The sequence below is a fragment of the Pleurodeles waltl genome, chromosome 2_2 (genome assembly GCF_031143425.1).
Source record: "Pleurodeles waltl isolate 20211129_DDA chromosome 2_2, aPleWal1.hap1.20221129, whole genome shotgun sequence".
NCBI classification, from domain to species: Eukaryota; Metazoa; Chordata; class Amphibia; order Caudata; family Salamandridae; genus Pleurodeles; species Pleurodeles waltl.
The window spans coordinates 979,867,289-980,011,467 of record NC_090439.1 but is presented as its reverse complement, the minus strand read 5'-3'; positions in this window follow the sequence as shown (position 1 = coordinate 980,011,467).

Genomic DNA, 144,179 nt, shown 5'->3' with positions numbered 1-144,179 from the left:
GGCTCTGTAGCAACACACCAGGGGACTTCAACCTACAAGCCCAGGTAAACAAATATTTTAAATATGGAACTGCTATCGTCTGTCTCCATCCACATCCGTGCAACACATGCAAGTCAGAATCTGACGGACCTCTGACTGCCACTACAGGCCGAAACGTCGACATTACCTTCTCATTTGACAAGCTGAATTGAAAATCCATGATATTGCTTGAACTGGGACTGAAAACCAGGCAATTATTGGGTAGAACTGTGTCATGAGGAGGGTTATATCCCCTTCCTGGATCTGCAGTTGGGATTCAATCTTATGATCTAGAGGGGTTATATACAGTGTTATTGTTTATGATGGACATTTGTTGGAATTGTTGTACATGGTATTGAACTTCCTGAATCCTATTGAGTAATATATTGGATTTTAACAGTACAGAGTTGTCTTATTCATTAATTGAAAACTGTATAATATGTACGCATACTATATCTAAATAATTCCTCTAGGAGCATTTTTAGGTGACGCAGTTCCTAGGGGAGTACTGTATGCAGTTCCTAGGGGAATACTGGGCTGCCCCTAAGTGTGTTCATTCACCTTTAAAAAGTTTGAATTTTCTTACTTTAGCCATTTGGTGCCTACTACTTGCCTCCAATACAGGTCTGGGGTGGTGTGACAACTGGGTTTGTGCAGTCCCTCTAGACAGCAGCACATAAAGGGAACTGAGGTGTGACTGATGGGCTATACACAGCCAGATGGGCTATCCTGGGCAGGATAGGAGGGAGGGGCTGACACACCTGAATGGGCAGTGTCCTGCCCCAAACAAAGGGCTGCATACCCTCTGTGGTGAGTCTGGAGCCAGAACAGGGAGGGAGGATCTCTGTGCACTCTATAGGCCTTCCTTGGAAGTCTCCCCCACTTCAAAGTCACAACTGGGACTAAGTACTGGACCTCTGACATCACCAACTCCGGACCTGTGGATACTCTGCCAGAAAGAAGGACTGCTGTGCTGTGCTGCTACAAGGACTGCCACTCAGCTGAGCTGCTACTCTGCTGAACACCTGCTTTCCTGAGCTTACATTCTGCCTGCTGCCCTCTTGCCCGGGAGTGAGAAGGACTGGACCTGCATTCCCACATCCCAGAACCAAAGTGACTCCAAGGGTTTGCTGACTTGCCTCCTGTTCTTCTGAAGTCTCAGGGATAGAAAAGTCTTCAAAATCACCTGTTACAGCTCCTGAATCTATCTCCAACCCGCTCCTCACCCCAAAGAGATGCCTCTCCAGTCCTTGGCCCTTGGAAGTGGTTTTTGGCTTCTAAAGTCAAGCTTTTGCGCTCGTCACGACTGCGAATGGGCCAGCTGAAACCTGAACCATGCCGCTCGGTTGACGAATCAGCACAAGCTGCTGCAAGGTAATCTCTTTGCACAGCAAGCATCACCACTGATAACCCCGAGGCTCGAGTCTGCCCATCCACAATGCCTGGCCGACTCTTTGCACCTGCAGACCACGGCTAGTGATGCTCTCCTTGCTCCGAGCAAACTTCTTCCCCGTGAACGGGTCTCTTGGCTCAACTCTTGAGAAGGTGAAACTTTAGCAGGACTTGTCTGGGACAGAATCCGACCCACGCTCCATTGCGGTTGGCATGAACTTTTGGATTTCACCTGGTCTAGTGTGACCTGATTGCCCCGGTTGAATCTTTTATGCTTTTAAGCACTATATTACATTTCAATCTTTTAAAATTCTCATGTTGACTTCTACCTATTGAATTATTGTCATTTTGGTCTCTTTTTACTCATAAAATGAAGCTATATCTTTCTAACCAGGTGTGGTGTCTCTTTGTTTGGTGTTTTCACTGGTTTACTATTTGCAGTGTTGCATAAATACTTTACACATTGTCTCTTAAGTTAAGCCTGACTGCTCTGTGCCAAGCTACCTGAGGGTGAGCACAGGTTAATTTATGGTGTACATCTGACTTATCCTGACTAGGACTGTGGTTCCTGCTTTGACAAAGTGCGGACCTCTGCCAACTAGAAACCCAATTCCCACTCAGAATATGTACATATTTTGAATATGTTGTTGAAAGTGCCTTTTGCAATTAATGCATTCATTATACTTGAAAGGTAAACAGCATATATTGCCATTTGTGCAAGGGACACATTTTTTAAAATGATGCCTAAAGTATGCTTGTCAGCTAACGCATTTAAGGCCTGCATTAAGTTTCAGTAATGTTTTCTTTGAAGTTCATGGACTCTTTAGAAAATGCGTTTATGGCAATTTTTTGGAAACTAGCATGTAGTCTGCAAAGAGTTTACCCATTGTTTAAAACACATATTTTACATCAGATGTGCTCATATACTTGTATCGAATTGAATAAGCAGTAACAATTAACATCGAGGATCCTATAAGGCTGTAGCTAATACATTCAAATATGTTAGTATTCTGCAAAGAAAGCGCTTCCGGTAAGCATTAAATTGATACAATTTTTTAAAACATTTTTTTGGCAACAGGTTATTGAAATTCCACACATAAAAGTGATAACACAGGGCACATGTTACAAAGTAGCAACATTTGTGTCATGGTAGAGAAATCATTAAATTCCTTTTTAAGTAGAGAAACTCAGACAAACCCCTTTACAGATCCTTGCCCCAGAATTAACAAAAAAAAAGCCAAGACATCAGGTTGATAACAAACAATAGGACATGGACCAATCTCCTAGCATGCAGTCTCAGGGGCATCGGCCTGGGGAACAGAGCTGAGTACCTCAGTTAAAAAACAAGCATTGGCAAAGCCGATAGGTTTGGCCTTTGTTTTTTATTTTTTAATTCTATTTTACTAACTAGATTATAAATATTAGAAAAAGGTTATAATAATGTTTATTTTAAATTTGATAAACCGTTAATAGTTGTTTATGTTGTGATATATATTGAATTAATATCCCAGGGTTCCAGACTCGTAATTTATATCTTATTTATTAGGGCATTGTATTAGTATAGTAATATGTAGTTAGTGCAGGGCCACTGCACCTGCTGCACCATTAACATCATGCCCCTTTTAATTGCAAGGTAACCACAACTGTGACTGCCTGTTTAGTAGTGAAATATAGAAATATTTGGTGTTTAGAGGAACTATGACAACTTTTGGACCTGGTGCCACTGCACCTGCTGCACCATTCAAATTATGACCTTAATGCCTGCAAGATAACTGTACTTGTGACTGCCTGTTTAGAAGTAAAATGTAGTAATATTTGGTGCTTAGAGGGGTTATGACACCCTTTGGCTCTAGTGCCACTGCACCTGCTTCACCATTCCAACATGACCCTTTTGCCTGCAAGGTAACTGCAATTGTGACTGCCTGTTTAGTGGTAAAATTCAGCAATAATTGGGGACATATTTATACTCTGTTTGCACCGAATTAGCGTCATTTTTTTAACTCTAATTTGGTGCAAAACTAACTCTATGTTTATACTTTAGTGCTAGACCCGTCGAGCACCAAATTCATGGAGTTAAAGTCATTTTTTGGAACTGGAAACCTACCTTGACTTAATGAGATGCAAGGCAGGCATTCACGTGCAAAAAATGACTCTATGGCCTTAACGCCATATTTATACTCCCGTGCAAAAATGGTGCACGGGTCGGGAGGAGGGGTCAAAAAATGGTGCAAAGCTTGCTTTGCCCCGTTTTTTAACTCCTGGTTCAGGGCAGGCGTTAGGGGACATGTGGGCCTATTTCCATGGTGCAACACTATGGAATAAGCCCGCAGGGGTCCTCCCCAGACCCCAGGGGCACCCCCACCCACACCAGAGAAACTGCAAAGGATGAGGGACCCCATCCCAGGTAAGTACAGATAAGTACAGGTAAGTATTGCATTTTATCTTTTAAAGTGCCATAGGGGGCCCTGTAATGGGCCCCCATACATGGCACAGGGTGCAATGGCCATGCCCAGGGGACCCTTGTCCCCTGTGCTGGCCAATGGGGTGGTGGGCATGAGTCCTGCCTTTTCCAAGGCAGGAGTCATGTGGCATGGTAGGTTTAGCACCATAAAATGATGCTAATCTGGTTAGAGTCATTTTTGTAACTCTAACCCGACTAAAGTCATTTTTTTTACTCTAGCCTGCCCTTTGCACCGGCTTGCACCATTTCATAAATATGGATTTCTGGCTGGTGCACAGAAATGGTGCAAGCCGGTGCTAAACTTTTTGGTGCAAAACTGCTTTGGTGCTTAGAAGAGTAATGACAAATTTTGGCTCTGGTACCACTGCACCTGCTGCACCATTCAAATCATGGCCCTATTGCCTGCAAGGAAACTGCAATATTTGGTGTTTAGAGAGGTTCCTAGAGCTTTTGGGCCCAGTGATACTGCACCTGCTGCACCATTTAAATCATGATCGTAGTGCCTGCAAGATAACTGCACTTGTGACTGCCTGTTTAGTAGTGAAATATAGCAATATTTGGTGCCTAGAGGAGTTATGACAACTTTTAGCTCATGTGTTGCTGCACCTGCTGCACCATTCAAATCATGACCTTAATGCCTTCAAGATAACTTCACTTGTGAATGCCTTTTTAGAAGTAAAATTTGTAAATAATTTGTGTTTGGTGGGGTTCCTAGAGCTTTTAACCAAGGTGTCACTTTACCTGCTGCACCACTAAAATCAGGACCCTAGTTCCTGCAAGGTAACTGCACTTGTGACTGCCTGTTTAGTATTAAAATGTTGCAATAATCTGTGTCTAGAGGGGTTCTGACACTTTGTGGCACCAGTGCCACTGTACCTGCTGCACCATTCAAATCATGACCCTAATCCGTTCAAGATAACTGCACTTGTGACTGCCTGTTTAGAAGTAAGATGTAGTAATAATTTGTGTTTAGTGGAGTTCCTAAAGCTTTTGGGCACAATGCCACTGCACCTGCTGCACCATTCAAATCATTACCCTATTGCCTGCAGGGTAACTGCACTTGTGACTGCCTGTTTAGTAGTATTGCAATATTTGGTGCTTATAGGAGTTATGACAAATTATGGCTCTGGTGCCTCTGCACTCTAAATGATCCTCATAGAATTGTCAAAAGTCCAAACCACAGAAAGATGACTCTGGTATGCATCCGTATTCTATCTGATCGTTTTTTTGTTTAAATGTTGGAATTCAGAATGTTCTTAATTATGTTGGTAATGAAGAACCTTCGCATGATGCAGGTGGCTAATTGAGAGACAATTGCTGCTTGCCCTTGCCTGAAGTAGCTGCAAGATCGCGGTGGGTCGTTCGGTATGAAATAAACATACATTACTTGAATCACACGACTCGTTTACCGGTCATCAGTGAATGCATTATAGCGCTACATTCTTGTACCAGGAGTTGGGGCTCTCTATTTTTACCAAAACTAAACACATTGTTGAAGGAATTGATCTCCTTCAACGACTCACCGGCAGCAAGATGCATCTCACCCAGAGGTACATGGTGTGTGCTTTAGTTTAAAAAAAATAAAATTACCTCGTTCTTTACAGCTGAGGCACGAGAGAGACTGTTGGCGGCACATGCCAGGAGTGGATGCTGCAGGGTAAGTCATGAATTTGGAACGAACCAGGGGATTGGAAGCAGCAGCTTGAGCTGTTTATGCACATTCATCCGAGTGCCCTTTTGTGATGCACCCTCACAAGGAAACATCACATGCAGCACAGGATACCCGAGACAGCATCGTGATGATGTCACGTGCAGATAGCCATCTTAAGTTGGGCTAAATCTAACTCATTTTCAACTGTCTATATTCCCTTCTTGATCGTTTCCACAACGTTTCATTATATTATTACCTCACATTCGCTACAGCGCTTCCATACATGTCCTTGTGTTATTGTGACATTTTCTGAAATTCCTCTTTCAGCACTGCCTTTTGGATTGCGAACTATAAGATTACAAATATCAAAGTATAGGGTGGGCAAAATTTGTATTTCTCTGCGTTTTATACCTAGATAATACAATTTTTTTGTTTTTTAAAAAGAACGCTTAATTCATTGCTTTTTGAATCTTCATATTAGGGCTGTTATGATTTGGGTGTACTATATGGTGTGGCTGAGTAGCCTTACCATGCAGTACAGTCACAAATACCATCTTGGACCCTGTCAGGTAAGTTTACTTAACCTTAGCTCAACCCTGGCTAGCTGCAGCTTCGAACACTAAGACTTAGCAAAGGAGCCATGTGTAAAGCATTTAACAGCTCGAAACAGCAGATAAGAAAGTCACACGACATGAAAGAAACAAGACACCAATTTACAAAAACAGCTGCTTTTTATGCATTTTTAGAGACCTTGATCATCAAAAAAAAACTCCAGAGGGTTCCAGAGATAAAGATTTCAGAAATAATAAGTAACTTTTACATCAACCGCTAACAAGCATTGACCAACAAAAAGTTTGAAAACTTTGGTAAAGTTTGCAAAAGGTAGTCCTACAACTATGGCCCAGTTGGATGACCAAGTCCAGCAGGACAGAGGTAAAAGGTGATACTTTGGACAGTTACTCCGCCACCAGAGTGTTTCTGGAGCAAGATCCAAACTTTACAGGATGACCACCATACACAACAATAGCGTGTTCCTGATACTGATGGATGCAGGTTCAAAGATACTCAAGGCTGCTCCTGATGCTGTGAGGTCAATAGGGGTAACGTCTGGTCAAGTCTTTGGTCAACAGGTGAGTGGGGCAACTCTGTCTACTGATCTCGGGGCCCTGTGAAGTCCTCTTTGCAGGATTGGAAGGGCTGCCTATTTAGACCTTGTGCTATACAATAGTCATGGTGTAAATCATTGGTGGAGGCTGGTGTCCATATACGTTGATGAATCCAGTCACAACCAACACCCATGGGTCCAGCAGATATGGGTGCACCTTTTTTGCTATCTCTGAATTGTCCTTTCAGTGCCTGGCTTCTGTTAGCGACAAAACGTTTGCGGTGGCTACCGGAGATTCTACTGGGGGTCTTTCAGCTTTAAAGTCCCCATTGCCGTTCAGGGAGGTCAACCAGCTGACCCTTTGAGTCTCTGCTACAGACTGGGGCTGGGAAACTTTCCAGACCTGAAAGAACTCTGTTCCCCAACCTCTAGAAGATGCATTTCCCAACCTAAAGGGCATCACCTGGGGCTGAAAAGGCAGACTTCTCTTTGGCTACTGGTGTGGGGGCTATCAACCAATAAACTGAAGTCAATACTCCTATACTTTGCAGCCAGCAGCCTTTCTATGAGTTCATCAGCTCTTGGAATGGGGTGAGCATCTGTCTTAGTAACTGCATTCATTCCTCTATAGTCCACACAAAATCTAACCTCAGGTCTCCCTCCTTTGGGATTAGCTTTGAGCACCAGACTGGGCTGGCCCATGTACTATTATAGGGTTCAATCTCCCCTAGAGCTAGCATTTAAGCAACCTCTGATTTTATGTTTGCCTTGACCTGATCTGACAGTCTATAAATTTTACTTTTGACAGGTAAACTGTCAGCTGTGTCCACATAATTGGTACAACATGTTGTCAGACTTGGTCTCAAGAAAAACAATCCAGCAAACTGTAGTTAAGACAGTCTGTGCCTTATTTTTATATTTTTGGTAACAGTCCGCTGTCAACTTTTTTACTGTAAACCTACCCGCCGCTGTGATGGTCCACCCATCCAACTTAGATGTCAGAGGAAGTATAGGCAGAGGCCGCCGAAAGCCTGCCATCACCACCAAAAATCTTCACTCGTTTCAACGGCGTCATAGGCGAAAGCCGCTGGTGGTGGGACGACAGCCCCTTTTACCGCCGAGCCAATTACAATGTGCAGTCCCGCCGACACTAAACCTCCATACCTGAGTTGGCTTGTTGGGAGCTATATAAACACGAAACTCAACCTTTTTACACTTTACCTCTTTCCTGCTGACATGAACCCAATAGTGGTGATGATACCCCTGCTTCTGGACCCAGACGAAAATCGGCGCAGTTGTCGCTGGAACCAGAGGTAAGTCACCATATTACCTGTCACCCACTGACATGGCGCAGTAGAACAGCACAGGACTCAGCTTCCTTTACCCAAGGGCCCCAGTATAATGATGTGCAATGTGTCGCACTGCATATATATATTTTTTTTAAAACACACCCTGAGATGTCTGTAGTACCCACCAATCTGATGATAACTACCTTCATGGCACTAGACACGCATACCATAAGGCACAGAAATCCCAAATAAAATTGTGGTCATACAAGTGTGTGCAATAATCTCCCCAAAAAATAGGCTTAAATATCAATAGTATCCCCCATAGGAATTGCTCTACACCATGGCACTGTAGCAATTGCAATACAAAAAGCTACAAGGGAGTGTACACATAATTTTCAACCAATTTTACCTCTAAACTGCAAACATGTCAGAGATCTTGGAAGCTCACATGTCCCCTAGGTGTCTACAATTGATGTCAAACAGTAGATGATATTGAACCCGAAAGTATTATGTGCCCTGGGTAATGCATATGTGTATATTATTGACACAGCATGTCAAAATAAGCACACGTGCATTCTCCAGTCACAATATCGAAAGGACACATATGTTTTCTGTAAGTGTCCAGTAGCATGATGAATGGTTGCACCAAAATGATCGTGTCCATCACTAATGTACCACACTTGTGTATGTATTTAGGGAAAAAAATCAAAAATAAAACATGTGTTTGTCACTCTAAAAAATGAGAGGAAGTGCATGACACATTTTCAGAAATAACCTCACTAGCAAACAATTAGTAACAATCATAAAGAAGGCCAGGACCAAGGTAGGTTCAAAATGTTCACAGTGACTGTCAGGCCACACTTGCCTCCTACATTCACTGCCAGAAAGGAACCTTCTCTGGAGGAGGCATCTATGGGACAGAGAGAGCAGGCACCTCAATGATGTCACTGGGGGGATGGGTCCTCGGGTTCGGGAATGGTGTATTTGTGTTTGGGAGGGGTGGATTTGAGTTTAGGTAGGGGTGTGCGGTTTTGGTAGGGGTGGGTTTGGATTTTGAAGGGGTGGTGTGGGATGTGAAAGGGGTAGCTTGGGAAGTGGAAGGGGTAGCTTGGGATTTGTGAGGGGTATGAAGACGTTGGGGTAGGGTGATCTGATATTTGGGAGGGGTGGTCTGAGAGGTAGTACTGATCAGGGCCTGGGCAAACATGTAATCCTCCTTAGGGAAAAGGAGAGTGAGCAAGAAGGTGTTTAGATTGGTAGGTAGAGGGAGTGGCTGTGGCTGTTGTGCATGTGTTTGTTGAAGGTGTGGTTGTCTGAGGGTCTGGTGTATGTGCTGTATGTTTAGATTTGTGTCTCTTACTGATAGTCTGTTGGGTGGATGAGTGTGGGCCTTTGGGTTCAGTGTGCGTGTTGTGGTGTCTGTTGCTGTGCTGTCTGTAGGTGTGCTGGTGCATTCATGTGTGGTGGTGGGTGCGCTGACTGGGGATGTGCCTGTGATGTGTGTGGGTGTCTGTGTTGTGGTGGGTGCACTGATTGTGGGTATTGTAGTGGTTTCTATGGGTGTTGCTTTAGTGGTGAGTTTGCAGACAGGCGGTGCGCTGGTGGTGTGTGAGGCTCTGGGTGTAGTGGTGGGTGTTGTGCCTGTGTGTATGTGGGGCGTGGTGGTAGTGGGTGTGTGGTACCTGCATGCGTGTGTCTGTGTTTGTGTTTTTTGCAGTGTAGGTGCAAGGATGTGCTGTTTGTGGCTGTTGTAGTGGACACGTGCATATGTTTGTGTGTACTCTGGATAGGGCTGGGTTAGGGGATTTGGGCTGGGGAAGGAGTAGGAGTGTGGTTACAAGGTTGGAGTGAGTGGGAGGCTGTGCCCAATGAGGAAGGCACAGCCTGGGATGACTGCTGTAGGAAAGACAGGGCACCGTGAATGCCATCCAGGTAAGCAAGCATTTGGGTGTTCCGGCCAGCCAGCCCCCTGGTGGCATTCAGAAGTGCAGTCTGGCCTAGAGCGATCATCTGTAAAAGGTCTACAGCCTCCTGACTGAGTGCAGCCTGGGACACTGGGGCAGGGTCACAGGTGCCTGCAGCAAAGGTGACACCGCCACTTTTAGGGGGGCAGCTACGGCCAACTGGGTTGAGCAAGAGGGAGGGTGGAGATTGGAATGGGGGGGCAGACGAAGACGCAGGTGTCACATTCACACCAGGGTCCACCCTCACTTGGGCCTCGTCTTCATTGGAGGCCTATGAGGAAGATGTTGAATCACTAGTGCCCTCCTGGCCAGTTCCCTCACCCTCTGTGCCACTGATCCCTTGTTGTCAGTGGCTAGCTTTATCCCCGCCGATGTGGACGCTGTCGCCTTCGCCTTGCCCAGTTGATGCTGAAAACACAGATACAACAGTTTTAGGGTATCTGTGAGAATACGATTGTACATCAATGTACATCACACACATTTGCACTAAGTTCAATAATCCTCCATCTCAGCTCCCATATCATGGGTGCCTTTGTCACCTACACACTTGTAGTTCAATCCATGACAAAGGGTTCCAACAGCATGAATAAACACATAGGCCTGGAGACAACTCTGAACCACTGCCATGCAGAGTTAAAATTGGTTTGCTTTGCCCAGATGGCAAGGTGTTGGGATGGAAATTGACTGATCAGGACGGGACAGTACAACATCTATGTGATGTAACCTTCCATATGCAAATGTCCCCTTCAGTATCACATTGCTCTCCATCATCAATTTTTCCTGTGGGACGTACAACTCTCTTACCAATGTGGACCCATTCCTGTCTGTTACAATCAATACAGTTTGGCAGACAAATTCACATAGGTAATCAAAAACTGCCATATTTGTGAAGGACTAAGGACTCAGGTCTACCTGCTACTGTCCACATTAACTTACTAGAAGTTTGCTAGAAAAACTGCTTTCAAACATGTGTCAGATAAGAAATAAAGCCACTGTACACAGAATTCTAATACATTTGGTGCAGATGCACATTCCCATAGTGTCATAGCACCAACTTACCAATGCAAATTCTGATATATCAGCTGCATTATAATTGCACAGTTTATCCACAGTTAACAGTAATGGGGCCTGAATTCACAACACAAATTTGTAATGTATTATCCCACCCGGAGCAATAATGACATGGGGCATGTTTTGTGAAACTCTCCCTCGTCATTGAGAAAATGCTGGAAATCCCTTTGTTTGCATGCAGCCATGTGTCTGTCAACAACAGTACTTGACTTATGACGAGGAATTTAGTGGCAACCTTCAGCACAAAGCAATACACCACACACAGCATCAGACACAGTTTGATCAACTTACATTTCCGGAAATCCTCATGGACTTTGGGTGTGTGTCAACCTCAGTGTTGGTGGCATACAACATAGCTGGAAGGTGAAGACGTTAAAACACAACAATATCTACAGACAATTACTTAACCACTTGTTGCTGCAGTTGGGTCTTCAGCTGCCCATCAAGCTCAGTGTAGGCCACCACAAGGATGCAGGCCATTGGAGGGGTCAGGGTTCAGTGCACCCACCTGGATCGCTAGGAGGACTGCCAGATTTGGTCCTCAGCAGATTTCCACATCGCACAACCCAGGTCCTCCCATCACTTCCTACAGTGCAGGCTGCACAGCTTGTGAACCTCAGGGTCCGCACTTTGTTATAGCCTTCCAAATCTCCCACTTTTGATGGGCATTGACCTGTATGGATGACAGCAAAAAACAAGAAAATAAATTTGAGTGTTTCTGTTTGGCAGTACTGCTGTGACATGACATTTTTTATATTCACACGTACATTCACCAAACAGTAACTACATTTTTTCCCCAAAAAATATTAAAGTTAGCTGGGAAATACTGATTTGCAGAGATCTCATGAGCACCATCAATACTTGCTGGCTCCTCATGTTAACTAATCAGATATACAGCATCATATTGGCAAGAGCTATGCAACCTATCCTGTTGGGAGAGCGACCCCTGATTACTCACAATCATCGTGAGCTACTAAAGACCAAACCACCTGTATAATCTTTGTACATAATCCCATGCATAGCTACATTGGCTTCCTGCCTAAACTCCCAAGAGTCAGAACCCATGGTCTGCATCACATACAGTGACTAAGGGCAAGAAAGAAAGGCTGCTGTGTGTCAGTGAGAGCAGAGATTTGTCAGATGTTTAAAAAGGTGTGTGTTGGAATGGGACAGAGTGGGATGGATGATTGTGAGCCAGTGTCATGTGAACTTGCTGCACATAAACTAACTTTACCTACACGTGGCTCCATGACAGGCTTAAACCATACAGAGCATCCTAAGTAGGTGCTGGAATCCCACTTGACAGTACAACATAAGACAACTCCAGACTATCTACATACTTCCCTCTGCATCACTATAACTTCAACATTGGCTGTATATTGTTAGTCATACTACTGGTACACTGTCTCCTCACCCCTGGTAGTCAGTGGCCTGCAGTTTGTCTGATGAAATTGGATTTGTGTGTTACATGGACACACATCACAGCTTCTACTTTAGGTGACTTAACACTGCCATGCACAGACATTTAAGACAGTGGCAAAAACAATCAGTTCCAGCTACATCATTCTGTCAACTCAAATCACAACACTTCATCCATTAATAGAAAGGAACTAAATAGCTTGTGGATCAAAAAGGAAGAGGTTACTCAGTCAGATATTCCCCAATCAGACATGTACATGTCCCTCTGGGGTCCCAAAGAACGGGATGTACAGGGACAGGACCTTCCTAGCAAGGAGCTCCAGCTCCTTCATCCTGAAGACTGGGGCCCTGACACATGCTTTGCCTGGCATCCTGGCTCCCAGAGATTGGTAACAAGCAAAATATTGAGGAGGTATTGTTGGCCGCAGTGTTAGAAGGCAAGTGAGTTTTTTTCACAATGCGGCATGCAAGTACATGGTGGACGCGATTCGTGATGGAGACGGACACAGCCATTAGCTTTTGTGTGTAGCCGTCACAGATGTCAGCCTATGGCAGGAACCGTGGTGGAGGGTACCACCTATTATGCGTTCAACTTCTGCCGACAGCCGTTGGTAGCTAATTTCCTGGCGGCAAGGCCAAGCAGCTGCCATTTTAGGGTGTGAAGCTGTTCATTTTCCAATTGTTAGTGTGCCACCAGCACTCAAAAATGGAGGCTAGTGTATTTCTAAATGTCAGATATGCACAACACTGTTCTTGGCAAGATACGACACAGTAACATGTGGACAGTGACTGTGTTTGACACCAAAAGTGCTACAGGGGAAGTACGACCTCCGTTAACGGTATTTAAAAAAATTATGTGCAAATAATATATTTCAAATGTATTATTCGCACATAAGGAAAAAAAATGAAAATAATTTGTGAGGGCGAAAAATTGTATGTTAATGTGTGTACAAGTATTACCCAATGACCTTTCTACTGTTACCAAGAATTCAGATGTGTGTTGACATGAAAAGTATGATGTGACCATTTCAGCTGATATTTTCTTTTCCATACATACAGACATCTGAACCCAACCATGAGTAGGAGGTGATGGCCTCAGGTGTTCCGGCCCTTTTGAGATCTTGCCACCATGGACGAAAAGGACATCATCAAGAAATTTCAACTAAATAGACAAACTATCCTGGATTTGTGTCAGCAGTCAGAGCCTGATCTCCTGCTTCACAATATGAATCCAACAGCCATAACACCAATAGTGAAACTCATGGCAGTAGTGCATTGTGTTGCCACTGGTACTTTTCAATAAACTGTGGCAGCCAACTTTTAGTGGTGAGCTACAGGAAGTCCTTGCTTCCTTGATGAAGCACATCAACAGCTACATCCACATCCCACCTCCACAGGATTTGGTCACTGTGAAGGGAGAATTTTATGCTTTTGGTGGACTACCACATGTGGTTGGAGCAATAGATGGCACACATATTTCCATGGTGCCACTACACGCAAGGGAACAGGTCAACAGCAATTGGAAGACCCTCCTTTTCATCAATGTGCATGTTGTCTGCTTACCAAACTTATACATCTCAAGTGTGTGTGCCTGCTTCACTGGGTTAACACATGATATATTTGTACTACAGAGCAGCAGAATACTCATGCCAATGTCACAAATTGGACCGGAGAGGGCTTGGCTTGTTGGTAGGTACAACATCACTTGATGAACTTTTGCCTACTGTAGGAAGGGACAATGGCTTGATATGCAAGTAATCTGTTGATGGTTGCTTCCCTGTAGGTGACTCAATATATCTTAACTGACTGTGGTTATTGACCCTGCTGAGGAATGAAACAACGCCACAGGATGACTGCTTCAATGAGGCCCATGGAAGAACACGGAGGTTAGTGGAGCTGGCTTTCAGCTCCAGAAGGCCAGGTTTAGGTGCCTGGACAAGACCGATGGAGCCTTCCCCTACTCACCCAATAAGGTGTGCCAAATCACCGTTGCTTGCTGCATTCGCCATAACATTGGCCTGCGGAGGAACACCACTGTAATTGCAGAGGATGGTGGCTACCATGAGCCTCTGGGTGGGGATTGTGAAATGCCCAATGAAGATGACAGTGGTGAAGAAGAAGGAGGTGACGGACGTGAATGTAAATTGTAACCGCCAGTGTCAGAACAACTTGTGACATAGGGAACATATCACTCTGTTATGATAATTTGCTGGTAATGGTAAGTGCAGAAAAGTCCAAGGCAAAGATGTTAGTGGATCAGAGTTTCCCTACATTGAGTACTGTGGTCATTGACAGAGATTAACTGTGCTCATGCTAAGTATGTGTGTCCTCATAACATGTCATTTGAGATAGATTTAATGTGATAAAAAACGTTTTCCTTGTTTCTCTGTTTCAGGGTCCTTCACCATGTCAATTTCATTTGGACATTTTACAGTTGTGACATTTGCAGTGATATGTTGATATGTTTATGTTTGAAAGTACAATTTGAATGTGTTGATCCTGGGACAGACAACCACTTGGGATGGTCAAATCAAGATTAAATAAACAAACAAAGTCTATCATGGTGGAAGGAAACATGATAGTAGAGCCAAAAACAGTTTTGAGTCCAATGTCCACAATACAACTGTCCTCAAAAAAGGTAAATTTGTCCATGAAATAGTCCACAAAGTGAATGGCAGTCACACACCGGAGGAAATTAGGATCTGCGTCTCTTGGAGGAACTGTTGTTGGTCTTGCCAACTTCACCTGCTGGTCCGGATGAGGGGGAGGGCACAGGTGCAGGGACTGGGGTGGGAGGAGCTGGCTCCTCATGTGGCAGGGCCTCCCTGACTGTGGCTAATAATGGTGTACTTGGCACAGATGTGGCGGGAACACAGACAGGTGAAGATGGAATGGGAAAAGCCCTGCACATATCGTGATAGATGTCAAAAAGCACCCCAGTCAGGGAGCTCACTCTTTCATTGTTATTCTGTAGTTCCAAGATGTGCTCCCTCTGCACCTCCTTGATTGTCCGGAGCTCAGTTGCAATCTGGCCCATCTCGTCTTGGGCCTATTGCACTGATCCAAAGACTTGGTCAGTGGTGGTCTGGCTGACAAAGACTCCAGTGGCCTCACTTGGCTGGCTCTCAGATTCCCTCCCACAAACCCTATTCCCATTACCCTGTGCCCTTGAAGCAGTGCCCCCATCCCACTGGGTCCTGTCATAACTAGGGACAGTGTTGTTGTTGTCTCAACAGCAGCCAAGACTGGGGTGCACAGGATTGGTGTATATCTCCTTGGTACACAGTGAGCAGAGGTGTCCTCATGCTCTGGGGTTGTTACAGTTGGAGTGGAAGGTGTGGGTGTGGGCTGAGTGCAACTCACTGGAGCTGTCTGGCCAGACAGACCAGATGGACCGTCTGGCTCTGGATCATCTGAAGCCTTGCTCCTGAGCTGCAGTGGAGGCGTCTTGACTGGCAGACAGTGGTCCACTGGGCCGGGTGGTAGGACCTGTGAATGCTGCAGATAATATGTAATTAATATATAGTTTGTGCATTTTATGTGTATTTGTCTACAAAAGGACCAACCTAAAACCTAGAAAGAGAGTGATAGACTGATTAGGCCTTTGTGTGATTTTCATCATTTTACAAATGCAGCCTGATTTAAACATAACTCCAGTGCTGTAGAGATGGCCCGAAATACAAAAGCGCTATTTCAGATTTGTAGATTGCATGTGACAGACATTCAACGCAAAACATTGGTGAGTAGATTGGAGTACTGGGCCATTGCACGGCCTAGCAGGCTGCAATAAATTGGATTCAAAGTGGTTCAACGCACAAATAAAACTGTAATTCGACCGTGCAACTTGACTTGTGTGTGGCTAATACTTCTATTCAGCATGCCACAACACATTTCTAGAAATCTTGGATTCAAAAGACAATGAATTATGTAAGCATTTTCATCAATTCAGTGTAGCTATGAGCAAGTGTCAAAATAGTTGAAATACACAAGAAGTGACATGTTCATCAATTTTAACTAGTTTTTGAAATGTGTGGACATATGGAAGTAAAGGATGGTGGAGCAACATTACATTTCACTATTGTTTTTCAGATCCAAAAACATAGCATCATGTTAGTTATAGTTATCTGTTGACACCATAGGCAATACTTGTTTGAAAAGTAAGCTACACATATCACTTTCAATGACTATATTGGGGCGGCCTGAATTGTTCGACTGCCCCGAGGACCTGACTAGCCTCGATAAGAAATTGGTTAAGGAAAATTTTCTGAGAATCCAGGAGACCAAGAGGGAGGAGGAGGTTCTAGGGAAAAAATCAATCAGGGATTTTATTATGTTAAAGATGTGGGTGGGTCCTGAGCGTTATCTCTTAGAAATTAAGGATGTGAGGGAAAGGACTCTCATAACTCGATTTCGCTTGGGGATCATTAGAAGCAATTTGTGCTTCCCTTTAGGTCAGTATCGGGAAAAATGTATTCGACCCTGCCCCTGTGATGGGGTGTCCCATCAGACCTTGACCCATTTTTCATTGTTCTGTGTCTTTTATGCACCATTTAGAACTCGATTTTTATTACCGCTTTTAAGGTCCAAGGGTTTTGTGCAATATCGTCCTGCTTTTATGTGGTTGCAAATGGCCTCAGATGCATTGGTATTGAAGGGCCTGGGATCTTTCCTGAAGGGAGCTACTACTTGGCGCAAAAATGTAGAATTTTTAGAATGATTTTTCCTATTTAATTGTTTTTATGAATGAGGTTTTTATTTCTTTTTTCTCTTCTTTTTATCTTTTATATATATGTATACGTTTGTATTTATGATGGGTATTTTTAATTATATATGGTTTTTATTGGTATATTAATAATGTATTGGTGATTATTTGTTGTAATGGATGAATTTTTTTCATACCGAATAAAGTTTTCTCTCTGACTATATTGGATAATAACACACATTTGCAACATGTACACTCACACACATATCGGTATGATGTGAATAGGAGAAAATACTACTTAGAAACTTTACACTTTCTTGCAAAAATGGATGTTGTTTCAGAAATGTTTTTGGAGGAACAACTAAATTCAAGCTAGCCTGGCTGATGAGGGGTAATACCCAGAAACCAGTCCCAGGATGCTTGTTTCCAGTCCAGAAAGGACCAGGCTTGGCAGTTTGGGCCTGGATTGTTTCCAGGAGGATGGGTCAAGACTGATTTGCATATGGCTGCGTCTAAACTGGGGTGATGTGGTGGACAGAAAAGTGATGGATTAAACCCAGATCTTTGTGACTGTGGTGAATGTTTGCATTGTTTAGAGTTCCATCCATCATCTGTTCTTTTTGCTTTTTTCATCCTAAGTGGGAAGGGTATGCCCAGAAGTGGGTTCTGTGCCCACTGCACCACTGGCTTCAAACTAGCCTGACTAATGAGGGGTGATACCCTGAAACTGGTCCCAGAATACTTGTTTTCGGTCCAGGGAGGACCTGGCTTGGCAGTTAGGGCTGACCTGTTCTCATGGGGAACAGGGTCAAGGCTGATTTGCATATGGCTGGGTCCAAACTGGGGTAGCGTGGTGGGCAAAAAAAAAGGGTGTATTAGACCTCAATCTTTGTGACTGGGGGTGAATGTTTGCATTGTACATCATTCCATCAATCATCTGTTCTTTTTGCTTATGTTGCCCTAAGTGGGAAGGTTATGACCGGACATGGGTCCCGTGCTCACTGCGCCACTGGATTCAAGCTAGCCTGGCTGATGAGGGGTGATATCCTGAAACCGGTCCCAGAATGCTTGATTCTGGTTCAGGGATGACCTGGCTTGGAAGTTCAGGCTGGACTGTTCCTATGGGAAACAGGGTCAAGACTGATTTGCATATGACTGGGTCCAAACTGGGGTGGTGGGCAAAAAAACGATGAATTGAACCCAGATCTTAGTGACTGGGGTGAATGTTTGCATAGTTTAGCATTCCATCCATCATCTGCTCTTTTTGCTTTTGTCAACCTAAGTGGGAAGCGTATACCCAGACGTGGATCCCGTGCTCACTGCACCACTTGACTCAAGCTAGACTGACTGATGAGAGCTGATACCCTGAAACCGGCCCGTGGATGCTTGTTTCCTGTACAGGGAGAACCTAATTTGGCAGTTCGGGCTGGACGATTCCCATGGGGAACAGGGCTCAGACTGATTTGCATATGGGTGGGTCCAAACTGGGGTGGCATGGTGGGCAAAAAACCAATGGATTAAATTGACTGGGGTTCAATGTTTGCATTGTTCATCATTCCATCCATCATCTGTTCTTTTTGCTGTGGGAAGAACAACAACATACTTTAATAGAAAGCAACAGACAGAGCCAATGCAAGGGATGATCCATAGGGAACTACACTCAATCTGACTATACATATTGCACATTAAAAGGAGAGCTACAACCATAATGCTAGTAATTGGTATGGGACAATATATTTTGCGGAGTCAAGTGTAGATATATCGGTTTTGCTAAGGGTGTTGCAGCAATCTAAACATCAAGCTTAAGGGCAGAACAGCCCTGGCACACCACTGGTCGGACAGGGAAGAGGGCCGCCTGTTGATTGTTGCTGTACTGAGTGTCGATTTCTCCAAGGCCTGGGGGCTGCGGGTGCAGTTGGTCTTTGGTGTCCATTATCTTCATCCAGGGCAGTTGTGGTCAGGGGGGCCCTCGGGATTCCCTCTGCAGGCGTTGTCGTGGAGGGTTGGATAGGTCAACCCAGGGTGGGCACTTTGTCACCGGGGCCTGGGGGTCCTCTCTGGTCTGTTGGGCCACCTGGACTCGGGCCGTAGGCGTCGGGTACAGAGTGGTTAGGACTCACGCTTCTGGAGTGAGGTGGGAGTCCTGTAGAAGCAGTTTCTTCTTCTTTTCTTTTAGACAGGGCTGCTGTCCACAGGGGTTTCTTGGTCCTCAGTGATGCAGGCAGTCCTCTGGAGGTTTTTCAGGGGTTGATGGACCTGCAGGACGCGTTGCTTTTTTCTGCAGGTTCTTTGAAGCAAGAGACAGGCTGGTAGGGTGGGGCCGAGTTAGTTGTTGTTTCCTTTCCTTTTCTGTGTGGTTTTCAGCTCAGCAGTCCTTCTTCTTGTGAAGTCGCCAGGAATCTGGTGAGCTGGGTTCAGGGAGGCCCTTAAATCTTAGATTTAGGAGTGTGATAGGGGCCACAGGACAGTAGCCAATGGCTACTGTCCCTGAGGGTGGCTACACCCTCCTTGTGCCCTCTCCCTTCAGGGAGGGGGGCACATTCCTCACCCTATTGGTCCCTGTCCTTCAAACCAAGATGGAGGATTCTGCAGGGAGGGTGGTCACCTCAGCTCTGGACACCTTAGGGGTGGTCCTAGCTGGGGGGGTCACTCCTTCTGCTTTCCCTAATTTTCTCACTGAACTTCCCACAAAAACTGGGGCTTTGTCTGGGGGCTGGGCATCTCCACTAACTGGAGAGCCCTGGGGCATTGTAACATGAAGCCTGAGCCTTTGAGGCTCACCGTTAGGTGTTACAGTTCCTGCAGGGGGGGAGGTGTGAAACACCTCCACCCATTGCAGGCTTTGTTTCTGGCCTCAGAGACCACAAAGACTCTCACCCCATCGGGTCAGAAACTCATCTCTCAGTGGCAGTCCTGCACTGAAGGATTCGGAAAAATACAGGGGACATCTCTAAGGTGCCCTCTGTGTGCATTTTGTAATAAATCCCACACTGGCATCAGTGGAGGTTTATTGTGCTGAGAAGTTTGATACCAAACTTCCCAGTAGTCAGTGTAGCCATTATGGGACTGTGGAGTTTGTTTTGACAAACTCCCAGACCATATACTTAAAATGGCAACACTGCACTCACAATGTCCAACAATGGACTTAGACACTGTAGGGGCATATTGCTCATGTAGCTATGCCCTCACCTGTAGTATAGTGCACCCTGCCTTAGGGCTGAAAGGCCTGCTAGAGGGGTGACTTACCTATGCTCAGGCAAGTCAACCCTCTAGCAGGGGTGACTTGCTTGAGCATAGTATTTAGTATTTGATGTGCATGGCACCCTGAGGGGAATGTCATGTAGACTTTGCCCTTTTTTCTCCATCAACACATACAATCTGCAACGGCAGTGTGCATGTGTCAGGTGAGGGGTCCCTTAGGGTGGCACAACACATGCTGCAGCCCTTAGGGACCTTCCCTGGTCACAGGGCCTTTGGTACCACTGGTACCAATGACAAGGGACTTATCTGTGTGCCAGAGGTGTGCCAATTGTGTAAACAATGGTACATTTTTAGGGAAAGAACACTGGTGCTGGGGCCTGGTTAGCAGGATCCCAGCACACTCTTAGTCAAGTCAGCATTAATATCAGGCAAAACGTGTGGGGGGGGTACTGCAACAAGGAACCATTTTCCTACAGTATGGTTTCAGGATATCTAGTGGCATGATCCACTATCACTAGAATGAACCTATGCGCTTAGACAGTAGGTGGATCGGGGAAACCAACAATGTCAATTCCTACCTTTGCAAAAGGCACCCCTATCACTGGAAGTGGTATCAGGGGGGCTTTTGGTTTGCTACCTTCCTTTCCACTGGCATGCCAGGTCATACAGGAACACCAGAACTTCTTCATTTTTTCTGACCTCTGGGACCAATAGAAAAGATTGATCAACCTGTCCCAGGTTTTAGTCTGCTCCAGATGCTCAGCTGAGGAGATGTCACTGGGCAGGTTAAGGAGAAACTCTCTCTATCGTTGGGGAACCTACTCTCTCCTGGTTGCCCCTGTTTTGGGGGCCCTTGCCTCACTGTACAAGAGTAACTCCTCCCAGTATACCTTATTGGTACTACTGACATCACCTTCTTCCTGCCTGACAGCTGTCTCAGGCCCTCAAGAGTGGGACAGGTCTTCTGCCCGTGGCCCAAGTCCTCTCTAGAGGGAAAACTTGCTCCTTGAAGTTCTGCAAAGTCAGGTAAATCTCTCAAGGCAGCTTCCTCTTCAGAGACCAGCTCCCCTGAGTTTTGGGCTCCTTCTAATACTGAGGACTTTTTGCAAAGTCTTCCTAGACTTCCTGCCCTTTCTCTTGTCACTGGTTGTTAGGATGTACTCATTGTGCACTATCTGTCCTCCTTATCCAATCAACGCAATCAATACATTTGTGAGAAGTAGTGTATTGCACTCCTTAGTTATCCATCTATAACCTCTCTTTAATGAGAGCCTAGAAACAGGATACAAAATGCCCCTTTTATAAATATCGCTATGGCCCTTTTTTTGCCTTACTCTTTCTAGTAATATACAACCAAGGATGTTGTATTTGGAACTCTGTTGTCAAAATGAACAATTGGTTATATTTGGACACTGATTTCAACGTACTATCACTGACTCATTTTCCATCACGTTATTTCCTGCTGATTCGTTCCCCATAAATCAAGCTTTCAACGTGCTGTCGCTGACTCATGCATGCATCGGCATGTTTATTTAGCCGAGCTAGAAAGGTACAAACCTAGCGTTGACCCTTGGTCTGGTGCAACAGCAAAAACAGATAACACTTATTTAAGACAACCTACCTTTTTGCCTAACAGAATAGTTAAACCGGAAGAGTATAGCCCTGTTAATCTAACTGTAGTAACTCCTGTACCTGTTCCCTTGACCCCACCTGAGAGGTTTACTGGGGATAGCAGTAAATCTGACATTTTTATGAACCAATGCCATTTACATTCTTTGCGTAGGCCCACTGCCTGCAAAAGTGGCTTTTATCCGTTCTTGTCTTACAGGAAATGCTGCCAACTGGTCAATCCTATTAGTCCAAAATAATGATCCTCTTTTGTATAATTTCGCTGCTTTCAAAGTGCAAATGAAAAACCTTTTTTCTAAACACACTTTTATGCAGGCTAGCAATACAAAATTGTTAAATTTGAAACCGGGAAATAAGAATATGTAGGCATATGTTAGCAATTTTAATAGATTGGTATCTCAAAACCCACTGGCCAGAGGAAAAGAGAACCTCATTGTTTTATCGAGACCTTCAGGATGACCTGAAGGATGTGGGAGGCTTGTTCCAACTTCATAGATCTAGTTGTAAAACTTGACCATCGTCTAAGAGAGAGAAAGGGGGAGAAGAGCAAGGGGGGATTCTAGGCGTTTTTTAGTCTTAGGCACTGAGAAAAAAGAGGTCTCAAAAACTCATGATAGTAGTGAGCCCATGCAAATAGGAGGTCTTTTTTTACCTTTGTCTAGTGAGGAAAAGGAGAGGTGTCGCTCTCATAACTTATGTCTGTATTGCTGCAAAGCAGGACATTTTGACCGCGAATGCCCTCTTAAGTCTAAGTCCAAGACAATAGTTCCCAAGAAGACAGTTGCTTCAGTAAATGCTCCCATAGGAGATTTAGTGGAAAAAACTAATTAGCCCAAGGAAAACAGAGGTCGATTCATTGAAAGAAACACAACAGACCTCAGAAGTGTTCAGACATACTCTCTCTAGGCCTTCACATCATTTTCTCATAACTGTGACTCTGATATTACAAAACCAATTAAGGAAAGTTCAATCTGTTTTACCAGACTCATGTGTAATGGGCAATTTTTTAGATATCTTGTTGGCCAAAACCTTGGAAATCACCTCTTTTGCGTAAACAAGACCATGAGCCTTTTCGGGCCGTTGATGGTTCTGAGCTATCTTCTGGACTAATTACCTATTACTCTGAACCCATCACTCTTGTGTGTGACAATTGTCAATCTGAATCCATACGTTACGACCTTATTGACACCCCAACTTTTAGAGTCATATTAGGAGTGTCCTGGCTTCAGCAACATAATCCGAAAATTGATTGGGAAGCTCATATAGTAACTATGAATTTCTCCTTCAGTACTGTTGTCAAGAAGCTTCTAGCTGGGATTCCCCATTGTTATGTGCAATTTCTTCTACCATAGAAACCATAGTTCTTCCCAGACAATATCAAGCTAAGGCAGATGTCTTTGACAAAACTAAATCAACCAGTCTACCCCCTCACTGCAGTTCTGACTGCCGCATAGATTTAGAACCCGGTGCTACTTTGCCTTGAAGCAGAATCTATGCCTTGTCGGAGCCTGAAACCAAGCATCTTAATCAACACTTGGATGAGCCTTTGGCTATAGGCATCATACTACATTCCACATTCCCTGTTTCTTCTCCCCTATTCTTCGTCTCAAAGAAGTATGAGGAGCTTAGGGTGTGTTTCGACTATAGAGCACTTAATAAAGTGACTATTAAAAACAAATATCCACTTCCACTAATTCCTGTGCTGCTAGACCAACTCCAAAAGGCCACCATTTTTAACAAACTCGACCATTGCGGTGCCTATCATCTTACATGAATCTGCAAAAGCAACAAATGGAAAACAGCTTTTCGCACAAAATACAGCCTCTTTGAATATTGTGTAATGCCATTTGGCCTATGGAATGTCCCAGTGGCATTTCAGTTTTTTATCAATGAGGTTTCAGGTGAATTCCTTGTTCGCTTCTTAATCATCTACGATATATTAATTTACTGTGACAACGAGGATGGACATGAAATCCATGTTTCCGCAGTTCTTAAAAAGTTATGTGAACACCATTTGTATGCAAAACTTGAAAAGTGTCAATTTCATATCCCTCAGGTAGACTTTTTGGGTTTTATATTTTCTGCCCAAGGAGTTCACATAGACACAAAAAAGACCAACGCCATTCTACAATGTTCATTACCCACAAATGTAAAAGATGTTCAAACTGTACTCAGTTTTGCTAACTTTTTGCTATTGAAGGTTCATTATACACTTTTCTGATAAAGTCACTCCAATTACTCGTTTATTACACAAAGGGGTTCCCTTTCATTGGACCCAAGAAGCAGAACAAACTTTTGACAAGCTTAAGACAAGCTTCACCTCTGCCCCTATTCTTAAACATCCTGACCCTTTGCTACAGTACTACGTAGAAGTTGATGCTTCTCAAGTGGCAGTGGGTGGCATTCTCTCTCAACAGGACCCTAATCTCGTAACATGCTCCTTATAGCCTTCTTCTCCAAAAAAGATTTTACCTGTAGAATGGCATTACACCCTTACTGAAACAGAACGTCTGGCAATTAAATTGGCTTTTCAAGAGTGGCACCACTATTTGTGGAGTCCACGGTTTCCAATTTATATTACTCTCATCACAAAAATGTACAATTATTTTAGGTCACCATATTCTAGACTGCGTAGATGTCAAGGGCGGCTATTTTACTTAATTGACTGGAAATAGTATCCACCTGAGGAACGATTATAGCAACCAGCCGCTCACGTCCATGCCCCACAACTAGTGTGTTCTTTTCATGCTCCCTACCCATCTAAACCATGTTTGGTAGGTGACCTTTGGTGGAAGGGACTGTTAGGACGTGCTCATCGTGCACTATCTGTACTCCTTATCCAGTCAAGACAATCAATATATTTTGTGAAAAATAGTGTATTGCATTGCTCAATTATCCATCTATAACCTCTTTTTAATGAGCTAGGAACACGGTAAAAATGTCGGTTTTATAAATATCGATATTACCCTTTATTGTTTTGCTCTTTTTAGTAATATACAACCAAGGATTTTGTATTTGGAACTCTGTTGTCAAAACGAATAATTGGTTACATTTGGACACTAATGTCAACATGCTATTACCGCCTCCTATGCCAGAATGTTATTTCCTGCTGATTCCTTCCCCATAACTCACTTTTTCAATGTACTGCAGCTGACACATGCATTCATCAAACGTTTATTTCCCACCTGTAGGTTTCCTGTGCCAAGCAATGTGAGTGAGAGACTATTTAAGCTGCAACAATAATTGTTCCCTTGCTTGGCTTGAAGTTTCCTTACTCGACTCCGTTTATGCTCCTGTGGCATCCTGACTCCGGACCAAGGCTGCTAAAGAACATCTTGTTTTCTGATTAGACATTATCAGCAAATCATTCAAAGCAAGGAAGACGAGACAAGACTTCTCAGACTAAGATCTTTATCATTCCCCCATGCCCCCATGCCCCCAGTGATTCAAGGTTAGTGACATTTGTGTTTTATTTTAGAACAAAGAGAAATGAATAGGAAATTCCCATGGGACTGATAGATCAGTCTAAACAGTTTGTTTCTTTAGTTGTGCACGCGTGACATGGAGAAGTGTGCTTTTCCTTTCAACAAAACCCAGTATATTGGCACACTACAGCTTACGAAAGGCATTGTTTCTCCAGGGCTATGCAGCATTAGTTGCTGAGAATTTTTTAAAACCCATTGCATTTGGGATTTTTTTTATTTAAAAGGTTGGTGAAAGACAGTAACAATTGCTTCAAGAAAAATGAAAAGACAAGAGACATTAGTGCAATTTAGAGACTTTATTGAAAAACACATTTCTTGTCAACTGTGTTGGATATCGGTGTGTAATGTATTTTTTTAATAAAGGATATGAATATTGAACGACTGAACTATGTATTGTTCCCCTCTATCTTTCATTCAGGAATTGCAAGCACCAGGCATGAAACGCATCCACTTAGAGTTGAAGCCAGAGGAATCCCTGGCACCAGTTTTGTCTCTTCCCTCTCCCAAACCTTGTACCCTATCCTTCTCCCCAGGAGCCATCCACTCACTTCCTGTATCTGTCAGTTGTGAGAGAATAGTTCATAGGAGTGTGGGCTACCTCTTTGCTCCCGCATACACCTGGATTTCAGGTGAGTGGTCCTGGCCGTGTCACGGGGGACTTGTTCCACTGTTTCAGGATCCACAGTCCCTGTACTTTCTCTTAAGGCCTTCTGTGCTCTAGTGGAGACATAAGTCCACTCCGAAAGACCCAGCATTGCTCAATGAGTCTTTCTCCCCACCTCTGCCCAGACAGAAGTTTCAAGGTCATTGCCCAATAGAAACTCCACTGGGATAGCAGGGAACACAGCTACTTTCTGAAAACCAGTAACCCCCTCCACTCAAAGTCTACCACAGCTATAGGATGTGACTTTGCAACATTGTCAGAGTTGAGTATTTCATGCGCATCATCTAATAAGATCTGGGGTGGGGAAACCTGCTTGGTCATCACCAGGGTTATGGTAGCACATGTATCCCTCAAGACCTGAACTTTCACCCCATTGAATTTTGGCCACTGCCCTTACTTTACCATACTGGCGGGCAAAGGTTAAATTTCCTTACCACCCAGGGGAACTAATGTGGCTTCAGTATAACCTTTGCAATATTCAGGGACAAATTCCACCCCAATCCCTACACTGGCAATCCCTTTGGGAGTTTCACCAGTTGGTGACCTTTTGGTGCATGTTACATCAACCGTCTTGTGACCTGGCTGTCTACAATCAAAGCACACCTCAGCCTTTGAAGAGTCAAGATTCTTTTCATGATACCCCTCCCCTTGTTTTGGGATGTGGCTCTGGGCTCTCCCCCTCGGGCTTCTGTTAGGGACTCTGGGTTTCTCAGACTTTTTAAACTTCCCCTATCTTTTCCCTGAAGGGGGGGCTGTCCTCCTTTTTGTGTTCCCTTCCGGAGGACTTCTTGGATACCCAAGTGCATACCCACTCATCAGCTGAATTCCCCTGTTCACTAGGGGTAGATAGCTTAGAGTCTACCAGATGATGGTATAAATTCTCTGAGGGGCCATTTGTCAAAATATGATCTTTAACAACTAAATTGTGCAAGTCCTCCTAGGTATCTTATCTTATGTGGATTTATAGATCACATGGCTACCGTGAGGCTTCCCTGCACTGTGAGAGTAAGCACTAGACAGGCTTTTAGCCATATACATCAACTAGTTGGTGAAAAGCCAGGTTTTGAGAAGTTTCCTGCATTTAATTTAATTGGGCTAAATTCTCAGTCCAATCTGCGTAGTGTTCCACAGTTTGAGGGATCTATAAAAAATATATATTCCTTCCCATCTGGCCTTTTGAATGCGGGGGACCTTCAGCAGACCAGTGTTGGAGGACCTTATGTCCTATTGGGGGATTAAGGAGTGAGAAGATCCCTGATCATCTTAGGTCCCTTGTGATTGACTGCCCTGTGAGTGATGTGCAGTGTTTTGAATTGTATTTTTTCCTCTACAGGGAGCCAATGCAAAGATGCCAAGGCCTTTTTGGCTGAGGCAAGCTTGGGCAGCTTAAAGATTATCCTGACCTCAGTGTTTTGGACCACTTAGAGTTTCTTTAGGACTGTTTAGGTGAGCCTGCTTACAAGGAGTTTCCGTAGTCTAAGCTTGACAATATTAATGCCTGGACCACAATTCTTCTGGATAATGTAGTTTGGAGGTCTAGTGTTTTGTGCAGTGTTCTCAACAGGGCAAAGCATGTACAGGTCAGTTTTGTACCTGTGCTTCCATCGATAAGGAGCTGTGCAGCCATATTCCTAGGCTTTTTATAGGGTTTGATGGCACAGGAGGGGTCCCTAGGCTCTTTGGCCAGCCTAGTGTGATCAAAGGAGATGCATTATTTCCCACTATTAATAGCTCTGATTTGCCTCCATTCAGTTTCAGGCAGCAGCATCCATTGGACCACTTTCCAAGATATGAAAGACACATCAAATTCCTTAACCATGGTGGCTAATGGCTGCAGATAATTGTTAAAGAGAGTGGAACTTAAAGCAGACCCCTGTGCAACTCCAAATTTAAGGGAGAACACCTCCAAAAAACACAGGAGTTCAAAGATCTGAGAAGATCTATCTTTAAGAAAGGAGCACAGCCATTTTAAGGCCTCCTTCTTTTCACCTATTTCACTCAACCCGTGTTCTAAGACGGCATGGTAGACCATGTCGAACGGAGCCCTCAGATCGAGGAGAATGATCGCTGCCATAACTCTCCTGTCCGGAATTTGTTAGACCTCCTCTGTAACCAGCAGCATTGCTGATTCCGTGCTGTGTTTAAGATGAAAACCGTTTTGAGTCAGGGCGAGGAGCAAGTTTGCATCTAAATGCCCAGAGAGGTGCTGGTTGATATGCTTCTTGAGAACTTTACCCAAAAAGACAGCAAGGAGGTCATGGCCAACTAATTTTAACAGTGGTTTAACTACTGCATGTTTCCATTCTCAGGGGACTGGGCCTGTGGGGTTAGAACAGATTAATAGAACCTGAAAGACAGGTAATATTTCTTGTCTTCCATCACAGAAAATATGAGGGGGGGATAGTCCAAAGGTGAGCCAGATTTCACAATCCCCAGAAAGTCCAAGAGTATATCTTCAGTGGGGAGAAACTATAAAGATTCTCTATATCTTTGTTCATGGGATCTGCCTCTCCTATTGGAGATGGTATCTCTTTCCCTTTAACAGTTCACTATAGATTGAGGCAACTTTGTTCTGAAAGTAGGCTGCAAATTCATTGCATTGTTCCTCTGAGGGAGTAGGAGGAGGGTTTCCTGTTTTGAGGGTGTTGACCAATACGTTTTTGTACTAAGCGGCTTGTACTCTTCTGATCTGTGGCAGCCCGATAAGCCACCTTTGCCTCATTGTCATATTGATGTCTCCATATTCTCTACAGCTTTTTGCATCCTTTTTTTAGGAGCAGTAAATGTTCATTGAACTATGGGGCGGACTTTTCTTTACTACCTTTTTTTAGAGTGGAGATAGGGATTGTAACATTAAGTGAGTGATTTATCCAGGTATTTATTCTAGTATTAGCTACCTTAAGGTCATTACCTAGCACAGGTCTGGTTTTAGCAAACTCCAATATCCATGTCAGCCACTACCATAGACACTCTCTACACACACCTCCCTATAGAACTAATATATGCTGAATCAGCATTATTAGTTGAGGGTTCACTAATCCAGTTTTACCCTCATTCTGACCACTCCACACTTCCAGTGGTATAAGGATTAGAATTGTGACAAGCAGAGTGTAGCATAAAACTAACGCTACCATATTGTCACTAAAATCATAAAATTATTCCTACCTAGGCTATATTAGAGCACAGCATGTTAAGCTCTATTTCTGCCCTTCAGGTTCCCCTGGGAAGACATCATCCCTCATACCTGAGTAAGAGGCTTGTAGTCTACATAAGCAGCTGTAGCGAAGCGTTCAGCAATCAGCAGACAGTCATGGTAATCTGTCTGGAATCTCCCTCTAACATGTTTGGGACATAGAAGTGTTTTTATAATAAAACAGCTGATGTTCTGAGGAAATGTCCCTACGTAAGGATGTGTATGTTTCTATGAACACCAGAGATAAAGCATTACCACGTTTACTGGCAACCTATCTTACTGCAACCTTGAGAAAAGAACAGAGTGAAAGAAATGTCTTGTTTAAGAATGCAGTGCTGGCATAGGCAAAGAACAGCTAGATAGACAGAATTAAAACAAAACCGCAAATGTGGCTATTGTTAAAATAATAAAAAAGGCTGAATAAAATATATCTAGGTTAAAGTGCACAGCGCCAGGCCTAGTTCGCTAAAATAACGTATATAAAGCTACAACTAACATGGCTACACAAAAAGCCAATGTTTATAAATTTTCAGAGACCTTGATCATCAAAATCGACTAGAGAAATTCGGACATACAGATTTTTGAAATAATAAATAACGTTTATGTCAACCGCAAACAATCATTGGCCAACAAAAAAATTGAAAACTTTTGAAATGTTTGAAAAAGTTAGTTCGACAACTCCTGCCAGACTATCGCCATTCTTGCAAAGGGCAGGTAAACCAGAAATCAAATGAAAGCAGTGGATGCATATCTTTGAGAACTACTTAGTAGCTATTGGGGCTCATGGGTATGAACTACCTAGAAAGTTACCACTCATGTTTAAACACCTAGGTGCTGCTGGGCAGAATGTATTTGAAAATCTTCCTCCGGTCGCATCACCAAGAGGAGATGGAGACTGGGATTTTCATTTGAAAATGAAATAGAGGATGAAGAAGCAGTAATCTGAGGAAGCTAGTGTGCTCCTAGAAAAACATAGGGCCAGATTTACAAGAAAGTAGCGCATCAGCTGTGATGCCCCACCTTTCATGCATCTTGAGCCCCCGTAATGATACCATGTGTGCTCTGCATTTACAATATGGCGCACCATGGCGCACTTTAGGACAATAGCGTCAACATTTATGATGCTATTGTGGTACTTAGCAGGGTTAGCACCATCTATTTTGTGGCGCTAATCGAGCAAAGTAAAGGGAGGCCCATTGAAAGTAATGACCACATCCTCTGAGCAGGTATTGAAAATTAGGCTAAACCTGGGGCAGTGAAATGTTGTAAATTTCACTGCATCATTTTTACAGGCATTACGGGGAAACACCCCCCCCCCCCTTGGCACAGGCATAATGTGGCACAAGGGGGCGCAAAGTGGTGCAATGCAGGCATTGCACCATTTTGTAAATATGGTGAAGGAGAAGGGCCTCCTTAGCGTCACATTAGCATAAAAAAAAATTATGCTAGTGTGGCTCTAAGAGGTGCTAGGGCCTTATAAATCTGGACCATAGTTTCAAATGCAGGCAGAGTAGTGATGAGTCAGTGGAGGATTTATTTGCAGCATTACACATTTTGGCCTCCATGTGTGAATTTCAGAACTCTATCAACACATACATTAGAGACCAATTCATCCTTAACTGTTACTCAAAGAAAATGCAAGAAAGATTGTTGACCTATGGAAATCCATCACTAACGGAAGTGATAGACCTTGCAAAAGATCCATTGTCTTGATGTAAGCATTAGCCAAGAAGGTCTTTCTCCTGTGCCATACATTTCTGGGGAAAATACTGATGTGGGTCTAGGAATCACATCGGCAACAGTTTATCATTCCCTGCCAGGTGAAATAAATGTTTAAAGCATAAATGGGTAGAGACCTTTCAAGAAGTCTGTAGGACTGGTGGCAATTTGAGAATTAATAATGTAGAGGTTCAGGATTGCACAAATAACAGAAGTAAATGATGTTCATGTTCAAGACTGGTCTAATACAAATACTAATGTACTTCTCACAATTGCTGATGAACAGGAGAATGTGAGTATAAAGGGTCCTATTTGCCAAGCGTGGTTGATGGAAAGTCCCTTGATTTTGTGGCCGATCCTGGGGCACTCCTTACGGTACTGGCAGATGGAACATTTTTCTTGCTTTGGCCAGCTATATTTAAATTTGAATCTCCTGGTATTAATTTCAAAATGTTTGGGAATCATACTATAGATCTACTTGGCTATTTTAATTCCTTATTACAATGTGCGGAGAGGAGTGTATGGGCCAAGGTATACATGGCTGTTAATGGCAGGAAAGCCAAACTGGGGGTCAGGTTGGGAGTAAGACACAAGGGTCCCATTTTGCCAAAGGAAATGCCCATTCTATCCATAGTGTTGGACTCAGATATACTTCCAAGCATGGTTTCAAATTTTCCAAAGGTCTTTAAACATGATGTATGGAGTCTTCGGTTTTGAACATCTGCATTAATCTGCATACTGATGGGTCTTCCTCGGCAGAAAGACCCATCAGTATGAAGATGCAGCTGAGTGTCCTATGTTTATGGCTGTCTGGGTGGAATGCACACAGGAAGCTTTCAACCAGCAGAGACCAGATATAGACTGGAGACAGCCTATAAGGCACAGAGAGCAGAAAGTGCAGAGAAATATCTACTTTGTAAAAGTGGCATTTCTAAAATAGTAATGTTATTTCCAACTTCACCAGTAAGCAGGAATTCTCACTACCGTTCCAACCATACCGAACATGACAATGGCACTCCTTTCAGATTAGAAAATACTAGTTAATAGTATAAAATAGAATTTCCAGTGGCCTATGAGAGGAGCAGGCTTCACAACTGTGAAAAACTACTTTGAGAGTTTTCACTACCAGGACATGTAAAACTTACAAGTACATGTCCAGTCTTTTATTTACATAGCACCCTGCCCTATGGGCTACCTATAGCCTACCCTATGGGAGACGTGTATGTAATAAAAGGGGGATGGCGTTAATGCTTGCCAAGTAGTTTTAAAAACTTAGTCGAAGTGGCAGTGAAACTGCACACACAGGCCTTGCAATGGTAGGCCTGAGACATGGTTAAGGGGCTACTTATATGGGTGGCACAAAACCTACCTGCAGGCCCACTAGTAGCATTTGATTTACAGGCCCATGGCACATATAGTGCACTTTACTAGGGACTTATAGGTAAATTAAACATGCCAATAGGGTATGAGCCAACGTTACCATGTTTTAGAGAGATAGCACATGCACTTTAGCACTGGTTAACAAGTGCCCAGAGTCCTAATGCCAAGACAAACGAGGTCAGAAAAAGAGGAGGAGGAAGGCAAAAAGTTGGGGTGACCCTTCAGAGAGGGCCATTTTCCAACAAACATGAAATAAAATGGAAGAATGCCTCACCTATTATCCACAAAGGGAGGCCAGTACCCGTTAGCATATGTAAGGAGTTGAAGACACTATTAGACAATTTCTCTAAGGACAGAATCATTGTTTCCACTGATTCCTCAGAATGTTTTTTGCCTATTGCTCTTTTCAGAAAAAAAAACTAGTGATCTCTGTGTGTGTGTGTAAATTTGCGATCACTAAATAGTCACATCCTGATTGATTGTCATCCACTACTACACATTCAGGAAATGGTAGCTACGATAGGAAAACTAAGGTCCTGATTTTGAACTCCCAGACTGGTTATTTTGTCACAACGGTGACAGATATCCCATCTGCCGAAATCCAAATCCACCAAAACATATTGACCTGTCCACTGAGTTCTAAATCAGGCCCTAAATATTTTTTCAACATTGATCGTCACTCAGCTTAGAATCAAATAGCTTTAACTGCAGACTGTCAAGATCTCACAACATTCATATTCTAATTTGGGGGATAGAAGCATGTAAGACTACCATCTGGTCTCGCCTCTACAGCGAGCGTGTTCCAGGAAGCAATGGTTATTTTATTTAGAGATGTTAGCAATATACAAGCTTATCAAGACGACATTCTCATTTCACCAACACTAGAGAGTAACACTTAAAGAATCTTGGAAAGGTCCTGGAAAATTTAACAAATAGACTCATGACAATAAAAACAGACAAATACAGATTTTTGGTTCAGCAAGTTGACTACCTGGGGCACACAAATATCTGCTGAGAGAATCAGACCAGAAGTTTGTAATTTAGAAGCCATCCTTAAGACACCTGCTAACAATGCTAAAGATACCTTAAGGCCTTTTCCAGGTTTGTGTGAGTACTATGCCTGGTTTGTACCAGGCTATGCCTTAACAGTACAACCATTGGGAGATTTACTAAAGAAAAGTGCCAAGTTTGATTTGAATTTGGTAACGAATGAGACGTTCTCCAGGATCAAGAATTTGGTAGTCAATGCACCAGCTCTGAGGCCTTATGTGTCTGATGAGAAATGCTTCATCACAGTGTATGCATGGATGGGTGGATGCTAGTAGGAAGAGTATTGGAGCAGTATTTGTTCAAAACATTCATGGCAAAGAAATCACTATAGCCATTGCTTGCAGGCCACTACAAAAAGCAGAGACCAACTAAAGTACCATCGAGAGGGAAGCTTTGGCTTGTGTCTGGGGGGTTTAAGAATTCAAGACATTCTTATGGGGAACACCCTTTGAAGCCTTTAATGATCACAAATGCCTAGGACATTTTTTAAGTGGGAATGGTCAAAGGTAAAGCTTCTGCTTGCCTTGTATGCCTGATTTCCAGGTTGAAGGAATACAATATGTGCATCAAGTATGTTCAGGGTGGAAAGAATTTCCATGCAGACTATCACCCTGCCTGAGAGTTGTTCATCTGATAGGTTTAAGGATGATTATGAGCGTGTAGTTGCCGCTATGGATCTATTTATACTGTTTCTGTACTGAATGGATCCATTTCCAAGCAAGAATGGGTTAGAAGCTAATTTACAGGATACTGTTTCACGGGAGTTTTTAACTATTTAAAGAAAGGGTGGCCACTTCTTTGTAATCTTCCCAGTTCATTGAAACCTCTTGATCTGATTTCCACCAAGCTGTCATCTGAAAATGGCCTGTGTGTTAGGAATGGTGTCTTTGTACTGCCCATGATTTTAACAGAACGCTCAGTCAATTTAGATCATGAGGGGCACTGAGGCATCACAACTACTTGCAAAAAACTAAAAAAACATTACTGGTGGTCCTCTGTAAATGATCAGGTTTCTTCTATTATTAACCTATGCCCCCAATGTATTGTCTCTATAAACATTGAAAGACAGTAGCAAAACCTCTTTATACTGTTCCATTACCAGAAGGACCATGGCATAAACTTGCACTTGATTTTCTAGGTCCATTTAATTTATTACCGTCCTGCAACAAATGTTTTAATAGTATTTCCTCCAATGTCTCTATTCTTCTTTTGTAGAATCCACTTCCACACAATTGTCCTACAATTTCTTGAAGATGTGTTTTATCTGGAAGGGGTTCCAAAAGAAACTGTAACAAACATCGGAACTCATTTTGTATCGAATGAAATGAAACATTTTAACTATGCACAATATCAAACATCTTTAAGTTATCTTGTACAATCCTTCTGCCAATGGTCTGGTGGAAAAGGCAAATCACTTTCTAAAAGAAGGCATTTAAACTGCCCTTACTTCAGGTGCTGATGTTCAAACCTTTCTAAAAGTCAAATGGCCTGAGTTAGATCATGGTAGTAATGATCCCACTGCTGGTTTTCCGTTAAAAAACCCATCCGCCTCCTTGGCAGTCCGCCCACTCTATTTAGATGTTGTGGTCCCCTAGAGGAAAGACTTCAGACGAACCACTGTCACCGCCAGGTATCTTCATCCATGTCGACAGGGCCATAGGCAAAATTGGCTGGCGGAGGGACTCCAGACACATTTTTCACCAACCCTATAATAATGTGCCCTCACACTGACGCAACTGTGGTGGCTAACCCGCCATGCCTGAGTTCGCAGATTGGGAGGAATAACAGCACAAAACTCATCTTTTTCTGAGTTTTCTCATTTCCTGCCATCATGAATCTGATCAAACAAGTCTTACCTTTGCTGCTGGGCAAAGACAAAAATCAACCCTGTTGTCGCTGGAATTGAAGGTAAGTCACTGTTTTACCTGTCATCCTCGGACTTGCCTGTGTGCATTAGCACTTGTGCATGATTATAAAATACTTACAAGCAATAGTACAATGATGTGCAATGTATATGTCTGTAATGTGGTAGTTACAAAAACTTAAAATACGACACCTCGACATATCATTCGCAATCATCAATATGGTCCCAACTGCCTGCATGACAATAGACACATAAAAAAAGGCACAACAATCCCTAAATGGGACTCTGTCCATAAATGTGTGTGTAATCATTTAACACAATTTACCATATCGTAGTGCACATCATTGTAAATACAGAAAGTCAACATAATGTAGTATTTGCACTACACAATGAAGCAAGTGGTTTTACACAGAATATATAACCAATGTAACCTATAAACTTCAAACATGTCTGATATCTATTTAGGTCACATTTCCCTCTTGGTCTGTGCAATTTCTGTGACACATTAGATGTCTTTTAACTCTAAAGTGTCATATTCAGTATGAAATGCATATGTGTATATCATCAACACATCGTGTTGAAATAAACACACATGCATTCTCAAGTCACAATGTGACTGTCTAGTACCAGTAGGAATGCTTGCACCAAAATTGATATGTCCATCACAAATGTACTAAACTAATGTATGCAGAACTATAAATATGTCAAAACTATAACCTGTGGATGTCACTGTCAGAAAAGAGAATATGTGCATGCACACACATTAACATAAATTACATTATCAGCAAACAATTACTAATAATATACAATTAGTGCCAGACAAGGTTTTCAAAATTAAATACATTTTATGCTACTGAGATATTTTACTCAATTAATAAGCTTTTTAATAAAATGACAAAAATGACACAACATCCACAATATGAGAAGTGGTCTTGAGGCCCTGAACTTGCCTCCTAATTGCACTGCCAAGTACAACCTCCTCAAGAAGAGGCATCTACTGGGCACAGAGCAGGCACCTCATTGATATTATCTGGGGGGATGGGTTTGGGAGGGGTAGTTATGGGATCCAGAAGGGTGATTTGTGGTTTGGGAGGGATGGTCTTGGGTGTGGGAGTGGTGAGTTTGGGTGGAGGGTGAGTTGGGGCTTGGGATGGGTGGGTTTACATTTGAGGGGGGTGGTTTGGGATGTGGAAGGTGTCTGGGCCAGGACAAATAACATGTCTTCCTTAGGAAAATGAGTAGCACGGTGAGCAGGGAGTTGGGGGTTGGGAGGTAAAGGGAGTGGCAGTGGGTGATGTGTGTGTGTGTGTGTGTGTGTCAGTTGAGGGTGCAGTTGCCTGTGGGTCTGGTGTATGTGGTGTATGTTTGAGCGTGTGTTTCTTTCTAGGTGTATGTTGTTATGAGTGTGTGTGTTTCTGTCCTGTGGGCGTAGGTGTGGTGCATGCAGATGTGGTGGTGCATGTGGGTGTGGTGTCTGCAGATGTGCTAGCAGTGGTGGTGCATGTGGGTGTGGTGTTTGCAGATGTGCTGGTGGTGGTGGTGGTGCATGTGGCTGTAGGTACGGTGTCAGCTGGTGTGCTGGTGATGGTGGTGCATGTGGCTGTGGTGGTGGGTGTGGTGTCTATAGGTGTGCTGGTGGTGCATGTTAATGTGGTGGTAGTTGGGGTGCCTGCAGGTCTGCTGGTGGTTGCCGTGGTGATAGATATGGTGGTGGGTGTGGTTTCTGTATATTTGTGTATGTGCCTGTGTTTCTTGCTGTGTCTGTATTTATGTGTGGATTTGCTACTTGTGTGTATTGGAGTGGGTGTGTGCAAATGAAAGAATGTGCTTTGAATAGGACTGGGAATATGATATTGGGATGGGAAGGGGCAGGATTTGGGACACAAGGGTGGAAAGGTGAGGAGACTGCAGTCAGTGAGGAGGGTAGACCCTGGAATGACCTATGTAGGCCAGATGGTGCACTGTGAATACCTTCCAGGTAAGCCAACACGTTTTGCATCTGGCAACTAAGCCACTGGATGGCATTGAAAAGTGCAGTCTGGCCTACAGATAGTCTGCCTCAAGTCAATAAACTCCTCACTCATTGCAGCCGGGGGAGGGGCAGAGGGAGGTACCTCCAACAAGGGAGACACCAAAGCCCGTATTTATACTTTTTTTGCGCCGCATTTGCGTCGTTTTTTGACGCAAAAACGGCGCAAACTTGCAAAATGCCATTGTATTTTGTAGGTTTGCGCCGTTTTGCGTCAAAAAGCGGCGCAAATGCGGCGCTAAAAAAAGTATAAATACGGGCCCAAGGCCCTCATTACAACCCTGGCGGTAAATCCCGCTTACCGCCGTGCTGAGGGCTGCCAACATACCGTGGCTGCGGTGGAAATCCGCTACAGGTATTACGACCTACATCTCGTAATCCGCCACAATACAGACACCCACACAAGTCCGCCACACCAAAGGTCAGTGATAAACTGGCGATACCAAAACCCACACCGTCACGCCAACAAGAATATGCCCACACTATCATGACCCACGAATCAACGCGGCGGTCTTTCAACCGTGGTAATCCATTGGCGGTACACACCGCCGCGCTCAAAATACACACAGACTTACAAAACACAACCTCATTGGACAATCCAAAATACACACACCTGATACATATACACACACCACACCCACACACTCACACCACTATAAAACACACACCCACATTACCCACAACCCCTTACAACTACATTTATTTGAAGAAGCAGAGAGAGAGATATATATAATAGCAAACACAACACCAGCACCCACAGGCACACAACACCATCACTCATACAACATCCACGCACCTCAAACAACAGACCACAACACAACACATCACACAGCACAACAAACATCACCTCACACATTACCCACACCACATCATGGCACCTCAAAGACACCCCAGATTTTCTGAGGAGGAGCTCAGGGTCATGGTGGAGGAAATCATCCGGGTAGAGCCACAGCTTTTTCGATCGCAGGTGCAGCACACCTCCATTTCTAGGAAGATGGAGCTATGGAGTAGAATCGTCGACAGGGTAAATGCAGTGGGACAGTACCCCAGAACACGGGATGACATCAGGTAGAGGTGGAACGACCTACGGGGGAAGGTGCATTCCGTGGTATTCAGACACCAGATAGCAGTACAGAGGACTGGCGGTGGACCCCCACCTCCTCCCCCACAACTGACAACATGGGAGGAGCAAGTCTTGGCAATACTGCATCCTGAGGGCCTCTCAGGAGTAGCAGGAGGACTGGACTCTGGTAAGTCATATCTTTACTACTATATCCCCCCACCCCACCTGCATGTCATCACATACCCCCACCCTCACCCTCACCCCCATCACTCCAACACCTCACATATGCCCCACCATCACAACCCACCCATCCCAATACCAAGCCCTGCATGCAACACCTCTGCGTAGACACCCATCACCAAAGCATGTCCAGTACAGACACTCACCCAGACCCCAAAATCACTAATCACACAAGGGCAAACACAATAATGCAAGCACAGGAGTAGAGGGTAACTCACCCATTGCACAAGATGGCACACACAGATACAATAACTATGCATTTATACCCCAACAGGACCCCTACCCAACGTCACTGGACAGGAGGTGCCAGACATATCCAGTCCCCCCACAGAAGAGGCCCACAGTGATGACAGCAGCTCTGCACGTCTGGATCAAGATGACCAGCCCGGCCCATAAGGCACCTTTGGACAGTCGGTTCCCCTGCCACAGTCACAAACCACCACAGACCCTCCCCCCCCTCAGGAAACACCAGCACAGCACCCACCCCGCGGGCCCATCCCTCTGTTCCCAGAACACATCAATCAGCAGTGTGTCCACCACTACAGGGACCCCAGGCAACCCCACTAACCCAGGGCGATCAGGTACCTGGGGTCAGTGGCAGTGGGCATACGGTTCAGGGGACAGAGGCACAGGATAACATGGAAACTGGGAGGACTGCTGTGCGACAGGGGGAGGACAGGCCCAGGGAACCCACTCTCCACAAGGCACTCTCCAACATCATGGGAGCATACCATCATTCCCAGGAGACCATGGGCACGGCACTGGCCAAGTTTCAGGGGACCCAGCGGCTGCAGGAGGAACAGTACCTCGGGATCATGGAGGACTTGAAGTCCATCAACACCACCCTGGTCACCATTGCAGGGGTGCTGGCATACCTGGCAAACACCATGAGGGACACAGTGGCACACAAACGGGCCCCTGACACTAGCCTGAACGATGAACAGCCCTCCACCTCCACCGGCGCTAGTGGACAGGAGGTCCCGCAACAGGACCAACAGGCCACCAGCACCCCACCCCCTGCAGAAGGTGAACCACCCCGCAAACGGTTCCTGAGATCCAGGAACAAGACAGAGAACATTGCCAAGACCCCGCCAGGAAATAACACTCTCCTGATTGTCACCCTTTTGACCCACTTTGTCACCCTGACAACTTTGAACTGCCAATACTCCACTTCCTGGACAATGCACCTGTGAGACCAAGAGACTGGACTCTACCATGGACATTCCTCCACCATCACCCCAGCCCATTGCACACACCCCTCCACTTCTTTGCACAGAAATAAACACCCTTGAATCACAAATCAATCTGGAGTCAGTCTGTAATTTCACAAATGTGTAATTGCAACCACTCAGAAATATAGCAATGTCAATGTTCATGTTCACATACCAATGTTGGACAGTTGTTGGGCAGCAGTAAACATAGCAGAAGGCACAAAGTGAGACCCAGATCTGTGAAATGGAAAGCCAAAGTGAACTGTCAGGGTCCATCCACAGAGTTAAAAGGCAGATTTATTCTATGTCCTACAGTAGTATAATATGAGAGAAGCAGTGCCATCCTCTTACCTGTGTCTCACTGGAAGTATTGCATGATGATGTTGTTTCGGTTGTCTATATCTTCTTCTTCTGCCTCCTCTTCTTCACTGTCCACAGGCTCCACAGCTACCACAAGACCAACATCAGGCCCATCCTCCTGCAGAAAAGGCACCTGGTGTTGCAAAGCCAGGTTGTGCAACATATAGCATGCCACGATGATCTGGCACACCTTCTTCGGTGAGTAGTATAGGGAGCTACCTGTCAGATGGAGGCACCGGAATCTGGCCTTCAGGAGGTCGAACGTGCGCTCTATTATCCTCCTAGTTCTCCCATGTGCCTCATTGTAGCATTCCTCTGCCCTTGTCCTGGGATTCCTCACTGGGGTCAGTAGCCATGACAGGTTGGGGTAACCAGAGTCACCTGCAAATATCGAGGGACAACTGTTAGACATACTCCAACCCTTAGGGACTCACCCATACCCAGACACCTATGTCCACTGTGTTAGGACCTTGGGCTCACCCATTAGCCACACACGGTTCCTCTAGAGTTGCCCCATCACATAAGGGATGCTGCTATTCCTTAAAATGTAGGTGTCATGCACTGAGCCAGGATACTTGGCATTCACATGGGAGATGTACTGGTCTGCCAAACACACCATCTGCACATTCATAGAATGATAGCTTTTGCTGTTTCTGTACACCTGTTCATTCCTGCAGGGGGGACAAATGCCACATGTGTACCATCAATTGCACCAATGATGTTGGGGATATGTCACCTTTCACTGTGGGCAAATCCTCCACCTGAGGGAAAATGATGTAGCTGCATGTGTGTTTCGGCAGGGCAGACAACACTCTGGACAACACGTTAGAGAGTATTGGCTTTGACATCCCTCATGCCATGGCCACTGTTGTTTGAAAGGACCCACTGGCCAGGAAATGGAGTACTGACAGGACCTGCACTAGAGGGGGGATTCCTGTGGGATGGCGGATAGCTGACATCAGGTCTGGCTCCAACTGGGCACACAGTTCCTGTATTGTGGCACGATCAAGTCTGTAGGTGATAATGATGTGTCTGTCTTCCATTGTCGACAAGTCCACCAGGGCTCTGTATACCGGAGGATGACGCCATCTCATCACCTACCCCATCGGAAGTGCCCTATGGAGGAGAAGGGTGAGCAGAGGGTCATACACCACATACGTTTCACAAGGCTGTTTAGAGCAATTGTGATGTAATCAGTGTGTGGTGCTGTCTGTCCGTATTCCTGGCCAAAAGTGCTGTGACGCAGTTAGTTGCCCTGCCATGTGCCCCCTGAAAAGGCGGCTGCCTGACCTGTAAGGAGGGACAAGGGGAAATGAGGTAACTGTGCTGGCATTGTGCAGCATCGCGGTAGGCAGTCGAAGACCGCGGCGCAGTTCAGCATGGGCTATCATTAGGCCCTATGGGTTCCAGGAGCCAATGACGATGTACGCCGGCGGTGACGGTACGCACCGCTGTGGATGTGACCGCCATTTTCTATCTGTTCGCTCACATGATACCTGACCTTCAACAGGAGAGGCCATACACTGCAAGTGCTGCTGTGACCTGAGTCTGGATCCGACAATGGCTACATTGTCTGGGGAAAGGGCCCCTGCCTTCACTGCGGAGGAGTTGGACAAACTGGTGGATGGGGTCCTCCCCAAGTACACGCTACTCTACTGTCCTCCAGACAAACAGGTGAGTACACTGTGTGCATGGTGGATGGCACATGAATGTATGGAGTGTCGTCGATGGAAGAGACGGGGGGGGCAGAGGCCAGCATGTGAGGATGGTGAGTGTATGTTTTCTGGGCCAGGGTGGGAGGTCTGTGGCCAATGAGTACGAAGAACCGGACAGGGGAGTAACATCCATTCTTACTTCACTATTCCTCTAGGTCAGCGTCCACCAGAAGAAGGGGATTTGGTGTGCCATCACCAAGGAAGTGCGGACCCTGGGGTCTACCATAGACGGAGCACCCACTGCCGCAAAAGATAGGAGGACCTGCTCCGCTGGACCAAGAAGATGGCGGAGGCCTAGCTGGGGATGGCCTCCCAATGTGGAAGGGGTGCCCGTCGCACCATGACCCCCCTGATGTACCAGATCCTGGCAGTGGCATATCTTGAGTTGGATTGGTGCTTGAGGGCATCACAGCAGCCACAAGGGAGTGAGTACAGTCTCATTTAGCTGACTCTGCGCACTTTATGAGGTTTCTGGGTGGGGGAAGTGGGCTGTGGGTTCCCCTAGGCCAGGGCAGACGCGCCAAGGTAGATCCATTGTTTTGCAGCCACAGTGCCACTCCAACCCCAAAAGTGGTAGTGGCCCTCCACACCTAGTCAGGCTCCTGTGGGTTTCAACTGTGCATCAAATGGGTCTAGGCAGAGTCCCCCATGGGCATCTGCTTTTCCCCTGAACTGTTAGTGCATGGGCTAGTGCGAAGGGCTGCTCCCTGTGTGTTGTGTCCGCCAACGGTAGTGGTGTTGTAGGCATTGACCATGTGTCTCTTCTGTCTTCCCCCCCATTTTTGTTTTGTCACCCTGTCCTTGTGTGCATTAGTAGCATTAGAGGAGCATTGGCACCAGAGCAGGAGGGAGCTGCAACCCACATGGCCTTGGAGGGTGAATTTGTGGAGTCTGAAGGCACCAGTGGGACGGAGGGCGAGGGGAGCTCCACGACATGGACAGGGGAAGACACCAGCGACAGCGACTCCTCCTCTGAGGGGAGCTCCCTTGTGGTGGCGGGCACCTCTGTGACCACCGGATCAACAGGTACAGCCTCCACCCCCCCTACCAGCACCGCCCTCCCAGCAGCACCTCAGCGTGCTTCCTGTGCCCGCTCATCCAGGAGGGTGGGCATCTCCTTCGCCCCAGGCACCTCAGGCCCCGCCCCAGTCAGTCCTGCTGCCCTCAGTGATGAGGCTATTGACCTCCTGAGATCCCTCACTGTTGGGCAATCAATAATTTTGAATGCCATCCAGGGTATCGAGAGGCATTCGCAGCAAACAAATGCATACCTGGAGGGCATTCATTCTGGCATGGCGGCCCAACAGAGAGCATTTCAGGCTCTGGCCTCAGGCCTCAGCACTGATGGCAGACATTGTCCCTGTGTCCAGCCTCCCACCTCCAACTTCCACTACCCAGACCCAATCCCCTCTACCTCAGCCTATCCCAAGCACACCATCAGACCAGCATGCACACTCATCAACACACAAGAGTGGACATGGCAAATATAAGCACCACACATCCCACAGGCACTCACAGAAGCACCATTCCCATGCAGACACACCAACATCCACTGCCTCCACTGTGTCCTCCTCCTCCCTCCCAGTCTCGTCTCCACTCACACCTGCATGCACTGCATCCTCAGCCACTACCTCCATCACCAGCACGCTCATCACCACACACTGCTCACGTGCCATTACCACCCTTACTACCATGCACACGTCCCCTGTGTTCTCTCCCAGTGTGTCTGTGAGCCCTCCTCCCAAACTACACAAACGCCGGCACACACCCACTCAACAGCCATCCACCTCACAACAGCCTCTAGCCCATGCACCCTCACCCAAATTCAGCAGACTTACACCTCCTACAACCACTACCTCTTCCTCCACTCCCAACATCTTCCCGTCCCAGTGTGTCTAAAAAACTTTTCCTCGCTAACTTTGACCTGTTCCCTACACCTCCCCCCCGTCCTTCCCCTATGGCCAGGATGTCCAGATCCCAGCCCAGCTCCTCAGCCACCAAATCCTCCAGCACTGTGGTCCCTAAAAGTCCTGTAACATCACGGGCGGCACCCAACAGGGCTGCCAGTGTGCCACCTAGCGAGGCCAAGGATCAGCCCATTCTGCCACTTGCCAAGGTGAAGAAGGGGCCCACATGCCGTAGGGAAAAGCAGCACCAACCAAGGCCTCCTCCAAGCCAAAAGGGGACAGTGCCAAGGTCCCAGCAGCGACTTCCACGGTGGGGAAGGGACACAAGGCTAAAGGGAAGTCAGCACAGGGGACGAAGCCTCCGGCTGAGGGACTTGTGTCACCCCTTCTGGCAAACAGAACAGCAACCTGTACCACAGGGGACACCGCGACCTGCACTGCCACCTGCACCACCACCTGCACGGCTGCTGCCTCAGCAACAGTCCCCAGCATCATCCCCAGTGAGCAGCCATCCGAGGCTGCAGGAGACGTCCTGCTGTCTCCCTCCACAGGTGCTGACACATGCACCACCGGCAGCATCTCCGCCACAGACACCGCTGCAACCACCGCTACCAGCCCTGTGACGTGCACAGACAGTGCCACCACAGCCGACATGGACAACATTCCCAGTGGGCAGCTGTCCGAGGCTGCAGAAGACGTCCTGGAGCCTGCAGAGCGTACATGAGGCACCACAACCAGCACTGTTAGTACCAGCGGTTAACAGGCAAAGTCACAGCAGGGTGGAGTGTGTCTCTGACTACATGGAGTATCATGCTACCTGTTCCCAGGCAATCTTGTGGCATACACACCCAGGTGAGGGAATAGGACCTGCCACACAGCATGTGCAGCACTCTGGGCACAAAGCCCCCTCCAGAACCAGTGGAGAACTGCATCCACTACCCCAGTCCTTGGCAGGATGAAGCACTCTGGGCACTAAGCCCCCTCCAGAACCAGTGGAGAAAAGCATCCACTACCCCAGTCCTTGGCAGGATGAAGCACACTGGGCACTAAGCCCCCTCCAGAACCAGCGGAGAAAAGCATCCACTTCCCCAGTCCTTGGCAGGATGAAGCACTCTGGGCACAAATCCCCCTACAGAACCAGTGGATAAAAGCATCCATTACCCCAGTCCTTGGCAGGATGAAGCACTCTGGGCACTAAGCCTCCTCCAGAACCAGTGGAGAAAAGCATCCACTACCCCAGTCCTTGGTAGGATGAAGCACTCTGGGCACTAAGCCCCCTCCAGAACCAGTGGAAGAAGGCATCCACTAGAGAGACTGTGGCTTTGCACTCTCCAGGATAAAGCAGTGGGCAAACCACCCACTTAAGAGACTTGAGAGACTGTGGCTTTGCACTCCGCAAGATAAAGCAGTGGGCAAACCACCCACTTGAGAGACTGTGGCTTTGCACTCCCCAGGAACATGCAGTGGGCACCCGACCCACTTGAGAGAGTTGAGAGACTGTGGCTTTGCACTCCCCAGGACCAAACAGTGGGCATGGAGCCCTCTCGTGGAGCAGTGGCGTTGTCCCTTAATCCGGCTGAGGTGCCCCCCTGATACAACAGTTTGAGTGAACCTGTGTAAATAGACATGTAGGTCAACCATCCTGTTGATGCCATCAAACATTGCTGTAAATAAAAAAAGGTTAAATAACAAGAATGGCTACAAACAATAACTCACCCCCTTGATGCTGCTGTTGGGCCCTCAACTGCCCATCAAACTCTGGGTAGGCCACCACAAGGATGCGGGCCATTAGAGGGGTCTGGGTGTAGCGCACGGGCTTGCCTCATTGGGAGGACTGGCCGAGCTGCTCCAGCATCAAAGTTCTTCCCACCTCTTCCTACAATGCAGGCTGCACCCCTTATTTTCTGCACCTTTTAGGCACTGGCCTTCCATAGTTCACTCTTTTGATGTGCATTGACCCATCTGGGTGACAAAAAAATAAAAACAAAATATGCTTTGGCTGATGTTGCTTGGCTGAGGTGCTTCAACACACCTTTGTTGCATCTCTCACATGACTTTCTAAAATAGTCAGTATAGAATATTTACCAACACTTAAAATTTCCTAGGAAATACTAATTTGCAGTGATCTGTTGAGTACCCTTAACACTTTCTTTCTCCTCATATTACCAATCAAGACCACTAACATTTTCTGGGCAAGAGCTATGAAACCTTTTGTCTAGTGAGACCCACTCCTGATCAGTCCAAATCATTGTCAACTAGTAAAGACCAAACAACCTATACATTATTTGCACATATCCCCACACGCAGCTAAATCTTATAAGAGTCAGAAACTATTGTCTGACCCACATCAATGACTCAGGGCAGTATGGAAGGGCTGCCATGTACCAGTGAGTGCATGGTGTTTGGGGATGCAGGAACATGTGTGTAGTACTGGGACATACTTGTATGGGTGTTTGAGAGCCTGTATCATTTAGACTTCAGCACAGGAAATACCTGTCCCCATATATAGCACCTTGCCACATTGAAAACATACAGATGCTCTTCTTAAAAAATATGTGCTGTAGTTTAGCTTGAAAGAAAATCATCCAACAACTTTACGTTTCTCTTATTTCGACATGGGCTGTATGTTTTCACTTATACTAGTGGTACAGTGTCTACTGGCCACTGAAAGTAAGGGGCCTGCAGTTTGTCTAATGAAATCTGGAATTGTGAGTAAAAGTTATAGAAAAGCCAGCTTATTCTTTCAAGTGACTTTTAATTTCAATGTACAGAAATGTCTAACATTGTCAAACAACATTCTGTGCCAAGTTAAATTATTCAGTTCAATACAGTCTAATCACAACACTTCACTCATGAACAAAAAAGGGACATTTTAGCATGTGTTTAAAGAAGGAACAAGTTACTTAGTAAAACATTTCCCCCCCAATCATGTAGCTGTTCCTCTGGGTCCCCATACAGCTGCCTATGCAGGGACAGGACCTCCATGGTGAGGAGATCCAATTCCTCATTGGAGAATGCAGGGGCCCTGTCACCTGCTTTGCTCACTGTCCTGGGTCCCAGAGGTCTATAACAGCAGCAAAAGTCGAGGAGGTGTTGTTGGCGCAGTGTTAGGAGACAGCTAAGCTTTTTTCCAGATGTCACATACATGCACATGGCGTACCCAATCTGCAACAGAGTCAGACACAGCCATTGGTTCTTGTGCATAGCTGTAACACAGGTTAGCCTATGGTTGTGTTTGTCGTAGAATGTTATACCTAGTACATGGCCAATGTCCTGACGTTAAGGCTAGGCACCCACAATTTTAAAACAGTGTACTCTCAAATTATTTGTGCGCCACCACCATTCAAAATGGTGCATACTTTGTTTACCAATGTCAGATACGTACAACACTTTTTTTGCAAAAATATGACACATTTAAAAGTGTACCGTTAGTGTTTTGAACATTGATAGTGCAGCAGTGTGTGTTATACTACGTTGAAGGTAATATAAAAAAATGAATGTGCAAACAATGCATTTCAAATGTGTTATTTACACATTATTTGTTAGAAATGTCAGATATGTTAAGAATAGAGTTTTCAAGTTGCAACATTATAAAAAAGTAAGTGTACACACATGACACAATAAGATTGCTGGTTTTTCTAAGACATAAGAGGTGTGTTAATTATCAATGTATTGTATGACCATTTTAAGTGATAGTTCATTTTCAATAAATACAGATATATGAACCCAGTGAGGGGTAGAAGATGGTGACCTCAGGACTTCAGACTATTTTTAGAAATTACCAACATGGAAGAAAGGGACATCATATAGAAACTCAGATGAAATAGGTCAACAATACTGGATTTATGTCACTAGCTGGAGCGTGCTCTCCTGCCTCACAATAGGAATACAAAGGCAATAACACCTATAGTAAGACTCATGGCACTACTTCATTTTGTGGCCAGTGGATCTTTCCAATACACTGTGAGTGTATCTGGAGGCATGTTGCAATTAACTTTCACTGGTGTGCTACAAGAAGTCCTTGCTTCAATGATGAGACACATCAACAGCTTCATCCAGTTTCCAAGACATCAGGATTTGGTCAATGTGAATGTAGTTTTGTATGCTTTGGGTGGCCTACCACATGTAGTTGGAGCAATTGATGGCTGACATGTTGCCTTAGTGCCACCACACACCAAGGAACAGGTCTACCACAATCGGAGGAACTTCCCTTCCATCAATGTTCAAGTTGTCTGCTTACCTGATTTGTACACCTCAAGTATGTGTGCCCGCTTTCCAGGGTCAAAACATGATTCCTTTTTACTGCGGAACCTCACCATATCCCTGAAAATGTCACAACTTTGGCTGAGAAGGCCTGGATTATTGCTAAGTACAATATGATTTGAGGATAAATTGTTTTAATCCTAGTTTAGGAATGCACAATGGCTTGATATGATTTTAACCTATCAATGTATTTCTTCTATGTAGGAGACTCAGCAAAACCTAACCGACCATGGATGTTAGCACTGCTGAGGAATCTCAAAACTCAAAGGGAAATCTGCTTCAATGAGGCCCATGGAGGAACACGGAGATCAGTGGGATGGGCATTTAGGCTCTTAAATGCCAGATTTTGGTGTCTAAACAAGACTGGTGGAGCCCTCCTCCTCTCACCTTATATGGTGTACCACATTGGGTGTACAGATCTTGTATAGAGACAACTTGCACTGTGACTGAATGGAGGTTCATGAGATTGTATCAGACCTGTTTTCTGTTGAATGTTACTGCCAAGGAATTATGTGCTGCTTAACATGCTCTAACCACATGCATATGTTAAGCCATAGCATACTAATCTCCCTTCACACTAGCTAAATCTTCAATTTGTGTTCAGAGTATGAAGCTGTTGACGAGTCTCCTCATTGCTGAAAGATGTTTGTGTAGCATATTACCAAAAGTTGGTTGTGACATTTCACCAGATACTGCCACCGTGTAATGAAATGGGCATGTGGCCTTCAATTTTGTTACTGCCATGATGTAGACTATTGGTGTTATTGATGTAGGATTCCTACTGTGAGGGCAGGATGTCTGGCACCAGCTGAGGTCATGAATCAATAATAGTTTGCTTATTTAATTTGGTTTTATGAAATTTCCTCTTTCTTCTATGGTATAAAGGTTGTGGAGTGTCAACTTCCATTTGGCACAGACTATTTTGGTTATGCATGGTTTGTGAAAAGCATATTTTATTGTGTCAAAGACTTGTTACTTACAAATGTATGACACCAATACATTGAGGTTTCATTGTTTCTTTTTCTATCTTTTTTTAAAATGGGAACACGTAACCAAGTTGGTATCTATCATTTGTTTTCAAAGCAGATTTGTTGACAGGTTTAAAAATGATGGTGTAGGGGAAGACATAGAAAAGGAACAATAAATACTACACCAACCTTTGACTTTGTGTTGTGCGCATTTACATTGAAAATTATAAATGAGTGTGATTCTTAGAAACTAGAATGAAAAGGAACAAGATTAAAAAACTAATGTCCATTATGGTGGATGAAACTATACTACATAACTTGTGTGGAGTCCAATGTACAAAATACAACTGTCCTCCAAAAAGGTTAAAGTGTCCATAAAATAGTCTACAGAGTGAATAGCAGAAACACACTGGAGGAGGGGTGCACAGATGCAGGGACCAGTTTCTTGTTGTGGCAGGCCTCCCTGTCTGTGGCTGAGGTAGGTGTATTTTGTCCTGATGTTGAAGGGCCACAGACAGGGGTTTATGGTACAGGAAAAGCCCTACAATATGATGATAAATGTCAAACATCACTCCAGTCTAGGAGCACAAATTGGAGTTGATATTCTGCATCTCAACATTGTGCTCCCTCTACACCTGCTTAATGTCCCTGAGCTCTGTTACGACCTGGCCAATCACTTCTTTGGACTGTTGTAGTGCTCCCAAGACTCAGTCAGTGGTGGTCTGGGTGACAGTTATTCACACATCTATTGCATGGAACTCCTAAATTTGTGACCTAGAGTGTGTCTCTTTTTAAGAAATCTCTCTTGTTCTTACCCTTCCTACTGCGGGCGTTCTGGAGATCCCAAAGATTTGGGCAAGGTGGGCTCTCTCACATAATGTGACATGCTTCGTCATTGGCCAACTCGTCCCACCCTGTTAAGATGATACTACCAGGGCGGACTCAAACTCAGGAGGGGCTATCTTGAGGGAGTTCTTAGATAATTTCTAACTGGACAAGAGACTCAGGTCCAGATGCAAACTTACAAATATCTAGGGATAGACCACTAAAGTGTCATTTTATTAAGGTGGTATCCCTGAAATGATAACACCGACTCCATCAAGAAGTTGACCACGGGGTTTTAGTGGATATTATGTCTGCTTTTATCCCTATATATATATATATTGCCTGCCGACATGTTTCTGCCCATTACTTCTCTAGCCTTGCCAGGTCTTGGGCATTCCTCACGGCTTCATTCAAGGACCTAGACCTAAAAAGTGATTTTAGGTAGGTGCAATCACTAAAGAAGGTAGACATACCTTACTTATTCACCATCGACATGGACGGTGGTTGAAATGCCATACATCTAAATACGATGGTCGGAATTCAGTCAGCTTGACAGAGTACTTGGGACTGATCAACCCGACTCATCCTCGATGTCCCCCGCCGCAGCCACATCACACTCCACCTGAGAGGCCTGCACTGGCTCCCCGTCAACAAAAGGATCACCTTCAAGCTCCTGATCCACGCACACAAAGCACTGCACAACACCGGACCCACCTACCTCAATAACCGACTCAGCTTCCACACCCCCACCAAAGCCTCCGCTCAGCCAACCTCGCCCTCGCCACAGTCCCCCGCATCCGAAAAACCACCGCCGGCGGCAGATCCTTCTCCTACCTCACCGCCAAGACCTGGAACACTCTCCCCACCATCCTACTACAGACCCAGGACCTGCTGGCCTTCAGAAGACTCCTCAAGACCTGGCTCTTCGACCAGTAGCACCCCCCCCTCCCCAGCGCCTTGAGACCCTCACGGGTATGTAGCGCGCATTACAAATGCAATGATTGATTGATTGATTGATTGATGACGCAGAGGGATGGCAGTGATACCATCAAGATCTAAATCAGGCTCAAAGTCAAACCATATCATTCTGCACCACATTCCACTACTGGAACAACTCTTTTTTAATTGCTAAGCGGGAGGACATGCAGACTTAGAATGTCACCGGATTGGTAGAACTCTGTATGTGATTCAAAGCTGGGTAAACAAGGTGGGAAATCCAGTCTGCTGGAGAGAGTAAAGGATTGTAAGAGGCTGGCCTGGTTTGTAGTACACCTTATAACAGGTCTAGTTAACCCTTATTAGTGAAATGTAGGCAGTGTTCTAGCAGCTTAGGCTGTCTAGCGGTAGCTGTAGCAGAACAGCCAAGGCTGAACTATGAGACATGCAAAGCTCCTGCAATACCACTATAGTTACACAGTACTGATACACAATAAAAACCAATACTGGGTGTTACCAAAAAGTAAAGGTACTTTATTTTAGTGACACAAGGCCAAAAATATCTTAGAGACAATACTCCTTCAGGGGGTAAGTATTATACACAATGTATCCACAAGTAACCAAAATCAGGTAAGTAAACAGTCATAGAATAGTGCAAACCTTCTAGGTTGTAGAATATACAATAGATTGCAATAGGCCTAGGGGCAACACAAACCATATACTAAAATAGTGGAATGCGAATGTCGAATTTCCCCCAAGGCAAGTGTAGAGTGTAGAGGGACACTGGGAGTGTAGGAAAACACCAAAGGTAAGTACATTACCTCACCTCAGAGCCCAGGAAAGCAGGAGGAAAGTTTCCTCAGAACACACTACAAGTTGTGATTAAGACTTATGCACAAGCCAAGCATGACTGCAAGCAACCAATGGTGGATTCCTGGACCTGAAGACCTGTGGATAGAGGAGACCAAGTCCAGAAGTCGAAGAAGAGTCCAGGAAGAACAGGAGCCCCTGCCCACCTGGAAGAAGGTGCAAACGTGGATTCTCTGGTTGAAAGAAAAGTACAGAAATGCACCAAAGAAGATAGCTGCGGGTTCCTGCTTGGTGCAAGAGATGTCCAACTTCGAGTTGTTGGATGCAGGCTGTTTGCATCGCTGGATTCCACCAACAAGCCTTGGTTTACACAAGTATGCTGTTTGCATCAAAGAGGAGCTGCCTGGACTTAGGAGGGACCTGGGGGTCTCAACTCAGACTGAGGAGACAGAGGGGGCTCTCAGCACTTCAGAGAGCCCTCAGAAGACCAGGTACGACCCATGGGAGTCCCAGGACACGGGGACAAAGGAGTTGCAAAGTGCAGTAATTTGCAGCACTCCACTGGGGGACCCTACGCCTCTGGAGAACAACTCAGAGAGCTGTGCATTGCAGGATGGAGTGCTGGAGACCTGGGCTACGGTGTGCATGAAGAACATTTGGAAGAAGTGCACGGAAGCCGAAGGAGCTGCAGAAGACATGGTACACGGTGGTAATGTCACAGCACAGGGAGGCAAGCTCTTACCTCCACCAAATTTGGACAGTTTGGGCCACTTCGGTCGACCACCTGTGTTCCAGGGATCAAAATCGGCAACAGGAGAAGAGTCTCAGAGTACTGGTTGTCGTCGCAGAGAAGTGCCTGCTGAAGCAGGGACGTGACTCCATCACTCCCTGGGAGATTCCTTTGGTTCTTCTGGTGCAGGGTGAAGACAGGCAGTCCTTAGAGTGTTCACACCTTGGAAAGTGTTGCAATTGCTGGCTGGAGCTGAAGTTGCAGGTCACAGGAGTCTTCCTGGATACTTTGTTGCAGTTGCAGTTACAGCGTTTCCTGGAGCAGTCTGCGGTTGATCTGACGGTCAGAAGGGGAAACAGAGGATGCAGAGGAGTCCTGAAGGAATCTTGCAAACTGAATCTGAGGAAGCACTCAGAGGAGAGACCATAAATAGCCCTGAGAGGGGGATTGGCTACCTACCCAGTTATGCACCTATCAGGAGGGGTCTCTGACATCACCTGCTGTCACTGGCCACTCAGAGGTCTCCAGAGGGTCCCCACACCTTAGAATCCAAGTTGGCTAATGCCAGGGACACTCTGGGGGAGCTCTAGGCACCACCCCTGGGGTGATGATGGAGGGGGGAGTGGTCACTCCCCTTCCTTTGTCCAGTTTCGTGCCAGAGCATGGACTGGGGATCCCTGAACCGGTATAGACTGGATTATGCAAGGAGGGCACTGTTTGTGCCCTTCAAAGCATTTCCAGTGGCTTTGGGAGGATACTACTCCCATGGCTGTAATACCTATTTTCAATGGGAGAGGGTGTAACACCCCTCTTCTAAAGGAAATGCATTGTTCTGCCTTCCTAGAATTGAGCTGCTCAATCCCCAGGAGGGCAGAAACCTGTACGTGAGGTGGCAGCAGCTGGGGCTGCAGTGGAAACTTCGGAGAGCTGGTTTGGCAGTACTGGGGGTCCATGGTGGAGCCCCCACGGTGCACAGGATTGGCCCCTTAATAGCAGAATTGGAATGGGGAGTCAGTTTATGATTTTAGACACCTCACATGGCCATATTCGAAGTTACCATTGTGGAGCTACACATATGTATTGACATATATGTAGTGCACTCTTATAATGGTGTCCCCACACTCAAGTCAGAGAATTGGCCCTGGACAATGTGGGGGCACCTTTGCTAGTGCAAGGGTGCCCTCACACACAGTAACTTTGCACCTAGCCTTCAGTAAATGAAGGTTAGACATGTAGATGACTTATAAGTTACCTGGTGCAGTGAAAATTGGCTGTGAAATAGTGTTTCACTCAGGTTGCAGTGGCAGTCCTGAAGAAAGGTTTTTATGAGCTCCTTATGGGTGGCAAAAGAAATGCTGCAGCCCATAAGGATCTCCTAGAATGCCAATGCCTTGGGCACCTAGGTACCATATACTAGGGACTTATAGGGGGCACATTCGACCCTACAATTGGGATATGGAGTCACTAATCTATAGTGACAGATTTGGTAAACAGAGAGAACATAAGCACTGAAGTTCTGGTTAGCAGAACTCCAGTGACAAAGTCAAGCATACTGACAACACGTATAGGCCACAGACTATGAGCACTGGGGTCCTGGCTAGCAGGATCCCAGTGAGACAGGCAAAACACACTGACAAACAGGCAGAAATTGGGGGTAACATGCGAAGAAAGATGGTACTTTCCTACAAGGATAAACAGTGTAAACAGATACATTATTCTGACACTAAAAGAATGAATAAGGAACAAAACATTGTAGTGGGAGTTTGGGTTCTCATTACAAATATTTGAAAGTTAAAAAAGGTGAATCCAAATTTACTCCATCTGCTAAGATTGATAGAGTTTCTCAAAGTTTCATTTTACAGCATGAGAAGGGCTGGTGGAACAAGAATAGGTTGGTTCCCATTTCAGAGTGCAGGCTTGATTTTACAATCAAATGCAGGTCACCCCTACTGACGGTTCCACTTTTTTTTAGGAACCTGATGTGTCTAAAGAGGATAAACGTTCACCTCAATCATCTGGTTCTCACACTATGACCTTCTCTAATAATCAACATGTAAATGCCTCACTGACATCCTATTTGGAGAATCTAAATTTACTGCATCCTTCACAATCAGGGTTTAGGGCAGGGCATAATACAGAATTCTATTTCAGGACCGGAGGCTCGGATTATGCTTTCTCTTTCTTTACTGGAAAATCACAGCAGCCAATCAAATAACAAAAAGAGAAAAAACTACACATCCCATGGTGCTATAGTCCAGCATCACATGCACCAATCACTGTCCGTGACCTATCACATAACTATCATGAACCCAAACGTCATATCCTCTTTCTTTGCTGCTTCGCAGCAGATAAGTACTATTTCCCTTTTTCTCGTGTGTAAAATTTGATTAATGTTACATAATTGTATGTTTGTAATTGTATTTCACAGCGACCCGATTCCGCTCGCTTTATTTCATAATTACGCTTGATTTTGTGTCGGATTTCCGACTTATTTTGCCTGTTTTTATAGTCTTGGTGGAGTGGGAGCGGGAGCGTCGTCTGTCTTTTATTTATTTATTTTAAGACGCGCGCGCATGGGGTTACGAGCCGATCTCTGACTTTCAAGGACTGCTGGAGACCGGCTCGTGTTCCCGTCTGCGCGTGCCTAGGGAGAATCTAATTTTAGCTCTCAGTTTAAGAGAGCAGGTCTACTTTGAGCGCTTCCTGGAAGGAAGCATTATAAATCCTTTTGCTCCCTGACGCCCAGAGTGCTCGACACCTGGGTTGTAAAATAAATTAGGCTCTGCCTAGAGTGGCCACAGGCAGCTCCCTCCACACCTTATTGGGCACGTATATTTTTTGATCTTGCCTGCTAGGGGCTTTTCCACTCCCCCTATTTGATATATACTACAGATAATACAGAATTCAGAGCATTACGGCTCAGTGGGAAGACCCAGAAGCAGAATACTTCCCTGATGATTCTAGCAATCAGCTAGAGGTTAATTTAATAGAAGCTTTGGATAACAGAGTACATCAATCTGTAAACGATGCCTTGGTTAGAGCTTTGGGTCCCTTTTCTGGACAACTTTTCGAATATGCTCAATCGCAAGGCTGGTTGTCTAACCAAAATAACCCTCCTCTAGGAGAGGATACTTCTAAACAGAAAACTAGATCTACGACTAATGAGGACACCAAACCCCAACCTATAGATCCTCATGCGGACATCTTTGAAAAGATGCGCAAGAAAAGGGCGGCAGAACATAATTATATCTCTAAGAAAGACGCCCAGTTACTGTCGTCATCCTCTGATAAAGACTCTTCCAGTGATTCTGATGATTCAGACGTCCCTGGACCCAGTAAGAAAACTAGAAAACAGCCTTTGGCCTCACAAGTCTTGAATTTTGACCCTACTGAACTTATTCACCCCAGATCTTCCAACTGGCTTCCTTCGACTGAGGTAGCGCAGTATGCACATTCTAATCTCAGGAAGAGTTTTGATAAGGAAGTCCGCGCTCGACTCCGAGCGGAATGCCCCAGACCTGATTTAGACAATAAGATATCGGATACCCCTGAGATTGATCGTACAATGGTAACATTTATGAAAAAATTCGCAAAAGACCCCAAAAAAGGTCTAGATAGGTCATGGAGGCTCTGTCAAGACAAACTCCTCGATTTATCGGGTCCTCTGACAAAAATCTTGGAGATGGCAGTTAATGCGAAGGAATCAGGGACCCCTGTCGACAGAGATACTTTAATGGGCTGGACGCAGAGAGCCATTTGCCAATTGGGTAACACCAATTGTGCTATATCCGCAGAGCGCAGGAAGTCTATGCTGATGCGCATTGACCCTAAATTAGTGGACCTAGCGACTTAGGAAGCTGGTCCTGCAGCTGACGGAATGCTATTCGGTTCGTCATTCATTAAAGAACTGGCAAAATTCTGCTCAACTTTTTCTTCCCTCGATAAAGCCCAGATGTCTATTAAAAAAGTTTTCAGAAGAGGCCTTTTTGTCAGGGCAGGTCGTTTTAGTGGATGAATGCCCGGCCGAGTATCCTATTCTAGTCCCCAAAACTATTATCCCAGAGGCAGAGGTAGATGGTATGGAGATCAACCCGATCCTACCTTTTATCCCACCCGCACCATAAGCAGCCGCCCCAGATTCCGCAGAGGGCAGCGCAGGAGTCAACAAGGAGCCATCCAAGAGGCTGGCTACTCAGGTAAACATTATTCAATACACTCAAGTTCTTCTTGGGGGCAGAGTGGGTCTATTTTTGGACAACTGGAAGAAGATCTCTGGGGATCCCTGGATTCTTCAGACGGTCTCTGGGTTCCATCTAGAGTTTGACAGAACCCCAATCCAATCCACTCCCCCTATGCAAAATAATTTTTCCCTAGACGTTCAGACTTTTATAGACATAGAAGTACAGGCTTTGCTAGACAAAGGAGCGATAGAGTTCTCTACTCCTCATCCCTACGGATTTTGAAGTCCTATTTTTGTAGTCGACAAAAAAGGGGGAGGTCACCATCTAGTTCTCAATTTAAAAGACTTAAATTCTTGGATTGTTTACAGACATTTCAAGATGGAAGGAATCCACATGTTGATAGATATTCTTACACAAGGAGATTGGATGGTCCGACTGGACCTAAAAGACGCATATCTATCAGTTCCAATCTTTCCCCCTCACAGAAGATTTCTGCAGTTTCTGTGGCAAGGTCATTGTTTGGAGTTCAAAGCACTCCCGTTTGGCCTGTCATCAGCCCCCTGGTGTTTCACGAAACTGTTGAGACCAGTTGTAGAATCGTTGAGAACCAAGGGGGTCAGACTGATTATATATCTGGATGACATTTTATTGATGGCTCAAGATCCTCACACTCTCCTGACACACCTGAACTGGACCATCACTTTATTACAGGATTTGGGTTTCCTGATCAATGCGCAGAAGTCGTCATTGAATCCAGCTCAGATGATAGAGTTTCTGGGATTCAGGATAGACTCTGTTCGAGCTCTCCTGGTTCTACCATCAGCAACAATTCGCAATATCAAGAGGGAATTGAGAGCAGCGTTAGCAAACACACTTATCTCTCTAAGGACCTTTGCCAGATTAGTGGGTCTGTTGACCTCCTCTATTCAGGCAATTTTCCCAGCCCCCTTACACTACCGAGCTCTACAGAGATTAAAGATAAGACACCTTCAACAGGGTCTGAGTTATTCCAAGTTGATCCCCTTGACGATGGAGCTCAGAGAGGAAATTCACTGGTGGTTGCAACACATGGAGGCTTGGAATGGGAGAGACATCTTTGGAACACACCCAGTAGTGATCGAATCGGATGCCAGTCAATGGGGTTGGGGAGCCTGTTGCGGATCACTTGTGACAGGGGGCAGATGGTCACAGACGGAAAGCTCCCTTCATATCAACTGCCTGGAACTTCTAGCAGGCTCGTTTGCTATAAAGAGCCTTTCACCTCAAAAGACGAATTGTTGCATATTACTGCGAATGGACAACATTTCAGTGGTACGATATGTCAACAAACTGGGAGGAACAAGATCCTGTCTTCTAGCGGATATAGCCATGGAATTTTGGCATTATTGCCTGAAACATCAATTAATAGTGATAGCGGAGTACCTTCCGGGGACTCTGAACACTATTGCGGACTGGAACTCCAGATACCTGACGGATTCCAGCGACTGGAAACTGGACCCAGTTATTTTTTCCCAGATAATGAAAGAATGGGGTCCTTGCAATGTGGACCTCTTTGCATCTCGTCTCAATACTCAGACGCCAACATTTTTCAGTTGGCGCCCAGACCCTCTTGCTCTAGCGACAGATGCTTTTCTTCAGGATTGGTCCCTGTTTCTGGGTTACGCGTTTCCTCCTTTTCTATTAATTCCCAGAGTCTTAGCTCAAATACAGAGACAGAAAACAGATTTGGTGCTAGTGACACCATGATGGAGGTCGCAACCCTGGTTCCCAATTGCTCTACAGCTGGCGTGTGCCCATCCTCTTCTCATTCCTCCTCGTCTGAATCTCTTATTGAACCCGGAGGGCCATCAACACCCACTGATTCTTTCAGGGAAGTTGACGTTGGTGGCGTGGTTAGTTTCCGGTCGAGATGGGATTCCTCAGGCCTTTTGCAACAAGCTATGGATATTATCAAACAAGCTTGGGCACCTAGCACTCACAAAAGATATTTGTCAGCCTGGCATAGATGGAATAGTTGGTGCAGTGGAAGAAATTGTAATCCCATGGAATCGGGCATTGAGTTGATTATTAACTTTCTTGCTGAATTAGCCTCTTCAGGTTTGGCTTACAGGACCATCAACAATTTTAGATCTGCCATTTCAGCTGGTCACTCTATGGTAGATGGTGAACCTGTGGGGGAACATCCATTAATTTGTAAACTTTTGAGAGGTATTCATTTGTCCAATCCCCCTCAGGCTAAGTACTCTAAATTGTGGGATGTGAGTATTATTTTGAAGTTTCTAGAGAACTGGCCATCCAATAGGTATTTATCACATAAACAGATTTCTGCAAAATTAACTATGTTACTGTGTCTGATATCTTGTAAGAGAGTCTCAGATGTCAAGGCCTTAGATCTCGCAGGTAGAGTATATTCTCCAGACGGAGTTTCATTTAACATTACCAAAAGAACGAAGACAAATTGCAGGTCAGTAACGTATCCTAAATTTCCAGATAATTCTCAATTATGTGTAGTTCAATGTTTAAAAGATTATGAAACAATCACTGAAGAGTTTAGACAGAATGTCAATGGTCAATTACTTATTGCCTTACAGAAACCCTTTAAACCTGTCTCCTCAGCCACTCTTGCTAGGTGGATGAGATGGCTCATGAGTGAGGCGGGTATAGATATAAATATTTTTGGAGCTCACTCTGTTAGGGGAGCTATGGCATCAAAAACATTTGCTTTGGGTTCAAGACTAGAAGACATTATGAAAGCAGCAGATTGGTCTGCTGAGTCTACTTTTAAGATAATTTATCATAAACCAGTAGTTGATATTGCTTCTGTTGTTGTTGATCAGCTTTGAACGAGCATAATCTGAGCCTCCGGTCCTGATGTTCTAGCTTACGCGTCAAGAATTTTCAATTCTATTAAGGACACGGAGGCGAGGATTATCCCCCCCGTAGAGGTTTGTTCTACATATTATTGATTGCTCATAAATGAAAAACTATTACAGAGTATATTATTGTGCCCACCCTGGGTTATTGAATTAGGTTGTTTATATTTGTTTATTTATGCTAACATTATAAGATATTACCTTTAATTATTATGTTTTACGTTCAGATCAGAAGAATGCTTGATTATCTCAGTGATGGATATCGGAGAAGATCTTTCTCGGTTGGCGCTTAGAAGGTCGTGCAACTTCCAGTTTTCCATGGAGATCGGTCATGTTGGAAGTGGCTGAAAGATTTCGAGCTTTTCAGTTCGCAAGCTCGTTTTGATGCAGAAGTTTCAAGGTTATCGGTTCCACAAAGAAAGAGGATATGACGTTTGGGTTCATGATAGTTATGTGATAGGTCACGGACAGTAATTGGTGCATGTGATGCTGGACTATAGCACCATGGGATGTGTAGTGTTTTCTCTTTTTGTTATTTGATTGGCTGCTGTGATTTTCCAGTAAAGAAAGAGAAAGCATAATCCTCGCCTCCATGTCCCTAATAGAATTGAAAATTATTGACGCGTAAGCTAGAAAAAATGTTATCCACCCACCTATGAGTCAGGGACCAACTTAGAAAGCTCCAGGATGAGGGTGGAACCACTGCTGTCATTTTACTTGATTTAAGTGCAGCGTTCAATACTGTTTCTCATTCAATCCTGATTAAGAGATTGTCATCACTGGGACTTGAAGGTACCACATTGGCTTGGCTAACCTCATTCCTCCACAATCAGACCTTTCAGGTGTTCTCTGATAGTGCAGCATCTGGAGGGCAGGCTCTAGTGTCTGGTGTCCCTCAGGGCTCAGTGTTTAGCCCACTGTTGTTTAATATCTATGTCCAGCAGCTTGCAGAAGTAGTGGAGAGCTGTGGTCTGACCATTTTCTCATATGCAGATAACACACAAACCATTTCTTCATGGACATTGGTACAAGATCAGGGTCCTTCTGAAATTAACCACGGCCTCAGGCTTATTGATGCCTGTTTGTGGGGTAATTTTCTTAAGTTGAACAGCGATAAGACAGAGAAGATGATTCTGGGTAAGAATCCCCTTCTCTGGGGTCCACAACATTGGCCCACCTCATTTGGTCCTCTTCCCACTCCATCTCCCAAAGATAGGAACTTGGGTTTTCTATTGCATGAGTCCTCAGGTGGTGAAGGTGATGTCCTCCTGCTTTGCCACACTTAAATAGCTGAAGAAAGTTATCTGGATTCTCCCTCTGTCTGCCCAGAAGACGGTAATCCAAGCTTTAGTCCTATCTCGACTGGATTATGGTAGTATTCTCTATCTGGGCATTGACCAAGCTTCGACTCTCTGCCTTCAGACTGTTCAGAATGCAGTGGCTCGCCTTCTGTACTTCCTTCCAAAATCTGCTTTGACCACCCATCTCTTACCAGAGCTTCATTGGCTCACAATCTTTAAGTGCATTAAATTTCAGAGATTATGTTATGTCTTTAAAGCCAGAATGCGTGTCGACCCCCACTTTTTTCAGCAGTTAATAGTACCTTATTCGCAGGCCTGATACTTGTGTTCTCAGCACCTGGCATTGTGTGCGATCCCCAGGTTTCGTCTGACTTGAATGGGTGGCCGCTCTTTCTGTTTTGCCCCCTAAGCTTTGAAACACTCTTAACTTCTCTCAGAAATTGTTCCACACTTTCTGTCTTTCGTAAGCTCTTGAAGACACAGCTTTTTTTAATTTGGGAGTGGTCTATCATTTTTGCTATGGCTTAACCCCGGGAGACCCTAATCTGGGGAGCAGTGTGTAGGAAGTTGGCTCTCCATATAGTGTACAAAAATGATATGTACTGTGCAGACAGTCCAAGAAACCCCAGATTGGTCACAGAGGTAAAAACTGGACCACCTAATGCTCTAATTTTTGTGGTAGCTTGGTCGAGCAGTAAGGCTGATCTTGGAGAGGTGCTAAGTATTTGTTGTACTCACAGTATCAATAAATGTGGACACACACTCAAAAGAATAACTCAAGATCAATTTACAAAAATACTTCCAATTTTTATTACATTTTTAAGACCAAGATCATCAAAGTTGTGTAAATACTTTTTAACTTACGATTTTTCAGTTTAGTAAAAACTGTCTTTTTGTGCATAATTACACACCATATGAATCATTGGGAGAAAGCATTATAAATGCATATAAAATCAGGCAATGTGTTCACAAATGTCATCTTCTAGATTTAGGTTGAGGTCATCGAGATGTCCTGTGGGACAGCTGGAGAAGTTCAGGCGGTTCCTGGTTCGAGCAGTGGATAAATATCTTGACGCTGGTGCAGGACAGGTGAGGGGGTCCAGTCCAGTGTATGCCCTTGGAGGTTGCAGGGGGTTGGGGACCCCTAGAGCACAGCTGGTTCTCTGATGCAGGGGCCAGGGTGGTTGGGTGCAGAGCAGATAGGACAGCCAAGAGCTGTGCACAAAGGATCCTTTATTACCGGGGGCAGGTCACTTGGAGGGTGGATTGAAGGTCAGCAGGGCCACTTTGGTGGGGGGCGGGTATGTTCTTGGGTGTACTGAAGTCCCTTGACATGTGCTTGCTTCTGGTCCTCAGAGAGCCCGGAGTGGACTTTTCTTCTGGGTGTCCAACATTGGGGATCCATTACTACTGGCTATTGCACGGTTCAGCAACTGGAGGTCGCAGTGCCACCAAATTTGGCACACTTGCAAGGTTTGTCCTATGGGTCTATTGGTTGGAATTTGGTCTGGCTGCTTGTCCAGTTCCTTGGTCAGAGGCCAGTCAGTGACCTGGACTTCACTGGTTTCTGCTTCTTCCTTGCAGGGAGTGATGCCTTCACTCTGGAAGGAGGTGCTTAGCAACTTTTAGAAGGTTGGAGGTCCTCTGGAGTTTCTTGGAGTCCTTCCAATGTCCAGTAAACGCCTCAACAGCGATTGTCAAGTCCTTGTGTCTTCTTTGTTGCTGGCCTTCTTGTGTCCATCGAATCTGATCTGCAGGTATAGGCATGCCCACTAAATACTGCAGTTAGGGGGCATTTAGGTGAGTACCTAGTAGTGGCCAGTGGGCCATCTACCTTAGGGTGGCTACACCCAGTATGTGACCACTTTCTGTGGGCAGAGATCACATTCCTATCCCTGACTGGCTATTTTCCTACCGTGCAAGATGGAGTAAAATGAAATAGAGAGGTCACCTTGCCTGAAACACCTTGGGGGTTTGCAACAGGGGTGGCCATGTGCTGCCAGCAGCAGGGCTGGGAGTCGAGTTTCAAGGGTGGCAAGCCCTTTGAAGCTCACAGGCAGGGCTGTGCACATACTTGAGGGGGGGCTCTAACACCTCTGCCCAGGAAGGGCTTTGATTTCTGGTCCCAAAGAGCAAAGGCACTCACACCAGGGATCCAGAATCTTGTCTGGTAGTGTCAGGCTGGTTAGGACTGGCCAGCAACCATGTGAGGGTTAGTTAGCTTTTTCAGAGGTCACCTCTAAGGTGGCCCTGGGTACATTTTGCAATAAATCCAATACTGGTAACAGTTTGGATTTATGGGTCTAAGTTGTTTGATACCAAACAACCCACGGTTCAGAGTGGCCATCATGTAGCTGTGAAACTCGTACTGACCAGTGTCCAGCACATGCATTTAAAATGGATGTTCATGTGCCTATGCCCAAACATGCATTATAGTGCATTATAGTGCACCCTGCCTATGGGCAGGAAGGCCTGCCATGGGGGGGGGGGCTTACCTATAGTGCATGCAGTGTGTAGTGGATAGGTCACACAGGCTGTGTGTCCTGTCATGTTTTCATTTTAGGATTGCATAAGAGCACCCAGTCTGCAATGGCAGTGCTGAGTGCACTCGGATGGGGTCCCTGAGGGTGGGAATTATAGTGGCAGCTATAGGTGTTGCCAGTTGTATCAATATTTTTGCAATTTTAGGGAAAGAGCACCCGGCACTGGGGAGCTGATTAACAAAATCCAAATGCACTCCAATCCAAGTTGCATCCGGAGCCATGCAAAAAATGAGGGGTGGTACTGTAACAGGGTGCGAGTTTTCCACACTGTGACCCATATTTACACTTTTTTAGCACTACATTCATTTTAGGATTGCATCAGAACACCCAGTCTGCAATGGCAGTGCTGAGTGCACTCAGATGGGGTCCCTGAGGGTGGCACAATCTCTGCTGCTGCCCTCAGGGGGCCTATTCTTAGTACCCCATGTACCATTTACTAGGGACTTATAGTGGCAGCTATAGGTGTTGCCAGTTGTATCAATACTTTTGCAATTTTAGGGAAAGAACACTGGCACTGGGGACCTGATTAGCAAAATCCAAATGTACTCCAATCCAAGTTGCATCCAGAACCCAGGCAAAAAATGAGGGGTAGTACTGTAACAGGGTGCCAGTTTTCCACACTGTGGCCCATGTTTACACTTTTTTAACACCACAATTGTGCCGCTTTTTGATGCAAAAGTGGTACAAACTTACAAAATACAATTGTAGTTTTGTAAGTTTGCACCCCTTTTGCGTCAAATAATGACGCAAATGCAGCGCTAAAAAAGTATAAATATGGGCCTGTGTGCTTTATAAAAAAAAATCAAATCAAATCAAGAAAAGCTCCTTTAAAATGTTGATCATGATTTACAATCTAGCAATAAAGCGAATATTTGACTGCTCTGCCTAATGTCTTAAAACCAATTTCTCCCCAGAAATATAGCAAGAAAGCTACTAAGTTACCTGCACAATTGTTCGATAGATCTCAGCTAAATGTTTGTTATAAAGAGGGGATTAGGATGTACTCTGCACAATGATTATTTGTGTCTGGAGTATTGGAATTCAGAGTGTTCTTATACTTATGTTCTTAATAAAGGAGCTTCGTGTGATGCAGGTTGATAGGTGAGGCCACTACACTCTGCCTGCCTCCAACAGAAGAACTCCACAGAAAATCTCAGTTAAGTTCACTTTGATGTTTGAACTGGTTACCCTAGGAGGAGGGGTTGAGTGGGGGTCGGTAGAAAAAGGATGGCTAATCCACCATCACCATATAATCCACGTGAACAGTAAACCCAGAAAAAAGTACACACTTATGAGGACACGTCACTCAATCACAAACATGACAGATACCCTGTCCGCCACATTACGATGCCCATAAACTATAATGGAGTCATAATACGACAGACAGAATATCTGTCACATTTGTGACAGAGTAACATGCCCACCAAACTCTAAACAAGGCCCTTAGTTTGGATTCTTTCATGAGGGATGAGGCAATGGGCTGTTCTAACCTGAACTAAGAATGTTGAATCAACAACCATTTCGGTGGGAGAAGGTATGCAAGTGAGAGAGCAAAAGCAGAAGGAATCAATAACAAAGGGCAAACAATTATGAACAGTTATTTATCTACTAATACTAATGAAAAGGGTTCAATACCAACAAGCATTGGCAAAGGCAATAAGTCTGACTCTAAGGTGGTAATGCATGGCAAGAACATTTAGGTATGCCTGGGTCTGCATTCTAAGTTAGCACTTTAAAACCAGACCGATTGACTTTACTTATGCTTGTTGTTATATGCGAGCAATGCATGGAGCTATAAAAGAAATTAAGGTAGCCGTACTTGAACATATCTTAATTCTATTAAAACAATTACCCCCCCAAAAAAATTGATTGGGATTTCTTTAGCATTAATTTTATGCTCCGACTTGCAAAATACAGCTACTGTCTTTTCCCACTGATAATATAGATTACTGCTCATCATGCAAATAAGTAAATGTGTACACACACACACACACATACAACCAGGTATTTTTTTAACTCCACACCAAAATGCCAAAAAAACACCTGTGGGGAAGTTATGATCAAATTAGTGTAAAATACATTGGGATATGCCCCAACGCATTTCAGCTCAGCCCCACGAGCCTTGTTCACGGATCCATATCACACATGTACACTCAGTAACTCTAAGCTGCATATGTGTATGAATAGGCTGTTAACATTAATGTTGTTAATGATGTCATTTATTTAAGATATATATATATATACATATATATATATATATATATATATGTATATATATGGAGAGAGAGAGAGAGAGAGAGGGAGAGAGAGAGAGAGAGAGAGAGAGAGAGAGAGAGAGAGAGAGAGAGAGAGAGAGAGAGAGAGACATTTGTGAACAAGGCTACGACTGAAACGTGTTATTTTTGTAAAGAGACTTTTACTATTAAATTACGCATGTGAGTACAAACGCTGTCCTAGCGTCTTCTTTGAATTCAGGGAGGCAAATGTTGGATATGTGGATTTCTAGGACCACGCTCGGACCGCCATGGAGTGTCCCTCGGGATTCCGGTAGCAATGAGGTGATGATATATTTATATACATATATATCTATAAATATATAACCTGAAAATAACAAAGATTAAAGTGGTGTTATATTTAGGTGTTGAAATAATAACTAACTTTTAAAAACTGAAAAAAACTGTGAAATTTACCACTAACTGTTCACTAAGCTAACTATTACTTGGTCTCCGTCATGCACTTCCTAAAACGTAACATATTTCAACACTCACATGCACCAGCCTTGTTCACATTGATTGTGAAATTGAATATGTCACATTTTAAACACTAACTTGCCAGATAACACCAAGGCCCATATTTATACTTTTTGACGCTAAACTGCGCTAACGCAGTTTAGCGTCAAAAAGTTTTGCGCCGGCTAACGCCATTCTGAAGCGCCATGCGGGCGCCGTATTTATTGAATGGCGTTAGCCGGCGCAAGCAGACCGGCGCTGCCTGGTGTGCGCGAGAAAAACCACGTACACCAGGCAGCGCCGGCGTAGGGGGAAAATGGCGCATGGGCGTCTTAAAATGGGGCAAGTCAGGTTACGTCGAAAAAATCGTCGTAACCCGACTTGCGCCATTTATTTTCGACGCCCATCCCCCATCAACATGACTCCTATCATTGTAAAGATAGGAGTCATGCCCCCTTGCCCAATGGCCATGCCCAGGGGACTTATGTCCCCTGGGCATGGTCATTGGGCATAGTGGCATGTAGGGGGGCACAAATCAGGCCCCCCTATGCCAAAAAAAATTATAAAAAAAAAATAAAAAAATACTTACCTGAATGTCCCTGGGGTGGGTCCCTCCAGCCTTGGGTGTCCTCCTGGGGTGGGCAAGGGTGGCAGGGGGGGTCCCTGGGGGCAGGGGAGGGCACTCTGGGCTCATTTTGAGCCCACTTGTCCCTTAACGCCATGCCTGACCCAGGCGTTAAAAAGCGGCGCAAATGCGCCGTTTTTAGCCACGCCCACTCCCGGGCGTCTCTTTTGCCCGGGAGTATAAATACCACGTAAAGGCCTGGGAGTCATTTTTTAGACGGGAACGCCTCCCTTGCATATCATTAACGCAAGGAAGGGGTTCACGCTAAAAAATGATGCACATTCCGGGAACTTTGGCGCTATTCGCCTCTAACGCCATAGTATAAATATGGCGTTAGTTGGCGTTAGTTTAGCGTCGAATTTGCGTCGAAAAAAACGACGCAAATTCGGCGCAAACGGAGTATAAATACGGCCCCAAATGTCATGAGATAAATATAATACATGAATACAATTGAGTGATAGTTATGTAAGTGAAAATATGAATTATCTTTATTGATCTATAAATTTACTTTTTTGATGATTGCTTGTATAAATTGTTTTATTTATATGCCATATTTCTTCCATGACATTTGGGGTCATGTAAATATAGAGTGTTTATAATGTGACATTTCAGTATGACAACCAACGTGAACAACCTTGTTAGAGCCAAAAAGCAGTGTTTCTACGTTTTTCTGTATGTGGCAATATAGTGTTGATTTGCAGCTACTTCTGAAATGCAACTGACTTCGATGAGATAATAAAGCATGAGAAACAGTAATTACCTCTGAGCAAGAAGAGACATAGGAGGAGTAATTAGGCTACCAAATCAGACTAGTCAAACCTTTTGGTAAGCTTTATGACTAATTCATAAAAACATTGTAGCAATGTATGTAATAAACAGCCACTGTGACAACTCATTGATATTTTAATTAACAGTGATATTCTTTGAAAATGAGGTTTCCACTTTTTTCCAAACGGGAGGTTGCAAACATAGATTTCAAGCCAAAGATACCACTCTTAATCTGTTTCTAAGAGCATTTTTGCTTCTCCATTGCAAGTTGAGCAAACATTTTCCTTAATTTTCTTTCCAGGTGAAGATACTTAGCAGGCAGCTGCATACACATTTTAATGTATTTTTATAATATACTTACAGGGCTGAACAATCTAACATGTAACTTTTTTTTTTACTTTTGAAAGCACAAGCCTATCCTGTACTGCATTACGCCCGTGCTGAAGGTCGTGGTGCAGGTTTTCTCCTAAAGGTAAATGGAGCAATCTTAAAACCTGAATTTGACTATTGTGCATTTTGGCCCTTCGAGGCACACATTACAGCTAGTTTAACTATTGTAATTGAAGTGCAAAGGTGTTTTTTTTTATTTCAGGAAACATGCATGTACTTTGGAATGATGTAGTAGGGCACAATTGTACTAGCAGAGTTCACAATAGCACAAAATCAAAACACTTAGAGGAAACACAGCAAAAATATACAATTCCTACAGACATTATAATGTAATGTGAGGTGATTAGCTTTATTTGATTCTTATTTATACGAGTGCCCATGGTAATTTAAGTAGGGCAATCAATCTTCACTGTGAAGTGGGCTGTCTACAATCATGTCACAAAGAGATCTTGAGGGAGGGGTGAGTAGCTTCTAATAAATGTCAGCAATGACATCTTCAATATAATTAATTTTCAATGTTTGTGAATATGTTACTTTATGGATATTACTTGCTCCGACATACTAAATATGATGTATCTCTACTGTATAAAGCCAAATATTCTGTAGTCTTAAATCTCATTATTATGACAAACCTCTTCCCCCATTTTAAACTTATGTAAAATGAACGTCCCTCACAAGAGTAAAGATAAAGACACCCAGTAGGCCTGTGTCATAGCCTGAATTCGTACTTTGTTTTATGAGAACAGATTAGGAGAACAGATCAAGCTTGCAGGCAACACTCAAGCAAAAACTTTTTTTAATGATACTAATAATATTTGTATTGCATTATTAATAAAAAACCTTTGCAATGCGACATATATATAATTTAAAAAAAGTAAAATAGGTGCCAAGTGGGCACTGATAAATCAAAGAGTGCATATAAAACATTTAAAAAAAAGATTTTTTGACTAAAAACGGTGGTATTGTATTAAATTTAGGGGAACTGGAACTGTTGAGCTGTGAAATAAATGCTGGTAGAATCACATACTATAAGCAGTTAATTTTTTTTTTTTAACTCTAATCTTGCATTGTTCACTTGTAAACGGGTGCACTTCAGCTTCACTCTTACCTTATTCCCTTTTATCAAATGAGAGAATATTGACGGAAACTTGACAAGCCTGATATTCAAGGTTATATTTTGCTGGCCCATGACTGCTATAATTACTTTTCTACACGTCCAAACACTCGGGAGGTTAAAATGTTGGCAGAGTAACCAGTGCTTAATTTGTAAATAAAGACGTGCGTGTGCCCAAAGCTCTCCTCTGAAACATACGGCTACTAGAATTAAATGTGCGAGCACAGAATACTGAGGCAGCGTAATCCTGAAGTCATCTCATGCTCCTATAAACCATTTACAACCACTCCCTGCCCCTTCCGCTCAATATTGCAGTTTACTGCTTTCTCCCTTTGTGACACTTTTTCGTTTTTCTCTTCCTCCGTCTTTCCTATATGCAGCTTTTGCTTGTAGTAAATGCTTGAGCAAGAAAAATAAGTGCTGGCTCTCAAAAATAAGCGCTGGTGCCCTGCGCCGGAAACCACCGGCTCAAATTAAGACCTTAAAGTAACCACCTGCTGTGTTCAAGTAGTAGAGGACAATGACATATCATATGGAGCAGGGTCTCCTCTTCTTTTTCAGAGTCTGCATTTCAATTCTGGAGGTTGAATTTGCCATTTCGGAAGGTGGTCCAATGTTGGGAGCAGACTAAAGCGAAATGCCAGAAATCTATTTTTTATGTAGCTTTGGTAATTTGGGTCTGTTCCCCCCCTAAGATTATATGACAATAAAATCATCCATGTGTGAGAATGCTGGGACAAGGTGTCCTTATTGGTGGTTGTGCCCAGAGCCCAGGCACTCACGTACTCCACTTTCCTGAATTCGTTCTGGCTTATTCCCAAGTTCCATACCTCACAAAGTTGAAGAGGGTCCAGACTCGCTTAGATATATTGAGCATGGGCAGCTTTGCAGACTTTAATTCACTCTATATTAAACTATTGAATGTATCTGGTGGCGCCAACCTGATCTTATGACACACTTTGATGATTGCACTTTTTCTGATGGCTGCTGAAGGCCAAACTCTAAGTAGATACTTGATTTGGTACTTTCTATCATAACATTAAAATGACAAAAGATAAACCACAAAATATTACACTAATTACAAGCTTACAAATTGTTAAAGACTTCTCCAGAAGCCTTCTGTACTTAATTACAATGAAAATAATCTTCTAGATCACGGCAAATGCAACAAAAAAAAACACAAACAAGAAACAATAAGGGACTAATTTAAGAAAAGTGGCACCACTTTCCTTGTGCCCCTTAGCACACCCCTAACGCCACCATGTGTGCGCAGTATTTAAGATACGGCGCACCATTGCAGTAGTTAGAGAAACTGGAGTCAACATTTTTGATGCTAGTTCGGAGCTTTGCAGGATTAGGGTCCAAGATTTTGACGCTAATCCTGCAAAACCCATTGTAGGCATTAAAAGTACCGAAAAAAATGATGCAAAGAACTCTATTAGATTTCTTTGCGCCATTTTTTCGGCCCCTCTAATGGGGTAATGCCCCCTTTGCATACATTATGCCTGGCACAGGCATAATGTAGCGCAAAGGGTTACAAAGTGTCGCAATGCATGCATTGCGCCACTAGGTAAATTTGGTGCTGCGATTTTGACCTCGTGGGCCACATTAGCGTAAAAAAAAAAACACTAATGTGGCGCAAGGAGGTGCTAGGAGCTCTTAAATTTGCCCTAAATATTTTCCCCCTGCTTTAAGAAATGTAGAGCTGCACCCAATGCAGCGCCACTTTTTTGCACCCTCTAGCGCCCCCTCTAACATCACCATGTGTGCGCCGTATCGAAGATCCGGCGCACCATGGCGGTAGTTAGGGGAACTAGCATCAACATTTTTTATGCTAGTTCAGAGCTTTGCAGGATTAGCGTCAGAAATGTTGACGCTAATCCTGCAAAGCCCATTGAGGCCCATTGAAAACAATGGCATGCCTCCTTTTAACGCCTGCTCTGAGCAGGCGTTAAAAGTGCCCAATAAATAATACAAAGAAATGTTCTAGATTTCTTTGTGCCATTTTTTAGGCCCCCCTACTGGGGAATGCCCTCTTTGCATACATTATGCCTGGTGCAGATATAATGTAGCGCAAAGGGTTACAATGTGGCGCAATGCAGGCATTGCGCCACTTTCTGAATTTGGTGCGGCGATTTTGGCCTCGTTGGGCTGCATTAGCATTAAAAAAAATGGCGCTAATGTGGGGCAAAGAGGCGCTAGGGGTTCTTAAATCAGCCCCTTTGTTTCTTGCTAACAATTCATCTTCCCTTTTCTTAAGCATCTGAATAGCGTCCTTGGGTGTTTTCATTTTCAGTGTGCGCTTTGCCAGCATCACTCGCCAGCTCACACTTCACTAACATTTATGGATTTAGTATTTATCTAATACATTTATTGTTTCCTTTTAGAAGTGTTTATTAATGGGCCTGCATTGGCAGTGGTTACTAGCAGATGTCAAAGAGCGAAGCCAGTACGCAAAACATGTCAGTCTGTTAAACATCAACAAAAGATGTGAAACTCTGACTGCTTTCTTAAGGTTTGTTTAAAAAAAAACATTTGGAAATTTTTGTGAAGTATACTCTTAGAAACAGCATTTAGGCACTGTCAGGTTCAACTTGTTACAATATTTCTTTTTTCGAAAGTGGAACAATATTTTCTGCCTTGCACTGTTTCCATTGCGTGTGCATTTCGGTGGCGGATGGTGACTTTTCAAGGTGGTGGGGCGTAAAAAATGCTTAAGTGCGTCATATATGTATAGGGCACCGCGTAGCAGAAGCGTGAGTGCAGAGCAAGCCACTACTGCCGGTCATCGTGCGCGCGCACCTGCTGCGTTGTGAAGCTACCATACCCTCGATATTATTTGGCACTTTCTAAAACAACTCAGTGGACAAATGTGGGTACTTTGACAATCGAGTCGACAATCTGCGGTTTATTACAGGAGGCGCTGCGATTGCTACGAAGGTTTAGGTCATGTAAAGTACGCCCCCTCCCTGCGCAGGCAAGGCAGCTCTGCACTGTTAAACTGTCGGGCACTTCTAACATGTTGACCGTCTATTGATTATGTTTATAACACACTGTCACCCGGTGACTATTGTTATCGCAGAAGAAAAGGGCTTGCTTTTTGAGGGCACACGTGGTAATTGAGCCCCTAGGACAGAGGTCTTCAATCTGGGGGTCGCGACCCCCGGGGGGGCGTGGAGTCCTGGAAAGGGGGTCCCGCATTCCCCCAGCAATCCTCAAAATGCCTCAGCTGAACTTTGAGTCTCCAGTGCTGTGAAAGCCGCACAGAAGAGCTAAGGAGGCCTTCCCAGGGCGTCTGCTTCCTGAATGAAATGCAAATGTGCTCTACGAGCTCATCTGCAAATGTAAAGGGTGCTTGGGAGCAGCTTTAAATGATGGAATCACTCAAAGGTTTGGGACCACAAATATTTATTCTTTTTGAGGGTAGTGCAAAGAGTTAACAACTGCGCTGTGAAGTGGGTGCTCTTAATTGTAATTGTATTTCCACAGTGCTTACTTCACCTGGAGGTGTTGAAGGGACAGCTATTAAAAAAAAAAAGGTATTGCATATGCTCTGGTATTACTTAAATCTACATTTTGAAACCACAGTTTTATCTTTATCCTTTTTGTAGTGTGTGTAATGCAAATATAAAATAATGCCTCACATATTCACAGTGCTTTCTGTCACAGGCTGTGACCTCATGGCACTAAAAATACACAAGTCACTATTCTCAATTTCACTAACCAAGATTTAGTTCTGTCGCTCTCTGGTTACACGCAGACCTCTGCAGTGCATTAACTAATAGAGGTTTCATAATGCACTACAGTGCATTTACCAATGAGTAACAACTTTTTTAAATTTATTTTTCATTTAAGCTGGCTGTTATTTTATATGTAGCTACCTGACAGTGAAAGACCTATAAAAAAAACGTAGAGAATATTTTGAGTTTATTTATGGAGGCTTGCGCTGCTGAAGCATCACCTTTTTTGATGCTCCAGCGGCACAGGCCTCTCAGTCATACCTATCAGGTGATGCAAAGCCTTCCTGAGTGGCTTTGAATGGCGTTGTAGATATGGAGAAAGGCAAAACAGCTGCATTGCCTAACTTTGCGTCGAAGAGGCGTTCCATGGGAGTAGTGGTGGGTGTTCCCATGCAACACGCATGGATTTAGACGCTGCCCCAGATTTACAAAATCACGTAAACTAGAGCAGTGCCAAAACATTACGCCTCCCCAGAGCAGGCATAATGAGGAGAAATGTTTTCATTTATCCTTGTTTTTTCCTCTTTCCATGTGTGTTGCTCTCTAACGCACATATAGAAAGAGGTACAATGCCTCTCTGGATTGTTTTTGTGCCGGAAGGTGCCCCTTCCTGCACAAATACAATCCTGCCTATATTGGCGCTAGGCAACAATTGTGCACCAGCGCGGGGGGAAAGAACAGAAATGCACTGTATTTCATAATTACAGTGCATTCCTGCCCTTTTGTATTGGCGTGGGGCAGTGTAGCAAGAAGACTCGTGGCACTGTCCTATGCCAAATCCTCATAAATGAGTACCTTTGTTTTTAGTCACACCCTTGACAACGCCCCCACACTCACTGACCTTTGGTTGGCTAAACACTGTTTAATATTATTTCCCCACAGTAAAATTGATTTGCTATGGGAAATGGGGATGTTTATTATTGTTGTTGATGAGGAGTACCAGGTTCTAGAAATTTTTATCAGAAGGGGGTCCTTACTCCTAAAAATTTTTAAGAGGGGGTCCCGGCATCAAAAAGTTTGAAGACCTCTGCCCTAGGAGAACCGAAGCCATTGTTTTATTAGTAGATACCAAATAAATGTCATTCTCTGGCTAGCCTCCATTTCAAACATTTAAATGAACACTTACTCACGCACTCTCACAATAGCATGCCTCTATGGATTTTCGTTTTCAGTTTTTAATGCGCTCCAAACAAGACCAGCACAAGATAATCATGTTGAAAAAGCGCCATCTGCAAAAAAGTGTGATGGGTCAATCAACTAAGGGCTGCTCACCGCAGATACATGCAGGACTCAGTGACCCACTGGGTCGGGTTGAACACTGTTGCTAATTGCACACAGTCTTCCATTAGTTTAGAACTGCAGTCTCATTCAGTGGCTTGGAGTATGATTTGCCAAGCGGCCCCATCACAGATAAGAGGCCTATTTAAACTCAAGCTTCTCATAACATCAAAACACCAAGAGCTACCCTTTATGGAAACTGCTGAGCACTAAATAACATTTACAATTTGGCCCATTAGAGGGACCGTTCTGCAAGCACGGGAGGGCTGTGACCCTGGCTTTTGTGTGCACGGGGCCTACTCCAAGATGTCCCTCGATAGTCGCTCTATCCACCGCACTGGCTCATCTGTAAGAAAAACAATAAAACATGAGGCGAAGAAAATGCCGGCCAGGTTGACCCAGTGGATTAAGTGGAGTTTATGTAATTACATTTCTATTTAAAGTGCCCACCCTGAAATAATACAAATACATACCACATATACTTACCCAGCTTCTTCCTCCTCAGCTCTGTTTCTTCTGGAATACATGTGTTCTCCTGGAGCCTCTACAACTTCCCTCAACGAATCAGGACGCTGCTTCCATGCTGCTGATTCTGTTATGCAGCAGGTAGGAGCGGGCTTTCTCGATGGCCCTCTAGGCACTGTGGGCCTGGGCCTGTGCCTGTTCTCCACTCAGCTGTGTGGAGAGGTTTAAAATATGATTTCCAGGATGGCCGTCTCAAGGCAGCCAGCCAAAGCGACATGCACTTTTAAACCAGATGCAACACTGCCCAATATTGCCAATCAGCAGCTATGGCCCGCACAGTTCTGTCACTCACCTCTGCTGGAATGAGAAATAAAATGGTATTGAATTTCATTAACATTTTATGTTTCATGCCTGCTGCACTGTCTGCGAGGTGCGACGCTCCTCCCCTCCAATGGAGGAACTGCCGCTTTGCTCAAGAGGAGACGTTGGAGGCATGTTTATTTCTGAGAAGTTTAAGCCAAAAGACCTTATTTATGTACGTCATGTGTGAATCCTGTGCACAATGAGAGTACTATAGATGTCCATAGGCTGGCTATAACAGTTTATGAAAAAGTAGTAGAGGCTGAAATGGTTCCCTGGTTGTCCAGGGGAGTTTAGCTAATTTAGTTTTGTGACAGAACTTTACCACTTCACAGATTGAGAAAAGGCAGTGGTATAGAGACAGAAATTGCTAAATATATTTATGGAGAGATTGAAGACTTAGAGGTCTTCATTGGAGACTTGTTTCTTAGAATTAACATGCGGTTATTAAATACTTTATATGTTGTGGCGGATTGGTCTGTACCAGCTACAACATTTAGAAAACACAACCTGTATTTTTGCATTTTTATGTGTTACTTATTACTACTGAAGTTAATGGTACTAATTTTATTGGCTATAAATGTACATTTTAGAAGCTAGTGGATAAGGCCCTGTCTGAGTTATTGGCTGGGCTTGCTAAATCGGTAATCTGCGGGTTGCACCTAGTATCGATTTACTATTTCGATTGTGGCTGCTGACTAAGTTCACCAGAAGGGCAGATGCTTGTTTTAGGGAATCGAAGAGATCATCCCACGGTTCCCTTCATGTGACTTAAGATTTTGATCATTTGGCTGCCTACATAAGCCTCTTTGTCTGACGTGGAACTGTACAAAGTAAGTAGCCGCGGGGCCAACTGGCTGGCATGCAAAGGGTCAGAGGTTATTCATTTCACGTGTAGTAATATTTTGGGAGAATCGGCTGTCAACCTAACAGTGACAATAGCCCAGAGGCAAGAGAGTAATCAACTACAAAAGCCCCTTCAGCTCCGAGAAGACTCCTACTAGCATAGGTACAGGAAGTAGAAGTGCAGGAGGTTCTGGTGCTGCCGCACCTTCAAAATGGTCCAGGCCCTTGATTCTCCCCTTCTGCCCTGACAGTGTTGGGTGGGAGAATCTGATTACTGCAGAATAGGAAAACAATAATGCCTTTGACTATCTGTGTTAGAGCACCCTCTTCCCTCCTCTAAGAGAGGCTGATGGTCTAGTGTGAGGATATATAAGAAGTCAGGGATTGTATACGTCTATGCAGGTGCCAACTGCTCCCACTGGTGTACCTAGGGTTGCATGGGCTCTAGTGCAAGTAAACTATCTGGGCCCTCTCACTAGGGTGGCATCTCAGTCTATCAGCTGCCCCTGACACTTCTCATCATCCTTAGACATAGTCGGCATCTGCCATATCAAAACTCACCATCATTCTCATATACACACTATTGTAGTTCCACTGCCTGCACTGCATTTCTGCAAGTCAAAGCTGCAACCCTAAAATCACTATCAATGCAGGTAGGTTTGGCCCTTGTAAAGTGCAAGCACACAAAGACATAACATGCAGAGGTCCCACACTTACACTCCTGTCCTCACATACGCACATCACTCATGTTGCACACACACACACAGGAAAATACCTCACACCGCAGACACAAATTTCAACCTGTAGACCACTTACCCTGCACTCACATAAGAAAAAGTTAATTCTACATTCATGCAGGCACATTCCCTCACAAAACATGATATTTATCCTGCACTCACAAAAGCACACTGCTCACACACAGGTACATCACTCATTAGGAAGGAGCAGAGTTGAGAAGATGGTGACATAGGAGGCACACATTGAGTATCTGGTGCATCGGTCCACAAGTGCGATTCAAAACTGTTGAAGTAAACTACACTAAAGCCTGAAAAACCACTGAGGTTATCTGATCTCCCACACTTGGACCAGCACCTCTGATTATGTGAGTCTCATCTGTGTGAACTTTTGTGGGGAAGTCTTGGCAAGAAAAAAGGCACACTGATCTTCTACAAAACAAGGTGGTGGTTTTGTAGTACACACATATGATAAAATAAAGAAAAAAGAAAAGAAGAATAATAAAAGAAAGAATATGCCAACCAAATGTGGAGGGAATGTGCTTAAATACAAATACATTAAAAAGTAAACTCTTGTATTGGTCTGCCATCTTGGAAAATGATACAGTGTGCAGAATATCTCTTCAAGATAGTGTAATGGTTTTGAGGCATGCAGTGATGATGCCTGGTGGTCTGCATCAAAAAGCTGTGGTCCAAAAGCAATGGCAGCAGAGCTGCTCGTATTCTCATTACTAATTTTGCACTAGTCTGCAGCTGCAAGTGAACTGCTGGGGGATGAACTAAATGGAGGCCCATATTTATCAATATTTCACACAGCACAATGCAGCACGCCACATTGCAATGCTGCAAAGTGTGAAAGGGAAAGGGCAGGAATGTGCAATATTTAACATTTTACGTCAAATTCCTGTCCTTTTCTAGTGCTGGTGCACTCTTGGCTGCCTACCCCCAATGCAGACACCTTTGTGTCATGGTGCAAGGGTGCCTGTGGTTGTAGGCAGGATTGTTTTTGTGCAAGAAGGGACACCTTTCTCCACAAAAACAATCCTGAGAGGCATGTTCTTCTTTCTACCTGTGCTACAGAATGCAGTAAATATAGAAAGAGGAAAAACAAGGAGAAATAAAGACGTTTCTCCTTGTTATGCCTCACCTGGGGAAGGCGAAGCAGTTTTAAGCATTCCCAGTGTATCCCTAATGGTAATCTGGGAATGCGCCAACATCTATGGGTGGATGCATGTGAAATCCCACACTCACTCTTTTAATGCCTTCCTGCTGTAAAGTAATGCAAGGCAGCGATTTGTGCTGCCTTGTTTTACTCTACATTTATCAAGCCATGCAGGGCCATGCATGGAGGCCATGTGTGGCTTGATAAATCTCACTTAGGTTTTGCTTCACCATTGCGCCACTTGCAGGGCACAAGGAGAAGGCAAACATTTGATAATTATGGGCCAAAATATCTCCTAAGGTCAGTCTCCTCTGGATGCAGAGTAAGCAAGCAAAAAACCTGACATCCTAAAGACTGGCAGTTGTCTACTAGGCAGAGCTAAACATTGGCAACAAAACCACTGGCTGAAGACAGCTGATCAACTGTCCAGTTGTATGTTTTGTTTTTCTGAAGGACTGAACCAATATGTGAATGATGAATAACTGGAGTGGGGTTACCCAAAGTAAGATTATGTATTATTTTTGATAAAACATGAAACTGGTGAGACAGTTAAAACTAAGTTTTTGTCAGACGTAAAACAGAGAAATAGATAGACCATCGGGAGCATGAGCTCAGCTGGTACTTGACTCGCAAGCACAAGAAGTACACCACTGGTCAAGAGCATTACAAGCTTCACTGAAATATATGGAACACATGCAGTACTGCAGGAGCATTTTAAAATTCCTTTTAGGTATGGAACAAATGGGGTACTGCAGGACCAGTGCAAGCTCCCTTCAAATATATGGAACAAGTGTTGCACTGTAGGGCCAATGCAAGGCTCCTTTCATATGAAACAGGATTTGGTAGTGCAGGTCCAGCCAGTGCAAGCTACTTCAAAGACACGAAAGACAAGGTGGCACTGGGCAGAACCGTTTAACACGTCCCTTAGATACAATCTAAGCATTATAGATTTTGTACAAGTGTAAGGAACAGCATTAGGGTGTATGCTGCCTGTGGCAGAACTAGGGTACTCTAGGGGCAGTGTTCAAGTTATCAATCAATAAAGGATTTATAAAGTGCAGCAAATCACACAGGAGGATCTCAAGGCGCAGAAAAAGCAATGAAAAGACAGGACCAATAGTGATGCAGCAGCATGGGGAAAGCTGGGCCTGGGACCTACTCAAAGGAGTCTTGCTGCGGTCTCCATTAAGTTGGTCCTAGGGAGCACTGGGAGGTGGATGGCAGGGCTACGTGGGAGGCAGAAAATAACAGGCAGCATGTGGGAGTGGCAAGGGAAAAGAAAAGAGAAAGCAGTGAATATGAGGGAAAAGCAAAGAGAAGGCACACAAAAATGGGGGAAAAGCCAGGAGAAAACAGTGAAAACGAGCGAAAATCAATGAGAAAGCACATACAAAACAAGAGAAAAAGCAAGGAGAAAGCAGTGAAAACAAGGGAAAAGCAAAGAGAAGGCATACAGAAAATGGGCGGAGCAAAGAGAAAGCAGTGAGAGCAAGGGAAAAGCAAGGAGAAGGCACTCAAAAATGTGGGGGCAAGAAGACAGGAGCAAGAGCAAACCAACAGCAAGGGAGAGCTGAGCCTGGGACCTTCTCCACATTGTGTATACTTATCAAATGTCAGAAGGAGATATAACTATATAAAAGGTTTGAAACCCCTGGCCTAAAGTCATAAATCCTTTTCAAATTCTATTCACCCCAGCTACAAAATGAGTTACCTGTGGTAGACATAACAACATTTCTATAGGCAAGCTTTTCTTCAATTTTAGTCATTCTCATCTGTATCTTCTTATGTCCTACTCTCTTGCTTGCGTTGGGCTTTGTCAAGACATAAGTTGTACAGATTACTCCAGGAAGCAGAGTGCTGTCTCAAGATCTGTGAAAAAACATGCTTTCTTTTGTGCTTAATCCCCAATTTTGCAGGGTACAACATCACATTTTCCAGTTGCTGTTTTTTTAGGTGTTTTATTTTTTGCTGGTGTAAGTCTGTACTGACCTCCTGAACTGGAAGTGTAAAATGGGGGTAAATTAGATATACTGGAGCCCTTACAATTTAGGTCTTGCTTCTCCCATGCCAGCCTCAGCACAGTTTTAAGGTCACTATAATTAAGATAATTAAGAACTCTGGCTATGATGGGTCTGGGTCAGCTCCCAGAAGGAGGCACACTCTCACATTGAAATGTACTTGTTCCCCGATTAACATGGGAGATGGATTTGCCACCCAAAATTTGTTGAAACCATCAACATTGTCGAAAAAACATTGTGTTGAACAACATGTGCCCCAGAATCGTATCTCTACGTTGTCTATGCTGCCACTGCAGCTTTAGGACTAAACAAAAGGTGATCATACACACCCAGCCCATGTATCAAACTACGGGCTTAAGGAGGACATGTAAACCTTGAAAACTATCCAGGTGGATTGATGCAACTCCCTAAGGGACTTATTGTGAATTTTCTTGGGGGGTGGTGCACTTACTGCACCTCCCCCCCAAACACTCTAAAACAAACATTGTGGGTGTCCCTGGCCCCAGACGGGGTATCACAAGGAGTAATATGCAATTTGAGTGGGCCCTTGCAGGGTTTATGAGGAGCATTATTGCCCCAGGCATGAATAACATGTGATCTGCTTTCTGCTAGACAAAGAAGCTTTTGATAAGTAAGCTGCCTTGTGCTGCAATTTTTGTAGCGTGTGCCCACATAGCACCCAGACCACCTACACATTTTTCTCACTGAGGTGTGTGTAGGGTGGACCAATACTCCTTCGGTACTTGCTGCCTCCCCATGCAACTTTTCTGCATTGGCGCAGCAGCAGCAACAGACATTCTGCTCCAGCCTCGGGCAGGAGCATACCACTTGCCATTGGCTCTGTCCAGAGGCAGAGCAGAATGTGTGTGCCTGCTCCCATGCCTGTGCCAGAGAAATATATATAAATTCTTGAAGTGCATAAAGAGTGTAGATGAGATGAAATGGACTTGGGAGTCATACTCGGGATGCATGTTTAACCTAAAACTGATACCTCACTGAACCCTGCTGGCCTAAGAAGGGAGAAACTACATTTATATACATATTTTGAATATAATGTTCAGTTAAGCACCACAGAGATTTAGCAAGCAATACAGACCTACTCTATGAATGTCCACACACATTATAAGGCCTGCCTCAGGTCAGCCTAAGTCCTTGAAGGGTCCCTTCTGCAACAGGGTACCTGTGTCCTGATGTTGAGCTGAGAAGGACAGTAATCTCACAGGTGCAGCCCACACACATGCGCACATGTGTGCGTGGTCATGTGTTCTTGTGCAACCAGACCAGGGCCTCTTACTCTAGCTGCACAGCAGCAGCTTATCTTAAAAGGGGGACAATGGCAGTTTGCACATTTGGACTCACTCACAGTCAAAAGTGTAAACTCTAGTGGAACTAAATGGGTAGAACCTGTTTCCGTTTTCTCCATCCCTACTGTTCATTTATTAGATAGTATCATATAATTAATGCATGGTTGGCACACAGTGAAAAATCAGCTTCGTTTTTGGCGTTTGGTATCAGATGTGTGCAGATAACCAAACAATACTGTATATTACTGCAACCATAAGTGTCTTTCCAGTGTAACTGTATAATACTATTGTCAGTCAGCCAATGGAACAAATAATTAGAGTTGAAAGCATTGTCATATATTTCATTTTTCCCAACGTATTTTCATTATTTTTTCAATTAGTTTTGTTGGGGAAACCATGAGTGATTTAGACAAATGACACATTTATGAATTCAGAATTGTATCTACTTTTCAGTATAACTGTCTGGGTTCACCCATGTGTTTCACTCCTGTTATCACCACAAACTGCAAGTAGGTAAAAAACACAGATGACAGATATATTCAGTTACCACCAAATCTATAACAAAATCTGTGGTAAAAAAAAATATTTTTAGTACTCTGCCTATTCGTGAAAGCTGGGGGTAGGAGGGTGGTCTTAGCACATCAAACCTTTTGCTAGTGGCTTTTTTTTAATTTAAAGAACATACCGTTTTTTGCACAACACTTTTTCCCCTTTTCCAAAAGGATCTCCAACATTTCACTGCACTTTGGATATTTTCTTGGTACCCAATGGGGTGGCAGAGGTGGAGGGAGGGGACCAGACCCTGGGTACTTTTAGAATCTCCAGCTTGTGGAAAAAGTGCAATTTTGTCAAGGATGCCTTTTGTGGAAGAAACGTTATGCAGGCTAAAGGACAATCTGCCAATAATATTAACAAAAGTAGGGCTTAGCATAGGAAGGGAACATACTCAGCACTTAAGGGTTAAAGTCCTTGGCCTCATTCTCATTGATAATGGGGGTGATTTTATCCTTATGCTAGATTTAAGAGAATTGATCTATTTTTGATGCATATTATTGAGGCCTACTGCATTTCTTCAGCACACTATAATTTGTGTTTGAAACAAAACCATAAATTATCTTTTAGGAGAGCTGATAATGGAATATCATCTGATTAAAGTTCATGGAAGATTTGGAGATCAATCTGTTTTAGTACAGTTCGATTTGGATATGCTTTGAATAATATTTAATACATCCTTATGTCACCTGAAATGTTTTTTTACTTTCTTACTGTTAATCTTCTCCTGGGGGTAGAAAGTGTACATCTTCCTCTAGAGGCCAGTCATTTTGCCTCTATGAAGAAGAAAATGGAATGTTTATCAGAACTTTCATTGATTATCCCTAAAGATTGTTTACTAAATATATTAAATCTGCTGTAGAAAAGATGAAGTTGTTGCAATCTGTCTGCAGCTGCGCAAATGGAATGAACACCCCATTATGCCTGGGGTGCCTACCCCAGCTGCTTCCCATGTGGCTAGTCCCTCCTCCTAAACAGGTCCCAGAAAGGCCTTCATGAACTGATACAGATCACAGACGTGTATTGTACTAGAATTGGCATCATGCACAGACTCCTGCGAAAACTGTTGTGCGTTACCCGCAGGAGGTTGTTGGACCCACAGGGTACCCTCCCTTGCAGTAGGAAAATCTCTTGCCCCACATGCTGCACCCAATCGGCTGTGGACCTCTCTGGCTGTCATATTGGAACACTAGCCTCATCTTATCGATGTCAGATATATGAGGAACTGGATGTTCTTATGAATCCTGATAACACCCACAAGCTGTCTAACTGCAAGAATTCTCAGAAAGTTAGGACACGTTTGAGCAAGAACAGGATAGTGCTATGTCTGTACTAACAAGAATTATTGATGTAATGTTATTAAGGAATTATACAGTCCCTGATGGAGTCCAATTTAAGTATCACGTGCCTCGGCATCAGTGATCACATCTTGATCTATATAGAGTCTCTTCTTATGAATTAAAGTTTAGTAATTCTGATATGCAAAGTAAAAGTTCATATTCTGATGCTAAACAGACTTCTCACTGCTTCTAAATGCAGTTTCAATGGAATACAAGTTCACAGCTTTCATAATGTCCAAACCTCATTGTAATCTACAATTCAGTGCTAATTGCACCTGGTCACAATTCCCAAAATTGCTGCAGTACATTTATGCTTTCTTATCTTAAATGACAAGCTCATTATTCCAACACCTGTTGTTGTGGAGCCAATATTTAGACATGTGCCTCCATGGTCACAATAGCTTTCTCAAATTGCCAAGCGCTGAAAGTAGTACAGGGCTCTGCAAGTAATGAACTAAAACAACACAGCAAACAAAGGGGCAGATTTAAGAAAAGTGGCACTGCATCCAATGCAGCACCACTTTTCTTGCACCCATTAGCGCCAATGCAGTGCCACTTTTCTTGCGCTCCTTAGCACCCCCCTAACACCACCATGTGTGCACTGTATTTAAGATATGGCGCACCATGTCGGTAGTTAGGGAAATAGCATCAACATTTTTGGCACTAGTTTGGTCCTTTGCAGTATTAGTGTAAAAAATGTTGACGCTAATCCTGCAAAGCACATTGAGGCCCATTATAAATAATGGTATGCCTCCTATTAATGCCTGCTCTGTGCAGGCATTGAAAATGCCTAAAAAAATGTTGCAAAGAAATCTTTTGGATTTCTTGCCGCCATTTTGTTTGGCCCCCCTAACGGGGGACGCTCCCCTTGCATACATTATGCCTGGCACAGGCATAATATGGCGCAAGGGGTTACAAAGTGGAGCAATGCATGCATTGCACCTCTTTGCAAATCTGACGCAGTGATTTTTGAAGCCTAACACCAGATTAGCGTAAAAAAATGACCCTATCGTGGAGTTAGTGCTTCTTAAATCTAGGCCAAATGTGGCACAATGAGAGGAAATGTAGAAAAAGTTTCCTAATGTTTTCATCGTCACACTATACAAAATGCTCTGTACAGAGGTTTCTAGATGTCTTTCTATTGATGTTTGGTGCAGAGTTGGACACCAAGCAAACAATAAAGGCTAAGTTTAGACCCACAATGCTGATAGGGACACAAAGAGCGGTGAGGTAAGGGGCTAAGGGACCCAGCAATCCGAAGTCTACTGCTGGGCAGTGGAACTACATTCATCCTAAAACCTTGATTTGCCTGGTCCCACTCTTTGCCCTCTCATCCACTGTCTATTCTTATACTTAGAACCATATATCCATTGGTCAGTGGTCTCATACTGTTGCATTGAGAAACCATTAAGATGCATTTTATCATTAAAGCAGAAATGTGGTGCTTAACTTAAACTAAAATGGATAGTAAACAACGGGGTCCAGATTTGCTAAGAGCCAGATTTTGAGTTTGGGGTTGGGTTACTCCCTCACAAATGTGACGGATATCCTGTGTGCTGGGTTACGATTCCCATAGGATATAATGGCCTTGTAATATGGCGGTTGGGATATCCATCACATTTGTGACATAGTAACCCCCTCTGCCAAACTCTAAATCAGGCCCTAAGTATTTATACAGTCCATGGTGACAGAAAACAAACACAAAGGCGGTCATTCTGACCGCGGTGGGCGGCGGTCGCAGCCCGCCATGCGGTTACCGCCGAATGACCGCACCGCGGTCAAAAGACCGCGGCGGTCATTCCAACTTTCCCGCTGGGCCGGCGGGCGACCGCCAAAAGGCCGTCCGCCGGCCCAGCGGGAAAGCCCCTGCAACGAGGAAGCCGGCTCCGAATGGAGCCGGCGGTGTTGCAGGGGTGCGACGGGTGCAGTGGCACCCGTCGCGATTTTCACTGTCTGCAAAGCAGACAGTGAAAATCTTTGTGGGGCCCTGTTAGGGGGCCCCTGCACTGCCCATGCCAGTGGCATGGGCAGTGCAGGGGCCCCCAGGGGCCCCACGACACCCGTTCCCGCCATCCTGGTTCTGGCGGGAAGGGGGTCGGAATCCCCATGGCGGTGCTGCAAGCAGCGCCGCCATGGCGGATTCCCTGGGCCAGGGGAAAACCGGCGGGAAACCGCTGGTTCCCCTTTTCTGACTGCGGCCTTACCGCCGCGGTCAGAATAGCCCAGGAAGCACCGCCAGCCTGTTGGCGGTGCTTCCGCCGCCCTCCGCCATGGCGGTCATGGACCGCCAGGGTCGGAATGACCCCCAAAGTCTGATAAGAGTACATGCAATCCTGCACAAAAATGTGCTTTTGCATTGGAAATGTTTCCTTTTCTGAGCTCAAAATCCATTTAGCGTTCTTTTGCATCTAGGGAGTGTTACAGGGTGGATGCAAAGACCAATCAATTGAAATAGCAGATTGGGCAAAGTGTCAAAAACTAACTGTTTCTTAAAACCGGTATTAACAAGTGGAAATGTGTTTCATTCTCGAAAAAAAAGAAATTGGCTTTTTTCAGACCCCAAAATTTGTACTGGAATGGTATGCTTACAGTACAAACCCTATGCTGGACTGTGCACACTCTCCTCCGTTGCAGCGCCATGGAATCCTAGCTATTATTTAAACTATATAGTGGATTCTGCGCTAGAGGTCAATGGATCGAAGCGACATAGGTATGAGGGAATGTCATCAATGGGCAATGTAAGCATCAACAATAACCATCATAATCAATTATAGTAAACCTCAAACAATAACCACATCAGTTTATTAAGATGAATTATAAAATATATTTCCCTAGATTAGCAACACTAATGTCATGAAAATAGCTCTCAAACACAAATGGTAAGCATATTGAATTAATAGGGGTTGATTAGAACGTCTTATATATCTCAGTTTAATCAAAACAACCAAACAAATAATCTCCAAGAGAATTACACTTATTAATAATACCAGAACTGGTAATAATGGCAAAGTATACATTAGTACAACACTCAAAAGATGTCAATGTAAGTCATGAGCATTTAAAGTGAATTCCATCACAAACCACAAATTAGCATTAACATGTTGGGCTTCATGTAAAAAGAATTTAGAAACATAATTTTAGAAAAAAACCTTTAACTCGGTTTAACAAATGAAAAAAAATATTATTAATATGCAGCAATCAAATTATAAGTTGCAGCTGCTACCCGGAAAGCAAAAGAGACACATTTAACATTACAATGACATACATTACCAAATTGATAGCAACAAGCAGTCTACTTCAGGGGACACCATCAGGTATGTCTTCAGAAGAATTGGGCCTAACAACAGCTAAACCCACACTGCTACAGAAACACTGGAATCTAACAACTTCAATCTCTCCCGCTAAAATCAGCAATCTCATCTTCCCTCAAGAGAATCCTACCTAGGTCGTTATACTAATCTCTAAACACTTACGATTGGTCAGTTAATGGGTTGGGTATGTCTCAACCAATAGAAAACTAACTTGATAATCTAAAATACGACAATATTACATTAACTAGAACATTTTCTCAACAGTAACTTTTCCTCTTCTGTCTCGTTTGTAGCTCCATTGTTCCATCTCCACCCAAGCTTCTCTTCTCGGGAAGAAACTTTTACAGTTAAAAACTTCACTTCCATCCTCGAGGGACAAATCATGTATTAGAAACATTCTCAAACAATAGAACATTCAACTTATGCAATGCTTGGCTAAAACATGGCCTTGTAAGACACAATTCAGCAACCCACTAGGGTTAGCTGTGGACACATCTATTAAAACACTGAATGCACTTTTAGGTAAGCATTGCATTATGGAAAATAACCACAACATTTAGTTAGAATTTTGCTCAGTTAGGAACAGAATATGAACTGTGGCAACCATTTTCAAAAGTCACCCGTTTTATACGTTAATCTATTATACATTTAGTATACAAAAATCACTAATAAACATGTTAGAAAATTCACACTTTCACACCTCTGAACCATAGTGCAAGGCTGTGAGTCTTGCACGTCAGCCTGTTTGTGCACCAGAGAAAAGAAAGACCTCAGCAGCAGGCTAGTCTTTGTAGATATGGCACTGCAATGTGTTTTTCCCCTTGCACCACGCTCCACAGTAAATTAGGTACCTGCTCTGCATTGCATGAAACATTTGTAAATCCAGCCCACGGTGTGCAAAACATGAACTTATTTAAGATCTGAGATATGAATATGCCACCATATGTTAAAATGTGTGGCATTCATGGACGTCATTGAGACAGCTGCAACCCCTGGCTTCCTCCTTTTGACCTATTGGACTGCCTTTGCCTAGGCCTTCAGATGTAACAAGGGCAGGGCCAAGGACAGAATATAACCAGTTTTTTGGATCAGCACTGTTTACTTTCTCTAGCAGCTGCTTGGAGCTGGGCAATACAATTTCTTTACTGAAAAATAAATAACTTCAGTATTGCAAGCATGTTCTTGTAATAAAGAAAAATAAGTAAAAAGAAAGCTTTTCAAGTGATCCTGGGTTACAAGTGATCATAAATCACAATGTACTAAAGATAAGGAATAATTTGAGGTAATAGTATACTTATGTTCAATTTATGGGTTCTGATTCACAAGAAAAGTAATAACACTACACTCTTATTTTTAAACCTATGCCTGAGTGTAGTTTTAATACGTTTTGAAAGTCCCAAATGATGTTTTGGAAAGCAAGAAAAACTATGCTTGGCACAAGTTTCCATGAAGATTCCATGGGTAATCACATGATTTCCACATTTGGAATCAATTTTCCCTATGGGGGATGTTTCTGTGGCAGAGAACTCCATGGAAGGGGAATATATTCCCCTTTGTAAAAGCAGTTTTTTGATTTCCTTTTTCTATTCCAGTTCCAGAAATTGATTTATGCCAACTGTTGGCTGGAGTAAACATGTGGCTCTTTCCAGGATGGAAAGAGAATGGTAGGAGTTTGTGAATGCCCATAATGTATGAGTTTGCGGGCATTCAAAAACTTCCTAATCACACCATGCCTTAAAACATCTAGGACCACTCTCCATCCCATCCCATCTGCGGAATTTAGGCTGTGGAGAGCTCCACACTCATGGCAGATGAATCTTCTGCTGTAAAAGGGCTTTCATCTGGCAGGAATTTCCTTTGTGAATCCCTGATAGGTGTATGTGCAGCAAATTCACTCGCAAACTAAATTTAAAAATGAATTTTGTGAAAAGACCATGGTCAATATCAATTAATTAATGTGAACAGAACTACTATTGTTTTTTAATCTCTTTCTTTACCTTTACCTTTGTATTATCAATACATTTCTCATTGAGGGATACACTAGTGGAACCATTAAATCAGAATTGTTTTTGGTGCATCGAATTTAGGTAATTTTTCATGTAAGACAAAAAGAAATTAGTAATGCTCCCTTGACATTTCATGACAGCCCCCTGTTTAAACCAAATATAGTATGTAAAATAGACATTTATCTGTGCTGTGTTGTTATATTAATCTTGCAGTTATCATGGAACTTTAGGGGTGTCAATTATGGTTATATAAATATGATTAATGTCATGTGACATCACTTCTTGGAAGGATGCAGGAACAGAGGGTCACTCCCTGTGATGTCATTGAGGTCAAAAGTTGTGTGATGTCACTTTGGTATTTTGGTGAACTGACTTCCATGGTGGCATTTAATATAGATATACTATAGAGAACATATATAATAAATATAGTATAAAGAGCGTTGTATGTCCCATTAACCAAAGTTTTGTTATATTGCATTATTTTTCATTTCTGAAATGTACACTTAGTATTATAGAGTTTTTGCCTTTACAGATCAAAGGCATTATGTTAAAGTTAATATCAAATTTCCATCTCTGTTATATGGGTGCCACATCTTTACTTTGCATTGCGACGTAATTAGAGATATTTTTCTTATGGACTGAAAAAGTCCATCAGCCTGTGCAATAAGTCAACAGGGATGAACTAAAAAAAATATGAATCAGTCAGCAAAACCACTAATAATCCTAGCATTGCAAAGCTATTGCAAGAATTTTTCTTAACTTTGGTGAAGTTTACTTAAAACCTGAATTGCCATTCTTAGCATAAGTCACTTGAAATCTAAATACCTTCCACCAAGTAAATGTTGGGAGTTCAAATTTTAGTTAATATGAGGTGGGGTAGCAAACACCAATCATGCCTACAAAAATAATAATCATGGGTTGTCTTAATGAAGTGAAATTATGCACAAATGAAGAAATGTGGATACAGCACAAAATGGAATATTAGTGGAATCTTGAAAAATTGTGTACCTTTTAGAAACACCAACATTAAAAAGGCACAGAGGCACTCTAAACAGACTAAACAGCACCTAACATATCCAGAAGGGACGTGTAAACCATACAGAACTTAGTGGGTAAATGCGGGTTGGAGAAGTGCAGGTGGTCGGTTTAAATGTTGTCAATGCTTTGAATGGATGGGGATGTCAACTTATAGATACTGCTGTTGTGTGCACTGTAATCAGACGCGCTGATTGTGATAACTTTAGAAGGATAGAGAAGGTTTTTTGCACACGAGGCATTCCACAGTGCAAGACAGTACCCGACCTTCCATGTCAAACTTCGATGAGAAAAGAGTAAAGGGCTGCTTTGCAAACATCTCAGGATATGAACGGGTGCAGGTTGTTTAAATAATTATTCTAATTGCATTGAAGAGTAGAATTAAATAACCCTGAAGGAGACAGTTGGGAATGATACTTGAGGTTCTGGTAGCCCTTGGAGGTAAGAGTTATTGGTTATTACAGGTGGGACCGTTAGATTCCCCGGAGAAATGAGAAATTGAATTGCAGGACAAATCAAAAATTCTGGTTCTAAATTCCACACTAGTTCCTCATTTCCCCGGATGTGTCTCCTGGAGTCTCCACTTGCTTTTCGACAGTGAGGCCTCAATGTGAATCTCCCCAGGTCCCCGAAATCACAGCACATCTCGTAATTCTGATGAGGATAATACCTTTCATTACTGGGCCCAATGGAAATAAAGAGGACTTCATAATGAGATCATAATAGGAAGGAAATCATATTTGGCTCTGTTATAATTATCCTTGTGGAATGCAGCCTGATGGCTTTTGTCTGTGGGCTCATGCTCAAATTTATTTTCTAAAATGTTCTCCAAAACTGGGAGCCTGTTGTTGAGTTTTTTTTCCAGTACATGAGTGGCATTAATCCTATTGCTGTTTGAGACCACCAAGCTTTACCTTGGGGTCACAAAAAGGAATACATTCTATTAGACCATCCACCCTCAAATGGGAAAATGGTCTAACAGATGCCCAATGTCAGTTCAGATGAAAAATCAAAGGTTTCCGCTTGTAAAGCCCGGGGAGGCTTCCCCAGCATTTCAACCCCCTCGGGTTTCATGAGGCCTTTGTTTTACTAATTAGAACATTCTGCCCTGATGGGGTAGAATGTTCAATTAGCTTTATGGCAGCCGTGGCTGGGCTGTAGCTGCCAATAAAGGCCTACTCCCTTGATAAAGCCCTTGCCTTTGGATCAGTTCTTTAATGCTGGCGCGGGCCTTTAATGGTGGTATAGTCCGCTACAGCCAGCGATAATGGAGCCGCGAACTGAGCGTTTGATGGATAGGGCACAATGCCAAATTTGTGGTGAAGTACTGTGTCTCCCAAACTCTAAATGAGTTCCTTAGTGAGGTCTGCTTTCCACAGAAGATCTTGCATTTGGAACACTGGTCTCTAGGAAGCTCATCATCTTCTCTTTTGGAGTGCCTAGTCGTTCCTGCACCTTTATGCACCGAAGACTGATTCTAACACTATTTTAGAGCGCAATACTGAAACAACTGCAAATAAATCTAAGATATTGGCAAGCACTTACGTTTGCTTAAATACTATTTTGAAAAATCGGCATTTATAAATTTACAAATTAAAATTACCTCAATGAGTATGGAAAGTAAATTTAGTTAGCTGACAATCAGTGCATGACACTTTTATTTTCTTGTTTTTGCCACTGTTCACACACATTATTTACACAGAAAACTTCTCAAAACATGAACCATCTCATAAGCATTATATTCCAAGATTACGTCCTGACACTTCAAAAAACCAAGGGACAGAGTGCACCTTGCAGGCCAGAACCAGTCTTTAGACATTTGTAGTTTTGTTCATTGCCACCTACCCATGGGCTACAAAAATTTGTAATATAGCTATTGTTCTTTTCTACTGGCATTGTTTACCATTTAAAATATACAAACAACATTAAATGTTCAAGTACACTTAATTAAGCATCTCTTTCACCACAGTTAATCAGATCATTCTACTAGAAAAACAAAATAAGCCTGTTTGTAAGATTGCCACCTCACTGCCAGTAAATGGCAAGCTATGGATCTAGGCTATTAACATAACTGTTTCTGGACCTCTCGCCATGAAGTTGTACACAAAAGGCCAAAAGCATTTCTCAAACTGCTGTTTACTCAATCACAATTTTAAAAGTACTTCCTGAATTTGTTTCAGAAAAACTGTTAGTGCTGATACTTTGACAACAAACATATCTTAAAAGGATCTAAAACAGTTGATCTTCAGGGTCCACGTTACAATTAGGGGGCACATTCCCTTTTTGCACCACAGCCCACCTCTAACCAGGGAAAGTGTATCCTGTTAGGAAGGAAGAACTACCTTGTTGCAGTCTAAAGTGAGTTGGGGCGACCACAGCATAGTACTAATTAAAAGGGAAAGTAAAATACCTTAGTCATTACATTCAGGACTTAGTATGATTCACTGTTGAGATTGGAGGAATTGATTTAGTGATTGTACATGGTTTTAGACATTTACTGAGATTGGAAAAATGACTGGGAGACCAAAGTATATGCCGGTTTATTCTTACTAAGCAAAAACAACAAGTGATGGACGGAATGCTGAACATTGTCAAACATTCACCCCCAGTACAGTGATCTGGGCCTAAATCCATCGTTTTTTTGCTGCCCATGCCATTCCAGTTTGGGCCCAGCCATATGCAAATCAGTCTTCACCCTGTTCCCCATGGGAACAGTCCAGCCCGAACTGTTAGGCCAGGTCTTCCCTGGACTGGAAACAAGCATCCTGGGACCGGTTTCGGAGTTTCACCCCTCATCAGCCAGGCTAGCTTAAATCCAGTGGCATGGGAAGCACGGGACCCATGTCTGGGCATACCCTTCCCACTTAGGGCGGCAAAGCAAAAACAACAAGTGATGGACGGAATGCTGAACATTGTCAAACATTCACCCCCAGTACAGTGATCTGGGCCTAAATCCATCGTTTTTTTGCTGCCCATGCCATTCCAGTTTGGACCCAGCCATATGCAAATCAGTCTTGACCCTGTTCCCCATGGGAACAGTCCAGCCCGAACTGCTAGGCCAGGTCTTCCCTGGACTGGAAACAAGCATCCTGGGAAAGGTTTCAGGGTTTCACCCCTCATCAGCCAGGCTAGCTTGAATCCAGTGGCATGGGAAGCACGGGACCCACGTCTGGGCACAACCTTCCCACTTAGGGCGACAAAGCAAAAACAACAAGTGATGGACGGAATGCTGAACATTGTCAAACATTCACCCCCAGTACAGTGATCTGGGCCTAAATCCATCGTTTCTTTGCTGCCCATGCCATTCCAGTTTGGACCCAGCCATATGCAAATCAGTGTTGACCCTGTTCCCCATGGGAACAGTCCAGCCCGAACTGCTAGGCCAGGTCTTCCCTGGACTGGAAACAAGCATCCTGGGACCGGTTTCGGGGTTTCACCCCTCATCAGCCAGGCTAGCTTGAATCCAGTGGCATGGGAAGCACGGGACCCACGTCTGGGCATACCCTTCCCACTTAGGGCGACAAAGCAAAAACAACAAGTGATGGACGGAATGCTGAACATTGTCAAACATTCACCCCCAGTACAGTGATCTGGGCCTAAATCCATCGTTTTTTTGCTGCCCATGCCATTCCAGTTTGGTCCCAGCCATATGCAAATCAGTCTTGACCCTGTTCCCCATGGGAACAGTCCAGCCCGAACTGTTAGGCCAGGTCTTCCCTGGACTGGAAACAAGCATCCTGGGACCGGTTTCGGGGTTTCACCCCTCATCAGCCAGGCTAGGTTGAATCCATTGGCATGGGAAGCACGGGACCCACGTCTGGGCATACCCTTCCCACTTAGGGCAACAAAGCAAAAACAACAAGTGATGGACGGAATGCTGAACATTGTCAAACATTCACCCCCAGTACAGTGATCTGGGCCTAAATCCATCGTTTTTTTGCTGCCCATGCCATTCCAGTTTGGACCCAGCCATATGCAAATCAGTCTTGAGCCTGTTCCCCATGGGAACAGTCCAGCCCGAACTGCTAGGCCAGGTCTTCCCTGGACTGGAAACAAGCATCCTGGGAAAGGTTTCGGGGTTTCACCCCTCATCAGCCAGGCTAGCTTGAATCCAGTGGTATGGGAAGCACGGGACCCACGTCTGGGCGTACCCTTCCCACTTAGGGCGACAAAGCAAAAACAACAAGTGATGGACGGAATGCTGAACATTGTCAAACATTCACCCCCAGTACAGTGATCTGGGCCTAAATCCATCGTTTTTTTGCTGCCCATGCCACTCCAGTTTGGACCCAGCCATATGCAAATGAGTCTTGACCCTGTTCTCCATGGGAACAGTCCAGCCCGAACTGCTAGGCCAGGTCTTCCCTGGACTGGAAACAAGCATCCTGGGACCGGTTTCGGGGTTTCACCCCTCATCAGCCAGGCTAGCTTGAATCCAGTGGCATGGGAAGCACGGGACCCACGTCTGGGCATACCCTTCCCACTTAAGGCGACAAAGCAAAAACAACAAGTGATGGACGGAATGCTGAACATTGTCAAATGTTCACCCCCAGTACAGTGATCTGGGCCTAAATCCATCGTTTTTTTGCTGCCCATGCCATTCCAGTTTCGACCCAGCCATATGCAAATCAGTCTTGACCCTGTTCCCCATGGGAACAGTCCAGCCCGAACTGCTAGGCCAGGTCTTCCCTGGACTGGAAACAAGCATCCTGGGACCGGTTTTGGGGTTTCACCCCTCATCAGCCAGGCTAGCTTGAATCCAGTGGCATGGGAAGCACGGGACCCACGTCTGGGCATACCCTTCCCACTTAGGGCGACAAAGCAAAAACAACAAGTGATGGACGGAATGCTGAACATTGTCAAACATTCACCCTCAGTACAGTGATCTGGGCCTAAATCCATCGTTTTTTTGCTGCCCATGCCATTCCAGTTTGGGCCCAGCCATATGCAAATCAGTCTTGACCCTGTTCCCCATGGGAACAGTCCAGCCCGAACTGCTAGGCCAGGTTCAGCATTCCGTCCATCACTTGTTGTTTTTGCTTTGTCGCCCTAAGTGGGAAGGGTATGCCCAGACGTGGGTCCCGTGCTTCCCATGCCACTGGATTCAAGCTAGCCTGGCTGATGAGGGATGAAACCCCGAAACCGGTCCCAGGATGCTTGTTTCCGGTCCAGTGAGGACCTGGCTTGGCAGTTCGGGCTGGACTGTTCCCATAAGGAACAGGGTCAAGACTGATTTGCATATGGCTGGGTCCAAACTGGGGTGGCATGGTGAGCAAAAGAACGATGGATTAAACCCAGATCTGTGACTGGGGGTGATTGTTTGACAATGTTCAGCATTCCGTCCATCACTTGTTGTTTTTGCTTTGTCGCCCTAAGTGGGAAGGGTATGCCCAGACGTGGGTCCCGTGCTTCCCATGCTACTGGATTCAAACTAGCCTGGCTGATGAGGGGTGAAACCCCGAAACCAGTCCCAGGATGCTTGTTTCCGGTCCAGTCAGGACCTGGCTTGGCAGTTCGGGCTGGTCTGTTCCCATAAGGAACAGGGTCAAGACTGATTTGCATATGGCTGGGTCCAAACTGGGGTGGCATGGTGAGCAAAAGAACGATGGATTAAACCCAGATCTGTGACTGGGGGTGAGTGTTTGACAATGTTCAGCATTCCGTCCATCACTTGTTGTTTTTGCTTTGTCGCCCTAAGTGGGAAGGGTATGCCCAGACGTGGGTCCCGTGCTTCCCATGCCACTGGATTCAAGCTAGCCTGGCTGATGAGGGGTGAAACCCCGAAACCGGTCCCAGGATGCTTGTTTCCGGTCCAGTGAGGACCTGGCTTGGCAGTTCGGGCTGGACTGTTCCCATAAGCAACAGGGTCAAGACTGATTTGCATATGGCTGGGTCCAAACTTGGGTGGCATGGTGAGCAAAAGAACGATGGATTAAACCCAGATCTGTGACTGGGGGTGAGTGTTTGACAATGTTCAAACCCAGATCTGTGACTGGGGGTGAGTGTTTGACAATGTTCAGCATTCCGTCCATCACTTGTTGTTTTTGGTTTATTCTTACTAGGCATCAAATTTGCAAATATATCACATATGAAGGAATTCTGTTCCTGATTATGGTCTCCTGTATACCTACTGAAGAGAATGACACACCAACTCAGTTCTGCTGTTTCCTGTCAAGTAAAATAGTATTGGCTAGATTCCCTCCATCAATTATAGACAAGGACAATAGGTTGGGTTAGGAACAATGGGGCCAACAATACAATGTATGAATTTGTTGCCATTATATTTTATGCCTTGGTGTTATTAAGATATTAGTCCATACTATCTTTTATACAAGTTGATGAATCATTTACTAAATTATAATTTTTTGTAATGTTGGTCAACCCCTGATACGTCTCTTTCTACATTACCAATGAAGATATGTATGAAGAGGAATTGCACAGAAACTATGTAGAGGCATCATAAACAGATCCGAAGAAATTAAGCAAAATTAAGACGAACAGTATTTTAATTGTTGCCAAGTGGTTACTGTTGTTACTGTAGATTTTGCACCATTCACCTTCGAATACTAGTTAGCTCTAGTGGTTAGGCCTCCCTCCATGAAATGTGCCTCTGGTCATAAACAAGTAATTGTGCACTTGTGATCACACTCCTACAAATAGGAGCAGATTTACTATTTTTTTAAATTCACAAATACTCCCAGTAGAACACCTGGTAAGCCGTGTCAGACACAGGTTTTCAGTGCCTGGCACAGCCACTAGGAATATCTTGTGACATACACTCCATGCTCCCGTATCCCTTCTGCATAATAGTGCGTTGTCTACAATTGAGCATTTGGGAAATGAAGTTTTATTCAATGTAAAAAAAAAATCTTTTTTTTCTCTACAGGGATAACATTTACCACATGAAGAAATAACGTTTCCTACATCTCCACGAAGTTTTGGGGTAATCCGTTCCCTTATCCATAATACAAAAAGGATTATGCTAGCCCTTCAACTGGAGTAAAACTCAGACCATTTCCATGGTGTCGATTTGGAGTTTGTGAACCCCTATAAATGTACACGTTTGTAGCCGTTCACAAATGTTTGAAGCAAACCATGTTTTGATATGCTCCTCCAAACCCAACCCAAAGCAACTCATGCGTACTGTTGATTACTGTAGATATCTATACGTTCATGACAGAGAATTCTGCTGTAGCAAAACCATTTACATATGTCAGGATTCCCTTTGTTGATTCCTCATGGGTGTAAATGAAGCTACTTTCCTCTGCAAACATATTATCACAGTAAACAGCGTTGCAAATTGGTCCTTTGTGTCAGCTATGTTTAGGTTTCCTTTGTGAATGCCACACAATAGATTGGTATTCACAGATTATAAAACCAAAGGGTAAATAGATCCAAGAATTAGCTAGAAAGCATTCAAAAGAAACAATGATCCAACTAACCAACAATAAAGCCTCGAAATATTAAAATTTAAGCTTAAGTGTTGAGATAATGAAAACATTACTCAAATTATGAAACTGTCACTCACAGGACTCCACGATAATTTTTCTCTCAGCTTTGCTGGGTTTATGTTTTTCACATAGTTCTATGATAAAAATGAGTCTGCTCTCAGGAAGAGTCATAGAATGTAGTTCGATGCTGTGGCTTTTTTCTATCTGCACTCCATTGTCATTTTAGAATGTGGGCCACCACCCCACCAGGTGAAGAGAATATACTAAAAATGAAAAGATGCATGGCAAAATAGTAATCACTGAAAGCTGTTAATCTGAACCATGTTAGGGCTGGGCTAATTCTCTGTAGGTAATCCAGTAAGAGAGAGAAAGTTCCTACAGGAATACCTAGGAGTGATCTGTTGTAAGCCAAATGTTTTGTTTTACCTTGAACTGGGGCTGGTGTCGGAAGAGTTGAAAGTGGTATCCATATTGCATTCAGGATGCCCGTTGCATGATCAAAGGATCGGGTTGTTGTAAAGCATAGTTGGATAGAGAGGACACTGCATGCAAACTGTACATCACCACAAAAAAGTAAGCACAGACAGTTTTAGAGGGACATTTTAAATCTAAATTTGAGGCCTCTGTTAGGCCATCATGCAGTTCATTTTGGCTTAAATATAATTTTGAAATATCATGACATATAATTTTTAATCAAGGTGAGAGCTAAATCTAATTTTAAACTGGTAATTAAAATGCCTCACCAGCAAACACACATCATTTCCATTGAAAGCTGAGCAGGTCATTATCATCTCATGAACAATACATTCCAAGTGTATATTTTGATATTTTTTAAAAAAACATGGACACACTGCACATTGAACTCTAGACCAGTATCTGGAATTTTTCGCTTTTATAGATTTGCACCTTGATTTGACTAAATTATGCCCTGAAACTATTTTTCCTATTTACTGGCGTGCACAATTAAGCCCTAACATACTTTGTGAAATTGCAGGTGCAGTAAATAAGTATTTTTTGCATCAGAGGACTTTCAAATGGGACGACCTACAACATGCTATGCAAGATTTTCACCCCACTGATTCTGAAAGGTTTTGGTATGGTCTGTTATTGACGCAATCACGTGTAACATTACGTGGCCTACACAGAAGATCACTATTCGGTTAATATATCACATGGATTTATACACCATTTTTCAAACTGGAAAATTGCAATTGCAAAAGCGCTCAGTCCATTTATTTCAGGAATCTCTGCAATTATTCACAGTAGGATTAAAAAACATACCCTAGAGGACTACAAACAACAGAGCTCTATATGTATCAGTTATTTAAGTGACAGCAGTAGAAACCTTAGCGCTGAAAGCACTGCGCAGTACCCGGGCATCTTTTATTTCAGAGAAAAAAATAGTTCCTACAGTTTACTTGGTCTTCTTTTAGGACAGCTGCCTGTACATCTGCTGCAAACTTTTGGAATTCCATTTCACTGTCCCGCGGAACAAACTAATCACTTCTTTTTCCGCAAGTAGAACATTGTATTTAGGCGGTCATTAATATGACATATAATAAAGCTCCCCTCTCTTGACGATATGAGCTCAGTCAGTGATATAAAATCTTTGTTGGTTTAAGTGTGTTTGAAAATTATTTACAAAAATGTCAATACATGCATATATGCAGTGGGATTAAGTTCACATTCCTGTTAGTTTCATAGCCTGACTTCAAATACTAAGTTTCATGATTGCATTCCTTTTCTCTTCTGACCTTCAGAAACATGGCTTCATTAAAATGCCAGAGGAAGCAGAAGTGATGTCACGCTGGCATCTCAACTTTGAGTCAACTTTGACCCCTTTGCCCACTATCAGTCCCTCAGTAAACTAAAAATACAGAAAATCAGAAAGCTTTTAGAGCCTTGGCTTGAAGAGGCGTGATTACTTTATGCCCCAGTTTCTTCTTTCTTGTGGCCAGGGATAGCAAGAGCAGTATCAGGAGTGCTAGCCTTTTGCGACTCCTACTGCTGGCTAGCCCTAGTTGATGTCTATTGTAGAGTTATGCCTCATTTAAGTGAATTGATAAAAAATAATCAGTGCCTATATCATTCGATCTGGATCATTATTGAAAGTGCCTCTTTATTTTTTTGGTACTCAATAACTCATGATGCATGCACTCAGTCACGTTTGCCCTCATGCATCCACTCAGCCACCCACTGATTCGCTCTTCCGTTTGCCCACTCGCTCACCCACAATACAATACCCACACAAACTCAAAAGGAATATGCAAGATGACTTAAAAGAATAAAAGCAGAAAAAATTAACAATTCCGCTGCATCCATTTAGCAATTATATATTTGCAGTAAAAAAAAATAAAGAATTAAACGTAGCAGTAGACGCTTCAAGTGGTAATGCCATAGTGTATTATTGCTTTAAATTTCCAACATGGACATCGGGCTTAGAAGCAACATTTAAGCCATCTGAGGCAGTAAACCAATGATGAACAGAGCTATTGAAAATTGGCAGCTCAATAAACATCATAGTGGGAAGTCATTATGGAATGAACCTGTGTGTAGGATAACATCTACTTCTGCACGATCACCTCCATTTTGTTGGACTTATGCTGCTGTATTTTTTACTATGTGCACTTAGATTCTCATAACCGGGCCCAGTGCACACGCTCTGACGCCTAGAATATGTAGAGTGGTAGGCCTACAGTTATGTTTGCATCCTAACTTCCTCACTGGGACAATTGGGTGGTTTTATAATAACAATTCCTTGTTATGATTTTCATGCATCTTCCTTCTTTATGAATGATTAATGAATTAATTACTCGTGAGGTCAAACTGGATAATACATGTTTTGGTTACATCTGCGGATCTTTTATTTTTGTACCTTTAAAGGTTTTAAAGGTGAAGGGTTGGTTTGGGGGTGGTTCTGGTACCAGGCGGTTTATAAATGACACATGAGGTGTTATGTGTATAGATGATGTTCTTAATTTATTGTTTCTATTTATATTGTTTACAACCCTGAGGAAGTTCAGGGAAACTGAACGAAACGCTTTGGCTGTGGCTGTTGTTGTACTGTTCTAATGGAGCAAAGGAATCAAATAAAGTACAATTTCAATACACTCGGGATCCTCAACTATTAATAATTGGGTGCACCATTCCATGCACCTTGTGTTTTACATTTTTATCTGCTGTGGCAGCAGCACCAATCCATGGCTGGTGCTGAGGGAGGAATGCACCAATAGTTTACTTACGGAACTTTGTGGGAGGTACAGTTTGGAGTGTCTGCCTTTGTCCTCGGTTTTCTTTAGCATTTTGTCATTGTAGCCAGGTTTATTCTAACAAATGCATACATTTCTGTCTGCAGCAGCACCTACACTTTGTATCCACTCAGCCTTTGTTTTTATGTATTTTGTTTGTTAATCTGGTGCTTCTTGTCGAGCTTTACCTTCCTTGGAAAAATACATAATATAAATAATTGCAATGGGGGTGGGGAGCTCAAAACCCTGGATGACTTTGAAAGTGAAGGTATAGTTTCAGCCTGCGTCACTATTAAACTGATGCAACATCTATGGCAACTTGAATATACTTTGTACTTTAGAGATTGTTCTGAGCGATGTTATCAAGTGCTTAAAGAGAGCTGCATCTACTAGTAATCGTCACTATGTATTAATAAAGGTGCTATCCCTGCTGGAGAGTAGGCCATCTGTATAATTGATGTGAACTTGTATCTTTCTGTTGCTCAAATTGATACTGATGCTTAACACAGACAGAGTATGTGCATGTTATGCTTTTTTCATAGAGGAGTTCCCAGAAATGCTCAAAACAGTATCCCCGTGCGCCAATGGACAGCCCCATGGTCTTTGAAAGGATAACCTATACAATTGCTGTATGAAATCCATGCTGGGACTAGTAGTGCATGCTTACTTATGCATTATGACACTAGAGCAGTCCAGCCTAATGATGTGCACATGCATATGCATAACCATCATACACATACATATATCATGACACTGTTCCACTGTTACATCAAAGTGCATAAGTGCACATATCATCATTGCATTTTTTGTTTAATTTTTTTTGTGTCGATGCAGATTACCATTAGCCTTTTCTTTTTCTTTTCCAGAGCAGCATTAGCAAAGCCAATGGGTCTACATTGTCAAATTCAAAAGGCAAGACCTATTGGCTATGCCAGTGTTTGTGTATACGTTAGTGTCTTGCCTTAAGTGAGACGGGTATGCCCAGACGTGGATCCTGTGCACTCTGTGTCACTGGAACTAAGTTATACCTGAATGATGAACACTAATGTTGGCCTGGCCCTTTTGCAGGGCTATCCCCATGCTTTTTGCCTTCTTCCTCCTATTTTTGATTGCCTGTTTTTGTTGGCTTTAGGACTCTGGGCACTCTGCCACTGCTGACCAGTGCTAAAGGGTAAGTGCTCTCTGTCTAAATTGTATTGGTGATTAATTTATCCATGATTGGCATATTTGATTTGCTAGTAAGACCCTAGTATAGTGCACCCTGTGTGCCTGTAAATCAAATGCTAAGAGTGGCCCTGCAGCAATAATTGTGCCACCCACAGGAGTAGCCCTGGAAACATGCCTCAGCCCTGCCACTGTAGTGTGTGTGTTTGTGTGAAGTTTTGAACTGCCAGTTTGACCTGGCAAGCGCACCCACTTGCCAGGCCCACATTTTCCCTTTTACTACATGTAAGTCACCCCTAAGGTAGGCCCAAGACAGACCCATGGGCAGGGTGCAGTGTATTTAAAAGGTAGGACATGTGCTGATGTGTATCACATGTCCTGATAATGAAATACTGATAATGTCATTTTTCACTACCGCAAGGCATATAACTCCCATAGGTTAACATGCGGATTGCCTTGAAATATCTTTTAAGTGTAAACTCCCATTGGGAGCAGATAGCGATTCAGAGTTTGGGGTCTCTGAGCTCACACTTTAACATAGATTTTTTTATGAAGTCGATTTTTAGATTGTAAGTTTGAAAATGCCACTCTTAGAAAGTGGGCATTTTCTTGCTGAACCAATCTGTGTTTTTGCCTGGCTGTGGAATACACGTCTGGGCCAGGAGGACAGTTGGGCTGTTTGTGAATTCACTTTAGACAGTCACACAAAGGAAGCTGAGGTGTGCCCTGCATATCCTGATGGGTCTTCCTGGGCTAAGGTAGTAGGAAGAGCTGACACTTACATCTAAATAGGGAGGTGCTTGTCCTCAAACAGAACGGTCTCCAACCCCCTGGAATGTGTCTGGGGCCAGGGCAAGGAAAGGCTGGGTCTTATGCACTGCAAAGACTTTACATTGAAGTTTGCCTACTTCAAAGGCAGAAATGAGTATAAGTATTGGACCTCTGAGACTACAACTTTAGAACACTTCTGGACTGAGGACATTCTGCCAGGAAGAAGAGCTGGTTGCTGTTGGAGGGACTGCCACTCTGCCAGTTGCTTTGCTGTGCTGTCCTGCTGCTTGTTGCTTCTATCCTGGGAGTTTTTATGTGTGACATGGTAGGCCTTCATTCCGAGGTTTTCCAAGGGCTTGAACTGAGCTTACCTCCTGTTAAGAAGTCTCAGGGACATCAAAGACTTCATCTACCAGTGCCTGGGCTCTTCTGCTGAGAGTTCCATCTTGCCAAGTGGTGCCAAATCCCTGCCCTGGGCCCTTGGAAGTGGAAACTGGTGTCTTGCAGAATAAAATCCACACATCGAAGCGCCACGGCTGAAAATCAATGCAACTCCTGTCTTGTGGCTGAAGAAATTGAGACAGCGCCTGTCTTGCGGTGGAAGAATCGGCGCAGCTCCTTTGGGATCGACACAGAGCCTGTTTCACTGCAGCTCCATCATCACAGTGCATCTGGATGTTCAATGCATCATCCCTGAGCGTCACTTTCTCATTGACCCCCACCGTAGTAAGGAACCAAGGCTGCATGACCGGAAAGTGATGCATTGTCTCTCCTGCAAGGAGAGAACCAATGCATCACCGCCTCTGCCAGTAAAGAACCGACTAATCACCTCCCCTGCCAATAAGGATCCAACACACCATCTCTCCTGTGAGGAGAGAATCAAACCATCACCTCCCCTGCACAGTGAGGAACCAACCCATTGCTTTGCTTTTCCAGCTCCTCACCTCCCCTGCAGCCCACATCGTCTTTGTTTTTTGACACATCTCAGGTACTGTGAGTTAAAGAATACAACCATTAATTCCTAGGATGAAGACTTATTTAAAGCTTTAAATAGTGATATCTTTACTTGTGTATGTTGTTGTTTTGTCATTTTGGTCTTGTTTTATTCAGATAAATATTGGCTATTTTTATAAACTTGTGTGGAGTACTTTTGTGAGGTTTTCACTGTGTTACTGTGTGTACCAATACTTTCCACATTGCCTCTGAGATAAGTCTGACTGCTTGAGCCAAGCTACCTAGAGGGTGAGCAGGGGTTAGCTTAAGTATGTGACACCCTTAGAGTCCTAGACCTAGAGTGAGGGTCCCTACTTGGACAGGGTGCATACCACTGTCAACTAAAGACCTAATTTCTAACAACTAACTAGGGTGAAACTAGTCCTGGGTTGCTTGTGCTGTAGTGGAGGGAAGACCTAGCCACGCAGTTCAGGCTGGACTTTTTCCATTGGAGCAGAGTAAAGAATGATTTGCATAGGGCTGGGTCCAAACTGAGGTGGCATGGTGTGCTAAATAGCTATGGACTAGAATACGGCCCAAGTAATTACCAGTGGCTGAGATTAAATCCAACATTCTATCCATCACCTTTTTGTATAATTTAGTCTGTTGCCCTAAGTGGGACAGATATGCCTATACATGGGTCCCATGCAATCTGTGTGACTGGAATTGAAGCTGCAAAAAGAGAGGGTTTTGTTAATGCCACAATGTTTTTATTATTTTTATTTTGGGAGTGTTGCAAGAAAACATGGTGATGAATCTTCTATCTTTATAACATCAAGAGGCTCAAGAAAAAGGAACATTTCCTTATGAGATATTTTAGAGTTTGAAATACGGAAGTTTAGAGATTTATAAGTAGGGTAGGCAGTCCTCTGAGTGTAGGATGTCTCAATTGGGAATCTTTTTTGTTAGTAAGGAACCTTTTCACATCATGTGGAACTGCTCTGAGTGAGGCCAGTCTATTTTTGATACATCAAGGTAGAAGGAAGATCTATATAAAAGACAGCTACATAAGCATCAATGCCAGTTTCAAATGCCAAGGGGAGAGAATTTGTTTTAGCTTTTTAAGCTTTGGAGTTGAAACCTGTGTCACTTAGCAAGAGATGGATGTGATCTTTGAGGTGAAGATTTGAGTCCAACAAGAAATCCAAGGATTGAGCCAGTGCTTAATTTGTAAATAAAAAGGTGCCGGTGCCCAAAGCCCTCTTCTTAAACACTGAAGTACCTGGGGCTGACTATTAGTGATGGCACACAACACCCTTCACTAACTTGTCACAGAGTGGGATGGGATCAGCAGGTCACAATCTCCGCCCCAATCTGTAAAGAGTTAGGGAAGATTCTTCTCTCATTAGCAAACCCTTGGCAAGGTTAGTCAGAGAGGAGGTGGTGGGATCTTCTATTTCTTGCTTTCCTTCCCGAAACCTCCATCTCCTCATGGGCTGTAATGGTGCTCCCTCCTGCCACCTGCTGGTCCTATCATCAATACCACAGTCCAGTAACTACATTATTGAATGTCTCAGTGTGTGTGCATATGTATAAATGTATGTATATTTGCACACGTTCTGTTACTAAGTGAGAGCAAGTGTGCACATGCATGTGCTTGCGAATGGGAGGGTGTGGGTGTGTCTAATTGTGAATGGATAGGTGCGTGTGCATGTCTGCTTATGAATTGATGGTGAGAATATGTATTTGTGTGTGTGCTTGAGAATGCATGGGTGTGAATGTGTACTTGTCCATGGGTGGAAGTGAGGGTGGGCTTGTGTACCCGCCTTATTACTTCTGCAAGTTACCAGGCGCCACTGCTAGAAATGCTCTTGTATTCTGTGTTATCAAGATAACACCCTTCCCTTAAACTTTGGTACTGTAGTAACATCACAGAAGTGATTGTGGAGTTATTTTTCACGTGTTCAAAGATGATTTAATCCCACTGTATGGGTTGCTTTTTTGTGCTTATATTTCTATGATCAGCGCTATAATACTTAGAGTTGCCGAGCTGTAGATAAATAAATGCATTATTTCTTTCAGGGTGTTTGCCATGAAGAAAACACTGGATGACACTGAGCTGTTCACTTCTCACATTTCCCATTAACTGTAGTTGAAACAATATCTTCAAGCTCTAAAATAATTAACATACGAATTAATTTACTGTTTGCTACGGCGCCCACCTCCGTTTTATGGATGCTAAGATTTTTGGCCCTGTGGAAATATGCCTCAATCCTATTTGTTTTCTGTAGATGCCAACTTCTCCTCCTCTGTTGCCTGAATTTCTTAAACGAAAGTGAAAGGTCAGTAAACCCACTTCCTACCAGAATATCCTGTAGCCTAAATTATCCAGTAGCACATATGGTAGCGGTGGTTTAGTACACATCTTAGTCCAAGATTAACTTAATTGTTTAACAAAGACTTCCATCTGCAAAAATGTAAATTGTGCATTACACAAAACACTCAGAAATCCTTTTGACTGGTAGAAAGAAGCATTGGTTTGCTGATAGCTGTCTATAATATCTGACGAGTACAGAATTCTCCACGCTATAACTGGAGGTGAGAGGGGAAGGTGATGTAGCCTTAAAGTGCTGGTACAGTGGAAGTCGAAATAACCATGTACTTGGATACTAAACGTGGTGAGAGGACAGTGAAAAAAGGAAATATATTTTGGCACAATAGCAGCGTTTATATATGATTTTGTGCTCGGTTGGAAAAATCCACCATTCATCATCAGGCAGGGGCAAAATGTGAGCGAATGTCGGGAAATATACTTCGAAAGGGCCAGCAGGTCCATATGGGGGATTCTGGAATCTAGAATCTATATGGTAAACAGCAATTAATATTCAGTATAGCCTTCCATTTGTAGAAAAACATGACATAGTTTATTCAATGTTTGAGTGATTTCTGCGCATGCTGACTTTGGGCCAGATGTATCAAAATCCCATTTTGCATTCCCTAAATAGCGAATTTTGAGAAATCGCTATTTAGGGAATGCAAAATGTTATGTGACAAAATAGCAATTCCCTAATAGTGATTCCTACAGAATCGCAATTGCTATTACAAATTTGCTATTAGGGTTTGCGACACCATTCATTCTTATGGGGCCTGAAGGCCCATAGGTACAAATTATTTTGCATTTCCTAATTTGCGATTTACTATTAGGAAATCACAAATTAGGAAATGTAAAACAAGGGTGCCTAGGGGCCTAAGGCCCCCTTTCATGCACCCCTAAAATAAACGGTGCACATGTAAAGCACACACATGCCCTGGGGTCATGTATGTGCCACATGGCACTTTAAAAAATGATTTTTTAATGCATTTTTTTACAACTGCACATGATTACCATCAACTCAAGTTGATGGTTATAGCACTTCCTAAATGCCCATTTCACATGTGTTTAGAGGATCGCAAATAGGAAATCCTTATTTGTAATTTCCTATTTAGGGAATCACATATTTCACGTCCCTATTTGGAGACGCAATTTTAAGGAACCACAAAAAATTGTGATTCCCTAAAATGTCACTGCCTGTGCCTTTCATACATCTGGAACGGCTATTTTGCATTCGCAAATGGTTAAATTTACCAATTCACACCGCTTGCGTATGCAAAATGGGATGATTTCTGACCCTAAATTACTTACAAGTAAGTCATGTCAATTAAACCTTTATTTTTTTATTTCTGGAATATTTTCTGCTGGTACTAGTTACACTTTCATTCAGGTGAAAATCCATTTGTAAATAGGAAAAAACATTGTGAATCAGACAGGCAATACAGTTCTTGTGCTGATTTATACCCGCAGCAAGAATAACCATTAGGTGAAAGGGGGCACAGACAGATAACTGACTCTCTGTTATGTGTGAAAAGGGCGCTTTTTTGAAAAAAGGTGTGCATCACATAACATACCTAGCCATACAGCCTTACAAAACTAAAACCTCACTATAGAAATTCATCACCGACTCTTCCAACACCCACCTCTAAATACCCACCCCCCCACATAACGTACCCCACAATTATTTACATCATGATCTCCTGTACTCGTGTGGTAGTAACACTTTAACTGCCTCCCCAATTAACAGTGAATATCTTAACGTCTAATAAACTGAACTTCCAATGATGTTGCGTTTAACTTCCTGCCTCATTCCAATGTGAGCTTGATCATACCATCCCTCTCAGTCTTATCCATCTATGGCATGAACAATAACCTTATCTGAAGCCCTGCAAACTTGTGGGCCAACTGCACCTGTCTCAAAGCAACAACCATATAATAACCTTTTAGCCCTACGCAACTCTCCTGCATAAATACCAGCCAAGAAAACTACAATCTTGAACGTGCCTCTAAGAAATGCGGGGAGACAGTGGCCCTGATCCTTCTCAACCTCTCTACAGCTTTCAATGCTATTTCCCACCACACCCCTATAAACAGACTCTACAACATGGACATTCAGTAAAACGCCCTCAAGTGGATCGCCTCTTTCCTCAATGGACACACACAGAGCATCCGGCTGCCCTCTTTTACCTCTGAACCAAAGGGCATCTTTTGCGGTGTACCCCAAGGATCATCCCTTAGCCTCACCTTGTTCAACACCTACATGACCCCCTTCCGCAGACATCGTCAGATCCCATGGCCTCAACTTAGTTTCTTACGCAGATGACACTCAACTCATCATCTTGCTCACTGAAGACCCCTCCACCACCAAAATCAACTTCTGCCACGCCATGTCCAATGTAGCCATCTGGATGAGAGACAACTGCCTTAACCTCAACTCCGACAAGAAAGAAGTTCTGATCTTCGGAAAGAACTCCTCCCTATGGGACCACAGCTGGTGGCCATTGCGTTTAACTTCCTGCCTCGTTCGGGTGTGAGCTTGTTCACACCGTTCCTCTCAGTATTAACTATAACCTTATCTAAAACCCTGAAAACTTGTGGGCCAACTGCCACCAGAAAAAGACACCCCACGTGGCTTTTTTCACACACACCCCCACCAAAAGGTTTACTCCATCCTGGGCCCACTTACACTTGTAGTCTCAGTATTCTGGACAAAAACTCCTTGATCTCCAAGAGACATAACTCCATCCCATACTGGGGTAAATGCACTCTGTCACCTCTAACAAATTCCACTTTCTCGTAATGTAAATCAGAATGATCTATCCTACCTATGCCTTTGTTTCTACAAAAATTCCTCATTTCCCTAGTCACCTTTCTCCTCACTTTGTCTATAGCTGCTGGCTTGTTAACACCTCTCCAGCTCCTACAGGGGATAAAAGCAGTCCATGCTACAAAACAACCAGCACACTGAGCCTTTACCTCTTGAGGTCCTTTTTTATGTGGTGCAGTAACAAGCCTTTTTCCTCGACTATATCATTTCCCCAAAATGAATCAACAAAATGTCCAGGCAGACCTTTCCATCAACAGTTTGTTCAACGTAGGCCGGAGTTCCCTGCATCGCATGTCCCCTTTGCCATGCCAAGTCACCATAAGAGAGTTAGAATCAAACCCCATATTACGTCCCCCAGTGCTCCTTTCTGCGTCCCTGCCAGCCCACTTTACAAATGAATGTACAGTGATCCACACTACCAAACCAAGCCGGCAGCCAGCAGACCCAGAACTGAACCGGAGAAGAAAATAACACTAAATACAAGAAATTACTGGCATGGCCCTACCCCTTTGTCGAACCTGACATATTACTGAAAACAGTCTGAAAACCATCCACCTGAGCCCATAATTTGCTCCTGGACCAACCTCTTCTCTCTGCCTCCGTAGCTACCCCTATGCATGTGTGTGCTATATTCTGCAGCCACTAAGCTCAAGCCAATCAGTGTTTTTATGAAAATTGCCAGCAGCTGAAATGCTGTCCCTCAACCACCTTGTACATGTGTGAAAACCAAACCAGTATATAACGGTCACTGCCCCCAAAGTTTCACATACCAAGCTAGCAAGCAAACATCTACCACTAGATAGGATGAAAGACATACTGTTGTTCCCTTCGCTCTCTGATCCATCTTGGAATTGCTTAGGCGAATGTTCACCCTTGTTGGTTGGAATCTGACATCCTCCCACAGTACCCCTAGTAGCCCTGCCTCCCAGCAGCTCAGCACCCTAAAGGCTCCAAAACATTCATGACATCAGTGTGCTAAACAGAGTTGTTTCTTGTGCAGCTGAACAGATGTTTGGCAAAATACCCATGACCTGGGAAAAAACCTGCAGCGTAACTGATTTCCTCTGTTTTCCTGTCCGACCATGCTTCCTCGCCAAACCCTCCAGAATCCTCCTACCCAATTCCCCTGTTGATGATGCATAGCCCCAAAACATTTTGCTCATGAAGGCAATGCCTGCCAATTTACCCACCATTCTGACCCAGGATAGCCCTTTTCCAATCAAGGGCAATATAAACTACACCACATCCTCAACTTTTTCCAACTGTGTCAGCCTCCTGCATGCGCCAGACATCATAAACTCTTCCCAGGCCTGACGCATGCCATGTGGACACAGCCCAAAACCCTACCACCAGCTTGAACATCCTTTGTCTCCTACTGTCCATAAGTCCGGCGGCACAACCGTCTTGAAACTGTCCGCCTCCATGGCCAGTCCATGGAACCTCTCCCACTGTGAATGAGACAAAGCATCCGGAATGTCATTGTCCACACCTGATGCGTTTCACCTAAAAGAGAGTATCAGGCCTCAAACACCCTAGCACAAAAACCCACAGCAATTCCAACACCTTTGTGTCCTTTGCTGACTATCTGTTGACCACTTGCGCCACTGCCATGTTGTCCACTCAAAACAGTACTTTCCTGTGTGGCAACAGTAACTGCTACTACCAATTGGAACAACTGAAGGAAGGCGATACTGCCAATTGTCAGGCCATTCTTCCATGCACCAATGACCCCGCCAGTACAAGCCAAACCCCTTGCTGTCCTGCTGCATCTGAATAGATCTGTACATCTCACTCAAACCCCAGCAGCTTACCCATAAGGATGCCATATAACATTTTTTAAAAGACACTCCACATCCGCAAGTGCTCCCTATCCCCTGCCATAAGGCGCACATGGTGATGTGCAATGAGAGCCCAGCAGTGCCTGTCCAATTCTCCTACAAAAAGGTCTGCCAATTCGCACCAACCTGCGTGTGAAATTGAGGTGTCTGAAAAGTACCTGCACTTCCCTAACTGTGACCTTAGGTTTTGACAGACTTGCGTCCAGTAGCAACTGCATCCTCACTTTTTTGTCTTGAGGCAAATGAGCCTCTATGGCCACAGAGTTCAGCTCAATTCCTGGAAATGACAGCTTTATCTGTGGTCCTACTGTTTTTTCTGGTGCCAAGGGTGCCCCCCATGTCCTGCATGAGCTCTTGAAAACTTACCAGAAAACGCTGGCAGTCCACAGAACTGTAGTCAGCGACCAAAAATAAATTGTCCAAGTAATGGGTCACGCACTTGTGTCCTGTGACCATATGAACAACCACTGCAAGAAAGAGCTGAACCTCTCAAACAGGGCGCATAAGATTCAACATCCCTTGAGGAGGGCCTTGTCCACAAACAATTGCCCTACAAATTGAATACCTAGTAGCTGAAAATCTTCCAGATGCACAGGCAACAATCAGAAATCCGATCTGATGTCACATTTCACCATTTGTTCCCCACTACAGCTTTTTGGACCAATGCCATTGCTATGTCCACTGACAAATATGGCACTGGTGACAGCTCATCACTGATAAAATTATTTGCTGATTGACTTTCTGGCCAGGATAAATGCCGGATCAATTGAAACTGGCCCATTCTTTTTCAGGAAACACCCATATTGGGGAAACAATCAATTTTGTCATGGGCCATTCATCAAATGGGCCTGTCATCCTACCTGCTCCTACCTCCTTCATCAACTTTTTCCTTGCCACTTGCAGATTTGCCTTATCAGGCTTTGGATTCTCTGCCCAGCAACACACTCTTGGCCCTTTGTACCCCTTTTGAAACCCCACTTGAAAACCCCTTCCTAGGATTGCTGGGTCCTAACTATGTGGATAGAAGTGCAGCCAAAATAGCAGCCTGTCACCCTAAAATGGCATACAAGTTTTTCAACCCAGTTCCATGTGCCCCCCCCATCATCCTGTACAGTTTCCTACTGTGGTACTTGCCCCGCCTGATCTTCCCACAGTCTGCTGCCACTGAGTTTAGTTACCCCCACCTGGCTGCCTTGCCTTCCCCCACATTGCTGTAGCAATGTCGCAGGCATGGTTCCCCCAGCACTTGGAACATTCATGTCTGAGTTGACAAAATCCCCTGTGCACATTCCTTTATTAACATCCCAAAAGAGCCCCACTTTTTGGCTCTTAGTTTTAGTGGCCTCACCTCCCCGGGTGGGACGTGCTTGAAAGCGCTAGTAAACTATTGGTAAACCACTTGCTGTAAAAATGGTCTTCCCAAACTTAGCTGGGTTTTATCGTATGCTGCCAGAGATCAGCATCGAATTCCCCCCATTTTGCCCCTGGATCAGGTGCCATCTGGGCACAAAATTCATCATCACACTGTGCTCAAGCATTGCCCCCAAATTAAATTAGCACTTTGTGTATCATGTGCATGTATTTGAACAGGGCCACAGTCCGCTCAGGGTATTTCTCCAGCATACACTGACGTAAGTTAAGAAGGCCACCGTCCAGTTCTCTATGGTCACTGGCACCCGTTGGCATTTTGCCAGTTCATATTCATCTTCCTTAGATCCCTCTTTGGCTCTCAATTCTGTATGCAAGGCTTGAACATCTCTACGTACTCCCCTTTCTAAATTTGCTGTTTTGTAAATAGCATTAAATGTCCTCCCAACAGCCTGGTAACTCCCAAATAGGTGAGTTTCTTTATCTTTAGCTCCTTGCTCTCCTTGTCTTCAAATCCCACCGGACTTACTACCCTCTTCATCTTTCTCCTTGCCACTACCCCCACTGACCTTAGAGAGCACATCCACAAGCTCCCTACTGTTGTCCCTGCTGGGCCCCCTGTGCCCACTATTTCTTTCTTTTCTGTTACTTGCAGCTCTGTCATCAGTCCCCACTCCCTTGTCCCACTCGTTTATGCCCTTCCATGTGCTGCCTCTCACACACAGGGTCCAAGCCAGTCGATACCATCACCAGAGTCGCCCTTGCAGTCCATCCACTCTTACCTGGTGTTAAGGTTAGTGCTGTCTCCGAAGCCTGCCGCCATGCCAGTGAAAACCCCTGTTCCTCTGACCTTATGCCAACAGATTTTTCCAGGGCCTCCCTGGGTGTCTGAAAGACAACACTGGAACACTGATTAGCAGGACCCCCCGTCCCCTCCCTCAGCACCCTTGTGCCACCACTTGAGTTCCATATCACCCGGCACATCAATTTACACAATCTTGACCTCCTTAAGACTGTCCTCCCATAATCTAGTTCCATGTAGTCGGACCATGCATCCTCCTCAACACCACGTTTCACTCCCACCACTCATGCATTGGTTTGCACCCCACCTTATTCCTTGGCCTGGGAGGCCATTCCAAACCTTCCCTGCAACTCCTCCCGTGTAGACTGTGATGACCTGTAAATCTGTCCAGTTGACAAAGTTCTCCTCGCTTCCACCGCTCACCCCGGCAAGGCCTCGCTAGACCTTTGTGTGTCCACAAGTACTGGGTCCCATGACCCAGCCCAGCTGCCCATTCTGTGCCATGCCTTCTCTTCGTCTCAGGGTTTATGAGCTGCACTGTGCTCTCCTGAGTCTGCCACATCATGGGATCTTGGTATCTGCAACAAAGAGCGCAGGCCCAGTATTCAATGCCTTGCAAAACATACTGCCTAGCTCTCTGCTGTCAAATCTTCCTCAAGGAATGTGGAGGACATCCTCCTGTGCTCCAGAAAACCGCCAGAGCTCCCTGCTGCCGTCTCTTGTGAATTTCTCCCTTCTTGTGAGTAAACCCTGATGGGTCTTCCCTTGAAAACCAGGTATTCCTCCTTTTGCTTTTCCTCATCACTCCATACCAGCATTTTGGCTAAACATGCCAATGCTGGGGCATGCTGTGCCACCCCAGCAGCATCTATGAAAGCATGGGCTTTCTCATCCCTTATTTCCCTCCTCATCATCTGGTCCTGAACTTCCCAGCGGGTGCCTGTCTGCCATCTCTCTGGATCCCTTTTGGTGCCCTCTCTAGCCAGTGCCAGGCTCCCCAAGATACCCTGCGCTTGGCCCCATCCCCACTGGCTTTTCTGTTCTCCCCTCCTGATGAGCTACCAGCTCCCTTGGTCCCCATGCTTGTATGTTGTTCAAGGAGGGAAAGCAGGCTCCTCCGCCTCACTGCAGTAAGGATCCTGAAGCTCCAATGCCCTCCTTGGACCTGCCTTTACTTTGGGGGAGAGTCCCTTCATGAAAGCCCACCTCTCCCTATTTGGGCTGGGCCCCGGGCTGGGCCCCTCCCTCTCCTCAGTAGGCCCTCGTATGGGAAGTACGAGGACTTCTGTAGTCTCCTGACCTTCTAAGCTCCCAAAAATGTGAGTGGTAAATGCCTCGCCTATGCTGCCCACACCGCTCATACTCCATGGCCCCTCCCGCACCCCACCACAACCTCTCTTGGACTTCCCAGCTGCCCCGCAAGCTCGTGGGCAGCCCCATGCACCTACCTGGCCTTTCTTCATGTTTTTTACATGGAGAGCATGCCAGATTCGTGGCAGCAACCTTGCCCATCATAGGCCTCACCCGCCGGCCCGCAAGAGCAGGAGCGCATCCCCTAACTAAATGATGAAGTCAGCCGGCTTCTTGTAGAAGCTTAATAGCCTGCTGCACCTTGTCCTCTTCCATTCTGTGAAGCACAGTCACTGTGGAGCAAGCAAACTGTGCTCTTTGCAAACATGATAAATTCTCTGCACTAGGACAAATCTAGTGCTGCTACCAGGTGTACCCACCACAAAACGGTGGATGACAGCCCAAAATGGCCCCATATAAAACCCCTGGCATGCATCCTTTAACTGATGTAGCCGAAAGTCGCACAGCTATCTAGACTGCACCTGGCTTCACCCAACACCCCTGGGATCTGCACCTCCCTATTGGTCATCTGTCCCCCAAAACCCTATTCCCCCTACTGCTAATGATTTCTTTTTACTAAGTTAAGGTTGGCCTGAACTCTATGTTCAATATTCAAATGAGAGAAGGCTTTGTTGAGGTAAATAGCTAAAAAATTAAGTTTGTCATTTTCTGAAAGGCGGGCAATCCCACAGTAAAAATTATGGATTGAAGGGGGTGTGGTCTGGTGCATGGCCAAGTTTGCGTCTCACTGCTGAGCACCGGCAAGCACTGGTGCATCTCTGGCACTAACATCATGCCGGTACCTCCAAATTAGATGTAGTTAAGTGGAAGTGGTCAGGACTCAAGGGGAGTTGTTGCCAGCACTTGAACACTCGAGGCCCTGCAACAAGTGCCAACTCGGCGGCCCCATACTTAAGCGGATCCATCAATCGCACCTAAGAAGGCACCCGCATCAGAAGCATCAAATGTAGGGCCCTGTGGCGAGCAGGATGCAGTCCAGTCTCTCCGCAGGAGCATTCGGGCCGGAAGGAGATGGCCAGGGTCAGGATAGGCTGGGGTGTTGACAAGGAGGGTTTAGGGGCTGGAGTATATAGGGGGGGGCGTGGGGAGTGGATCGGCCTCTTCTGCGCCAGCCTGCCACGCTGCGCTGAGGTTCGCGATCCGATTGGTGGAAGAGTCGCTGTGAGTTTATAGTGCATCATGGCCTTGGGCCACGATGCGAAAGCCATTAGGGCCGCGCTTCGTATGTTAGGCGAAGCCTACTGCAGCGACCTACTCAGGCCCACTGTGCTTGACCAGGCCTGGGTAGGGATGATGTGCACAACGTGTGCTGCAGCCCACTGGGTAGCGGTGTTCGCCGCCTGCTGCTCCCCATCAAAGGGGATGAGGAGAAAGCCAAGGGGTGGGCCCATGATAAATAACAATGTGCCTCCTTTTAACACCTGCTCCGTGCAGGTGTTAAAAATGCTGCAAAAAAATCTTTCAGATTTCGTTTCACCATTTGTATGCCCCCACTAACAGGGGAATGCCCCTTGCATACATTATGGCTGGCGCAGGCACAGTGTGGCGCAAGGGGGTTCAAAGCGGCGCAATGCATGCATTGCTCCACTTTGTAAATCTGGCCCGACGATTTTGGCCTTGTTGGGCCACATTAGCGTAAAATAAATGATGCTAGTGCGGCGCTAAGAGGCACTAGGCCCTCTTAAATCTAGGCCAGTGTGTCTGATTCCATTCAGAAGAGACCTTGATTACTGGTTTCTGAGAATTCTTAGCACAATGCTTTTTGCTCAATACTCAAGCTCAGTTTGTAGACAGAGATTTTATTCAATAGTGTGAGCTAGCTTTGGGATCAGTTTTAGGCAGGACCTTACTTTTGTGTCCTATCCCAGACTGGTCAAGCCAGAGTCTTTGTTCAATGGTGTGAGGAGGAAGCTATTGTGGAGTTCAGTGCTCAATGTCAGGGGAGACCTAAACAAAGGCTTTCCCACTTAACTACTTCCCATATAGCTCTTCATTACATGGTATGGGAGTGCTGTCAGTCATTACATTTGGCATTACATTGTTATACATCATGCCAGCAGCATATTAAAGTCACTACAAATGTTTAGTCTATGTTCCCTCTTCAACGTCTACCTGGCCGAGCTTGCAGACATTGTTAGAAACCACAGACTCAACATCATATCCTATGCCAAAGACACCCAACTGATTCTCTACGTCACCAAAGAACCTCAGCCGCAAAGGGCAACTTCAACAACAGCATGAAGGCAGTCGCCACCTGGCAGAGCAGCTGTCTCAAACTCAACTCCGATAAAACAGAAGTCCTCATTTTGGGAACCACCCCCTCTGCCTGGGACGACTCCTGGTGGCTCGTAGTTCTCGAAGCCCCCCCACACCGACCGACCACATATGCATCTCTTTCCCTCACTGCCTCAATTCAGGAAGGATCTCAAGACCTGGCTCTTCCACTGAACCACCCATCTAGCTCATTGACTACACTGCAGACCCCCTTCCCCCCCGTGCCCTGAGACCCTAACAGGTGATTAGCCACATTCTATAGGAACCCTGATTGATTGATTGATTGATTGATTGATCCATAGTTTCCTAAATACTGCTTTTCATAAATAATATTCAAGAGAGCTAACATAAAGAATAAGTAGGTGAACAAATTCAACATTTCCTGTTTTGTTAAACCATATACCACAGCTGTCTCCATGTGGGTTGGCTGTATATTCTACAGGCAGATGTGAATGCATCTGTGCTTCAGACATGTGTACTATTTGTTAATATTCAGCAACATGCCGGTGCTCACAGTGGTGCACATTCATCTGTTTTAGCGAACAGTGCTAAGAATACATCCCAGTGATCCATGGCTGCACTGCTAGAGCCTAAATGGAGGGGTGATACTGAAGTAACATTAACACACTCTAGACCACTGCTGCACATCATACAACTCTTGTTTGGTGGGTGGTGCACCATTCACTTTCCAGTGCATTGTGATATTTCTCTTAGCCAGCACCAGGGCAAAATCTAAAAACTTGCATTTGTGCCAAATGTTTTTGGATGTGGGAATACAGCTGACTGGATAAGCAAGGGGGCTGAGTTCTATGTGCTTACTGGACACCTCAGTGATTGTGAGGAAATGTCTCTTTTTGCATGTTTACCCCCACATTTTTGGACTGATGCTGCTGGTTTTTCGACTCTGAGAGTGTACTGAGCCCTGCTAACTAGACCTCAATGCCAGTGTTTAAACCCTATACAAATTGCATGTCAAATTGTATACACCCAATTGGCAAGGCCTGACTTACTTATACATACCTAGTAAACGGTACCCAGGGCATGTAAGACAGAGTGTCCACTCACGGATACAGCATTGTTTGTGCAACCCTTCATGTGACAAAGTACAAAATGGCTCTCAGTCTGTCACTGCAGACTGGAAGGACAATGTCTTCACTGCCAGTTCGGCTTTGCCATTTAAACCAACGGCGAAGCCACCCTGCCCCTCAACAATATATTTAAATCTCCCCTAATGAAGGCCTACAGAGTTCTACGGCAGAGCAGCAGCACTTCTAACTTTTCATTTTTCTGTGGTTAAAGTGGGTAGCCCTATTGGCTAATACAGAGTTACCGGGTGGTATCTCAACCCAGCTAGCTTTTGACCTTGTCTTCCAAACTGGGTCATGTACGGTATTAAATTAATTGTGGCATTAAATGCGATCTGATGCCTAGGTCAAAACTAATGTCACTATTAAAGGTAGGCTACTTTTGCCACTCTATGCTCTGCTCATCTAGCAGGCTCACAAAGGGAAAAACATACATACAGCATTCTTACCGCCTAGGGAGACGTGTGAATGACTCCCATGCTCAGGAACTAAGGCAGTGTTGCAGCAGCGAGGTATCCCTCCTCTGCTAGGATTGCCATGTGGGGGGGTTAAGCCAGAGACATGCTTCAAAGGGGAAGCTGCTTTTGATGGGCCGTCTGGCCCAACACCACAGGGCAGAATGCCTTTTGTTCTTGTAGATAGCATGGAGACAGGGCCAGAGAGGGTAAACTCAACCAAAACAGATTTTACAGTCAGTGTGTTACCCTTCGGTAGTCGCACCTCTAAGGTGGGCTACCTTGGTCCTAGAGCCCAAAAAAAGGTCATGCCATCTTAAAGAGGCCAAGAATGTGGCATTCTGGGATTGCCAGATGCCACACATCAAAGGAATTTCGACACTAGGTAGAGGGGGACCCAGCAGCCCATTAGCTAGTGACCTCATGGTGCCCTGAGGGCACTTTCCTAGGATAAATATGGCACCCCTGGTATATTGAGCCTTCGTACTCTCTGGGTTTGGGAGGAGGAGGAGAAGGAGACCACTTTGCACCCATTGGAAGCCCACAAAGGTTGTGCACTTTGAGCTAGTGGAGTATGGACCCTGTTTTCATGCCTGGCTTGGGGAAAAGTTGATTCCCAGCCCTCTTCCGAAGCAGAGACCGCAAGAGTCAGTTAGCTGACCTCCCAGAATGGCAATGGAGACATTGAAGCTGAAAAAAACCAAGTCACATCTCTGGTAGCCACTGCAGATGTTTTGCAGCTACTGAATGCCAGGCACCCCAAAGGACAATAGCCAAGAGTTGCACCTGTGTCTGCTGGACCCGTGGGTGTTGGTTGTGACCGGATTCATCAACCAAGAGGGACACTAGCCGCCACCAAATATTTGCACTGTGACCATTGTGTTGCAAAAGTGCAAGGTCTGCGTTGGCAGACCTTGGAACCCTGCAAAGAGGACTTTGTGGGACCTGAGATCCATAGACAGAGTCCCCCCCACTCACCTGTAGACTGAGGACTTGACCGAACTTCACCTCATCAATCGCACAGCATTAGGAGCCTCCTTGAGCATCTTTAGCTGCAGCATCAGGACCACTTCATTGTTGTCTATGGCACTCTTCCTGTAAAGTTTAGATCTTACTCTGAGAGCGCTCTGGTGGCCAGGTAACTGTCCAAAGTATCCTCTCTGGCCTCTAAGACCTCTGTGCTGCTAGACTTGATTGCCCAACTTGGGCCAGTGTTGGTGAACTAACTTTTGCAAACTTTTCAAACGTTTCCAGTTTTTTGTTGGCCAATGCTTGTTTGCCGTTGATATAAAAGTGTTTATTATTTCTAAAATCTGCAAATCCTGAACCATTTGTTGGATTCTGATGATTAAGGTCTCTAAAAATTTATAAAACTCTGTTCTCTGTTCATAATTTGGTGTCTTGTTTTTTTCATTGTTGTTTCGTATCTGTTGTTTGGTGCTGCTAAAAGATTTACAGTTTGATCCTTTGCTAAGCCTTACTGCTCGCAACCCAGCTACCCAGGGTTGATCTTAAGGTTAAGTAATTTTACCTGTCAGGAACCAAGATGGTATTTGAAAGTGTACTACATGGTAGGGCTTCTCAGCCTTACTATATAGTACACCCAAATCCTCACAGTGATTAAGTCTATTATTTCAGTACAAAATTGCTGAATCACTCATCATTGTTACACCATTCAATAAATGTCAGCTGGAGATGACTGATATCGTGGACATTTATAGGAGGCAGCGTAGTACACGTGTGCAATCCTATTGGGTGTCAAATAGGTTTGGTGCAAATAATTATATCTTGTATATTAAATCTAGGGTTTCTACTCACCGCTTTAGTGTACATCAAATCTCTTACAACTCAGAGGTGTAACATTAGCCCCGGTGGTATGGGTGGCCCTCGAGCTTCCTCAGCACAGTACACTGTGCACAGGCGGTGGGCCCCAGGCCTCAGAGCTTCTGACTGGGTCAGGGAGGCTTCCTGTTACTTTGCATGGGCCACTCTCAAGTTTTGTTACGCCACTGTTACAACTCTTTATCTGTGAACACTTTCCTTATTTTCTCACCCCAGCATTCTTACACAGTCAGCATGTTTGCATAGAGGGAAGAGACCATGTTGGAAAATAATGTCATTACAAGGCGCTATAAGTTGGAATAACAGAAAGCATTTCAGAGCGAGGAAGCCTTTATGTTCTTCTGTCAGTTCAGCTTCTTTCATCAACACATTGTAAAGTATCAATTGCCCTCTCAGTAAAATTCATTGTTCTTTGAGGGACTCCAACAACCCTTGGTCCCCTCTCTCATGTAGACACCCAACTGTGTTTATGTCTTCCTCTCGCCATAGTGTCTTATCATATGCTTTCATCATCATTTTAAACCTCGAAATGCATCATAATGGGAATTCCTGGTTACACAAGGGCAGGCACACATTTTCTGTAAATACCTTGACCCAATCTATGGTGCTGTCTGGAACGCCCTGTATTGCAACATGGGCATTTTCAGTGCCCCAAACATTGCCTCATATAAATGAATACCACCCAAGGCACTTATTATTTGGTCGCTCCGCAGCTGATCTCATCGGTATTCCAGCACATTGGTCATGATTGTAGAGCAGCCGAGTAAAACCTTCAAAGTGGGACACCCTTAAGCCCCATCATCCAGAGGATATATTCCCAACCCGGACTGTAGGCTCTGCAATTCATTAAAGAACTCCCCTCTGAAAATCAATGTATTACAGTGAAAAGGTAAAGCAGCAGAGGATGGATCAACGTTTTCATTATTGCAACCCGACCCAGTGGCAAAGAGGGGAGTCTACACCAGAATGGGATAGACTGCCAAATTGTTGCTGTTGCTCTGTCAATGTTTCCAACCAACAGTTGGGCTTCTGAATAATAAATATGAACACTAGACCTGGGAGAAATTGTAATTATGCCAGAGTAATCAGAGTAATTTCAGTGATTATGCATTACTATTGTGATGCAAAATGATCTAAATTAAGTGATTACACCAGTTTGAGTAGGAGTAATTGGGGGTTAAAATCCTACTGCAAGAGCACAGGAACAACAAACTAAGAGAACACGAGTGACTGCTGTATACTGCTGTTCATGTCTTGTACCGTTTAGTGCTATTTGTCTTAGCGCAAACTGCATTCTTCGACCCACTGTGGATATGAGGGTGAATTTAGCACTAAATGCTGAATTATGCTTCTCACACAATTACGCATAGTTAGAAGTAATTTTGTTGTAATTACACTAGAGAAAGTTACACCAGTTGCGCCAGGTAATGAACACCCAAATACTTAAATGTCCCTGGTTCCCACCGTAGCAAGAATCTACCTACCTCCAATCTGGTGTGATCTGCTTGCTAATTAATTGAGAAAAGACACAATTTCCTATTTAGAAATATGTCATTACAAGGCGCTATAAGTTGGAATAACAGAAAGCATTTCAGAGCGAGGAAGCCTTTATGTTCTTCTGTCAGTTCAGCTTCTTTTATCAACACATTGTAAAGTATCAATTGCCCTCTCAGTAAAATTCATTGTTCTATGAGGGATTCCAACAACCCTTGGTCCCCTCTCTCATGTAGACACCCAACTGTGTTTATGTCTTCCTCTCGCCATAGTGTCTTATCATATGCTTTCATCATCATTTTAAACCTGTGCACAGGCGGTGGGCCCCAGGCCTCAGAGCTTCTGACTGGGTCAGGGAGGCTTCCTGTTACTTTGCATGGGCCACTCTCAAGTTTTGTTACGCCACTGTTACAACTCTTTATCTGTGAACACTTTCCTTATTTTCTCACCCCAGCATCCTTACACAGTCAGCATGTTTGCATAGAGGGAAGGGACCATGTTGGAAAATAATGTCATTACAAGGCGCTATAAGTTGGAATAACAGAAAGCATTTCAGAGCGAGATAGCCTTTATGTTCTTCTGTCAGTTCAGCTTCTTTCATCAACACATTGTAAAGTATCAATTGCCCTCTCAGTAAAATTCATTGTTCTATGAGGGACTCCAACAACCCTTGGTCCCCTCTCTCATGTAGACACCCAACTGTGTTTATGTCTTCCTCTCGCCATAGTGTCTTATCATATGCTTTCATCATCATTTTAAACCTCGAAATGCATCATAATGGGAATTCCTGGTTACACAAGGGCAGGCACAAATTTTCTGTAAATACCTTGACCCAATCTATGGTGCTGTCTGGAACGCCCTGTATTGCAACATGGGCATTTTCAGTGCCCCAAACATTGCCTCATATAAATGAATACCACCCAAGGCACTTATTATTTGGTCGCTCCGCAGCTGATCTCATCGGTATTCCAGCACATTGGTCATGATTGTAGAGCAGCCGAGTAAAACCTTCAAAGTGGGACACCCTTAAGCCCCATCATCAGAGGATGCATTCCCAACCCGGACTGTAGGCTCTGCAATTCATTAAAGAACTCCCCTCTAAAAATCAATGTATTACAGTGAAAAGGTAAAGCAGCAGAGGATGGATCAACGTTTTCATTATTGCAACCCGACCCAGTGGCAAAGAGGGGAGTCTACACCAGAATGGGATAGACTGCCAAATTGTTGCTGTTGCTCTGTCAATGTTTCCAACCAACAGTTGGGCTTCTGAATAATAAATATGAACACTAGACCTGGGAGAAATTGTAATTATGCCAGAGTAATCAGAGTAATTTCAGTGATTATGCATTACTATTGTGATGCAAAATTATCTAAATTAAGTGATTACACCAGTTTGAGTAGGAGTAATTCGGGGTAAAAATCCTACTGCAAGAGCACAGGAACAACAAACTAAGAGAACACGAGTGACTGCTGTATACTGCTGTTCATGTCTTGTACCGTTTAGTGCTATTTGTCTTAGCGCAAACTGCATTCTTCGACCCACTGTGGATATGAGGGTGAATTTTGCACTAAATGCTGAATTATGCTTCTCACACAATTACGCATAGTTAGAAGTAATTTTGTTGTAATTACACTAGAGAAAGTTACACCAGTTGCGCCAGGTAATGAACACCCAAATACTTAAATGTCCCTGGTTCCCACCGTAGCAAGAATCTACGTACCTCCAATCTGGTGTGATCTGCTTGCTAATTAATTGAGAAAAGACACAATTTCTTATTTAGACCTGTTACACTCCCATTCAAATACCTTCATGACGTCAGAAAAACTAGAATGGTGGATCTCTTCGGTAAAGGAAAGCATCATCTGTATATAAGGAAATCATGTGTGTGCTATGAGAAAGGTGTATTCACCAGTCCCAGGGTTTGTCTCCCAAGATAGTTACCAATGACTCCATGGCCTAAGCAAACAAAATAGGTGCGAGAAGACATCTCTGCCTGGTACCTCTTTGTGTGGGCGACTGGGCCGAGATTAGCCTCCTTGTTCGTATCCTAGCCAATGGGTGGACAAGCAACAGCTGAATCAAGCCAAATAATTTCTGGCCCATACCAACCCTTCAGATCACTTCAAACTGATACTGTCATAAGGTAACAAATTATTTTTCTACATCTAACAAGAGAACTACCACTTTGTCATGGATTCATTGTATTCTGTCTAGTACACAAAAGAGATGTTTTTATATTAGTGTGAATGTTGCCGCTCAGAATAAAGCTGCACTGGTCGGGGTGAATGAACATTGTCAACAATAGCATCAGTCTGTTTGTTGTTACCTTTCCCAATATTTTTACTCCAAACTCAGTATGTAAAGCTGTCTGTAAGATTGTATATCCAGGCTTGGGGAACACCACTAATATAGTTTCTCACATCTGTGCTGGGACCACCCCCTCTATGCTATACATGGACAATAGTTTGGGAGTCAGCTTCAGTTTTTGTGTAGAGTAAACATTTGGGTAACATCAATATTATAGTTTCTCTATTCAAATTTGGGAGCACCCTTCTGTGGTAAGTATATGGATTAGAGTTTGGGAGCCAGCTTCAGCTTCTATGTAGAATTCTTAGCCTGATGATAATCCATCTGCTCCAGGGTTTCTACCATTAGCCAGCTGATCAATGGTGGCCCTGATTTATGTAGCAGTCAACTGACCTTCAAATAATTCTGCTTCTTCCTGGGTCAAACAAGTCAGGAGATCTTGCATTAGTAGTTCTTATCATCTCTGCAAGCCTGTTGAGCGATGCATATAAAGAAGTTTAGTTACAAGCAAAAATATTATTTATATCATATTCTGTGCAGTGAATGCCACCATGTGTTGAAAGGATAGTACATATGTGCTTTTCATCCAGTTCCTTATGCACCAACCAGGCAAGTGAATGCCCAATATCTTTCCCCACCATGTTGCCTAGCTACATACTCTCTATATTCTGTACCCCTTAGCCATTGTACTAAAGCGTGATATTTGTTCAGTATTCAACAGATCCACAATGCAATGCAAGTGTTTTATGACTATTATCTCTAGCTGTTGCAGTTTTGGTTCCAGATCCTTACTTTTCTGGCCCATTGTGAGTCTAGTCACATAAATCCTTTTTAGGCATATCCTGCAAATGATCACCTTGAACGTGTTCCATTCTGAGCCATGCCGTAATTTTTAGCTTTCCTCTGCTCAGTGCTTGTGCTGGGCTTGCGAAGTCTTATGTTACTAAAAAGAAATCTTTATAGGGACTTAGAACCCGTCCCTACTTCGCTCCTTACTTACCTGAACTTCCTGTTTGTTCATTCAAATGTCACTCCTACCTCAATTGAATTTACTTGCTTTCTATTGGCTAACATGTAACTTCCTGCCCTTCTGTTCTGCTTTCTGTTCTGCTTTTGCCGTTGTGTGGAGGGTGGCTGAAATACAAATTCTGTTTTTCTGGTAATTGGTAACTTGTTAGTGTTTATATGCAAAAAAGTTGGACTGAACGTAAGTCAAATCCCTTTGAAATGTGTGTAAACATGTCGGCCATCTTGCAATTGTATATCGAGTGCCGATGTAAAGCAAGCAGTGAGTGGGCTCATTATGTTGTGTTTTTTTATTACTTAATAATTACATTTCTGATGATTAACAGTTGTAAATATTAAAATTATTTGTGTATTCGTTTCTTAAATTACCACTCAGTCATTTTTATAGAAAGGTTATTTGTATAATTGGACAATGTTTTATTTCAGACTGTTATTCTCTCAGTGACATTAACAGGCAGTCACAAGTGCAGATATCATGCAGGCACTAGGGTTATGATTTGAAAGGTGCAGAAGGTGCAGTGCAACCAGGGCCAAAAGTTGTCAGAACTCCTTTAAACACCAGATATTGTTATATTTTACAGTGAAACAGGCAGTCACAGGTGCAGTTACCTTGCAGGCACTAGGGTCATGATTTTATGGTGCAGCAGGTGCATCGACACCGGGCCCAAAAGCTCTAGGAAACACTGTAATATCAAATGTTGCTATATTTTGCTACTAAACAGGCAGTTGCAACTGCAATTACCTTGCAGACAATAGGATCATGATTTTATGGTGCAGAAGGTGCAGTGACACTGGGCCCAAAAGCTCTGGTAAACCCTGTAAACACCAAATATTGCTATATTTTGCTACTAAACAGGCAGTCACAAGTGCAGTTACCTTGCAGGCAATAGGGTCATGATTTGAATGGTGCAGCAGGTACAGTTGCTCCGGAGCCAAAAGTTGTCATAACACCTCTAACCACCAAATATTGCAATATTGTACTACCAAACAAGCAGTCACAAGTGCAGTTATCTTGCAGGTACCTGGGTCATGATTTGAATGGTGCATCAAGTGCAGTGGCACCAGGCCCAAATGTTGTACTCCTCTTAACACCAAATATTGCTATATTTTACTACTAAACAAGCAGTCACAACTGCAGTTATCTTGAAGGCAATAGGGTTGTGGTTTTAATGATGCAGCAGATGGAGTGGCAATGATGCCACAAGGTGTCAGAACCCCTTTGAGCACAGATTATTGCTAAATTTTACTAATAAATAGGCAGTAACAACTGCAGTTATCTTGAAGGCAATAGGGTTGTGGTTTTAATGTGGCATCGTTGCCACTCCATCTGCTGCATCAAGGTGTCAGAACCCCTTTGAGCACAGATTATTGCTAAATTTTACTAATAAATAGGCAGTCACAAGTGCAGTTACCTTGCAGGCACTAGGGTCATGATATGAATGATGCAGCAGGTGCAGTGGCACCAAGCCCAACAGCTCTACGAACCCCTGTAAACACCAAATATTGTTATATTTTATTACTAAACAGGCAATCACAATTGCAATTATCTTGCAGGCAATAGGGCCATGATTTGAATGGTGCAGCATGTGCAGTGGCACCGGAGCCAAACTGTGTCATAAGTCCTCTAAGCACCAAAAATTGAAATATTTCACTATTAAACAGGCAGTCACAAGTGCAGTTATCTTGCAGGCATTAGAGTCATGATGTGAATGGTGCAGCAGGTGCAGTGGCACCAGGCCCAAAAGCTCTAGTAACCGCTCTAAACACCAAGGCCCGTATTTATACTTTTTGACGCTAAACTGCGCTAACGCAGTTTAGCGTCAAAAAAATTTGCGCCGGCTAACGCCATTCTGAAGCGCCATGCCGTATTTATTGAATGGCGTTAGCCGGCGCAAGCAGACCGCCGCTGCCTGGTGTGCGTGGAAAAAAAACACGTACACCAGGCAGCGCCGGCGTAGGGAAAAATGGCGTTAGGGCGTCTTAAAAATGGCGCAAGTCAGGTTGACGCAAAAAAAAACGTCTTAACCCGATTTGCGCCATTTTAAACGACGCCCAGACGCCATTTACATGACTCCTGTCTTAGTAAAGACAGGAGTCATGCCCCCTTGCCCAATGGCCATGCCCAGGGGACTTCTGTCCCCTGGGCATGGTCATTGGGCATTGTGGCATGTAGGGGGGCAAAAATCAGGCCCCCCTATGCCACCCAAAAAAAAAAAAAAAAAGAAATTTATACTTACCTGAACTTACCTGAATGTCCCTCGGATGGGTCCCTCCATCCTTGGGTGTCCTCCTGGGGTGGGCAAGGGTGGCAGGGGGGGTCCCTGGGGGCAGGGGAGGGCACCTGTGGGCTCATTTTGAGCCCACAGGCCCCTTAACGCCTACCCTGACCCAGGCGTTAAAAAGTGGCGCAAATGCGGGGTTTTTTGACCCGACCACTCCCGGGCGTGATTTTTGCCCGGGAGTATAAATACGACGCATTTGCGTCGCCGTCATTTTTTTAGACGGGAACGCCTTCCTTGCATCTCATTAACGCAAGGAAGGCGTTCACGCAAAAAATTTTTGCTATTTGCCCATACTTTGGCGCTAGACGCGTCTAACGCCAAAGTATAAATATGGCGTTAGTTTTGCGCCGAATTTGCGTCGAAAAAAACGACGCTAATTCGGCGCAAACGGAGTATAAATATGCCCCCAAATATTGCTATATTTTTCTACTAAACAGGCAGTCACAAGGGCATTTACCTTGCAGGCAATAGGGACATCATTTGAATAGTGCAGCAGGTGCAGTGGTATCAGAGCCAAAAGTTGTTATAACCCCTCTTAACACCAAATATTACTGTATGTTACTACTAAACAGCCAGTTACCTTGCAGGCAATAGGGTCAGAATATGAATGGTGCAGCAGGTGCAATGGCATCAGGCAAAATGTCAGAACTCCTCTAAACACCACACATTGAGAATGCAGCACACATAGAAAAGCAAAAATGAGAAAAAAATGAAAGTATTTCTCCTAGGATGGCGTTAGTTTTTGGCACTGCCTCAGCTTTACGATTCCTTGTAAATCTGGGGAAGCATCAAAAGCAATGGGTGATGCAGTGAAATGCCCACAGCAACACCGATTGCACACCCCTCTTCCACAGAAAACTGTGCCGGAGTGGCCCATATTTACAAAGCGGCATTACGCCACAAAAAGTGGCTTAGCACTGCCTTGTAAATATGGCGCAGTGCACAGCGCAACTAGAACATGGCTAAAAGTGACTTTCCGTTGGCACTAGGGGCATGTAAATATGCCCCCAAATATTGCTATATTTTACTACTAAACAGGCAGTCACAATTGTGGTAACCTTGCAGTTAAAAGGGGCATGATTTTTTTTAAATTGTATTTATTGATATTTTAAGTAGAAGTACAACATAACTTCCATCACATGTACAACATTTAAACTTATACATCAGGGAGAGCATACATGTTACTTCACAATCAACATTTCGAAGAGGGGCTGTGAGTTCATTCAAGTATGTCCACATAATACACAGTTGCTTAACCTTACACACTGTTCCGCAGCATATAATTGTACACTGGTCTTTCTGCCACAGTCAGGAATCTAGGCTTGAATCAAGTTTATAGTAAGTAATCCAGGCATTCCATATTTTCTGAAATTTACGTGGGTACCCCGGCTACTATATACCATTTTTTCTACAACCATATACAAGCCCATTCCTCAGAGTTGGTACCTCAGGTTCCCCCCAGTGCCTCGCCAGATCCCTTTTGGCTGTTGCCAGTCCAAGGTTACACAATACGAGTTTGTTACGAGGCATGTATATATCATTTGGGATGCCCAGTAGCACACACCTCGGGTTCTCCGGGATCTCTGCCTCAAGTATTTTGCCCATTTCAGTTAGTATGTTTGTCCATTATACATGTATCACCGTGCATCCCCAGAGGGTATAATAGAAGCTCCCCTCCTGTGAGAAACACCGCAGGCACTCTGGGGAGGACGCCCTTCCCATTCTATGCAAATGCACTCTAGCATAGTAAATTTTATGAAGTATATTGAGCTGAATGAGGTGGGGTCGGACTTGGATTGCCACTTCTCGAGGGAAATCCCCCTCCCAATGTCATCTGAGTTTCTGCAGATTGTCAGGCCTATTGTTAGTGAGGGTTTTATATGTAGTGGAAACTGCATTTTCAGGTATTTCCCCCATCAGTAGTCTACTCTCGAGGGGAGAGTGCTCCGGCAACTCATCCGGTAGTGTTTCCACTCCCCAGGCGTGCTGTAATTGTATGTATTTAAAGAATTGTGTGTCGAGGAGTTGGTATGCTTGTTGGAGCTAAGGTCACCCCCCCCAAATGTCTCCTATCTTAGATATTCCTATGGTATTCCACTAAGTGAAGCCATGTAGTTTCCCGATTTCCCTTAATTTCCTGCCCTCCCACAAAGGGTTTCTCTTGTTATTTTATTTGGCCATCCTATCCGCTCATTGTGTCTACAAAAAGGGGCATGATTTGAATGGTGCTGCAGGTGCGGTGGCACTTTACTAACTACAAATTAACATTGCCGGCTGGCAGTTTTAGGGGGAAGGAGGATGGGCGGGAAGCACACTCACACTCATTCTTTCACACACACACGCACGCACGCACATCCATTAACAACACTCATCAAAATTCAAACATACATGCATGCACCAAACATTCATTTAAAAAGATCACACACACTTACCTTCAGCCTCGGAGGTACCAGGAGGGTTGGGACTGCTGCCTTCCCTCGCTCACTGACCTTAGGTCAGCCAATGAGGGAAGGCAGCAGTTCCAACTTCGTCACAGAGTGGAATGGGGTCAGTGAGACTGCTGATCCCATCCCATTCTGTGACGAGGTGTCACTGATTGACACTCGCACTGGGCGCTTCAGGGCTTAAACCTGAAGCACCCAGGTCAAAGTCAATGGGTGATGCTTCCCTCATCACCAGGGGAGGGCCTCAAGGCACCTTTGCTGAGCCGACGAGGTCACGCCCACAGGAGCTGTGACCTCTTCAGCCCAGCAAAGTTTAGCTCAGGCAGCCAGGAGTCTGCGCAAATCGCGCATACCTGCTCCTGGATGCCTGACCTGAACATGAAGAGTGTCTGTCAGGCTGACCTTTGTTCAGCCTGACTGGCACTCTTCATGAGGTGCAAAAGGTGTGGGGGCATGGCCCCTCCACCCTAAAGGACAGTCTGCGCCTGAAATTACTGTACTCTAATACAATGCCATATTAAATAAGATACAAATTACCAGTTTGGAACCCTGGGATATTAATTCAACATACATCACAACATAAACAACTATGAATCAATTTTAAAATTTAAAACAAACATTATACTCACCTTTTTCTAATATTTGTAATCCAGTTAGTAAGATAGAATGCAAAAGAAAAAGCAAAGGTGAAACCTCTTGGCTTTGCCAATGCTTGTTCTTGAAGTAGTTGTCTACTTGCTCCCCATTGTCACCTAAAACACCTTATCTTCCAATGCGTCTATTGGAAGCCTTCACATTGATGCCACAAGGAGCTGCCTGTCCCATTCCATAATCATCAATAGAGGGTTTTGATCTTTTGTTATTAGGCACAGATATTCTGTGTGTCTAACCGAATGTGCCATTCCCACTACAAACAGAAACATATTGAGCAGTTTGTGTATCCCATGGACATGAGAGTAGAGGGAATACTCCTTTTCCTCAAGATGCTGCTGAGGAATATCCAAGATGAGAGATTTTGTGATGCTACCTTAGTGTGGGACCCCTGCAGCAGTGGGATCGACCTATCTCTGATTATGTCCACCACCGCGTTGTAATCTCCTATCCATACGCCTGGTAGATTGTGATTCTGTATCACTCTTGGGGTCAGAGAGTCATACAAATTTGCTTGGCTAGCATTAGGTGCATATATGCTCGTCAATATGAGGTGTTCCCCATCCAGTCTACCTGCATAATTGTGCATCTGTCATCTTCATCAATAAATCACTCACCAGGGGCAATTCATACGAGTGTACTCCTAGTCTACGTGGAGTGTGTGCTGCCCTCTAGCTGGCCCCTTCATCGTTTATATAATTGTTCGATCTCAGTGTGTCAGGTGATTTTTCTGGAGGCAGGCTATTTTAATCATTGTGTGCCTCAGGTAGAAATAACCTCTATATCTTTTTGTAGGAAAGCCCCATTCCAAGTGAGCCAGATGTACAGGTATACATACACCTGTGAAGTGTAGTAACAAAACACTGGTGGACACAGCACTTCTCAGCTGTGGGTGCAAACAGTCCACACATCTGCCAGTACTAAGCAAAACAGCATTCCAGGTCCGCCATATCAGACAATGCTGTGCATAATACTGTGAGGACACCCTGGGTTTATCCGATCCATATCGCAGCATGAGTAATATTATGGTTGATAAGAATATCCCCCGGTTAAAGATTGTGGGACTGCCTTTGCCCACAGAATAGAACAACTGAGAGCAAACTAAAACTTTATTTATCCTGACATTATGAGGTTCGTGTGTAGTCAAGAGATGCATCATGGTCCTTTAATGGGTCCCAGTGAGGCCCTCCTCGCAGATTATGTCATATGACACTGCAGTCAGCGTTCATCTGGGAAAGAGCAGAGCCCAATCACACATCATTTCATTCCCAACAAGTTCCTCTCCCTTTAGTTATATATTTACATTCTAATCTAGTTGGTTAGCGTCATCGGGATGATAACATTAACAAGGCCCATTATTTCTTCACTCTGCGTCTCTCTATAACTCACCATTTCCTTGACAAGTCTGCACCTTTGAGATCTGTTCTCTTGTCACTGATGGCTTCCAAAATGGCTTCATTTTTCCACATATCCCTCTAATTTAGTCCCCGTTGTTTTTAAAAGGTCTGTATTATCTTTAGCTTCCCCTTTTTGCGGGACAGCACTATCTTTAGTGAGGGTCATCGTTGTAGCTCTAGGTTTCACCATCCGGTATGTGCATCAATTTCTAGAGGTTAAAGAATAGTAGAGGGTGTTTTTAATTTTTAGCTCAAGGAACCAAAAGTGACAAAGTGTGCATGAGAAGTTGTAAACAATGCAGTTCTCTGCGACTACATTGTTTGGTCTCTTTGAAATCTAGGGTATGCAAAACTATTTCATCTTGTAATTGAGGGTTAGAAAAATGTTGGCAGAACTATTTATTGTTTCAAATGAAACTGTGAAATTAACTTTGGAGGGATTGATGGATCTGGTTTTAAGATTACATGATCAGGGCAAATGGGTGGCTTACAGGAGCGCATCTAATTCCTCATTACTTTGGGCTGATATAATGACCACTAGAACTATAAATTAAAAGTAAGAAAAGACAATAAACTGATTTGAATGATTTACATGGAGCCTTCCGAAGAGCAGACAGAAATAAACTACATATTATCCTCTGAAGATGAGGCAGATCATTCTAACAAAAACATATAAATTGAGAAATCTAAACTTCGAAGTGTACCATTTAATGTAGTGCCAGGGCCTCAGTTTTCAGGAAAATTATCTTGCAGCATCAGTGACTCTCCTCCATATCATGAATCAGAGGCTTGTCATTAAATGAGGGGAAGGACTTTAGAGAGGGTACTGCAGGGAAGGAGATCTAAAAGAAATGTTTTAGTGAAGAAAGCCCGTACATTTTTAATCTCAAATTCCTTTCTTAAATCTGTTGCTGTTTTATCATAGTTTCCAGGCCACCAGCACCATCCAAAATGCACAGGTCTAGTTTCCCTCCAACTAATAACAGTTTTGAACTGGATCTAAAATTTTTATTTTAAAAGCGCCTAGTGAAGCTGCCATTGTTAATAATCTGCAAAGAATAGAGGGAATAATATAGGATGTAATCTTTAACAAGGTGACAAAGAACTTCAGCTTTTGTAATCTCGATGATTATTACCTGATTGCATTGTCAATAATTCACTGTTCCCCAATAACAGAATGTCATCACCTTACCATAGAAGACCATATCATGTTTTCTTTGCTGCTCATTAGCCTATCGTAGAAAATACCTCAATGAGCTGCTTGTCTCACACTGTAATCACTTCCAGAACTGCTCTCAAGGACCACAGTCCAACTGCATTCAGGTGCGATTTTCAATATCCTGCAAAGCATTATGGGTGTGGTCCCCTTTTAAAGCCATGTAGTTCAAAATTGTTGCAAAGACTTTCTCGTTGTCACACACGTGTCTTTTTCTGCCACCACTTATGTGCAGTCTGATGTGCTCACTCAAGCATTGAAATTCTTTGTGTCACCAACTTTAACAGGAAGTGGGTAACACTCCCAACTCCATGCTGACCTGCAGGCTGTAATTTTGGCAGTGAGTTCCTGACATCTAGCCTGTAAATCATATGCAGCGCATCACTTAAAAAAGTGATCCCAATGCTTATACCTTTAATGCTGGGAGAAGTTTAGACTTCTGAATTTCTATTGCAACATCACAGTAACAACTTTTCCTTGTGAGCCCTAATAGCTCAATGTCCAAGTTGCCAATGGAAAGACGGGGCAGTGCCCCTCTTCTGACAGCTGAAAATGTAAGTGATGGAGAATGTTCAGGAAGGACACATTGGAATTCCACTGTCATTTTCTGAAGATTGGGAACCATGGTTGTCGATAAAACCATGGTGCAAATAATATTATCACCACCCTCTTGACCCTGACCTTTATGACCACTTTGGGAATGATACAGAAAAGGGGGAATGCATACATAATGGTCTGTGGCCACTGAAAAGGCATGGCATCCCACTTCCAGGTTTTAGGACTTGTTTGAGCATAGGAAAATTTGGAAGAAGGAAGGAGAGTGCCGCCTCAACTTAATCAGTTGAAACATTTCTAAATGAAAGAAAATATGTTCTAAAAAGGGAGATATCATACTCAATCTGTCTACATGTGCATTCTCCCTCCCTGGAAGGCAAGCTGCAGACAGAGCTTCCAAATGTTATTCAGACCAAAGGCAAATTTCCCTGGCAATACTGTTCAATGACAATGACTGAGTCCCTCTGTATGTTTGTTTGGGATCTCATCACCTGGTTGTCAGTGTGGCCTGATGTCTTCTGCAAGGTGAGAAAAATGGAGCAAAGCCTTGTGAATTGACAGCTCTCCTATACTTCGTTGTCCAAAAGGATCATTCCCATCCCATGTGACTGGTACCTGTTATTAAAACTGTTGTGGAAGGAGGAGCTAACAACACACCCTTCTCTTGGTGAGGTAGACCCATTCACCGTATAAACTGTTCTTAGATACTGTCCAATACCAATGATGAAGCCACGGATGTACCGACACTTGGTTTGACTGCTTGATCTGTACCAGCCAAGATCGAAGGCACAGATCTCTCCCTGTTGGCAACAGTACTTGACCAATCCTGAAATGAGCTCCAAGAAATTGTAGATCCTGTGTTGAGAGCAAAGAAAAATGTTCCTGATACAACAGGAGGCTATGTCAATGAAGAGTTTGGCATAACAGTTCTGTATCTTCTTCCACCTTTGAAAAATAAGAAGCTGAAATCAGTCCATCATCTAAACATAGAACACTAACTCTCTCTCAGGCAAAATAGGCTGTTAATGGTGCCAATACTTTTGTGAAGATTCTTGGAGCTAAGAACACCATCCGCATTACGACCAACTCCGATGACACCTTCACCTCTGCCGAACACCTCCACTTCCAGATACACACCAACCCCAAGACCACGCTCAGAGGCACCCTCATCTACAGACCACCGGGACCACGCACACAGTTCAGCGAAGACATCACAGACATCGTCAGCCCCCACGCCATCAATTCCACCGACTACATCCTCCTGGGGGACCTCAACTTCCACCTGGAGGACGACAAGGACCGCAACACCACTGCTCTACTGGACAACCTGGCCAACCTCGGACTCAAGCAACTGGTAACCACCCCCACCCACCACGCCGGCCACACGCTTGACCCAGTCTTCTCAACCAGCAAATACGTCACCTTCAGCCACTCCACCAATCTCCAGTGGACTGACCACAGCTGCGTCCACTTCAGCTTCAGTAAAACGACGACCCACCACCACCCTCAACAAGCCCCCCGCAGGAGCTGGAACAAGATCACCGGCGACCAGCTCACCACCTTCCTCAGCCAGAACCCCCCCACCAGCTCAACGGACCCCAACGAAGCCGCCAACAACCTCACACAGTGGATCACCAACTGCGCAGATGCCCTCGCACCACTGAAGAAGAACCCCCCCAGCAGACGCAGCAGCAAGAAAGCCTCCTGGTTCACCGACGAGCTCATCACCTCCAAGAAGAACTGCTGCTCCCTGGAGAACACCTGGCGCACCAACCAGACCACAGACAACATGACGGCCCTCAAACACCCCACCCGCAAACACCACCAACTGATCCGCGCCACAAAGAAGACAGCCTTGAAGGAACGACTGGACAACAACACCCACAACAGCAAGGAACTCTTCAGCATCGTCAAAGAGCTCTCCAACCAAGACGCCGGAAACAATGACATCACTCCCTCGCAAGACCTCTGCCACTCCCTCGCAGCCTTCTTCCACGACAAGATCGCCAACATTCACAACAGCTTCGGCCCACCAACCACGAACCCCACCACCGAACCGATGCCCCCCACCGCCACCCTCCACACCTGGACCCCAGTCAGCACCAAAGACACAACACGCACAATGAACACCATCCACTCCGGATCCCCTACGGACCCCTGCCCACACCACATCTTCAACACGGCCGACCACATCATCGCACCCCACCTCCGCGACATCGTCAACGCCTCCTTCAACACCGCCACCTTCCCAGAGTGCTGGAAACACGCCGAGATCAGTGCCCTGCTGAAGAAACCAACTGCAGACCCCTCCGACCTCAAGAACTACCGCCCCATCTCCCTCCTCCCGTTTCCTGCCAAAGTCATCGAGAAGACCGTCAACAGACAGCTAGCCGCCTTCCTCGAGACCAACGGATCCCTCGACCACTCGCAATCCGGCTTCCGAGCCAACCACAGCACGGAGACCGCCCTCCTCGCAGCCACAAACAACATCACATCCCTAATGGACAATGGGGAAACTGCGGCCCTCATCCTCCTGGACCTCTCCGCAGCGTTCGACACTGTCTGCCACCGCACCCTGGTACAGCGCCTGAACAACACCGGCATCCAGGAGAAGGCCCTGGAGTGGATCACCTCATTCCTCGCCGGAAGAACCCAGAGAGTCCGCCTCCCCCCGTTCCGGTCAGCGGCCACCGAAGTCATCTGCGGCGTTCCACAAGGGTCATCGCTCAGCCCCACCCTCTTCAACGTCTACATGAGCCCCCTTGCAACCATTGCACGTCAACACAACCTCAAGATCATCACCTACGCCGACGACACCCAGCTGATCCTCTCCCTCACCAGCGACCCGGATGCCGCCAGAGCCAGCCTACACGAAGGGATGAAAGACGTCGCCGAATGGATGAAGAACAGCCGCCTGAAACTGAACTCAGACAAGACGGAGGTCCTCATCCTGGGATCATCACCCTCCGCCTGGGACGACTCCTGGTGGCCCCCCGCCCTGGGAGCCACTCCCAAGCCAACGGACCACGCTCGCAACCTAGGCTTCATCCTGGACTCCTCCCTCTCGATGACCAGACAAGTCAACGCCGTCTCATCTTCATGCTTCAACACCCTGCGCATGCTTCGAAAGATCTTCCGGTGGATCCCCACCGAGACCAGGAAGACGGTCACCCAGGCCCTCGTCACCAGTCGGCTGGACTACGGGAACGCCCTCTACGCCGGCACCGCCGCCAAACTCCAGAAGAAACTCCAACGGATCCAGAACGCCTCAGCACGACTCATCCTGGACATCCCCCGACACAGCCACATCTCCAGACACCTGAGAGACCTGCACTGGCTCCCCGTCAACAAAAGAATCACGTTCCGACTCCTCACACACGCAACCAAGGCCCTCCACGACCTGGGCCCCAAGTTCCTCAACAGCCGCCTGACCTTCCACAAGCCCACCCGCCAGCTCCGCTCCGCCAGCCTCGCTCTCGCCACCGTCCCCCGCATCCGCAGAGCCACCGCCGGAGGAAGATCCTTCTCCTACCTGGCAGCCAAGACATGGAACTCCCTCCCCATCCACCTCCGGACAACGCAAGACCATCTCGCCTTCAGGAAGCAACTCAAGACCTGGCTGTTCGAGCAGTAGCGTTCCCCCCCCACCCCCAGCGCCTTGAGACCCTCCGGGTGAGCAGTGCGCTATACAAATGCCTTTGATTGATTGATTGGAGCTGATGAGATGCCGGGTTGAAGGGAAGAACTACAAATGGTAGTCAGTCTATGGCTCCAATCCTTGGCAAGTGTCTATGCGGCAGTAGAATAGGACTATGCCAGTATGAATCCTTGAAATCCAAGGAAAGTTCCTGGTTTAATCAGAGGGAGAAGAGATTGAAAAGTCCACATTCTGAATGGTCTGGCCAGAATAAACCCTTTAAGTGGATGTTGATTTATTACATGTCTGTACTCTACTGAACTAGAAACAACATCAACTAGCAATCTGTGCACTGTTCCCCTGCAGGTATTGGCTCCAATGTGTGCTTGTTTATTATTGTCTGCAGACATGATATGAGAGCTATTCACTTTTCTTGGTTTCTTGAAGGAAGTATTGGTTGAAATACATCCACTTGCAAAATCTCTGTAAAATATATCAAATATCCTTTTTTATAGTCTGAATTACTCAATTGTCCTTGATTGTGGACTGCCATCGTTGAACAAAGTACTTCTGCTAAGCTCCCCGCAACCTCTCTTGATGCTCATCGCAGTCATTCATATCTTTGCCGGGGGTTTATTGCTGAGAATGGGAGTAGAAGGTCTTCAATGACAGCCCTCCTACGAAAGGGTTTTCAAGATAGAGATAGGAATTTTGTGCGGATTCCAAGGAATGCCCTTATACAAATTGCAGACAAAAGGAGCTGAACCTTCCAGTCTTCTGATCTTCCTTTGTTTTTTTCACCACCTCGTCTAGCTGTTACCCACATAGATGGTTGCCAGTAAGTGGAAGGTGTATTAACCAAACTTTCTGTAGATATGAATTTCAATGGACATAAATATATCTGATGGTGATCTGCTACTGATACTACAGAACATATTATCAAATGTGAGGACTTGCTGCTCCATTCTCAAAGGATCTGAATTTTACTGTCACCCTGCTGACAGATATCAAATAGTACTTGAAAGTCTTTGAGAAGAGATTGTCTGGCATATGCCACATAAATTAAAATAAATTGAAATTCATTGCTGCATAAGTTCTCTTTGCAGCACCTCTAATTTCTTACCTGTTTGATTAGTAGGTTGAGATTTATCAGGTGCCACCAACAACTGAAGCATCATTTTAGTGACTCGAGAGTCAACTTTAGGCACAGGTGGGAACTCATTCTAAAAATCCTCTAGTGAATACCGCTTATCAAAATGTGCAGAAAAGGTGATTTACCCATTGCTGACCAGTCTTTCATTTTATGGATACAAATGCAATACAGTAGAATCAATAGGCTGGTACTGACCTAGCAAAACTCCTTTTTGGGAAGGAGCAGGGCTTTAAAAATAAATCCAAATTCATTTCATGTGTGCTCCTATTTATGTGCCTTCAATATATTGCCATCTGGGTGATGCTTCATCTAATTCCTGATTTCTTGTAGTTGAATTAGACTTCAACAGCTCTGCAACAATTTTTTAAATATTGACTTTAAAGTTATTTCGTCTTTCTTTGCCACAATCTTGCAGCTCTAGGGAGAGATGCCTTTATTTTTTCTGAACTCTTGCAAAGTCCTGTTGTGAACAAGAATGCCTCACCATCAGGGCCGGCTTTAGGGTGGTTCGACTGGTGTGGCGGCACTGGGCGCTGGCCTAGAGTGGGACCACTGACCTCAGGGGGGAGGGCACTGTGTTTAGCAGTAATATGATTTAAAAGCACCTACTGCAAACTTTCTTGTGAATTCAGCTTTCAAGCAGCAATAAAAATATCAAAGTAACTTTAGAGATTAATGTTCCTGCTAGAGAGAGAGCGAGAGAGATTACGTTTTGCCTAGTGGAAGTTTTGACCAGCCATAAAGTGGGGCAGAGGGTTAATATACCTACTGCAAAGAACATATCTGTATTCTATGTGGATAGCTGAGTGGATTACCAGTGCTTTAAAACAAATGAAATGTATGTGGAAGAGGGGCTGTGGAGAGATCAGGGACACGTTTGCCAGGTGGTAGTGAGGGAATCTGAGGAGGAGGTCATGGGGATGGCACCAAATAAAATAGTCTTACAGGGCACCACCTGCACTAAAACCCTGCTCACCATCACCGGATTCCTGTAGGTGCCTTCCTTCAAGAAGCATTTCCAAGCAATAGATGAAAGAGTGCGGTTTGCATCATCACATAAGAGAACCGCCATTGTAGGATCAGGTCACAGCACACCTAGCACGCACCCCTTTCTACTCAAGAAGTTGCATACAGAGCAACCGCTCGATGAAGCAAGGCTCGGCTCTCTCCATTCAAAGAAGGAATTTTCCTTAACTAAAAACCTAGGAGCTCTCGACCATTCCATATTTCGGAGAGAGGAAAAACCGGAAGTGGCGAAGGGGAGAAATTATTTAACTCAGACGGGGATAGGTGAATTTAAGAGACGTTACAAAAGAGATGAATGGCACATCCACTAAAACGTTTGCTGTGTTTGTTGTTTTTTATAATATAGCAAAGAGGGCAAAAGAGTTTATATGGATTTTGTGTGTTATACATTTTCACATTCATGAACAATAAGGAAAAGAAAAGGCAGATTTTTCAAGCCTGTGCAAAACATTTGAAAGAAACGAGAAATTTTCCATTTGGTTACACTCAAATTACTTCCGATATTTTAGAACTTTAATATTCAGCTCTTTTAAAAACCATAAATACCTTGTGGTCTGGCCAATGTTATTTGATGCATAAAATCATACATCTGAATAATTGGACCTAGCAAGGGTGATTTGTCACATCCCAGACTACAACCAGTTTAAACAGGTGAAATCAGCGCCAAAACTGAGAACGGCAATAACAGTTCCAATGCTGCCTAATCAAGAACACGTGTTAGGCAGTCATGTGTCAACAAATGTGGAAAAGAACCACATTTGTGCTGACAAATGGATTGGAAGGATAAGCACTTCACCACTGCTTACCAGTGCTAAAGTGCTCATGCTCTCCCCTTTAAACGTGGTAGAATTGGCTTCCAGACAATTTGCATAATTAGTTTACATGTAGGTCTCTAGTAAAGCGGTACTACATGTACCCAGGGCCAGTAAATTAAATGCTATTACTGGGCCTGCCGCACTTAGGCCCTTATTTATACTTTTTTAGCGCTGCATTTGCGTAATTTGTTTTCGCAAAAGCGATGCAAGCTTGCAAAATACAATTGTATTTTGTAAGTTTGTGAAATTTTTGCATCAAAAAGCGGCACAAATGTGGCGCTACAAAAGTATAAATATGGGCATTCTTGTACCATCCACTTAAGTAGCTTTTAAACCTGTCTCAGGCCTGCCATTGCAGCCTGTGTGTGCAGTTTCATACTGCCATTTTGACCTGTCAAAATAAAGCTTTAGCCAGGCCTTAACTTTCCATTGAAATGCATCTAAGTTACCCCTATGTCAGGCACTGAACAGTCCAGAGGGCAGGGAGCAGTGTATTTATGAAGTTGTACATGTACTATTAAGTTTTAGATGTCCTAGTAGTAAAAAACTATAAAATGTGTTTTCACTGCTGCAAGGCCCACCTCTTCTATACAATAGCATTGGGTTCCCTTATTACATTTAATAATAAGTGATAATGTTTGATTGAAATTAGGCAGGAATGTCAAGTATGGTCTCTAAATAATTGTTCGTTTAAAACTCTCTTTAATTGTAAAGTTGGATTTTAAGTCACAATTCTGAAAATGCCTTTTTTAGAAAGTTGGTATTTTCTTGTCCTAACCATTTGGTGCTTGCAGCCTGAATCACATTACAAGGTGTAGTTGGCAGTAGGCCTTTGTGTATTCCTCCCAGACAGTATCAGAAATGGGATATTGGGTGTTGGCTGGATTGCCCACACTCAGTAGATGGAAAGGGCAGAGCTGTCATCTACCACACTTACACTTTAAAGGCACTGCCCCAGCACACTCACAAAGAACTTCACACTAGACTATTGTGCACCCAGACAGACTGGGACCAGGGCAGGGAGGCAGGAAATGCCAGACTCTTCTGGCGGAGGAAACCTCCAGCAGCTTTTCCAACTTAAAAGAGGAAACTAGACATATAAATAGGATCCTCAGATCCACTCTTCAGTACACTCTTTGACCTCTTGATACTACAGAAGAAGGACTGCCCTGCTGCCTGAGACCTGCAGCGCTGTCTGAGAAGGAAGACTGGACCTGCTCCCTCCATCCCAGGCTGAGTGACATCAACGGTCAGCTGACTGACCTTCTGTTCTGAGGTACAGGGGCACAACCGTCTGCAGAAGCGTTCCTGCAACTGCCCAGCTGACCTGCTGCAGTGGACCTGCCTGGACTGGACCAGCAAATGGATCTGCTTGAGCCCTGCTGGCCTCTGCTGGAGTGAGTTCCTGATCCTCATGTCCTGTGCCCTTGGTTGGTGTAGGAGGCTGGCTCTCTCTATAGTGCACAGAAATGACGTGCACTGTGCAGAGAATCTGAGCAACCCCACCTTGGTTTACATAGGTAAAAACTAGACCACGTAATGCTCTAATTTTTATGATAGCTTGGTCGAGCAGTTAGGCCAATCTTGGAGAAGTGCAAAGCATTTGCTGTACTCAAAGTATCAATAAAAGTGGAGACACACTCAAAGGAATAACTTGAGACCAATTTATAACAATACTTCAGATTTTTATAAAATGTTTAAGACCAAGATCATCAAAATCGGGTAAGTACTTTTTAAGTTATGAATTTTCAAAGATTAGAAAATGTCTTGTTTCTCTGCGTAATTATGTCCACAAGGATCAATGGGAGAAAATTTTAAAAATGCATATAAACTCAGACAATACATTTACCAGTGTCTCCCTTTGTTTTTAGATTGAGGCCATTAAGAGGTCCTGTGGACCAGCCTGAGAAGTTCAAGCAGTTCCCGGTTTTGGCAGGAGCAGCTGCTGAAGAGTCTTTTGAGCTGGTGCAGGACCACGGTGGGGGACCATTTTGAAAAGCAATGGCAAACTACAATGTGAGTCCATTGGGTCCTCTTGGATTGTGGAGGTTGCATGGGGTTGAGGACCCTTACAGCACAGTTGGTTCTCTGGTGCAGTGCTTAGGGAGGCCTGGTGCAGAGCAGATAGGTGAGCCAAGAGCCGTGTGCAAAGGTGCCCTTGAAAGCAGGAGGCAGGCCAGTTTGAGGGTGGATTTCGGGTCAGCAGGGCCCCTCTTCTGGGTGGTTCTTAAGTGTCCAGAAGTCCCTCAACTGGGGCTTGCTCTTGGTCCTTTAAGAGTCCAGAGTGGACTTTTCTTCTGGGTGTCTGTTGTTGGGGGTCCAGTACCTGTAACAATTGCACAGTTTAGCTACTGGAGAGCACAGTACCACCAAACTTGGCACACTTGTGAGGTTTGTCTTCTGAAACCGTTGGGTGGAATTAGGTCTGGCTGCTATGTCCAGATCCTTGGTCAGTGGCCAGTCAGTGTACTGGACTTCACTGGTCTTTGCTTCTTTGTTGCAGGGAGTAATGCCTTCACTCTGGAGGGAGATCTTTGGCGGTTTTCAGATGGGAGGAGGTCCTCTGGGATTTTGTAGAGTCTGTCCGGTGCTATGCAACCCCTCAGTAGCGATTTTCGAGTCCTGAGTGCAGCAGGCAGGATTTCGCTCCTTATTATTGTGCAGCATAAATTAAGTTCTCAAGCCTTGGGTCTTCTTTGTTGCAGGTATTCTTGCATCCCTGGAATCTGATCTGTATGTCTAGGGGGTGCCCATTAAATACTGCATTTAGTGGGTGTTTAAGGGAGCAATGAGTGGTGACCAATGGGTCATCTATAATAGGGTGGCTACACCCACTATGTGACCACTTCCTGTGGGCAGAGGTCACTTTCCTACCCCTGATAGGATATCTTCCTACCACGCAAGAGGGAGGAAAATGAAATGGAGAGGTAACCTCACATGCAACTCCTTAGGGGTGGTACAAGCTGGGGTTGGTCACTCCTCCTGTCCTTTGTGCCCTGGTTACCAGCAGACTTGACTATGGCAATGCCCTCTACGCCGGTACCACCCAGGGGAACCTCAAGAAGTTACAACACATCCAAAACGCCTCCAGTCAGACTCATCCTGAACATTCCCCACTGCAAACATATCTCCAATCACCTAAGAGATCTCCACTGGGTCCCTATCGAGGAGATAATTAACTTAAAGCTCCTCATCCATGCCTACAAGGCCCTCCACGACCTAGGACTTGCCTACCTCAACCACTGCATCACCTTCAATGCCCCCACCAGACCTCTTTGCTCCGCTCAACAAGCATTAGCCTTGTACCCGACATATGGAAGGCCTCAGTTGGTGGGAGATCCTTTGCCTACTTCACGACAAAGAGCTGGGACATGCAGCCTCTGCACCTCGGGCATGCACCATCCCTGTCCTGATTCATGGAGGACCTTAAAACCTGGCTCTTCAACTGAAGCTCAGAGGACAAACCCTCTAAGCGCCTTGAGACCCTTACGGGTGAGGAGTTGTGCTTTATAAACCCTGATTTGATTCGATTTTTTGTGCATTTTCCCATCGTTGCTCCAGCCAAAAGTAGGGGTTTCAATAGGGCAGCCATCTGCTACTAGCAGAAGGGCTAGGGTTTGAGTTTCAAGGGTGGCAAACCCTTTGAAGCTGACAGGCAGGGCAGTGCACATTCCTGGGGGAGGACGTGTAACACCTCTGCCCAGTAAGGGTTTTGTTTTCTGAACCCAGAGAGCAAAGGCTCTCACCCCAGAGTTCCAGAATCTTGTCTGGTGGTGGCAGGGTTGTTGTGACTGGCCAGCAACCATGCCAGGGTTAGTTAGCTTTTGGAGGGGTCACCGCCAAGGTGGCAACTGGGTACATTTTGCAATAAATCCGATACTGGTACCAGTTTGGATTTACGGTTCTGAGTTGTTTAATACCAAACAACCCAGGGTTAAGAGTGGCCATTGTGTAGCTGTGAAACTCGTACTGACCAATGTCCAGCACATGCATTTAAAATGGCTGCTCTATTCATTTACTATGTCCCAGGTTTGGCAAGGACACGGTAGGGGCAAGTTGTTCATGCATCTATGCCCACACATGCAATGTAGTGCATCCTGTCTTAGGGTTGAAAGGCCTGCCAGAGGGGTGACTTATCTATATTGCATGCAGTGTGTAGTGGACAGGTCACATAGGCTGTGTGCCATGTCAGTTTAGCATTTTAGGATTGCACCAGGACACTCAGCCTGCAATGGCAGGGCTGGGTGCCCCTGGTTGCATGGTCCCTGAGGGTGGCACAATCTGTGCTGCTGCCCTCAGGGGTCTATCCTTAGAGCTAACCTACTAGTTTTGACAATGCTTATTTCGAATTTTTCTTATGTATCGAGACATGTTGAACAATATGTGTGATGTTCTTGATAAAGATTACAGCTTCTAGCACGAGGGTATGTGTGAGATGTGACTCACAGCTGCCTTTTAATTTAATAGTTTTTTTGTAGGGCACATGGACATGTCAACAAGGTGAACATGTTTTTCCATCCTGGAAAAATGGAATTAGTGTGCCAACATCATGTTTACTAATGTCTTGGTGCGCATTGTCTTCTGCCTTGGCGACTGCATGCTACATTTTTGCAATCGTAGTTCATTGTCAGTTATCAATTTCTTGCCAAAACCTCTGGTATTTTGTACCTTTGAGCAATTATGGTGGATTTGCGGGGAAGTGCTGTTCTCTAACGCAGTGGTTCTTAAACAGTGGTTGGGGATTCCTAGGGGACCATGAAGGCTACTTAGGGGATCGCAACTGCTTAGGAAATTAAATAATATTAACAGGTTAAAATAAGTGTATATAAATAAAGAAGCCAAATTGTCTCAAAGGAATTAAGAAAAGCTCAGGCCTTACTGTTCAAACAAAGATTGATATTTTCTGTATTTGTTTATGAGCGTCATAAAATGTTTCATAGTTTCTGTATTGGTTTGTGGTTCAAATTATGGAAATTGCTCCAGTAATGACTGGGAAAATCCTCCAGTAATGAAACAGTGTGGGCCCCTGGATTCCAGTAGTGATTCAGTAGGAAAACTTAGATTCCAGTAGTGATTCAGTAGGAAAACTCAGAAGTCAAAACGTTAAGAACCACAGTGCTAATGTAGTCCAGGAAGTGTGTCATAGATCTGTATTAAATATATGTGTTGGTTTATTCATGCGTGCTTTGGTTGGAGTTTGACCTCTATATGTTTCACAGATGTCACAGAACTTATTGTTATTTTCTTGTTTGACCCTTAACTTCGGGATGTCCATTGTGTGTTTTTTCATAACTGCTTGATTGGTACATGTGTGTTTATCTGTGTTAATGTTCATTTTTAAACACTTAAGTATATTCCTGGGATTATAAATGCTGTTTTCAGAGTA